Consider the following 123,646-nt stretch of genomic DNA (forward strand, 5'->3'; position numbering starts at 1 on the left):
TCTGGCCCACCGAAATATATCGAATAGGACATCCCTAACAAGGTCATGTCGATATTTGAAGCTTGGAAGCTCCCTACAATGGATTGTGTGTCCCCTAAACGTATCCAAACATGCCTTGCGGAAAACAGGGCAAACCTCATCCATGGGAAACAAGGGAATCATAAGGAGGTATCTCCGGATGGTATGGTACTCCACCAGTGACGTATGTTGCCCTAGCCAACAATTGGAATAACAAGGAGATAGTCCTGAGCATGCGCAGTTTCCAAACAACCAAAAACTTCTTTTTATTTTATGGTCATGTCAAACTTTACATCCATGTCCTGAACACTTTTACTAAAAGGGGCACTCGCAAAACATGTTGTGCTTTAGGAGGGACGGTGCCCTTTTTAGTAAAACTGTTAAGGTCAAAACCTGGAATCATTACACTAAGACCATCCAAAGCATGGTCGAAATCATAATTCATACTATATATCCCATTGTCTCTCAATATGTGATCCTGTAATACCCAAGATTGTGCCCTAGTAGCCACAAACGTGTACGAGGAAGCCTCTACCTCCAAGTACAAACCCAATCCCCCATCTCTAATGGGTAAAGAAGCCACCCTCCATTTAAGGTCCCCGAAGAAAGGACCCACACCAACCACGAAGTCTTCAACTGCCTTTCGGAGTTCTTTATCAAACCAAGTAGCTACTTCCTCCATATGATTAGGTTGGCAAGTTCTTAGGCCAAAAATCAATTTAGCAATACCCATGCATGATCCAAGTAGAAGAAGCTCACTCTGAGGATCCCTTAGTTGTAGTAGAAGATACATTAACTCAACAGCCCTAGCCGCCTTCTTCACGGACAACCCCTTAATAAAGCCTCCATCGCGACTAACATCCCCTTCCAGCAGCTTCATCCCCAATATCGGCCTCCCAATGTCCGACGAGAACAAATCCTCACGAAGCTTAGAAGTTTTTCCTGATGATGTCACTTCTCTACCTCCAAAGAGAGAATTTGAATTTTCAATTGATTTAGTTCTTGGGATTGTGCCAGTTTCCATTGCTCCCTATCGCATGTCCCCTGTGGAGCTGAGAGAGTTGAAGACTCAACTAGAAGACTTAATTAAGAAGAATTTCATTCGCCCAAGCGTTTCGCCTTGGGGCGCACCTGTTCTTTTGGTAAATAAAAAGGAAGGTGGCATGCGTTTATGCATTGACTATCGTTAGGTGAATAAGGTCACCATTAAGAACAAATATCCCCTTACCCGAATCGACGACCTCCTAGATCAATTGAAAGGAGCCTATGTGTTTTCAAAGATTGACCTACAGTCAGGTTACCATCAGATTAGGGTGAAAGATTATGACACATCCAAAACCGCATTCAGAACATGTTATGGGCATTATGAGTTCTTAGTTATGCCATTTGGAGTGAGGCGGCGCTAAAAGCCCAAATGAAGGAGCAACAACGGCAAATAGAGGCAATTGCGAAGAGGCAAGCAGAAATAGAGGAGCAAATGCAATTATTTATGCAATTCCAACAAAGAAGTGATAGTCAAACGTTTGGTGGAAACGCAGGAGTTGATGGTGCACAGGTGGATGGAGAGAATGATGATCCTTAGGATTTTCCCGAACAAGAAGACCCTTAGGATTAATTTTATTTTTATTTTAATTTGAAATTTGAAATTGTGTAGGATATTAAATTTAATTTTAATTCATATTTTGTTTATTATTATATTATAATTTTAATATATTTTACTATTTTGTTTATTATTACATTTTTATTTTAATTTTTGTAGGATATTTTATTTATTATTATATTATAATTATAATTTTATATTTATTTAATAGATTGTGTCTAAAATCTTGACTGCAAGACTGGGAAAGGTGCTGACTGAGGTTATTGATGACAGCCAGTGTGCCTTTGTGCCTGGAAAACTCATTCAGGACAATATCTTGATGGCTCAGGAGCTGGTAAGAGGTTCTGGTAGAAAACATATTTCACTTAGATGTATGGTGAAAATTGACATCCAAAAAGCCTACGACACTGTTGAGTGGCAGGCTTTGTTCAAAATCTTGCATGAGTTAGGTTTCCCTAACTTATTTGTTGACTGGATTTCTGCTTGTGTCACTACTGTGTCCTACAGGTACTCTATTAATGGGAACCCTTCTAAATTACTCAAAGCCAAGAGAGGCTTGAGACAGGGGGATCCCATATCCCCTCTCCTTTTTGTTCTGCTCATGGAATACCTACATAGACTTCTCTTGACTTTAGCAAAGACACCTAGCTTCAACTTTCATCCAAGATGTGACAAGCTGCATATAACAAACTTGTGTTTTGCAGATGATCTGCTTATCTTTACCAGGGGAGATCTTGGATCAATTCAGCTCATGATGGGGAAGGTTAGGGAATTCTCAGCCAGCACAGGGCTTATTGCTAGCCATCCCAAAAGCAAGATTTACTTTGGAGGGGTGAGGGAAGATACTCAAGAGCTTATTCAGCAATAAACATGTTTTGCTATTGGTGCTTTATCCTTCAAGTACTTAGGTGTACCCTTGGCTAGCAGGAAATTGACTATCCATATGTGTCAGCCTCTGATTGAGAGAATGACTGGCAGACTAAATCATAGGTGCACGGGGCTGCTATCTTATGCAGGTAGAATACAATTGGTGAGGAGTGTTCTTTTTTCTATAACCAGTTATTGGATGTAGGTGTTCCCACTTCCAAAGAGGGTGATTCATCATGTTGAAGCTATATGTAAGAGTTTCATTTGCACAGGAAAACAGTTTATTTCCAGAAAGGCTCTTGTTTATTGGGAGAGCATGTGTGATCCTGTATCTGCTGGAGGAAGAAACTTGACTGATTTGACTATGTGGAATAAAGCTACCATAGGCAAGATGTTGTGGAATCTGTGTGCCAAAGCTGACAAGTTGTGGATTAGGTGGATTCACATGTACTATATCAAAGAGAGGGACTGCACCAACTTTGTTCCTCCCCAACAGAGTTCTTGGATGTTGAAGTGTATGTTTAAATATGGCACTGAGTTAAGAATGACACTGGCCTGGGGTGAAGCTAATAGGCAGGAGAAATACATAACCAGAAGGATGTATAAGAGCTTGCAGGGTATTAAGCCAACTGTGCCTTGGAGAAGAGTGTTCTTTGGTAATGGTGCTAGACCAAGGGCTATTTTCATCCTATGGCTTGCTTGCAGGAAAAGGTTGATGACCAAAGATAGAATATGAAAAATTGGAATTCAAACTGATGGTAAGTGTATATACTGTGGTGAAGAGGAAAGCTGCCAGCACCTCTTCTTCGAGTGCAGGATCACAAGGAATGTTTGGTTGCAAGTGTTGAGCTGGCTCAAGATGAATCATACCCCTCAGAGAAGGGATTTAGAATTGGAATGGCTGAGCATAAATGTTAACAGGAAGAATGGTCAAAGTAAGGCCCTTCAAATTGCAATTGCTGAAATGGCATATGCTGTGTGGACTGTGAGAAATCAGAAGATTTTCCAAGAGGACAACCATATGGAGCTGAACAGCCACAATATAACTCAGAACATCAAGTGGAGATTGAGTGGGAACCCAAAGATGGAAGCTTACTGCAACATGCTCGATAATCTGTAATTTGTTTCTGTTTTGTTTTGTTTTAGTCTGTTGTGTTGCCTGGATCGTTTGAGATCGACGTGTATCAAACGTTTATTTTTGGAATAAAATTATTCTTATTTGCTCCAAAAAATTTTTTTATTAATATTTATTAATATTTATTAATTTTGAATAAGAAATAATAATCAAATCTTTTTTAATAATAATAGTTATTTTTTTTATAAGAAAAAATTAAATCTTAGTGACGTGATATACATGTCACTAATTTGTGACATGGCTATCACGTCGCAACCTTCTGAATTGAAACCAGAAATTTGAAAAAAAATACGTTGTTGAGTGACGTGGGTTTCACGTCGCAAATATGTGGCATGGTTTTTACGTCACTAAAGTTCTCCGTTTTCTGTGCCTTGTCTGCTTTTCTGTGCCTTGTCCGCTGTAACAGAAAAGGTGGTTGGTGTCTGTTCAGGATTTAGCGACATAATTTCCATGTCACTAATCAGTGACGTGAATATCATATCACAACTAAGTTGTCACGCACTCCACTGATGTGATTTTTCACTTTGTGGCATGAAAATCACGTCACTAGTCAGTTTCTTTTTTGTAGTGTGTTATATATAACCTTAGTAATGATTTTCATAATCTCATTACAGAAAGCTATATGTCTAAACTCAGAAGACCGCCTTATTGGAGTGGATAAAAATGGTAAAATATTCTTCAATTTTTTGGAAAAAATTGTCTAATTTTGCATATTTTGATATATTGGATTATTTGTAAATGTTATTTTTCTCTTTTTTGTTTGACTCAAATTGACTCTTTTCATTGTAGAGGTTGAGGTTGAATTATCTAACTTGTTTAATATTTTTTTAAATATTATAAAAATAATCATTAAAAAATAATAATTGTTTTATTCAACTATATTTTAAAATTAATAGTAATAACTTTTAAAAAAACACGTGCTTAATTAAAAAATTAATTAGATTGTGAAATATAATAATTTAAAGATTTAAATATAGAAAAATAAATATTTTTCAAATCTTAAATAATCAATTTTTTTTATAATAGTTGAAAAATACCTCAAAATAGAAAATTATAAATGAATAAGAAGACTATTTTTGTGACAAAATTGGATAATTAATATGTTGGAATTTGAAATAAAAGTAAACTTAATACCAAAGGGCACCAGATTAATTTTATCTCATTTCTACAATTTCCTTCCATCAAATAGATACTATAACCGTTTCAAGGTTTTATGAAAATTCTATCAATGATATTTATAAATTTAAAATCGATTTTCTTTCTATAGATCTAGAAAATAAAACTAGTAATTCAAATTATAAAATATGGAAAAAAAATTAATTATTTTCAGTTCTTAGCAAAATCTCAACTTCTTATATTTTTTAAATAATACCTTAAAAAGGAGATTGTATTATGAATAACTATAATTGTTTTTGACCTAATTGAATACTTAAAATGTTATGGAAATTTCAAATTTGTTCAATTTTCTTCCAAAGATATAGGTGTATACTATAAAAAGCTATATATGTCGACATGCTAGCATTGGAAGTCCTAACTGTGAAGTTTATAAATTCAATCACTCTTTTGCTTCTATACTTGCAACCAAATGGTTGATGAAACAAGCTTTTCACACAAAGGATTTCTTTGGCTTCTTACATCTGCTTTGCTTCTTCATCGGAGTTGTGACTTCAACTGAAGAAAAAGGTTAGCTATCACATATGTGTAATGATGTTTTCTTGATGAGTTTTACAAAAGTTTTCTCTCAAATCATTGATCTGAATTTTGCGTAGGTAAATCACAGTTAAATGAATAAAGATAATTTTTTAAACCAATAACAATATTGGAGTCATATATGGAGAAAATAACAGTGGGTGCTACCAACAAACATATACATGAAGATTTTGCATTTGTTATTCTCTCAAAATTGCCCCTCAAATCTTTGACTCGATTTTGTTGCGTAAGTAAATCATGGTCTCTTTTGTTAAATAATACTTATTTTATGAACATGTTTCCAAAGATTTTTTTATTGAAGAACTACTCCTATTACAATGACACGTCGCTTCTTCTATATTATGATGCATCATGGAATATTGATAATCCAAGTAAATCTGGAATGCATTCTCTATCCAGTGAGGGATCTGAGAATATGGTCTTAGATTGGTCTAATTTATTTCAGGAAGATGAGTGGTTGTTTAACATTTTGGATTCAACTAGTATCAATGGTTTTCTTTGTATTGATTGTAAACAAGCAGGGAAAGTTATATTGTGGAATCCAACAACCGAGAAATATAAAGTTATTCATTCTTATATTTCTTATGTTGCCATTAAAATATTTGACCATGCTTGTTATTTTCATAATACTATATTTTTGTAACTTTTTATTAATAAATCTGAATGTTTTGTATTACATTGGCTTTGAAAGTATTTTTATTAAATATTATTTAACTTTTGAATAATTAAGATGAGCCACCGTGATTTCGATAAAGCTATTAAAAAACCAAACATGTACTGCGGTGAACAGAATTGATTCTAGTCGAATTGAGTTTCGTAGAATTGATTTTAACAGAATTGAGTTTAACAAAATTGATTTATGTTTGGATACATTTATGTAAAAGTGAATTGAACAATAAATTTCAATATAAAAATCACATAGAATCAATTCTATAGGTAGAAGCTACAAATTGTAGCTTCAAATATAATCAATTATAGAGGCATAATCAATTCTACTTTTGATGAAACAAACACCTCAAAATCACCTACAATCAATTCTACATCTCTAGAATTGATTCTGCATTTTTTAAAAGCCAAACTAAACATGCTATATATCAACAATTTAAAGTTTAATGTTCATTAAGTATTATATATGCACTTTTTGATGGTTTCTGTGCAATGTCATAGAGGTTATTTAGAAACTTCCAATTCCAATTATATGTTACAAAGAAAGAAGGGAGAAGAGCATTTAGGAAAAAATATAACTTACATGAAAGAAGGAAAAAAACCTATAAAAAATAGTGATTTACTTTGTTAAATTTATTCATTTTTGATAAAATCTACTTTGATTATTTTATTTAATGAGAAATATCATAAAAAGTAATTAGTTTTATCAAATAAATTTTTATTTCATGTTAACTAATGTCCTATAAAAACAATTTCAGTTTTTTTAATGAGAAATATCATAAAAAAGTAATTAGTTTTATCAAATAAATTTTTATTACATGTTAAATAATGTCCTATGTTTCTGTTTCTGTCCATTTTTAAAGCGTGTGAGAATGAAGACTATGATGCTTGCTACCCAGATTGGCATTATTTTGAGCATGGATTTTAATTATTCAATTTGTTTTATGATGCTAAGCTTCTTGTGTTTCTTGTGCCTAGATACAACCAACACACTTGAGCAATGCTAGATAATATGCTTCCTTCAGGCTAAACATAAGCATAAACTCTATTACCAGCAAAGAAAACTATAACTGAAATTAACATAAAGATTGTGAAAATTGCGTAACCGAGTGCAGTACAAACTATAGAAACTGCTAAACCAGTAACCAGTTAAACCAGTAACCAATTTGTAGTAATTTAACTAACTAAGGTTTTTGGGGAAACACACTGTAGCTCTTCAAGCCACCCATTAGAAGGAAATTACATATACAAATAACAAAGCAAATAAAGATGGATTAGGGCCATTGGTTGATTGGAACGCCATTTCATTGTCCGCCACCACCTGCATATACAAATTGCAAAATCATCAACAAATTCAAAATTCAAACTGCAGTGAGAGAAAAAAAATACAAGAGCGTACCTGGTGAGATTTCTTCAGAGAGTTTGCTCGGAATTTCTTCATCATCATGCGCATTAGGATTCTTCTATGATGCTGTCATTTCTTCGGAAACATTGTTTACTGCATCAGCCTCTCGTTTGGAAAGAGCAATCCTCTGGAGCCTCTCGTTTGGCCTCATTTGCTTTCAATTGGAACATATCAGCCTCTGCATTTTTAAGCTTCACAATTCTCTCTAGTTCTTCAATCTGTGAAAGTTCACATTGAATTCAAGTAATATTCAAACACGCACACTAAGCGCACTAAAGAACTTAGCATTTTGTGTGGATCAACAATATAAGAGCATCTTCAATTTTAAATAGATGCAACACAATCCATAAAATTCCAGAGAAAAACTATATAAGAGCATATATATATATATATATATATATATATATATATATATATATATATATATATATATATATATATATATATATATATATATATATATATATATATATATATATATATATATATATATATATATATACGTTTTTAGTCCTTATAAATATGCGACCCTGTAATTTTAGTCCCTCTAAAAATTTTCTTCAATGAATAGTCCTCATAAATTTTCCCGTCCCTAACATTGATCCCTCCAGTTAGTTTTCACTAACGGAGGCTGACGTGGCACGCCAAGAAAAAACTTTGCGGGGGTTTTAAACCTCTACTAAACTAACCCAAAAAAAACAAAAATATTGATTATGAACTTTTCTGAAACACCTTACAAACAAATTTGGCAACCCATAAATTTCATCTCTCTCCATCCCTTTCAAACCTTCGCAGCAAACAACAATCCCGTTGGTGTTAACCTCTTCATTCTCCACCTTTCTAGTTATGTGCATCATACTTGAATTACAAATATAAAAATAGTTATATCAACCATTTCACATGATAAGGCAACAAACCAATTGCAAAGCTTGGTGTAACACATACCCCATCTTAGAATTAAACTTAATGTATTTGAACTAAAATCAAGTTAAGAGAGAGTCTGAGCATGTCTATGTTATTATAGCAAATACCCTGTTAAACATTAAAACTCCAATTCACAAAGTTAACAATAACAGTGTTAAAGCTGAGATGATAACCGCACCTACAACAACAGAGGGAAACAAATTCTTGATTTACAAACTCAGGTCCTACAACAACATCAAACCACACAAAATTGGAATAACGAGTCAATATTCCCCTCCACCTGTATTTATTCATCCATCTTTTATGATTATTAAATACATTAATTCAACTTTCATAATAACTCAATTGAATAACAGGTTATGTTTATTATCTATTCTTTTGAATCTAAGTGGTTCATGAGTATCATTAGCGAAGAAATGATTGAGAGAATTTGGGTTCAAATCTGGACTAAAACAACTTAATTATTTTATTTTATTTCTTTCATTGATCCAACTCTATTTTCACGACTTCTTTCCCTTGAAAGCTCTAAAACAGAACTAACTTCATATTAATGAATTTGCAGCCATGAAACAGAAGTACATAACACTATGAGAGTGAGCATTCAAGTACAGTAAATCAATTTTAAATTCCATTTTTGCAAACACAGTCCTAACTACTTTGTAGACAAAATTGTATAAAATCATATTTTGTTTTAAGAACACTTTGAAATAAAACTCTGATCAATTATTGCAAAGCATTAAAATCACTTATCTTTTGATGTTGGTGTTGACGATGCGATCCTCTCGTTCCTATTCTACATAAGGCGGGGAGGCTCGTCAAGACGGCAACACACAGAGGCACACAGGAAAAAAACCAAGGAAATTGAAAAAGCAGAGGGTTTCAATGAATGTTTGAGCCATGCTGAGTAAAACCCCTATATTTGTCCCCTCTGATTCGTCTTCCCCATCATTTAATTTTGTTTTTTTAAATTTAGGGTTCATAAAGGTTTCAATGATTTGAGAGGTTAGGAGTAAAATCAGAGGAGTTAACTTCCAGGGATGGACTCGTGCTGAGAAGAGGTGGGGTTGATGTTCTTGGGTCATGTTCTTTGTGAAATTATTGTCAGAGTTTGTTGCAACATTGAATTAGAGAACATTGAACATTTGCAAGGTGTTTAACAAAAGTTCAGAATTAAAATTTTTGTTTTTTGGATTATTTTAAAGGAGGTTTAAAACCCCCACAATTTTAAATGTTTTCAGATTTTTGCCAAGCTATCTTCCACGTGGCGTGCCACGTCAGCCTCCGTTAGTGGAAACTAACGGGAGGGACCAATGTTAGAGACGAAAAAGTTTGTGAGGACTATTCATATATATATATATATATATATATATATATATATATATATATATATATATATATATATATATATATATATATATATATATATATATATATATATATATATATATATATATATACTCGCTCCGTCCCAAATTATAAGAGAAATTCACTTTTTAGATTCATTGAATAATTAATGTATCTGGAATGCATATAGACCAGATACATTAATTATTCAATGAATCAAAAAAGAGAATTTCTCTTATAATTTGGGACAGAGGGAGTATATATATATATATATATATATATATATATATATATATATATATATATATATATATATATATATATATATATATATATATATATATATATATATATATATATATATATATATATATATATATATATATATATATATATATATATATATATATATATATATATATATATCGTGGATCTTCTGTTTCAATTGAATATAAAACCATATCAAAATTTTTAAAAAAAAAACCTCATAAGACGTTCAAACCTCTTCAGAAGAATGTAAAAAAACCATTAGAATTAGAATAGAAGACAAAACTCTAATAATTAAAAAAAAACCATTAGAATTAGAATAGAAGACAAAACCTTAATAATAAAAAATCCCATTAGAATAGAAGACAAAACCCTAATAATCAAATTATAAATCAAAGATGATTCAAGTGGAAATTAATGGAGAGAACATATAACCCTAACAATCATACGAAGAGCTCAATATGAGGATTCAGAGCTACAGTCCAATACGAATCAACCGGGGTTCACTCACGCTACTGATGGAGTCCTGCTATTCAATTAGAAGATTTGCGTGCCCAACAACTCAGAACTAAGGAGAAGGATATTAGAAAAGGCTCACAAGAGTGAGTTTACTATTCACCCTGGTTTTTCAAAGCTGTGTCAAGATTTGAAGAGGGGCTTTTGGTGGCTTGGCATGAAGGGAGATATCGTGGATTTTGTGAACCAATATTTGGTGTGCCAGCAAGTGAAGATTGAGCATCAGAAACCAGGCGGTATGCTACAATCTCTTGATATTCCGGTGTAGAAATGGGAGAGCATATCAATGGACTTCGTTACATGTTTAGCTCGTACACAGGGCCGGCCCAATCAATTTGGAGGCCCCGTTTTAATTTTGAAAATGGACCTAAATTAAAAAAATATATAATTATAATAATTAAGAGTAAAGTCTTCAAAATAAAATTATATTTAATAAAAATTAAATAAAACTATAATATAAATATTCAGTACAATTGATTTGAAAATAGAGAAAAAAATTAGTTATTTACATTTTGGTATGGGTTATTAGACTGCAATTAAAAGACAATAATTACTTGCATTTTTTTCATATAGTACAATTCATCTTGTTTTTAGTATGAGTACACTATGAAATCTTGGTATTGTATAACAATGACTCATATTGGCACTGATGTTGTGTATAAGAGACACAGTTAGTTTCAGTGACTATCATTAATTGATTCTAAATTAAGGTTGCTATATCATGGAGAAGAAGAATTATCAGAGTAAAGTTGACTGCAATATAGGATAAGGCTTTAAAAAAAAGTTATATTATGTTCCATATCGAGGGCTTATATCTAGTGAAAAACAAAAGGTGGCTATAAATAAGAGTTTCAACTTCGTTATAAAGCAGCTGCAATTGTGGGGCCAGTGACGGAAGTTTTCAAGATGTAATATATTATAAATTCATCGTTACTTTTCTACAATTAATAATTATTGCTGTTACAAAATTAAAGTAATTAATTTTTTGAGGCCCTTTAGAATGTGAGGCCCTGTGCTGTGGCTCTCTTTGCACAGGCACAGGGTCGGGCCTGCTCGTACACCTAACGACCATGATTTAATATGGGTGATTGTAGACCGACTCACCAAGTCAGATCACTTTGTACCTGTTAGGACAACGTATAAGGTGATCAAATGCGAGTGTCCATTTAAAATATGTGGTTACATGTTGGCAAGCAAGAAGTTGAGGTTCTCTATTATTTGTGGTTTGCATAACCATGATTTGTGCGCAAAATTACAAGGACATCCTAGTGTATGTCGGCTCAATCCGGAAGAGAAGACATGTATTAATGACATGTCCTTGAATCTTGTTCAACCGAAAAATATACTTGCCACATTGAAAAGGAAGGAACCCGACAACGTATCGAATATAAGGCAAGTGTATAATCAACGGTACCACACTAATAAGGCGGGTATGGGAGATAGGAGTGAGATGCAATAACTGTTGAAAATGTTGGATGACAACAAATACTTGTCGCGGTACAGAACTTGCGAAGACGAGTTACAGTCTGAGATATTTTTGGGACTCATCCGGATTCGATAAAATTGTTCAACACTTTCTCGACAGTGCTCCTTCTCGATTCTACCTACAAGACCAATAAGTATCGACTTCCATTATTTGAGATTGTCGGTGTAACATCCACCGAAAAGACGTACGCCGTTGGTTTTGCTTTTTTGGAGTGTGAAAAAGAGGATAATTTTAGTTGGGCATTGGAGGTGTGTCGGTCACTTTTGAAGCAACATGTTGAGATGCCTAAGGTCATTGTTACGGACCGCGATACCACTTTGACGAATGTGGTTGCGAGGGCATTTCCTTCTTCTAATGCATTACTTTGTCATATCACATATCATGTAATATGAGAAGTAAGGTTAAACCCGCTGTGGAACGAAAGAAGTAAAGACCGAAGGTGGGAAACCGGTGAAGCCCGGAGTGGTTGTTGGCTAAATAATGGATGCATGGGCTCGTATTGCAAATTCTCCGACAAAAGAATTATATGCCGATGCCATATTGCAATTTTGGAAAGTATGTGAAAAGTATCCAGATTTACTGAAATATGTTGAAAGCCCCAATGTCTGGCACCTTGGGAATACAACCATCAATAGAGTTGAGTCGACACATGCTACTTTAAAAAATTGGTTGGGTAATAGCAACGGTGACTTTTGCCGAGATTGAGACACCGTAAACCTCATGATTAAAAACCAACACAATGAGATACAAACCTCGTTCGTTCAGAGCATTACAGTGTTGGAGCTTCGATTTAAGGACAACATCCTTTACTTTCAATTGATCGGCAATATGTCTCGGGCCGGATTGAACTATATCTTTCACTAGACCAAACGAGGTGAAACTTTTGGTGTCGATAGCGCAAAGTGTGATTGCACTATTATTAGCACGTACGGTCTCCCGTGTGCTTGTGTTATTGCTAAAAAGGTGAGACTAGGTGAGTCAATAAGAATGGATGAAGTCATTCCTCATTGGAAGATACTTAGTTTTGATGATGATGGTTGCATCGAAGGAGAAAAATTGAATATCTCTATTACTTCCGAATTGGAAGCGATACAAGAGAGATTTTCGAAGGCCGATGACAATATGAAACTCCACATCAAAGAACAATTGCGGAAGATCGGATTTTCAGAAACAACCGACATGAAACCGCCGTCTCAACCGGTTAAGACAAAGGGTGCTCCGAAGAAAGTGAAGCTTGCGCCGAATGACAACTCGACTACACAGTCTCCTTTATATTGTGAGCACATCGACAAACTCTTTCCCGACTCACCTACTCTGAAATCGCAAAAATCTCAAAAAAGTTAAAACAAAGGAGCTCGCATTAGCAAATCGCCACAGACACCTATTTCACACAAAATTCCAATTATATAAGAGTTGCCTATTCCACCGAACATTCCATTCATCGAAGAGATGCTAGTTTTTATGCACCCTTACATCAAACGGATCGTAGATGTTGCGGGGGATGGTAATTGCGGTTACCGAGCCGTCTCGGCGTTGCTTGGTAATGGAGAGGGTAGCCATACGGTTGTCCGTCATCAACTCATCCAAGAGTTGAAGACGCATAAAGAATCGTACACCCGGTTATATGGAGAGGAAGCTAAATTTGAAGCGGTTAACGAAGCTCTTGTGCCTTGGTTGGGCCCTCGCGCACCGGTGTCAAAATGGATGAAATTCCAGGAAATGGGACATCTTATTGCATGCGCCTATGATATGGTGTGCATTGACTTGACGTGTTACAAATTCAAATGCTCACATTATGTGTATTGGATGGCTTTCAAAAGCAAATCACTTTGTGCAAGTTTACTTGAAATCGGGATGCCTCATACCACCTACGTCACCGGAATGAGATCTTCATCACACCGAAGATGCCGAGACGTGGCCGGATCTTTTTGTTGATAGGATGCACGAATTTGAAAGATTGAAAAACATCGAGAAGGAAGCGAATAAGAAAAAGTCAAAATTGGAACCACCAATAGATTTAGCCGGCGACAGTTCTTTTGATGTATTTTCTAGTTTCAAAGTGTAATATATGTTCTCTTTAATATTTCAATATAATCATTTTTTGTCAAGTATTAGTTTATGTGTTTATGTGTTTTTCCTTATACTTCTATTACTGCTGCATTCTGTTATGTTAAAAAAATAACAAGAAAACTTCCGTAGATGTATCTACGGAAGGCTCTAATTTTGAAAATTATGAGTTTTTTTCGTAGGTACATCTACAGAAGCAAAATATCTGTCATTCTTCCGTGGATATACATACGGAACATTCTGTAACAGAGATTGTGTGGTCCACAGTCATCAAGGGCTTCTATAAAGTTTGGGTTTCTAGAGTTGTATTACACACAAACACAAAAATGGCATCCCCTAGGCCATGCTCATGGCAGCGAACATCATCCAAGCGTCCCGTTCCTGAATCGACTATTTTCAAAAGGGATGGGCATGCTATTTTCTCTCCTCTCAAACCCCCAATGCCGACGAAATTTTGGCACATCCATTCCTTGAACCAACTTAAAAGGGGTGTGATGTCTTGGTTAGAGGGAGAGTTCAAAACTGGCGAAGTCATCAGAAGGATTCAGAGGCTTAGAACAAAGACCTCGCTTAAGAGCGGAGAAACGGAACGTTGGTGGGATGAGGTGGAAAACGACACTTATGTCATTCAAATAATGCATGGATTAGATGATATCGTTTTCACTGTTGTAATTTCTTAGATTTCTTATATTTCTCTATTTTCTGTTGGAAATTTCGATGTAATGCCGATTTTAATCAATGAATATTTCTTTTATCGTTACAAATATTGTTCTGGTTTTTTGGGTCTTGGTTGATTCCGTGGATGCATCTACGGAAGTTTTCCGTCTGTGCAACTATGAAACGTTTTCACACAAATGTAAAAAAAATTGCTTCCAGAGATGCATATACGGAAGCTGGGGGATATTTTTGTCAATTCGATGATGCGTGAGAGATGTATGGGTGAGGTTAGAAATTCTCTTAATTTTATCTCATTTCTACAATTTCTTTCCATTAAATAGATACTATAAATGTTTCAAGATTTTATGAAAATTCTATAAAATGATATTTATAAATTTAAAATCGATTTTCTTTCTATAAATCTAGAAAATAAAACTAGTAATTCAAATTATAAAATATGGAAAAAAATTAATTATTTTCGGTTCTTAGCAAAATCTTACCTTCTTATATTTTTTAAATAATACCTTAAAAAGGAGATTGTATCATGAATAACTATAATTGTTTTTGACCTAATTAAATACTTAAAATGTTATGGAAATTTTAAATTTGTTCAATTTTCTTCCAAAGATACAGGTGTATACTATAAAAGCTATATATGTCGACATGCTAGCATTGGAAGTGATCCTAACTGTGAAGTTTATAAATTCAATCACTCTTTTGCTTTTATACTTGCAACCAAATGGTTGATGAAACAAGCTTTTCACACAAAGGATTTCTTTGGCTTCTCACATCTGCTTTGCTTCTTCATCGGAGTTGTGACTTCAACTGAAGAAAAAGGTTAGCTATCATATATGTGTAAATGATGTTGTCTTGATTAGTTTTACTAAAGCTTTCTCTCAAATCATTGATCTGAATTTTGTGTAGGTAAATCACAGTTAAATGAATTGTATTTGGAGAAAAGGGACCAATAACAATAGTGAATAAAGATCATTTTTGAAACCAATAACAATATTGGAGTCATATATGGAGAAAATAACAATGGTTACTACCAACAAACATATACATGAAGATTTTGCATTTGTTATTCTCTCAAAATTGCCCCTCAAATCTTTGACTCGATTTTGTTGCGTAAGTAAATCATGGTCTCTTTTGTTAGATAATACTTATTTTATGAACATGTTTCGAAAGAATTTTTTATTGAAGAATCACTCCTATTACAATGACACGTCGCTTCTTCTACATTATGATGCATCATGGAATGTTGATAATCCAAGTAACTCTGGAATGCATTCTCTATCCGGTGAGGGATTTGAGAATATGGTACACTTAGATTGGTCAAATTTATTTCAGGAAGATGAGTGGTTGTTTAACATTTTGGGTTCAACTAGTATCAATGGTTTTCTTTGTATTGATTGTAAACAAACAGGGAGAGTTGTATTGTGGAATCCAACAACCGAGGAATATAAAGTTATTCCTATATGTCATTTTTCCAATGAATCAATTGTGCTTCATCTTTGTCTTCATGGGTTTGGTTTTGACTCTATTAGTGATGATTACAAGGTCATTCAACATCGAGTATTTTCTCATCATGACAGGGATAGTGAAGATGCAACATGGAAAGATATATGTCCTTACTCTTTGTGGGAGATATATAGTTTAAAAAACAACTCTTGGAAAACACTTGATATAGATATGCCCACATGTTATCAAGATGAGGTGGGTGTTCATGCGTACATGGATAATGTGTGTCATTGGTTAGGTAAAAGTAGAACACATGGTTCTACTTGTGAAATGCACAATGAAGTTTATTTGGTCTCATTTAACTTGAGCACTGAGATGTTTGTTACAACATCTTTACCTTCAAACATGGACGGTATTGATTATAATTACTTGGGAGTGCTAAACGGTTCAATAACATTGATTTCAAATAATGCAGAGACAACTACTTTTCAAATATCAATTTTAGGTGAAGTTGGGAGAAATGAGTCATGGATCAAGCTCTTCATTTTTCAGTCATTATCGTGTATTGATCGACCTATTGGAGTGAGTAAAAATGGTGATATATTCTTTATACAAAATGATGAAGAACTAGCTTGGATTAATTTAAGTTCCGAAAAGTTTGAAAAGCTAGGTGTTAAAGGAACTTTTAACTGTCAAGTGATAAGTTATAAGAGAAGTCTTGTCCCAATTGACAGAAAAAAGTAATTAATTTATTTCTTATGTTGCCATTAAAATATTTGACAGTGCTTGTTATTTTCATAATACCATATCTTTGTAACTTCTTATTAAAATATTTTTGTATCACATTGGCTTTGAAAATATTTTTATTAAACATTATTTAACTTTTGAATAATTAAGATGAGCCACCGTGATTTTGATAAAGCCACTAAAAAATCAAACATGTACTGCGATGAACAGAATTGATTCTAGTCGAATTGAATTTCGTAGAATTGATTTTAACAGAATTGAGTTTAATAAAATTGATTTATGTTTGGATACATTTATTAAAAGTGAGTTGAACAATAAACTGCAGTGTAAAAATCACATAAAATCAATTTTAGAGGTAGAAACTACAAATTGTAGCTTCAAGTATAATTAATTATAGAGGCAGAATCAATTCTATTTTTAATAAAACAAACACCTTAAAATCACTTAGAATCGATTCTACATCTCCAGAATTAATTCTGCATCTTTTAAAAGCCAAACTAAACATGCTATATGTCGACAATTTAAAGTTTAATGTTCATTAACCATTATAGATGCACTTTTTAAATTTTAATGTTCATTAACCATTATAGATGCACTTTTTTGATGGTTTCTGTGCAATGTCATATAGGTTATTTAGAAATTTCCAATTATATGTTCCAAAGAAAAAAGGAGGAAGAGCATTTAGGAAAAAATATAACTTACATGAAAGAAGGAAAAGATATAACTTACATGAAAGAAGGAAAAAAACTATAAAAAAATAGTGATTTACTTTGTTAAATTTATTCATTTTTTATAAAATCTACTTTAATTATTATTTATTTTTTTGAAATTGTACCGCTATAGTACTTTATATATATAGAAAAGAATTTTATACAAAGATATATAGAAGGCAAACAGGCAATAAGCTGCACCGCTATCCCTTTTTAGATGGCAAAATTAATCCTCTTAAAAATAACATCCATAGACCTAGGAGATTTAATATTACTGTGCATAATCCTTTGGACTCTTTGTAAAAGTTCAACTGCTTCAAGTTCTAGGAAACCAAAACTATCAAAGGCAAAAGGTATGAAAACATGTTGATTGTTGGAACACGCTTTCTCATGTCTAGACACTTTACTTGAAACGGCTTTGAGGGCTGCCTCTCCTACCGTAAAACCTCCAGCTATCAGTCCAACTAGTGGAGAAACTCCAGTCAAGTCCACACAAGCATGTATCCCTCCTACCCACCCATACATAAGAACATATGCTGGCCTAAGGGTCGATCTCCCATCCTGTGGATCTGTCAAGAAATTCACAAGCACTTCTTTCTTCACAAATACTCCGGCCTTTCAAAATACATCGAATAGGACATCCCTAAAAAGGTCATGTCGACATTTGAAGCCTGAAAGCTCCCTACAATGGATTGTATGTTCCCTGAATGTATCCAAACACGCCTTGCGGCAAACAGGGCAAACCTCTTCCATGAGAAACAAGGGAATCATAAGGCAGTATCTTAGGATAGTATGGTACTCCACTGGTGACATATGTTGCTCTAGCCCATCAGTTGGAATAGCAAGGAGATAGTCCTGAGCATGTGCAGTTTACAAACAACTAAAAACTTCTTTGTATCTTATGGTTATGTCGTTTGGAGTGACCAATTCCCATGCAGTTTTCATGGACTACATGAACCAATCATTCAATCTTGCTTAGACTATTTTGTGGTGATATTTATGGATGATATCCTAATCTACTCTTGTACCCCTCAGGAGCATGCATAGCACTTAAGGATTGTATTGTCTACCTTACAGGAAAAACAATTGTTTGCGAAGTTCAGCAAGTAGGAATTCTGGATGCAAGAAGTTAAGTTTCTCAGCCATGCTATATCTCAAGGAGGTGTATCAGTAGACCCTTCCAAAGTGGAAGCAATGATCAGTTGAGAAAGACCAATGAATGTGTCAGAAGTCTGGAGCTTATTAGGCCTAGTAGGATATAAGAGGTTCATAAAGGGATTCTCTCAGTTGGCATTACATTCGACAAGACTTACCCGGAAGGAAACTTCTTTTTATTGGACCCTAGAATGTGAACGCACTTTCCTGAGGTTGAAGGAAAAATTGACGACCGCCCCAGTTTTGGTGATTCTCGATCCAAATCAAAGCTATGCAGTTTATTTTGATGCCTCGAAAAAGGGATTGTGATGTCTACTGATGCATAATGGCCAAGTAGTGGTGTATGCATCTCGACAACTGAAAATAATGAAGAGAATTACCCGACTCATGATCTTGAGTTGGTGGCCATTGTCTTTGGACTTAAAGTACATCGACACTACTTATATGGGGTGCACTTTGAGATGTTCAATGACCACAATATCCTGAAGTACATCTTTGACCAGAAAGAGTTGAACATGTGTCAGAGAAGGTGGAAGGAGTACTTGAAGGACTATGACTTCAAATTGAAGTATCATCCCAGAAAGGAAAATAAGGTAGCAGATGCCTTGAGCAGGAAGGAAATGCATATTGCAGACTTAATGCTGTTGGAACACACATTATTGGAGAAGTTTAGAAACATCAACCTCTGGTATGCTTGGATTCTATCAGGAATATTGATTAGCTATATGAGTATTTCATGTGATTTGAGAGAAATCACACGAAGGGCTCAATATGAGGATTTAGAGCTACAATCCAAGGCAGATCAACCGGGGTTCACTCATGCTACTGATAGAGTCCTGCTATTTAATTAGAGGATTTGTGTGCCCGACAACTCAGAACTAAGGAGAAGGGTATTAGAAAAGGCTCACAAGAGTGACTTTACTATCCACCCTGGTTTTTCAAAGATGTATCAAGATTTGAAGAGGGAATTTTGGTGGCTCGGCATGAAGGGAGATATCGGGGATTTTGTGAACCAATGTTTGGTGTGCCAGCAAGTGAAGATTGAGCATCAGAAACCAGGCGGTGTGCTACTGCCTCTTGATATCCCGGTGTGGAAATGGGAAAGCATATCAATGGACCTCGTTACATGTTTACCCCATACACCTAAAAGCCATGATTCAATATGGGTGATTGTAGACCGACTCACCAAGTCAGCTCACTTTGTACCTGTTAGTTTAACGTATAAGGTGATTAAATTGGCAAGGTTGTTTATCTCCGAAATTGTCCGGTTTGATGGCATTCCTACTAGCATTGTATCCGACTGAGAGCTGAAGTATACCTCAAGGTTTTAGAGAGCCTTCCATTATGCTATGAGAACAGAATTACACTTGAGTACTTCAAACCACCCGCAGTCCGGTGGACAAACAGAGAGAACCATCCAAACTTTAGAACACATATTGTGGGCGTGTACTATGGAGTACAGAGGAACCTGGGAAAACCACTTCTCCCTTATAGAATTCTCTTACAAAAATAATTATCACTCGAGTATAGGGATGGCACCTTAAGTAGCTTTATATGGTAGAAAGTGCAGAACACATGTGTGTTGGGAAGAGGTTGGCGAGAGAGTGATTCTTGGAGTCTAAGTAGTCCAGGAGACCACGAATAAGATCAAGGAAATTCGTGAAAAAATGAAGAAGGCACAAGATCGACAGAAGAGCTATACAGATCGTCGTCGTAGGCCTTTGGAGTTTATGGAAGGAGATCTTGTTTTCTTAAAGGTCACCTCAAGACTTGGACTTAAGGGATCCTTCAAGACAAGGAAGTTAAGCCCGAGGTATTTCGGACCATATCAAATCTTAAGGAGGATAAGTGAGGTGGATTACCAATTGGCATTACCTCACTCACTATCGGGAATCCATGACGTCTGTCATGTATCTCAGCTAAGAAAGTTTGTACCGAACCCTTTTAATCCCATCCTTCCAGATACAGTTAAAATTGAAGATGATCTCTCTTACCAGCCGCAACCTACTTGCATATTAGACCATGTTGTCAATTTCTTGAGGAATAAATAGATAGCGATGGTGAAGGTTATGTGGGAGCTGGAATCAAAAATGCGGGAAGCGTATCCTCACCTTTTCAGGTAATTTTGAATTCAATGACGAATTCTTTTCTTATGAGGGGGAGGATGTAATAACTTGGTTTTCCCAAATCTATATCTTTCCATTGTTACATGTGTATTTTAGTCGGTATATATTCTTACTAATGCTTTATGTGTAATTTTAAAGTCAAGACTCTAGTTAGAAAGAGGAGGGAGAAAGAGGAGGGATAGTTTACTAAACTTGATTTTATTAAGCAAGGGAAATCTAGTCTTTTTCCCTAGACTATATATAGGCCATGAACTAGGAAATCCTCACAATTCACTTTCACTTCTCTCACTTAGAACTAGGGATAGCAATGGGGCGGGTCGGGGACGGTTATTATCTCCTCCAAACCAAACCTGAATCCTCAAGCAATCTCCGTTCCCCGCCCTAAACCCAAACGGGAATGGAGAATTAAAATCCAAACTGGACCCAAACGAGTTTGGGTTGGGTTCGGGTATCTCCGACCCGCCACCATCCATTTATTGAAATCAATTTTTTAAATAGAAATACTTATTTTTTCCAAAATTAAATTACCTTATAAATAATAAAACAAAACAATTTCAAAAAAATTCATAAATACATTTCTGTTATGAATATTTATGTTAGTGGATGTCCATCCATCTCCATGTTCTTCATCTTCCTATTCCATACTTAATATGTGTTTAATATGTGTGATTTTCTATCTCCCTTGAGTCCTATAAATAGAGACCCATATTACAATGTAAAGCACACTTGAAATAAGATAAGATAATATTGCTCTCTTTCTTCTCTACCTCTCTTTGATCTCTCTATTGTTTTAGTTAATTTCATAACACGTTATCAGCACGAAACTCTACCGTGTGAGCGATTTTATGATCAATTTGCATAATCATGTTTCTTCTCTTTCGAGTAAGTTTTTAAGATTTTTCTTCATCTTATAGATTAAATTTTAGCATGCTATTCTATTATTTTTTTTATAAGATTTCACTGGAAATTTTGTTTAATTAACACAATTATATATTTTAAAGTTGTCTATCATCGATAAGTTCTTGAAGCATTCCTGAAGGATTACTTAAAGAATGATTGTTCAATTTTTAAGAAAACAACAATTGTAATTTTCATGCATTCCTGAAGAATTGCATGAATAACGTGCATCCCAGAAGGATTATAAATATTATTATTTTTATTAGTAAACGATTTGTGATTGAGTTCCTGAAGAACTACAAAATGTGATTGAGTTTCTGAAGAACTATAAAAAAATTGTGATTGTGATTGAGTTCCTGAAGAACTATACAAAAAAAAAAAACCTCTCTTAAACTAATGTTAAGATATCTCAAGAGAATTACTTAAAGAATTATTTTTCTTAATCGATATGAATGTATTTGATTAAAGTGTTTAATAATGAAATACTATTATATGGGTTTTGACTTATATTGGAGGTATCGAATATCTTTGTATTACACAACACAATTTGGACAAAAAATGGGTAATAGAAAAGCTACCGTTTTTTTTTCCCGGGCTTGTACTACACTTATATTAGTACAATTGAAGCACATGTCATTGTAAACCTGTAGTTTACAAATTACACTTAAATGTGTCGTTGGTAAAACCGGTTGGGTCATCTCGGATTTAATATGACGCGGATAATTTGTGTTGAAGAACCAGAAGTTTCTTCAATCCAGTCAATTTTTGTGTGTTTCTAAAGGAAAATAAAAATTTGAGAAATTACGATTTTATGACACTAATTGTTGCATCGACTAAAATATCATGCATATGTCTCTACTCACAACCAGAAGTTTGTGAAATTATTTTCTCAACTAATTAGACTAAGATCTTGTTTTCTGGATTTTTTAGAAATTCCTGTATAAGTATCACATATATTATTAAAATTGATATTGAATATCATGTAATATATGTTCATAAAAAGAAAATGGACCCGAAGATCCATTCTTTATACGTCTAAAGTTAATTATATGGTTGATACTTATGAGATCATCAATTCTAAATTATATATTTGAAACACCCAAAGTATGATATTAAGATATTTATTCGCATTAAGCCAACAAGATACTATATCTTACTCCTCCCTAATTTATTATAATACTTCTCATCTAAGTGAATATTTGGATGTGTTGTGTATATTCCAATTGCTCCAATATAATACATTAAGATGAGTCTTGAAAGAATATTGGAAAAATATAATTAATATGAATCTCAATTTTGAGGATATAATTTGAGAAAATAATCAAATACTTGATTTCAGCCCAGTAGGCTAATTATCACTTGATAAATTAATTTTCCCAATATTAGGGGGAGAGAATAAGCAGCTGAAATCATGAACAAGAAGTTCAAATGAACAATTTAAACTAAATTGTTGTCTTGATCCTCGTACAATTCAATATGAACCAAATGTTCACAATATTATTCATTTGCAAAGTTTATGAAATAAATTATCAGCTGATAATACTCCACTCAAAGTGGATTCTCTTATTGGATAATATAATAATGCAAATGAGTTGTTGTTGCGCCTGAAGCGTGGTATGAAAGTTGGTTCCAATGTTAAAAATCCTCGACTAAGAAAAGAAACTAAAGATGACCCAAGTGAGGATATGAAAATGCTTAGAGCACTTTGACATAATTTAATTTTCAGTTCCAGAAGAATAAATCAAGTACTTGAAATATGAAATAAAGAGATCTCGATAAATTATGTCATGGATGAAATGGAACCGAAATTGAGATAACTGAATAAAGTCAATATTGACAATGTCTTTGTATACAATATAGCGCTAAAAGTGATCAATGATAACGAGGATCATGAGTCAAAGTCTATTAAAGATTGTAGACTAAGTGAGAAATGGCCAAAATAAATATATTCAATTGAAGAAGAACTAAACTCACTTTACAAGTAACTCACTTTTGGGCCTGTAGTCCGAACACCTCAAGATGTGAAACTAATGTGATATAAATGAGTTTTTGTGAAAAAGAAAAATAAGAATGATATAAAGTTTGATTTATTGCTCAATGATTTTCACAAAGACCTAAGATTGATTTTGATATATTCACTTGTAGTGGATTCAATCGATTTTTGATAATTAATTAGTCTTGTAACACATGAAGGGCATAATTTGAACATGATGGGTGTAATGACATCTTATTTATATGGTTCACTTAATAGTGACATTTACCTGAAACTCCCTGAAGGGTTCAATATACCAGAGGCACGTAATTATGGATCTCGAAAAAATTACTACATCAAATTGAACAAGTCTCGGTATGAGTTGAAAGAATCTGGATGCATGTGGTATAATCGCCTCAGTGAATATTTACTAGATGATGAATATACAAATAATTCAATTTGTACTTGTATTTTCATAAAATGATGTGGAAAAGAATTTGCAATACTAATTATCTATGTGAATGTGATACATATTATTGGAACTCCTGAAGAGCTTCCAAAAGCTATAAATTCCTTAAAGAAAGAGTTTGAGATGAATGACCTAGGAAAAACAAAAATTATGTCTAGCCTTACAAATTGAGAATTTGGACAATGAAATATTTGTACACCAAGAAGATTATATAGAAAAGTGTTGAAACACTTCTATATGGACAAATCTCATTCGTTGTCTACTCCAATGATTGTTATATCATTAGATGTAGAGAAAGATCTTTTCAGGCCTCAAGAAAATGATTACAAAAATTGTTTGGTCCTGAAGTACCATATCTTAGTGCAATTGGAGCACTAATGTACCTTGCTAATTATACACGTCTTGATATATCGTTTGTGGTCAATCTATTACCAAGATACAATTATTCACCTACATGAAGACATTTGAACGGAGTCAAACATATACTTCGTTATCTTAGAGATGCTGGTTACTTGTCAGATTCTCACAATAGTAGATCAGAAACAGGCTATTTGTTTACATGTGATGGTACAACCATTTCATGGAGATCTATGAAACAACTCATGGAAACAACTTCATCAAATCCCGCATTACTATTACCACTACATGAAGTCACTTCGAAGAAGACATTTTAAGAAACAACTACAAAGAATATCGTCTCACATGTAAATGTCTGCATGAGGGGGAGAAATACATATGTTTTGCACTCTTTTTTCCTTCACCATGGTTTTGTCCCATTGGGTTTTCTTGGTAAGGTTTTTAACGAGGCAATTCACATTCAAAGGATATTGTACTCTTTTTCCTTCACTAGAATTTTTCCCACTGGGTTTTTTCTAGTAAGGTTTTAACGAGGCATATCCTCAATGGACATCCAAGGGGGAGTGTTATGAATATTTATGTTAGTGGATGTCCATCCATCTCCATGTTCTTCATCTTCCTATTCCATACTTAATATGTGTTTAATATGTGTGATTTTCTATCTCCCTTGAGTCCTATAAATAGAGACCCATATTACAATGTAAAGCACACTTGAAATAAGATAAGATAATATTGCTCTCTTTCTTCTCTACCTCTCTTTGATCTCTCTATTGTTTTAGTTAATTTCATAACAATTTCAAATATTTTAAATAATAAATACAAATCAAAATATCAAAACATTGGTCACGTATTTAATATTTTAAATTATCAAAAATATATTATATCATCCACAATGAAATAAACGAGGCGGATTCGGGGATGAGTTCGGGGTGGGTACTAGTGTCCCCATTACCCGATCCGTCCCCATATTTTGTAATTGGGGAAAAATCCAAATGCAAACCCAGTTAAAACGGGTTTTCCCCGTCAACTTTGGGGTGGATTCGGGTGGATAACCGCGGGTACGGGTTTTATTGCCATGCCTACTTAGAACTTGTAGAAAAACCAGAATTTTAGAGAGAGGAGAGAAGAGGGCGATTTCTTGGAAGGAAAAGAGAGGTTTTGCTTCAAGACTTGCTTGTCCATGGGAGAATCAACTTAGGATCATCAAGAAACACCAAGCAACTTCAACATTCCATCCTTCTTCATCTAAACCAGGTTCTTGCACAGGTGGGGCTCTAGATAGTATATAGAGAACTTAGGGTTTATGCTTGGTTATCCATACTACATTCTTGTTGTGTTCTCTTTGTGGGATCCATTAGTTAGGAACTTGGGATCAATTGCATGTTTTTGGATTTTTGGGTTTGAGAGATAAATGGATTTCATGCTTGATTAATCGATGAAATTCTACTCTTGTGATGCTGTTACATTTTTGGGTTTGATTTGTGGTAGTTTGGAAGTGAGAAATTGGTGTTAGAAGGTTGTTTTTTACAAAACTGTGTTGTCACGTTCACCCTGGGTTCACCGGGCGAGCTCTACTAGAAAGCAAAACTTTAGTAATCTTAAAATTAGCATATCTTGAGTTTGTAAGTCGAAACGATGCACGGTTGGCGGCGTTAGAAAGCTGAATGGAAGAGCTTTAATGTGATGAGTCCATATTTTATTTATCACCTGAAATGAATTGCATGATCATGAAAATGTTTTATGTGTAATGCTTGCTAAGGTGTGATTAATTGCTTAATTACTATGGTATGTTGGTAAGGCCATGTTTATGTGATTACTTGGATGATTTGTGTTATGTATTGATGTTGTATACTCATGTTATGTTTACGTTGTTGTTTTTTTGATAATATGCCATGTTTAAGCTCTTTCAAGAATGTGCCATAAATTATGAAAATAAGCTTACTTAATCATTTTAAAGGTGTCAAATAACTTGAGGCCAATTCTTAGCAAGATATGAATGTCCAATTATTGACTAAAAGGATGAAGTAGCCTTAACAACGAGAGGTTGTTGTGTAATGTGTAAGGTTCTTGATATATGTGTGTATAAGATGATGTTGGAGCTTATACTACGTAAAATTCACAATGTTCGTTAAATTTGAAATTTTGGTCTTTTGGAAGATTGTCTCGTGTTATATTACATAAAAGTCACAATGTTCTTTAAAATTGCAAAATTTGATTTTTTGTAAGATTATCGTGTGCTGTAGTACTATATTACATAAAAGTCACGAAGTTCATTAAACTTGCAAATTTTGTTTTTTTAGATTATCGTGTGTTATATAGTACATAAAATTCACGATGTCCGTTAAATTTGAAGATTGTCTTGTGTTATACTATATAAAAGTAACGAAGTTTATTAAACTTGCAAAATTTAGTTTTATTTTTATGATTATCTCGTGTGCTATAGTACATAAAATTCACGATGTTCGTTAAATTTGAAACTTTGGTCTTTATGAAGATTGTCTTGTGTTATACTACATAAAAGTCCTGAAGTTCATTAAACTTTCAAAATTTAGTTCTTTTAAAAGATTATTGTGTGTTATATATCATAAATTTTACGAAGTTTGTTTAATTTGAAATTTTGATCTTTTTAAAGATTGTCTTGTGTTATACTACATAAAAGTCATGAAGATCATTAAACTTTTTGAATTTAAGCTGACAAACTAATGGAATAAATCCATGAACTTAATACATAAATCAAGCTCGGGTTTTCAAAGTTTTCTAGTTTTTTGTTTGAATCTCTCTTTTTACATTGAGTTAATTTCCATGGTGACTATGGTTGAGATGGCGATGAAGAGACAAATTCAATGGTATAAGTTTCAACCTCTCAGGTTTTCATTTTCTGAATCATGATTTCACATTTTCTCTCTATTTTTTTTTTTGGCTTGAGGTTGAAGACGGTGAGGTGTCATCCTTCAACCAATGAGAGCATGAGATTTGTTTTAATTTCATTGGCTTGACTTTTCTAAACATTGTGTTACGCTTTGACTCATCCTCACCGTGTTCTCTCGCCTCTGGGCCATTAGATTGTGCGACGTCAATTAATGAAACAGATACAACACGTGTGGTTTTTTTTTTTATGATTTTCTTGTTTTATTTTCTTTTTAATTTCCATTTAACTTAGAAAATTCATATAAATTCCAATTTTAATCAGAAAAATCCCAAAAAAAACAGAAAATTATTTGACACCATCTTACACCTTGTGTGATTTTTTCAAAATTTTATTCTGAGTTTTGGTATTTTATTTGAATTTTCCCAAGTTTCTTGCATTTTAATTAGTTTAAAATTGTTTTTATGCATTTTAAAATTCTGAAAAAATTCATACATGACCCTATAATGGGCTCTCGCATTTTTGATCATCTTTGTACGGCGTATGGTGACAGAAGTCATAGCAAGGAGGCAAGATTCTTGGGCAAGTAGCGCGAGAGAAGGTAATTTTCGCAATAGAAGAGGTTTGATGGAAAGCCTAAGGGAATACAGTTGGCCATGGTGGTAATGGAGATGCAGTGTGGTGATGAATGCATGTCTAAAGAACATGTACGGTGAGCATTACAACTATCACAATGTGACATGATTGTTCTCGAGTTGTTTAAAGACTTGTTGATATTGAATTGATAGTACTACACTAACAAGAGGAACAAATATATAGTATTCAAAATGTGAAAGAAAGAGGATTATATAATGGTTAGTTGGGTTAAGGTGAAATCTATCTAGAGGATTGTAATGGATCTTAAGACTTAAAGGCTTGTGTGACTTTCCAAGAACTTGGTGGTTGTAGTAAGTGTCTTGCCATCTTTTAAGATTAACACATTTGTTGCCACTTCCAATCGTTTCTAATTCCTACTTTAATGCTTCTTTTTTTACGTCAAGACTAAAATTGGAATAAAACAGTTTTACACATTAGAGAGTGCTTTGGGCTAGCTCTATTTTATCCGGCCCAATATATTTACTAGTGTAAGTTGCTAGTCTCGCAAGGTTGTGAGCTTGCGTATTGTTTAACCGAATTCGAACCCGAGACCTTGAGAGGAGCACGGTCTCCAGACCTGAGCTTTCACCATTAAGCCACACACACAACTTGCGTATTGTTAACCCTAGGTATGTGATAGTACCCGAAGTCCTCCAACTCTTGCATATGCCTCTGACCAATTTTTTAGGAAAAGATGAAAGGCATCGTAAAAATTTGTTTAAAATACATTGTTCTATCAAAAAACAAAGTGTGTAATCTGATCGTGGATAACGGCATCTCAGAGAATTTGATGTCGCAGAAATTAACAGATTAATTTGATGTTGTCCACAGAACCTCGAGAGAAGCCATATACTCTAGGTTGGGTAAGCAAGGGCTCTCGAGTTCGAGTAACACTAGCTTGCAGAGTTCATATCTCCATCGGAAAATATTATAGAGAAAGAGGTACTTTGTGATGTTTCTGATATGGATGTTTGTCATATTTTACTTGGTAGACTTTGACAGTTTGATAATGATGTCACTTATCAAGGACGAGATAACATGATGGTGTTTACATGGGGCATAAATAAAATTGCTATGGCTCTTGATTTGTACTTTGATAACAATCAAAGTGGAAATAAGCCTAGTTTCTTGGTGATGACCCGAAATGAAAAGAAATTTGATGAGGATGTTAAAGAAACTGAATATTTCTATTCAGCGGTGATTAAAGGGCTAACGAGTGCTGCAAAGGAATAAACAATAATTCTAGAAGAAGTGTTAAAGATCCTCGAGGGTTTCAAATCAAAGATAAACTACCAATGATTTGCCTCTTATGTGAGACAAGTCGAAGGAGTTAAATTTTGTTTTACCTCAAACCCCTGTTGGCACATACAACAAGCTACAACCATGTGGTAACTCTCTCAAAAGTTCATATCTCCAACACTTTTAATATTGGTGACATTCATGAATATCACGTCAGTGAAGTTCTTTTATCATAAGTGTCATGTTTCATCATCCTTAACATTAGTATTACTGTTGACTTGTTGTCAACCAGAAAATATGTTGCTATATCGCCACTTGTTGACAAGGAATGTTAATCTACTACAACACAAAAAACAATGTGATAAAATTATATTTAAATATAAAACAATTGAAATATCAATGGAAGAGGTTTGAAGAGAAGGATATCCAAAATTTGTAGAATTTAGCAAGATGGTGTTTGCCTTCTATGTTCATCACCAGGACAGGACTGCTCTTATCATCATGTTACTTTTTGCAAACAAGTAAATTAATCAATCAAGGACTTTTGAATCACAGCTCAAATTAACTTCATAACTCATGAACTTGCACCATTGATCGGGAAAAAGATATGAGTTGCAATAGGAATAAGATCAACCACATAAATAATATAGTGTTGAGAAGGATTGGAGTGATAACTCAATTTCATAAAAAATTTCAACAAACTTGTCCTTTCTTGTTTGTCTTCAATTTGATAACTGCAAGTATCTGTTTATTTACTTATGTGACAATCATCCAAAGTTAATTTCATTTCATCTAAAACTTGTGTCAAGGCTTATATTATCACTTCTATTCTAGCTATCGAATCATAACTTACTTGTCCATGACTTTTTACTTTCTAACATTTAATTCCACATAATATTGTATAGTAAATCTTATAGTTGTGATAAAAATATCCATGATAAAAATATACTTTATTGTCACATATAAAGTCTGAAGCATTTTTCCATTTCACTCGCACTTGATGGATTAAAAGTAAAAAGGAAACTAAGTAATCTATAAATATCTAAAAATGCAAATTTAAGTTAACAAACAAGTAGTACAAAATTGACCGACATAACAACAACCTTATTTGAGAAATTTGAAAAGTTAAAGAATTGACTGTCATAACAACAACCTTATTTAAGAAATTCAATAAGTTAAAGATCACAAGAATACTAAAAAAAAATGAGCATCATTTGCATAACCATTAAGGTAGATAAGAATCTAATAGTTACCATGGTTGATCAATTTTGCTATCATGTCTATTGTCATGGCAAATACTTCCACAATGATCCATAATAATTGCACTATAATTAATTACTAAATCAGGTTTACCTGATATATGCACTCAAAAATATGTAAGAATAACGTATATTTAAATGAAACATTAACACAACATTAAGAGAGTTATCAATATCCACCCCTACCAGCAACTCCAACAAAATTTTCCCCTTTTTATCAATTCCCATTACAGTAATCCATACTTATCAACCAACAAATTTTTCCACTTTAATCTATTCAATCTGTTTTTGACAGCTTTGATGAGATGTATTTTTCGACAAGCCAATTCACATCAATTCGACTAGTCGCCATTATTTCTATTTTTTTGCTATCCGTCATTATCTGTAACTCTTCATTAAATTTAGTATGATTCTTTAAAACAGGTTTCTCAAACACTCTAGACAACATTGTCTAGGTCAATTTTTGCATACACGTGGTACAAATGTCACTGAATTTTTCCTTATCACTAACCCTTATTACTTAGTGATAAAGAAAAATTCCGTGACATCGGTACAACAGACAATGTTGCTCAGAATGTTGGAGAAACTTGTTTTAAAGTATCATACTAAGTTTAATTAAAAGTTACAGGTGATGAAGTAAAGCAACAAAAAAATTAAAATAATGGCGACAAGTTGAATTGACGTGAATTGGCTTGCAAAAGAATACATCCCATCAAAGGTAACACAACCAGATTGGATAGATTAAAGTGAAAAAATTTGTTGGTTGATCATTGTAATGGGAATTGATAAAAAGGGGAAAATTTTATTGGTTGGTAGGAGTGGATATTGATAACATTCTTAATTTTGTGTTAATGTTTCATTTAAATATACTAAAATGAAAAATGTCATCTTCTTTGAGGACAATTTCGAGATAGCTTGTTTTGTGCTTTCTGGCATAAAAAAATGCTTAGCAGCACATCCAAATGCGGCAGCCAAGAATCTCCAAACAAGCTACAATAGCACAAAGCATTTCTATGAAGGAAAGGAGCATCCTTAATGCCTAAAACAGATTGCTTCCATGCAAGCCTAAGTACAACATTTAACACCTAAAATTCCATCATAGTAACCGAGATTCAAATCGTCGCGCATATAAAAAAGAGAAGAATGAAGAGCACGCATATTGGTATCCAAATACATAATTAATGTTGAAATTAAAATAAAAATATTTAAACCTTTAAATTTTTAAATATGAAAGAAATAATGATGAATAGTTTACTTTGAGTTTATAAGTATTGAACTATATGTATATAGTCTTATCTTAGTTTATTATTTTGTATATAGATAGGATATATATACTTGTATTATAACTAGATGAGGTGGAAGTATTAGTTTGGTTAGTGAACCTTGTATATATAGTTGATGTATAGCCATACATTCATCAATGAAGATAACAAAATTTTTGCTTTCTTCTTCCTCTCCAATGTGTTCATCTGCGATTCTTCTCTGCATCTTTTATGCATATCGTATGAGATCCACCATTATCAACATGGTATCAGAGCTTACAAAGCTCTGGTAGCCATTATCTTTCTCTGTTTCTCTTCTTTTTCTTCACGATTCGGTTTCCTCCTTTCATCGTGAACCTTTCGTTTTCCTCTTTCTTGAATCTTTTTCAATGGCGAACTAAAGCTATGTCGATTTTGCAACCAACTCTGCAAATCCTTATTACTTCCATCCAAATTAAAATCCAGCTCTTGTTCTTGTTACACCACCTTTGAATGATAAGAATTATCATATTTGAGCGCGTTCGATGCAGATTGCTCTAATTTCCAAGATCAAGGATAAGTTCATTGATGGAACCCTAACCAAACCTCCTGTTTCGAATCTTCTATATGCGCCATGGATCAGATGCAACACCATGGTGCTTGCATGGATTCAACGTTCTATTTCCGAGTCGATTGCAAAATCCGTTTTATGGATCGACAATGCAGCAGGAGTTTGGAAGAATTTGCAGGTTCGGTTCTCTCACGGAAACATCTTCCGCATTTCTGACATTCAAGAGGATCTCTACAAGTTCCGTCAAGGTACTCTCGACGTATATAACTATTTCACTCAGTTGAAGGTTATGTGGGATGAGTTAGAGAACTATAGACCTATTCTGTTTTGTTCTTGCGCAATTCAGTGTTCTTGTGGTGCCATTGCATCAATCAAGAAATATAGAGAGCAAGATTACGTTATCCGTTTTCTGAAGGGGTTATCTGAAAAATTTGCTCACTCAAAGTCACAGATTATGATGATGAATTCTTTTCTTGATATCAATTATGCTTTTTCACTTGTTATTCAACAAGAAAGAGAGATGCATAGTTCCATTTTTGTTGACATTCCTGCTCCTAACATCAATGAGGAAGTCATTGCCTTACAGGTTCAATCTCAAGAAGGAACTTCTGCTACCAAACATGCTAACACCAATTTCAGAGGCAAGAATCAAGGGCATCCCAGTTCAAAAGGTCACAACAGGGTTTGTACACACTGTGGAAGGACAAATCATACAATAGAAACATGCTTTCAAAAGCATGGCTATCCACCAGGTTTTAATTCAGGCAAGGGCAAGAGCAAGGCACAAACAGCTGCAACAGCTAATAATGCCTCAGAAACCTCTCCTTAGGGTACAACTTCTCCTGCGTTTGGCTTCACTCAAGAGCAGTATAACAATCTCATGGCTTTGCTTCAACAGTCAAAAACCACTCCCACAGTTCATTCAGTTTCCACCTCTCCTTTTTTTATGCAGTCTCAAGCATCCAATGTGAATGGTAAGAATCCTAATCTCTAGATTTTAGACACTGGTGCTACTGATCATTTTTCCTTTAATCTTTCATCCTTTATTGATTATAAGAACATAGTTCCTATCCCTGTTAGTCTTCCTAATGGATCACAAATTGTTTCTTCCATTTCTGGTACTGTTGCCATCTCTCCCTCATTAACTTTACATAATGTTCTCTACATCCCTAGCTTTCATGTCAACCTTATCTCTATTTCAAAATTGGTAGATAGCAATGATTATTATGTCCAATTCAATGCTAATACTTGTCATGTTGTGCAGAATCATTCCAAGGAAATGATTGGTATAGCTAACTTGCACAAAGGACTTTATGTTATTGACTCCACAACTCACCAATCCACAAATCCTTCTGTTGCTTTTAATTCATGTATTCTCTGGAATTTAAGATTAGGTCATCTATCCAATATAGGTTTATAAGTTGTTTCCAAAGTTTTTCCATTCATTCATTGTAATAAAGATAATGTACCATGTGACTCTTGTCACTTTGCTAAACAAAGAAAGCTTCCCTTTCCTAATAGCATTTCCAATTCTTCTGCTCCTTTTAATATTTTGCATGCTGACTTATGGGGGCCTTTCTCCACTATTTCTACTTTGGGACATAGATATTTTCTCACCCTTGTTGATGACTATAATAGACATACTTGGGTTATGTTTCTTAAAACTAAAGATCAAACTAAAAACAGCCTTATCCACTTTATAGCATACATAGAAAACCAATTCCATACCACACTAAAGTGCCTTAGATCTGACAATGGCACTGAGTTCCTAAATCTCTCTAATTACTTCCTCTCTAAAGGGATCATTCATCAAAGACTTGTGTAGAAACACCTCAACAAAATGGGGTAGTGGAGAGAAAACACCAGCACATTCTTAATGTGGCTAGGTCCTTATTTTTTAATTCCAACCTTCCTTTAAACATGTGGAATTTTTGCATTCAACATGCTGTCCACATTATTAATAGGCTCCCAACTCCTTCACTTAGGTCTAAGTGTCCCTATGAACTTCTGTTTAACCAACCTCCTTCTCTTATTCATCTTAAGGTCTTTGGTTGTTTATGTTATGCTACCTCTCTTCAAGCTCATAGAGCAAAGTTTGACTCTAGAGCAAGAAAAGCCATATTCATTGGTTATAGGGAGGGCACCAAGGGTTATATTTTATATGACCTTCACAACCACGCCATTTTCATCTCAAGGAATGTTGTTTTCTATGATAATACATTTCCTTTCAAACCTAAATCTGTACCTTCCACCAATATCTCCACAGATACCTCACCAAGCCAAAATCTTGATGATCCCCCAATTGTTCTGCCAAATGCTCAGTCTAGCATTGATGTGTCTTTTTCCCTTGATGTCTCCACATCTAATGACAGTCCTTTTTATCCCTTTGACATGAACCATCTCAGTCCTGGTCCCACTTTTTCCCCTTATGATGGTTTCAGTCCTAGCAACAACACTTCTCCCAACACATCTATACATGAATCTCCCTCCAGCTCTGCACCTAGTCACACTTTTGACTCTATTCCTATACATAGTACTGATTCTGCACATAGTCAAGAACAACCCACATCTTTACCCAATGAATCCTGCCCTATTGGTTTAATCCCTCAGTCCTCTACTGAAAATAATAGTGTGCCCTTAAGACAGTCCTCTAGGTCCTCTCATCCTCCTCATTACCTAAGAGACTATCATTGTTACTCTTCTACTTCCAATAATAATTCTCAGACCCTCTATCCTCTTTCTTCTGTCCTCACTTATGATCATTGTTCTCCATCCTATAAGCATTTTTGTTTTTCCATTTCTTCTAACATTGAACCAAAATCTTATACTCAAGCCATTAAACATGACTGTTGGAAATAAACCATGAATGTTGAGTTACTTACTCTTGCAGAGAACCATACATGGGAGATTGTTGATCTTCCCCCAAGAAAGGTTCCTATAGGTTGTAGGTGGGTGTACAAAATCAAGTACAAGGCAGATGGATCCATTGAGAGGTATAAGGCTAGGTTGGTGGCTAAGGGTTACACTCAAATGGAGGGCATTGACTACTTTAACACTTTCTCTCCTGTAGCTAAGATAACAACTATGAGAGTTTTATTGTCTATTGCTACAGTTAAGGGCTGGCATCTAGAACAGTTGGATGTTAACAATGCTTTTCTTCATGGTGACTTAAATGAAGAAGTATACATGTCACTTCCTCCTGGTCTTTCTGCATCTGCTCCTTCCAAGGTATGCAAGCTTCAGAAATCACTCTATGGCCTTAAACAGGCAAGCAGGCAGTGGTATTCAAAGCTTTCCACTTTTTTAATTTCCTTGAGTTACACTCAGTCACGGGCTGATCACTCTCTCTATGTAAAATCTGTCCAAAACACTTTTACTGCACTACTTGTATATGTAGATGACATTGTTATGGTCGGTAACTCTCTGGAGGAGATTCATCAAGTTAAACATCTTCTTGATCAAAAGTTCAAAATTAAGGATCTTGGCAATCTGAGGTTCTTTTTAGGCTTTGAAATTGCAAGATCTACTAAAGGTATCTTCATGAACCAGAGGAAATATACCCTTGAACTACTGGAAGATACAGGATTCTTGGCAGCTAAGCCTTCTGCCATCCCCTTTGATCCCACCCTTAAGCTTTCTCCAACTGATGGTGATCCATTACCAGATCCTACTTCTTACAGAAGATTACTTGGGAGGTTAATCTATCTGACCAATACAATGCCTGGCATCTCATTTGCTGTGTAACATTTGAGTCAATTTGTTTCTAAGCCCCTTGTCCCACATTTTCAAGCTGCTACAAAGGTTCTGAGATTTTTGAAATCTTCCCCATCCAAAGGTATTCTTTTCTCAGCTTCTAGCCCTTTAAATTTATATGCCTTTGCTGATTCTGACTGGGCCAGATGCCCTACTACAAGGAAATCCATCACTGGATTTTGTGTTGTTCTTGGTGAATCATTGATATGCTAGAAATCCAAGAAACAAAATACTGTGTCCAGATCTTCTACAGAAGCTGAATACAGAGCCTTAGCCTCTCTTACTTGTGAACTACAATGGCTGAAATTTCTTTTCAGTGATCTCATGATCAAGTTCACTCAACCTGCTTCTGTATATTGTGATAGTAAGTCTGCAATTTATCTTGCCCACAATCCTGCGTTTCATGAAAGAAGCAAACACATCGAATTAGACTGTCATGTGGTTCGAGAGAAAATTATTTCCAAGCTCATTCATCTCCTTCCTGTCTCCACTACTGCTCAATTAGCCGATGTCTTCACAAAACCCTTACATTCACCGGCTTTTTCCTCTATTCTTTCCAAGTTGGGCGTGTGTAGTCTCCACAGTCCAACTTGAGGGGGAATATTGAACTATATGTATATATTCTTATCTTAGTTTATTATTTTGTATATAGATAGGATATATATACTTGTATTATAATTAGCAGAGGTGACAGTATTAGGTTGGTTAGTGAACCTTGTATATATAGTTGATGTATAGCCATACATTCATCAATGAAGATAACATAATTTTTGCTTTCTTCTTCCTCTCCAATGTGTTCATCTGTGATTCTTCTCTGCATCTTTTGTGCATATTGTATGAGATCCACCATTATCAACAATAAGTGTGAATAAATTAAATAATTTGTAGCATAAAAATAAAGTAAATAATTTGTTGTAACTTGTGAGTAAAGAAGTGTGAGATATTAAACATCATTAATATTATGGAAGTTGAAAACATATTTAACAGTAGCATCAAGATGAATTTCTATTCTCTTATGGGGGCTTAGTACCCCAAACTCTTATATGTGTATCCGCCCCTGTGGATAGCCATCAGGGTCTGGGACTTCCATGGAGCCATGCCATAAAATACTTTTTTAATCTCTTCTTTTGTCAAATCACCTTGCAAGGCTTCAAGAAGACTTTCTGGCAGAGGGAGAAAGTTAACTCTAGTATGCGTCCAATTTCCTACTTCAATTTCAGTAGTATACTAGTGATATTTGGATTAGATGAAGTTCACTTCTTAGAGAAAATAGATTTGCATTAAATGATGAAAGTTTAGTAATGTTAAAATTTTTAAAAGAGAATTATCCTGCCTTTTTTATTTATAAGTACCATGGGTGTACAATCAACTATAAAGGAAGGTTACTACTCAACATCAACTTAACAACACCTTAAGATACATTGACTAGAGGATTGAAACTTTGATTTTACCTACTTAAGACATTGACCGTTGGGTAAAAACCCTAATCACAAGATTAATGGTGAATAATAATGAGATGGAGGGAATGACAAATTTAGAGAGAATTGGGTTTAAAATAATGCATATTCATTAATAATCCAACACGAGGTATATATACAATAATACAAAAAATGTCAGCTAACCGAATAAACAAAAAAAAAACAAAATTTTCAACCCTATAACTAATTACACCAAACCTGTAACCGGTTATAGAAAGTTGTCTCAAAAATATCAAAAACTAGAAGGGCTCAAAAGGGCTGGGAGGGACCTTTTTAAGTCTAAATTGTCTGAAATGATACAAAAGGGCTCAAAAGCTATTTTTTGTGTAAGCAAGATACTATATATGAGAGAACTAAGGATTCTCAAAATCTGATTACACATAAAACGGGGTAAACCCGCCAACAAAAAAGGAAATTACAAACCAATTAGTCTTACGAAATAAATAACAAAGGAGCTTTGTTAAACTCGTAAAAATTACAAATGGGTTGAGTAATTTCACCGATAAAGGACCATTTCTAAACCAACGCTGTAATACTCCACACCCCATTATTCACATTTCAAACCTCATTACAAAAACAAATGCTAGTTTTAAGGGTAAATTATATTTTTTTAGGGTTAAAATAAATGCTAGTTTTAACCCTCTATGTACCAGAAAGAGCTCTTCTCCCACAACTTGTGAACATCTCAATAGTGTCTACAAATGTAAGCATCGACATGATAAGATTTCAAATAGCAGCTGACCTTTATGTTGTGTCGTCCTCTAGAGATAACGCCGATATTATGGAACTGGTTCAATCAAAAGTAATCAATGCCAAATTTAGTCATACCTATCATGGTTTGTTTTTGATGAAGACAACTTGTGAAGATTCTACCTTGATGAGACTTTGATGACAACTTAAGGTTCATCTCATTATAACTAGTGTGGTAGGTGCCTCTTAAATTTCCCTGCAGACACCGTGTTCTCCAATTTCTATGAGAAAAATAAAGTGGGAATATTTTATGAGGTAGAATTAGGTCTATAATAAAGAGGAGTTGTAAATGAAGTTGGTTCTGAGTTATCATATCTGAATAATTCTATATTATCATTATGATGAATATAAAAGTGTTAATCTCTTTAAATAGAGTATTTTGACCTAATGGGACTTACTAAAGATCCAAACTTAAGTTACAAATAAAATAACAAACTAACAAAAATAATGCATTAATTAATTATTTATAACACCCCCCTTAAGCTGGTAAATGTATATCTATCATTCTCAGCTTGCAAACAATTTCTTCAAAGTTATTATTCTTTAGCCCTTTTGTTAAAAGATCTGCAAGGTTGCATTGTGAAGACACATATGGAGTGAAAATAAGGCTATTGTATAATTTTATTTTAATGAAGTGTATATCAACTTCAATATGTTTGGTTTTGTCACGTTGCATTGGGTTATGAACTATGCTGATAGCAGACATATTATCACAATAAAGTCTTATCGGTCCATCACACTTTATCCTCATATCTTCTAAGATTGATTTCATCCACATTAGTTCACATATCCCTTTTTCTATTGCCCTGGATTTGCTTCAACACTAGATCTTGATACTACATTTTGTTTCTTACTTTTCTAAGTCACAATATTTCCACTTAGGTGTTCCTTTTAACCATGAATAGTCAGCATCGATATATGCTTCAAGACCTACACATCGGTTTCTTTCAAACAAAATTCCTCTACTAGGTGTTCCTTTTAAAATATTATACAATTCAAAGTGCAGCTTGTAAGTGATTCTCCTTTGGTCAGTGCATGAATTGGCTAAGTAAGCTAACAACAAAAGCAACATCAAGTCTAGTATGTGAGAGATATATAAGTTTTTTTTACTAATCTCCAATACATTTCCTTATAAAATGCAGTATCTTCTTCTTCATTTCCCAACATTACACTTGGATCAACTAGTGTATTTGCAGTCTTGCATATTGTCTTGTCAATTTCCTGTTGAAGACCAGTAATGTATTTCAGTTGAGATATGAAAATTCCTTTCTTAGAGTGGGAAACTTCAATTCCCATAATGTATTTCAATTTTCCCAAGGATTTAATCTTAAATTCCTTGGCCAAGTGTCTATCCAACAATTGTTGTCCTTCCTCATCATTACATATGATTATAATATCATCTGCATATACTAATAACACAATTACTCCCCATGTTTTAGAATGTTTGATGAATAAAGTATGATCTCCTTGACTTTGTTTGAAGCCAAAACCTATCATAACTTTAGTGAATCTTCCAAACCATGCTTGTGGCGGTTGCTTTAACCCCTATAAATATTTTTTTAACTTGTGCTTTGTGTCGGTGGTAGTGGTACATCCATGTAGATTTCTTCTTCAAGTTCACAATGAAGGAATGCATTCTTCACATCGAGTTGTTTTAAGTTCCAATTAGAATTAGGTGCTAAAGATAATAACACCCTAACTGTATTCATTTGGCTACTGGAGAAAATGTCTCAAAATAATATACTCCATAGGTTTAAGTGAATCCTTTGGCTACCAATCTTTCCTTGTACCTCTAAATCAATCCATTTTGCTTGTGTTTAACAGTGTATACCCACTTGTACTCTACAGGTTTCTTTCCAGTACGTAAAGAAACCAATCACCAAGTATTCTTATTTTCCAGTGCCCCCATCTTCAAATTATGGCTTGTTCCCATTTTCTGTTAAACAATGCCTCAGCTAAAGAGGTAGGTAGTTTTATAGTGTTCAGATTTGTAAGGAAGGCTTTACGGGTAGGTGAAATATGCTAAAAGGTAGTTGGATAAAGGGTAAAGTGGTTGGTTGGTACAGTTTTTGGTATCTTTCCTAAGAGAAATTGGAATATGTAAATATTTATAGTGTGATGGTAATGATGGTGTAGTTGAATTGGATTCTGGTTCATGTTCATGAGAAAATTCATAAGTTGAATCACTAGAGTTAGAATTTACCTCATGTAATTTCGAGTCAAACTATTAGATATGAGTAGATTTATGAATGGTCTTGCTTCTTGTATATATTAAATTCTTCCCATATCTTACATTAGTTCCATCTTTTCGGAATCACATTCAGGTCCAAGAGTAAGATCAGGAAGTATAAGGGACTTATATTCCTTATTTATGTTCTCCCCCTGAAGGTGAGTTTGAACGAAGTAGCTTTCTTAATCATGGAAAGTGATATCTCGAGAGACAAAGAACTTATGAGGTGATGGATTATAACATTTGTAACATTTTTGGATGGAATAATATTCTATAAATACACACTTTAAGGATCTAGGGTCAAGCTTCCCTCTACTATCACTATGAATATGGACAATTGATGTACATCCAAATATCCTATGGGTGAGGTTACTAGAGGTAGACACATTAGGATAGAATGAGGACAAGACTTCTATAGGAGTTTTGGAAGAAATGACATTAGAAGGAAAACGATTTATGAGATGCGGTGCACTTAAAACAGCCTTCTTGAGAACTTTAGTTTGAAATATCATAGTGCGTGTTTGGTCTAACAAATGCCTATTTTTTTCTTTCAGCAACGCCATTTTGTTGGGGTGTTTTAACACATGAAGACTCATGAATGATACATTCATTTTGACACACAAAATTAATATTATGATTACAATAATCCTTGCCATTATCAGACTGAATCCTCTTAATACTCATACCGAATTGATTTTTAACCATAGAGAGAAATTGGGGAACCACATGACTAAATTCAAATTTTTATTTAAGTAAACCTAAGTAACCCGAGTACAATCATTAATAATGTGATAAACCAACGGGAACCTAAAATATTTTGAATATTAGAAGGACCCCACACATATGCATGAACTAGATAAAACGGAAAAGTACTCATTCTATTACTAACAAAGAAAGGTTCACGCTTGTGTTTAGTAAGCTCACACACCTCATAGTGAAGACTCCTAACATCTAATGTTTTAAATATAACAGGAAATAACAGCTTAATGACTCTAAACAAAGGATGACCCATACGACAATGCTATAAGAGAACCTTCTCCTTATTGGTCTTTGTTGATTCTGAAGAGAAAACAAGTAATTGATGCTGAGAAAATTTATGCTTGAATCTTTGTATTCCAAGTAATAAAGACAATTTCATTCTCTTGGTGCTGAAAAACACAAGAGTTATTATAGAAAATAACAATACATGATAGGTCTTCTATGAGTTTATGTATGGAAATTAAGCAAGTAGTCAATTTTTGGATATGAAGGATGTTATTCATAGTCATAGATGAGCTAAGTTAAATTGTTCTTTCACCTGCTACAATTATGAGTGTGCCATTTGCAGTGGATATTTTCTTATTATTAGGGCAAGGTGAATAAGTAGAGAAGTGTGTGGTAAGGGTGTCATATGGTTAATGGCTCCAAAATCTAGTATCCAATCTTGTTTAAAGGGTATATCTGAAGCATTAAGGTCCAAAAGAAAATGGAGAGTTGTCAAATGAAAAAGATAATAGAAACGTACCTGAATGTGTTAAAGAATAGGTACCAGTTGGTTTCTCCAAATTGCCGAGGAGAGATATCACCTTTTCTACTTTACATAGGTTAAGATGCACCCCTCATTCTAGACTGTCTCCACTAGTACTTTCAGCCACGTGTGCATGTCCTCCCTTTCTGGATAAGTCTCTTTTTGTCCTCATTCTCTATTATGAGGTCTGACATTCAATTTCCAACATTTTTCTCAAGTATGGCGAGGCTTGTTGTAACAAGTACACCATATAAGAACCGCATTTTCTTATTTATTAATTTAATTTTAAATTAATTATTAAGGATTTAGCATTTTAAGGGATTTATCAGTAAAATTATGGATTATAGGCGGTTGGGTCAAGTGTTGAAATTAGTAAAGAAGGGGTGTTAAATGGTTAAGCCCATTACTAATTTATTTTATGTTTTCATAAAATAAAGGAAAATAAGGAAAAAGGAGTTAGAACGTGAAAAGAGAAGTTGAGAGAGGGAGAACTGAAGAACGTGAAAGAGGAACAAAAGAGAAAGAGGACCAAATCAAGAACTTGGTTAAGGTAAGGGGGGACTCTTCCAATTACCATCTCTTATCGTGTTATGAATAGTAGGGCATGATTAGGGATATTGTTTGGGTCAATTTGATCATATGTCAGAGTTAGGTTTTGGGATAATTTTAATAGAAGTTGAATAATTGATGAATACCTCTGTGGTTTCTATATAGAATTGTATGTTAATTGATGTTTATGTTATGGGTATTGTATCAATTGTTGTGTTGTGATTCTTCTTCCTAGAAAACCAAATCCAAACATATGAGTTCTAACTGATTGATGAGAAATTGGATCTTGGATGTATAAAACTAATATAGGGTAATAGATTAATAAAGTTGAATGAATCCTATGAGTTAAAACATGTAAAAGTGTTGTGTTGGGACCCAAATCGCGGCCTGTTATGAATGGAAACGAATGGGAAAACGGACTGGTGCAAATTGCAGATTTTTGGAGAATACTGGTGTTTTGCGTATGGAATGGAGTCATACGCGTATGGGATGAGGCCATACGCGTACGAGTGTGTTGATATGCGTATGGGAAATCTTAGTGGGAAATCAGTTATGTTGATACGCGTATGGGGTGACTGATACGCGTATGAGTGTTGGTGATACGCGTATGGGAGGTGTCATAAGCGTATGGCTGCTGTGTGTTAAATTTTCTGTTTTTGTGATTTTTCTGAAAAGTTCAATGATGCGTAACTTTCAAATCGTATGTCCGTTTTTAGTGTCGTTTCGAGTATGATGAACCTTATGAGATAACCTATATGTTAAATGATGAAATGAGGTGTAACTTTCAATTAATTTTGAATCATGATTTCATTGCTTGATGAATGATGTATTGTACATATATGTGATGAGATGTGACAATACATGCTATGTTTTAAACATGATTCGTATGATGATTCGTTTGATTGTGTGATGGAGCTTATGAGATATTTCATGTGATGATATGAGTATGATGTGAATACTTTGTTTGTTTGATAGATGGTATATTGTTGACATATATGATGAGATGTGACAATATGAAATGTGTTGAATGATGTGAATACATGTATATTCTTATTATTGATGATGATTAGTGTAATACATGTATGTTCTGTAATGATGGTGATGATGATTGATTTGTGATGAATGATGCTGATACATATACATTTGATGATGATGACGATAATGATGATGATGATATAAGTATGTTGTGTATGTTGCATTCATTCATAGCCATTTGTTGAGGGTTGAATCCTAATGAGGAGAGGATTCAGTGAAAGGCATAATTCCCATTGTGTGGAATTTGTGCTGGCAGGGCCGTATCTTGACGATGTTGGATCGGTCGGTGGGTGATCCCCATTGATGATGTTTGGTACCACATGCATAGAGTCAGTTGCATCCATATGCATGAGTTTTATAACATGAATATATGTATTTTATGTTATGGTTTTGATGATGTGTGAATGTGTGATGATGAATAGTCTGAAATATAATGAGATTGGGTGAATAATATAGCTATGATTGTATTATTTTTTATGATGCAATAATATTTGTTAATTGAGAATGAGACTCACCCTTACATTACATTTTTCAGATTGAGGATAGCGGCTTTTCGGCTTGGTGAGGATTAGCTCATAAGTCATCGTTTAGTTTAGCATCAGGTGTCATGCTCTGATATTGTAACACTGGGGGACAAGATGTTTCGAGTTTAATTGAATAACTCTATTCTGTTTTAATTAATTTTGAGGATTGTGGCATCGATGATGTGATGTTAATTTTGATGATTTATTCCGCTGTGTCAACATGATATATTATGAATTTTGAGTTATGATGAAACGTTCCTTAGTGAATGCATGACAGCGACGGATGATAATTGATTTATTTTAATTGTGATGCCCTTGTTTGCATGTTACTCTGATTTAATTATTAATTGCCGCAGGGTTTAGAAGGGTGTTACACACCACGCCCCTTCGCCCTTCTTCTCGACATAGGTTTCTCCCAATTTCTTCTGATCAACTAACATGGTTGAATTCTTCTTAACAAGCATTATTGAGCTTTCCACAGGTGGTGGTGTCAACAATAATTCCCTTCTAATTTCTCCACTCCTCACTATAGACACTAACTATATCATTAATGTTCGGTACTTTTTCTTTGCCAAGACTTTGTACTCTAACATGGTCAAATTCAGAGTTGAGTCCTACCATAAAATCGTAGACTCTATCTTGCTCAATGTACTCCCGAAGTGTTATTGCATCTGCTGTACACTCGATTTTGATAACTCTATAGTAGTCTAACTCCATCCACATGACTTTGAGATGATTAGCATATTTTGTAATTGTTTTGTTGCCCTGTTTAGTTCCAAGTGTTTTATCCTTCACATCATATATTTGGACAACATCTTTGGCTTTAGAATAAATTTCTTCTAATGCTTTCTAAATCTCTTTTGTCGTACATAGGAACATGCAAGTGTCACTAATTTCTTAAGTCATTAAGTCCATAACCATGGAATGATTGCCGAATCTTCAGTATCCCACTTTTCAAATTTAGAATTTGTCTCTTTAAGAGGTGCGTTTGTAAGGTGTTTGGCTCCTTTACCTTTCAAGGTCGTTTTCATGAGTTTAGACCATTTCAAATAATTCTTTCAATTCAACTTGTAAACCCGAAGAATAATAGGTAATATTGATTTAAACTTGTACCCATCTATTTTCTTTACTGACAGCCATTGAACAAATTTAAAAACAAATGCAAGTAAAACACCACAAGCGAGTGCGAGATTGAGAAGTTGATGGAGAAATGTGTGATTGTTTAAGTAGTTGTGATGAATTGTAGCGATTAACAGGGCGCATTGAACAGTAGCGTTGAACATTGTGATGAACAATAACATAACAGTACCACGATGAATAGTAATGGAATAGTTGCACAATGAACATCACCAACAACACAAGCCATGAACAGTAACCACAATAAAAATGGCTAGATTTTTGACAAAAAGAACCACAATTAAGGCGGCTATGATTTATTTAGGCGAAAGTGAGGCCCTCTCAAACGAGAGCTCGTGATACCATATAAAGAATAAATAATTTAATATTATTATGATGAATATACAAGTGTTAATCTATTTAAATATAGTATAATTATCTAACAAGCCTTACTAAAGATCCAAACTTAAATTACTAATAAAATAACAAACTAATAAAAATAATAAACTAATTAGTTATTTATAACATGAGTTTTCAAGGGATCCTTTTGCCTAGTACGTACCACCACTAAGATAGTCAACCATGCCACTACCAGAGTAGACTGGCCTCTTTGATTCTGGTGGTGGGGGAATAAGTGGGCTCACCCTCATTGGCTCGGGCTTGTCATAGGCTGGTTTCCGATTCTGTGCACGAGTACCTCATGTGCATGTTGACAAAAATACATGCTGAGGGCTGTGATTCAGTGCTAATCCCAGACCTAAAAGCTCTTCATCCCTAAAGTTAAAGCAGGCCAAATAATGATAAATGTTGTTCTTAATTATACAATGAATATAGTTTAGTCATTAAGAACTTACACAGAAGCATGAACCGTTTCTGGTAAGAACGACATTGGTCAACAAGATCAACAATCACCTCCTCCTTCAGGCCCTAGCATATTTTGTCCAGAATGTTATTAAGAAACAACAACTTAAAGCAACAGATTTGTACTAAACAAAAACATTGAATATCAAAGTAAGGAAAAGCATTAAGTGTACTATCTATCCATATCTGAGTCCTGCATTTTGTGACCAACATTTTCGTAGATCCAATATGTTCCAGATCCTACTGCCCCAACTGGCATTAAGGGAAAAGTTTGAAGGAAAAAAGTATTGGGCTATTGGCAGAGAAATGTGCTATATAATCGAGTTTAACAAACACACGAATTAGAACAAGTGTATGATGGAGTTCAAAAAGCCCTTTAAGGTCAAATGCATCTGATTGAAGAGAAGTTTGAATAGCAGCATCATCAAATTTTGCAGCTGAGTTTGAGGAGGCGTGAAGAATGGAATGGAACACTACTTTCTTCTCTTGGTGGAAATTCAACTCCAGCAGCCTTTTAATCCAAAAAGAAACAACTCAATTAGATGTCAGTTTTGAGTTGTAAATTTTTATATATTGCATGTTTGAGGTGAAGGTTTGATTGTAATTTACCTAAAAATCAATAATGCAAGTACACAGTTGTATGCAGTTTGTACAACAATGTAACCAACCAATAACCAGCTGACTAAAAGTACCAGAAAAATACACTGATGACCACAAAGCTAAGTTCGTCATGTATCGACAAATACAAAAATCTGCTCCAGACGGGCAGAAAGTATTTACATCAATAGAATGGTTGTGCAAATCATTTAACAATCTGATTAGTGTTTATAAGTTGTAAAGTATAAAGTAGACTTAGAAAAAAGCTAATGTCTAGATACACAAGACATCACCTATAGTTCATTATATGCTGCATAATATTGGGGAAAAACTCCACTTGGGCCTCCAAAAGCTTCTTGCCATGCATCAATTAAAATCAGTATCTTTTCTCTCACACTTAAATCCGCCGCAACTGCGATTGGGAGGGAGTTGAAAACACTTGATGCCAGAACTGATTCTCGAACCGGACTAAATCGGTGGTGATAAAACAAAAAAAAGAATATGATTGTACAATCAGGTTAAAATATTGTAGCCATGATTAAGAAAGTCTTCCCCTTTCTCTTTAGACTTACAAACATTTTTCCAACTAACTCAAGATATACACCTCTCCTATTTCAAATCCATGCCATTGAAAATTTCTCTGGATGGTTATAATGTCTTGAACCACCTTAGCTGGAACTTTGTAAAAGGACATGCGGTAAACCGGTAAGTTTGATAGGACTGAATTAAGTAGAGTGACTCTGCCACCAATATAGAAGTCTGCCTTTCTAAACAAAAAGTTTACTCGTTAGGATTGATAATATAGTATTCCAAGATTCAATCCTTCTAGGATTGATCCCTACAGTTGTTCCCAGAAATTTGAAAGGGATATATATCTTTTGAAAGCAAGAAAGTATGAAGTTGCTTGCAAGAATAGATGTCTTTAACATATACCATACATTTTACTTTTGCACAATTTGATCCTTGAACATGAAACCATTTCAAAACCTCCAAGTACTTCTTTTGGTCCTTAATTTTTTTTAAAGTAACATTTATTAACTACGAGAACAAACTAAAACTTTAAATTAAATTAAGGATTAAAAGATACGGGTGTGGATCCTCTCCATTTCCTTAAAAAAATAGAAAATTTCATTAATATAGTTTTGGATATATAAAATTAAATAATCATTAAATATATATCACATGTCTTCGATATGCGTGTTGTTTACGCATAAAAGTATAGTAATGGAGTAAATGGAGAGAGAGAGAAAAATGGAGAGGATCTTAACCCAAAAGATACATTAAATTTAAAAGTTATTTGTGGCTAAAAAACAATTTATATGTTTGACTTTTAAAATAAAGGGATAATAGGTATTTACCCCCTACCATATAGGCGAGATTCGATTTACCCCCTATTAATATTTTTTTTTGGATTACCCCCTTGAAATATGAAAAGTTCTATGATTTACCCCCTAGGACCCCCCATGTAAACTTGTTTTTTTGATTTACCCCCTGTTTTTTCACTGTTTTTTACACGTTTAGGGGGTACCCTAAAAATATAGGGGGTAATCCAAGAAAAAATATTAATAGGGGGTACATCGAATCTCGCTATATGACAAGGGTAAATACCTATTATCCCTAAAATAAAACTAGTAAAAGAATCGTGCATCAACACAAGTCGAGTAATATGAAGAATAGTATTAATACATATAAATATATTGGAGAAAAAAATATGAAATTAAAAAAAAAAAAGAAGATAAAGGTGATTATAAAGAATATTTTAAATTAATTTTGCAATAACTACAAATAAATATTTAATAAAATTGGATTAAAAAAAATGAAAATTACAAATTGGTTCAAAACATTTTTGCATTTATATAATGAGATGAATTTGTGACTTTGAATGCAATTATATTACTTTTTTTATATTTATAAGTAGGAGACCAAAATGAAATCTTAAAATTAAATTAAGGACCAAAAGATAGACTAAACTTAAAAGTTATTTGTTGCTAAAAAAAATTATATGTTTGGCTTTTAAAATAAGAATAAGAAATAATCAAACAATGAAAATTTTATATATCTCAATTTTTACAATTGTCATGTATTCGATTTCACTAAACAAGAATCTCTAATCCAAATAACACTCCAGCATAATCTTTAAGCTCTGGAACTTTGTTAATGATAAAACAAGTTTCTATCATTTTTCTAAATGCCTGATTTGTCAATAAGCTATCAGATCCAGCTTGATGAGATTTTCCAACCGTCCGACCTACTTTTAGAGTAGTAGCTACTCGCTCGAGACCACCGTGTAAAAAGTCGCAGAACTTCATCATGTGTTTCATGTCAAATACTTTTTTTCCAAACAACACTTCAACAATATTTAAAAAATCCTCTAAATGGTTTGGTAAATTCTTTCGAGTTAAGATCTTCACCAAATACCCGAAATCGTAAGCGCTGCTAAATGTGACCCACATAAGTGATTTATTGAAAACAAGTCCAGACGATAACATTAGGTCAGCAAAACGCGATGAATTCACACCGTAGCAAAAATTCCGATTGAAGTCAATCCCTTGACGGCGAAGCATATCAATGGAATCTTGATTACAAGGATCGTGATTGACGTCAAAATCACAGAAATTAAATTCCCAGATGTAGCTGTAAATGCTTCCAAAATCAGGAAGATTTCCCTTGAAGTCGCTAAGGGTGAGACCAACTTGTATGAGCTTTAGAGCATCAACATTTGCCTTCAAGTAATAGTAATTGTCAGAGGGTTGAAGATAATGTCGGTTGATTTTGGGTGAATGAATTACACCAGGAAATTCAGTATCCATTGAGACCATAGGATGTTGATGGATTGCTTGACGTATGAGACTAAATTCATACTCCAAATTATATGCCCAGACTTGACGGATAATAACTTCCTTCGCCTTATTCATGTTGAGTTTTGTGAATTATTGATCTCAAAGAAATGATTTTGAAACTGAATTCAAACTAAACTTAAGAGATGAATAGTAGATATTTTTGTGTTATGAGATGATAAGAGATTTGGCTGTTTTATATTAAAAGTAAACACTAAATATGGTAAAGATATTGCTTGCAAAGTGGAACAATATTTATTACTGATTAATAAGATATTGATATTTAGGAATGTTATTAATTAATGCGTTTGATATTTGGTGGCTTTGTGCTTTTAACAAACTAATCACTATTCAATTTGCCAAAAAAAATAAATAAATTCACTATTCAGTGTATCCGGCGGATTTATCTCATAACAATATATCAAATCTAGTTTAAATACGTATCATATCAAATTATGTAGTGATATTATTTACTTAGATTAATTTTAAAAATACATCAATAAATATTTAGTTAGTAAAATGAAAATTTTCATAGATAAATAATATTTTACCTATAAATATTAATTTTTATAAATTTACTTTTTTTTTAAAAAAACTTTGATAGGCATACTCTTAAGAAAAAAGTTTATTTCAAAAAATTATCATTTTTTATTTTAGTTTTATTATTATTTTAATTGTACTCTTTCATTAATACTAATATAATTTATTTTGTATTATTTATTATACTTAATGAAAATACACTAATAGTTAATAACATTAAATCAGTCAAATCTAAAAATATTGTTTGTTATGTTTTTTTAATTCCAAAAAATAGTGGGATGTAACAATTAGAATATGATAAATATATATTATATCCGTTCTTTTATATAAGGGACTATTTATTTTTTAAAATTCATTAAATAATTAATATACTTGATCAGTTTATAGACTAGATGTATTGATTATTTAATAAACTTAAAAAGTAATTTATCATTGATGTAGTATTAGATTATAACAAACATATATTTCAAACTTTTAAGATTAGATTTTGACCAAATCTTTTCATTACTTTGAAGCTAGTTATGCTAATACTTTTAATTAATTAATGAATTATTATGTCAAGGCTACAAGTTTTTCCTCTTAGGCTCTGTTTGCTAAGACATATTTTCGAGCTTATAGTTTATGTCTTATGTCTTATAAGCTCGTATGATAATTTAGACCCGTTGGATAACGATCTTTTCATCACGAGTTTATAGCTTATTTTCCAGACACTATTTCAAATAGCATTTTAGCTTATGTCTTATAGTTTATTGTCTTTTCTTCCTTTTTTTATCTTATTATTTTAATTAAAATCCATTTTTAACCTTATAATTTATTTTAATTTAAAATAAAATAATTATATATTAAATATCTTTTATGTCATTTTACATTTATAAGTTAATTGAATTGCTAATTTTACCAAACACTTCAATTAGCTTATAAGCTATCAGTCACAACCATCCGCTATAAACTATAAGCCATCAGTCATCTGCCATCAGTCATAAGCTATAAACTATCAGCTAACTTATCAGTCAACCGCTATTTTTACCAAACGGAGCCTTAATATTCATTTCTTTAATTCCTAAAATATATCCAATTCTATATGTACAAACTTGTTTCTGTCAAATATATTTACATATGACTTTACTTATCACTCCTAATTTATCAAAGGTATGACATAGAGGTCAAGGGGAAAGTGCATAATCTTTAACTTCTACCATGAAAAAAACACATAACTCTATTTTAATTTATTTAGAAATTTAATAAGAAAAGCCAATCTCACTGTCTATTAATGGGTCCATTTGAACAAATATAACTTAAATATTTGAAGTTTTGATTTGCTTGATAACGGAAAATTTTGAATTCGAGTTTGTGTTTTTTTATGGAGTATGTGGGGATGATAAAGGAGAATGCATGAGAATAGATTAATATACAAAGTTTTAATATAAAAAAACTCCGGACACCCTTCATATTTTTATTAGTTGTCGTTGAATGTAGGGGTGGCAAACAGACCCAAACCCGCGGGACCCATCCGCACCCGAACCCGAGTTAACGGGTGAAAATCCGAGTTGACTGGGTTTGGGTTTGGGTTTCACCCGATATTTCGGATTTGGGTTTGGGTAGTGTAAAACCCGCGCCCGAAACCCGAAATCACACCCGAATATATATATATATATATATATATATATATATATATATATATATATATATATATATATATATATATATAAATATATATATATATATATATATATATATATATATATATATATATATATATATATATATATATATATATATATATATATTATATGTAATTTATATATATATAATATATATATATATATATATATATATATATATATATATATATATATTATATGTAATTTATAATATATATAATATATATATATATATATATATATATATATATATATATATATAATATATATAATATATATATATATATATATATATATATATTTATATATATATATATATATAATATATATATATATATATATATATATAATATATATATATATATATATATATATATATATATATATATATATATATATATATATATATATATATATATATATAGGGGACGACTCAAGTGAGAACACTTGGTTATTATGAGAAATGAGAACAATGAATCACGGCCATTAAATTTGATTTTAATGGACTGGATTGGTTTCTCTTTCTAGGATCCAGTCCATTAAATATTAAGGATCTTAGAAAGAGAAACCAATCAAGTCCATTAAAATCAAATTTAATGGTCGTGATTCATTGTTCTCATTTCTCATAATAACCAAGTGTTCTCACTTGAGTCGTCCCCTATATATATATATATATATATATATATATATATATATATATATATATATATATATATATATATATATATATATATATATATATATATATATATATATATATATATATTATATATATATATATATATATTATGGAAAGTTGTAAGAAAATTGTAGGAAAAATATTTTTTATGTATTTTGTTGCGCGTTCGGGCTTGGGTGAAAAAACCCGAACCCAACGGGTGTGGGCGTGGGTGTTATTTTGTCATCCGAATAGCTTTTGGATTTGGATTTGGGTTCGGATGGTAATTTCGGGTGCGGATTTGGGTAGTATGAAACCTACACCCGCGGGCACCCGTTGCCATCCCTAGTTGAATGGTTCAAGAGAATAATCCATCGGATGAAGATTTATTAGAGTATGTTTGAATTAGTTTTATTTTTTAGTTTTTTAAGTTAATTTTATACTATATTAATTTTACGAATTAGTCATCCTACAAAATTACATTTATGGTGTAGTTTCTTTTTGGTGTGCTGCTATTGTGCTTACAGGAAAAGCTGTCATGTTTTCTTTAAATAGAGTTATTTTAAATTTTTGAGAAATCATGCATAAGAAGTTAAAGTTACCTTTAATTGAATTGTAAAAGTTTATTAATGATTCCTATTTAAGTGTAAATTAGCATATAATTGAAAGTCTTTTTGTCATAGCTCAAACATGAAAAATGTGAGAGTACTCTATACTATAGGTTGTCTTGCATACCTCCAAGAAGGCCTCAGTCTTCAAATATAAACCACAATCCCTAATAATAATAATTTCTCATGTTTCCTTTAAATATAAACCAACCTCCCTATACTATACTATATTTATTTATACAAAAATTACATATATAGAACAATATATCTTTTTAAAGACATTTTATCAAACATTAAAAAAAAGGATAAAATTTTGTGACAATTTACATCAAATCTCATTCCTCCTCAAAAACACCATAATTCACTCTGTCACTTATGCATTCGTAGAAAAATCTACCATTTTTTTTATGTTAATCAACTTCCTAGAAAAATCTACCATGTGATGCTAATCCACTCACGGGTAGATAATTGAGGCTACGGGCATTAATCCGGTCTTTATTGACCGTTAGTCAATCCATAACAATACTCTATTTTTAGGTTATTACCAAATATATTTTTAAAAACTTTAAAGAATTGGATTCAAAAGTGGGCATTAAAGTAAACAACAAGATAATGAATTTCCTAAAGATAGATGGTAGTATTTAAACTAAATTATAATTTTGATCTCTCAATTTTATTTGATTCACAAAATTAGTCTCTCTATTTTAAAGTCAAAGAGTTTTGATCCCCTCTCTCGCTTTTTCATAGAAAATCGATGAAATAATAGTTCTTAACTTATATTTTTATTTATAAAATTTCACAATAGATTTATATATCATGATTTATCATATTTCACAAGAAACTTGTCATTTAAAAAATAGAAACATGTTAATTATAAGTGTAAAAGTAAAAAAGAGGACTAAAACTATTTTTATTTTAAATAAAGAGACAAAATTGCATAAATCAAATAAAATAGAAAAACCTTAAATTTAATATTTATTATAATAAATTTAAATGAAAATTTTATGACATGTTTAAATATATGTGTTTAATATTGTCAAGTGAAGTATATGTGAGGCGAATACTCCAATACTCATACACACATTTAATTCTCTCTATATTATAATATCATTATTTTCATATTTAAATTATGAATGTTTACTAGACACATCATAAATATTTTTACAACGATCAAATAAGTATAGATTTGTATTTTGGCGGTGGAATGGAGAATAAATAGTGAACTGGTGAAGTTCTTGGTCATAGGTTTTCAACACGACAATGGATAATTTTTATGATCAGAGAGATGCATCTGTGAGGTTAGAACTTCAACGCTCATATTAGATTATATTAGGCCTTTATTTAATATTCTGTATTTTAGTTTATTGGGCCTTATGTCATACTGGGCTTACTATACGATGTATATATACTGGCCCAGCTGGATATTGTAAACATAACATTTTTACACACAGAAATTCAGATTCTTCTTTTGCCGCCTATGGCTTATTCATCATCTTCATCAACACATAACCTGTAATATGGTATCAGTGAACAAACCTTCTTTTCCGCATCCTTTCTTTCTTCTCACATAACACCTTCATGACATCTTCTGACGAAGACCCTACAACACCAAAATCAACGCATATATCCATGGATCCAAGCTTGAATCCAAGAAATCCCTTTTACCTTCATCCGGGTGAAAATCCAGGTGCTACCATTGTTGCTCCTCCTCTTGATGACAACAATTACCACAACTGGAGTAAATCTATGCGCCGTGCCTTAACCTCCAAGAACAAGATTTCGTTCATCAATGGCAGCCTCCCAAAACCACCATCTACCGATCCTGATTTCGAGCTCTGGGATCGCGCCAACAGCATGGTTCTCTCATGGATCAATCGTACCTTATCTCCCCACATTGCACAGAGCACCATTTGCTTTGATTCGACTTATGAACTATGGGAAGATCTTCGTGAAAGATTCACGAAAGGTAACTACTTTCGCTTTTCCGATCTCCTTCGCGATTTACATTCGATTCAGCAAGGCGATAGATCGTTATCCACATATTTCACCGATCTGAAAATTCTATGGGATGAACTTGAAGATTTACGCCCTACACCTTCATGTTCATGCCCTACACCTTGCACCTGTGATTTAGCCAAAGCTGTGCGTAATTACAAACACATGGAATACGTTTCGTGCTTCCTCAAGGGTCTCAACGACAACTATCAGAATATTCGCACCCAGATTCTACTTCTTGATCCTTTGCCCAATATCAGCAAGGTTTATTCCTTGATTGCTCAACAACAGACTCAAACTTCAACGGCTTCCACCACAACACCTGCTATTCTATATGCAAATTCCAACACAAAGCATAAAGGGAAAGCTCCTTCGAAAACTCCTATGCTCTGCACCAATTGCAGCAAAACAAACCATACTATCGACAATTGCTACTTCAAACATGGTTTCCCTCCTGGATACCGTTCAAAGAACACCAAGAATGCTCCTGAATCCAAGCCTGCTGCCACGGAAAAAGAACTTCCTATATCAAAGGAAGATTACCAGCTTCTGCTTCAACTACTACAACAATCAAAGAAAGACAATTCGCAGGCCAAGTCCAACACACCAGATGCAGGCATCATATCAGGTATAGTCCCTACAGGTAAACCCTTTCATAATAGCTCTTCATGGATCTTAGACTCTGGTGCTTCCCACCATGTATGTCCCTTTATCCAACATTTCTCCACCCTTACTAAAATTCAACCTGTAAATATTCACCTACCAAATGGTATTAAACTCTATGCTAAATTTTCTGGCTCTATTATTTTAGCAGATAATTTTCATTTACATGATGTTTTTTATATGCCTGAATTTCACTTTAGCCTCATATCTATATCCAAACTATGCAGCACATCACCTTACACCATTACTTTCTTACACAATTCCTGCTTCATTCAGGATGTGTCTACCAAGCAAATGATTGGTCAAGTGACTCAGCAACATAGCTTGTACATCTTGGACACACTACCCATCCACACAGCTAATTGCAATACTATTAACATCACTCAAGTCACCTACCCCCTGTGGCACCATCGTCTAGGTCATCCTTCTTTAGAAGTCTTACAATCCATGTCTAAGCAATTTCCTGTAATCAAAACTCATAAACATTCTACATGTAATACTTGTCACTTGGCTAAGCAAACAAAATTGCCCTTTCCTACAAGTCATTCTATTTCTACTCATTGTTTTCAACTTGTGCATATGGACATTTGGGGGCCTATCTCCCACCCTTCCTTAGATGGTTACCAATATTTTTTAACTGTTGTTGATGACTATTCTAGATATACATGGACATTTCTTATGCATAACAAATCTGAAACAAGGCTGCATATTAAGAACTTTATTGCTTACTGCCAAAATCAATTTTCTTGTAGCATTAAAACTCTTAGAACTGACAATGGTACAGAATTTCTAATGCCTTCTTACTATGCCTCTCTTGGCATATTGCATCAAAGGAGTTGTGTGGAAACACCACAACAAAACTCAACTGTAGAAAGAAAGCATAGGCATCTCCTTAATGTTACTAGATCCCTGTTATTTCATGCCAAACTTTCCAAATGTTTTTGGTCTTATGCATTGTGTCACTCTACTTTCTTAATAAACAGAATTTGCAGCCCTCTCCTCAACCAACAAAATCCTTACCAACTGCTTTTTAAAACTGACCCTACATACAATGACCTCAAAACATTTGGCTGCCTTGCCTATGCCTCCACCATCTCTAGAAACCGAGACAAACTGGACCCTAGAGCCATTAAAAGTCTATTCTTAGGATATCCTAGTGGTATTAAAGGCTATCTGCTGTTTGACCTACATAACAGATCCATCTTCACATCTAGGAACTGTAAATTCCATGAGGAAATCTTTCCTTATGCTCCACAGACTATAGATACCATCCCTCCTCCCCTTGACAATAATAGTTCCACCATTCCCTTCTTATTTGATCCCCACACAACTCAACCTACATATAACCATGTTAATCCCATTCATGAAACACCTCATACATCACCAACAAATTCTGCTACTCAAGTAGACATCACAGGTCCACAGATTCCTGTTAATACACAGGAAATTCAATCCACTAATGCACCTACAACCACCATCAATCCCCCACCAAACAGAACTTATACTAGGCTTAGATCTGCACCAGCCCATCTAAAAGATTTCGACTGTAATGCCATTTATACTCCTCATTTGTATGACATTTCTAAATATATATCTTATTCTCACATTTCTCCTACTTATTTTGCTTATATTTCTGCCATTACTACTGATGAAACACCTAGTAACTATAAACAAGCAAGTCTTCATCCTAAATGGATAGAAGCCATGAATAATGAAATCACTGCTCTAACTAAAAATCAGACTTGGACACTATGCACTCTTCCTAAAGGCAAGAAAGCAATAGGTTGCAAGTGGGTGTACAAAACAAAATTCAACTCCAATGGTACTATAGAGAGACATAAAGCAAGGTTAGTTGCACGAGGATTCAACCAAATTCAAGGTATTGACTACTTTGAAACTTTTTCACCAGTTGCAAAATTGACCACTGTAAGGCTTATCTTATCTCTTGCTGCTTCCTTAAATTTGCACCTTTTTCAACTTGATGTACATAATGCTTTCTTACATGGCACATTGGATGAAGAGGTATACATGTCTCTACCTAAAGGCATGTCCCCTACTGCACCTAACCAAGTCTGCAGACTACTCAAATCCATTTATGGATTAAAACAGTCAAGCAGAAAATGGTTTGAGAAGCTCTCTAATGTCCTTATAAACAATAACTTCATCCAATGTACCTCTGATCAATCATTATTTATTCACAATTCCAAACATCATCATACTTTCATTCTAATATATGTTGATGACATTCTCCTTGTAGGAAATAATCTAGATATCATTAACAACATCAAACAAACTCTGCAGCATCATTTTCACATTAAGGATCTCGGGCACATGAAATACTTCTTGGGATTGGAACTGGCACGCAACAATAATGGAATCAACATTTGTCAACGCAAATACACTCTGGACCTGCTGGCTACAACTGGAATGCTTGGCTGCAAACCATCTTCAACACCTATGGCTCGCGACACAAGACTCCAATCTACTGATGGCACACCATTAGAAGATCCAACACAATATCGAAAATTAGTCGGGCAGCTCATATATCTCCTCAACACAAGACCTGACATATCATACGCCGTCCAGCAACTCAGTCAACAAATGAATAAACCAACTGATGTCCATTACTCTGCAGCCATGCGCGTACTGCGTTACCTCAAAACCTCTCCGGCCCAAGGAATCATGTTCCCTACACAGAACACTCTCCATCTCAAAGCCTTTTCTGACTCAGACTGGGCAACATGCCCAGAAACTCGTAAATCCGTAACAGGCTATTGCATCTACCTAGGCGAATCACTCATCTCCTGGAAGTCCAAGAAACAAGCTACCATCTCACGCAGTTCAACGGAAGCTGAGTACCGCTCTATGGCTTCCACTGTATGTGAGATACAATGGCTAACAAACCTTCTTACAGAGCTTCGCATACCTTTCACCACCCTTGCCGTTCTATACTGCGATAACGCATCAGCAATACACATAGCAAACAACTCCTCCTTTCACGAACGCACCAAGCATATTTACCTGGACTGCCACTTCGTACGCGAAAAACTACATCAGAATTTGTTCCGTCTACTGCCTGTTTCATCAGCTCAGCAACTCGCGGATATGTTTACAAAACCTTTAGATTTCAAACCATTTTCAGAGAATATTTCTAAGCTAGGATTATATTCCATATACCCCAAGCTTAAGGAGGGGTATTAGATTATATTAGGCCTTTATTTAATATTCTGTATTTTAGTTTATTGGGCCTTATGTCATACTGGGCTTACTATACGGCGTATATATACTGGCCCAGCTGGATATTGTAAACATAACATTTTTACACACAGAAATTCAGATTCTTCTTTTGCCGCCTATGGCTTATTCATCATCTTCATCAACACATAACCTGTAATAGCTCACGTCAAAAAAGTAAGAGAAATGAAGCTTATGAGTGTAATGAATCGTACTTTGGTGTGACAGAAATTACACTTATATTGGAATGACAGTTAAAACCATCTCGGGTGAATATATTATCTCATGCAGGGGTTTTGAATATACCCAATTGTTGAGATGTAGTGGTGTCTTGTTATAATGTGGGGTTGCTTCGTGAGAGTGCCCCTACTCATTAGGTCGAGTGAAAGTGGAATTAGACTTGCCTCCAACTTAAGCCGATTTTATTAGGCTATTTGTCTGGCCTAGAATAGTTACCCATAAGTTCTTGCTATCAAACTTGAAGATACAATTTAATATAGAAAAGTTATGACCAACCGCAAGGGACTTACTTCTGTAAGATGTCTTCTTTGTTGAAAAGGCTTACTCGGGAGGGGAAGACCCTGAATTGAGTGTGAGTTGGTGGTCTTGAGAACATGCACATTAAGTTTCGGGTTCCATCACCAAGACGTTTGTCGCATCTCAAATTTTCATCCGAAGGCGCAAACGGGTAGGTAAAAAGAAGAGTCGCCATCAATGTTATTTATCCCAAGAGACGGAAAGGAAAACACTGAGTAAACCTAAGAAAGGGAAATAACATGGTCATCGTAACCAAGAGAGAGGGTAAAGAAGTCGATTACGCAAGGAGAATGTATTAACATCCCTCACGTCTGTGGTACTCCACATGATCCACGTATGTTTGTTCTAATCTAAGGGTGTGTATTTATAAGGCTTCTTATTTTTAATTCATTTATAAAGGGGAATGATATTTACATGGTTAATGGACTCGCTAAGGCATCGTACCTTGTGCCTACGTATTCATCAAAAGATGAAATCAGAGTCTTCGTAGCTCGGGTAAAAAAAATTGTTTGTTTGTTTTTTTAATGAACGATGTTAATTTCGCATTCTACTACTGCTCGACCTTTGAAGACTCACGTAGTTGGCGTAGAAAGAAATTAACATGTTCTTACCTGAAAAGGTTTGGTTGGCATTTTGATTAGGAGAGTACATCAGATGATTCCTCATAAGGTGGAAGTATCTGAATACTTATGTTAGAAAAGTACATCAAATGATCTCTCATAAGGTAGGAGTATCTGAATACTTTTCTCTTTAATTGAATAGAAATAGAATATGAATGTTTTTGTCTTTTTGATTGATTTTTGTAGTAGTAATTTATGTATAGATCTATTTACAAACGATACGAAAATATTAAAGTAACCTGGAACCTGGATCATGTACAAGCTTACTAAAAACTAATGACATATTTTTTGAAGTTTTATATTTTTATTTTTCATAGTAATTAGTTAAACTAATAAAATTAGTAAAACCAATTAAATAAATTAAACCAAATTAAATCAAGGGATACATTAAGGCACGAAAGGTAGGGGTGGGAATAGGCCAGGCCGGCCTACAGGGGCCTACGGCCCAGCCTACATAGGCCTAGGCCAGGCCAGGCCTATTTAATAAAGAGTCCAGGCTTAGGCTTTTTTAAAAGCCTATTTTATTAAATAGGCCAGGCTTAGGCTATTAAAAAGGCCTATGAAGCCTTATAGGCCGGCCTATATTTTCATATATATTAGAGATATGTTAAATAAGTTGGTTCATGTATGCATATATATTAGAAAAAAAAGCTAAATAGGCTAGCCTATATAAATATATATATATATATATATATATATAATATATATATATATATATATATATATATATATATATATATATATATATATATATATATATATATAACAAATGCTAAATAGGTTCACTTATATATGTATATATAGGCCGACCTACAAGACTTCTTAAGTTATATAGATTAATTAAAAACTTTAATGGAATACAGGCTTTTTAAATAGGCTTTCAGGCCAGGCCAGGCTTTTAAAAAGGCCAGGCCAGGCCAAAAAACTGAGCCTATGATAGGCCTTAGGCCAGGCTTAGGCCTTTTAAGTTTATCGTAGGCCAAACTCAGGCCTTCTAAAGCCTAGCCTAGCCTAGCCTATTTCCACCCCTAACGAAAGGTATGAAGTTAGCAAAGGATAGAGACTAGGAGTGACAAAATAAGCCCAATTCATTGAAAAAGCCTGTTTTATAATAGGCACACACACTCATGATTAAAAAATAGTATTTCCAAATATAAATAAAATCAAAAACCAATGAAGTAATCACACGTAGAAGGAAGTTATTAAAAAAAAATTGAAAGTTAACACATTATTTCAGTGACTCAAATTCTTTCTCAATGTGTATTTCACGAAACCATAAGCAAATACTTCCCTCAAAATCAAACATTCAGTTAAAAAAAAAATCAAATCAAACCTATCACCTCATGGACTAAAATCAAAAGAGCAGCTATATTTACCATGACGGTTACACTGCGGATGAGGGCGGCGGATCTGCAATCCGATGGTGATCTTCACGAAACTAACAGATTTCTCGGTGCAGTGATGCTGACATGGAAGGCGGCACTGTCGGGTCTCTGCTCGGAGATGATGGTCGGAGAGGTCTTGGTGCGGTTTGTGGTCTCGATTCGCGTCGGAACTGCAACGTGGAAAAACGGCGCTTTCAACTCTGTATTTGTTTCCACCTGAAGCTTCTTATTTGATTTGCTGGGAGATTGAACTAAATTGGATTTACAGCTTGTGATGTTAGGAAGATGATTATATTGAGGAAGGTTGTTAGTGATGTCTATGTTGTGTTGTTGTTTGGCAAGAGTTGTTTGGTTTGAATGGATTTGTGAGGTCTTATGGCAATGGTTGATTTTGAATGTAAAGCAAGGTTGTATATTTTTGAATCACGGTTTCGTGGGCATGTATGATGTCCGGCTGATTTGTTGAAAATGTTGCAGGGTATGCAGTTCCGGTTCCATCTTTCTAGAGGGAAAAAAAATTTTATTTCTTTAATTATTAGTAGTTAGTATTTTTTGTAAATTTATAAATTGTGAAAACAAATAATTTTCATTAAATTTTTTTAGCCTTAAATACATTTTTCATCCTCTTATTTTAATATTTTAGGTCTATTTTAAAAAAAATATTGCCTTTAGTTTTGATCCTTCTATTTCATTTTAGTCCCCCTCCACTTTTGTAGATGTGGCATTTGAAAAGTCTGACATGAACGAGAATGACACAAGAACAAGCAATTATAGGGTGATAATTCTCCAACTCATCCCACATTACATTAAGCTGAGTGAAATAGTTAGAGACATCGAGGGTACCTTGGCGAAATTTGTATAAATCTTTCTAAATATCTGATAAGTGGAAAATATCGTTGTGAGATAAACAAATCTGCAAGTACTTCCACCCCCAGCTGCACTATCGATCCACAACACTGATTTGGCAATTGACTCCGATATGGAACGATGAATCCAAGCTAGTACTATGGTGTTACATCGAATCCAATAAGCGTATAAAGGATCTGCAACAGGTGGCTTGGTGAGGGCTTCATCGATGAACTTCTCTTTTGATAAGTGTCAAAATGTAGTTATTTTGTGTATGTAAATAGTGGCACTTATCGAGACTTTTTGTTAATACTGTTTGAATATTTCCCCGTTTTTGTGTATATTTGTATCGTTTGTGTTTTGTTACGTTTTTCGTGTAAATATGTACCGTTTGATAGTTTTGTTGTCTTTTTGTAGGTATGTTTGCGTATTCGGAGTTTTGAGGAATAAATTGTCGAAGCCACGGCTGCGAACGCGTTTTTGAAGAAATAAAATTTTGCTGTTCTGTTGAGCGTGCTAAGCGCGCTACACCGTGCTTAGCGCGGTTTGGGAGCTTTTCATACAAAGTCTTGCAGTAGGTAGCGTGCTTAGCGCGGACCGTGCTTAGCACGCTTTTTGGTGCTTAGCGCGCTCATCAGCAAAGGCAGTTTGATCAATAAATGAGAGCATGCTTGGCGTGGTTTTGGCGCTTAGCGCGGTCTGTGATTTTTCAATTTTCGTATTTATATTTCAAAACATATTTTTTTAGGGTTTTTATCATCCATTTCCCCCTTGGAGTGGCTCTGATCCATTTTTGATAGTTTAGAGGCTTAGGAAGCAACATTGGGTGCTACATCTTGTCGATTGGCTATGAATTTGTCTCGATTGCTTTGACACAGTGAAAATTTCTGGTTCATCTCTTTCTTCTCTATGTTCCATTCTAATGTTGGGTTTTGTATGTATATTTTTCCTCTCTTGTATGTACATTTGTTGATCTTTGGATCATTTATATATTCACTTTACAAATCATCATTGTTGTTGTTCTTGATCTTTTTGCTTAAATGCTCTGGATTTGTGTTGTTGTAGAAATAGACATCATAGATCTTGATTAGGAATGATAACTATTAATTTCTAAATTGTAGAAATAGATTTGGGGTTAATAATCGTAATGGGTATCGAGTTTAATGTCTCTGTGTTGTTTGTGTCAGTTGGGAAATCGCTGATGTGAATAGTACGGTTGAGCTTTCGTCGGTGTTGCAGAAAATGGACATTGATGTGGTGTCTCGAATGATGCCTGGTGATTTTGATGCGTATTGTAAGTGTTGAGCGATAGATCTTCAGATTTAAGTATTCGACGGGTAGAATGAAATGCAATTCCATAACTATTTCTCTTAGACTATTAAGATTGTTTATTTTCTTTTATTTACTTTTCCCGCATTTTACTTTCCGTAACCCAATCATGAAACTTAGAACACGAGAACATTAAACGGAAATTTTTCTCTACCAATCTCTATGGACTACGATACGATATAACCTATATCACCCGGTAATAATGAACCAATTACTTTTTGCTTTCCGCTTTACTGCCACAACATCTTTGTTCTTGGAAATGAGAGCAATTTGCATCGATCGAGCCCAAGTGTGCTAGTTCTTGTCGTCGAGTATGGGTGAAACGAGAATGAGAGCTGAGTTTTCACTAGGATGCAGATAAAAGAGAATTATGGGATTGGTAGAAAAGTCAGGAAGCTATGGTACGCTATTGATTTACAAAGAAAGAAAGAATGAGCACGATTGTTGAATCAAAGAAACAAGAAAGTAATGATAATGATGGCGCAGAACCAAAAAACGAATCTGGTATGAATAATCGGTGTGAAGTGGTATGACTAGAAAGTCATGTTTCATACCCATATTCAACAAACTTTTACGCCTTCAATTATTAGTCTATCTCGTAAGATTATGTTCTTATTTGTTTTAGTTTTTTCTTAAAAATAATTTTTAAAATATTACATATATTTGTTTAAAAAGATAGAATTTTTTTAAAAAGTTTGAAATTTAAAAATTAATTTATATAACTATTCTTAAAAAATTATTTTAAATATTTTATAATAACTTTTTTAGATGTTAAAATTTCAAAACATCACTTTAATTTAAAGCTAATCAAAATTTTTTTATAAAAATTATTTTAAAAATATATCTTTTAAAAAAAATTGACTTAGACTGTGCTCTAATTTTTACTTATATATTTATGTTATTGAATGTCAAAATTAATCTTTTAATTTATGAAACTTTTAATATTTAAAAAAAGATATAAAAGTATTATTAAAAATACAAAGCAATTTTTTTAAAGTTAAAACAAATGGGTCCTATTGATTAAAAACTAACATGATATTTTTAAAATATTATATTTGTTTTTCTAAACATTTAGATTTGATTTTATGGTTTTAAAAAAAGCTTGACGTTATCAAAACTTTTTTTTTCCTTTTCTATTGATTTTAACTTTTCACAAAATTTTTATCTCTAAATATTTTTTGGCTATTGCTTTTATTTATTAATTTAAACTCAATTTTTACAACTACTTAAATTTACTTTTCATCTCTATTACAAAGGCATGATTCTAGTCTTCTTATTTCTAATTTGATAAATAAAAATAGTTTCAATTTTAAAATCCGAATCTACTACCAACTATGAAAAAAAAAGACAACTTTCTCCGATCCATATAAAATATTATATTTTTAATTTTATAAATAAAGAGAGTTTAAATTTTAAAATCTAGATCTTATTACTAACAACTATATAAAACACAACTATCTCTAATCCAAATAAAATATTACTCCCTCCGTTTTTTATTATAAGTCGTTTTGGAAAAATATTTTGTATTTAAATATAAGTCGTTTTACAATTCCAATGAATAATTAATGCTGTTTTTCCTATTATATCCTTAAATATTTATTATTCTCTCTCCTTTCCTATATAAATTTATCTTCCACATGTCACAACTATCTCTAATCCAAATAAAATATTATATGTTTGACTTTTAAACTAAGAATAAAAATAATCAAAGAACGAAATTTTCATATATTTCAAATTTTACAATTGCTATGTATTTGGTTTCCCTAAACAACCCTTTCTAATCCAAATAACACTCCAGCGAGATTTTCAAACTTTAGAATTTCGTTATCAATAAAATGAGTTTCTATCATTTTCCTAAATGTCTGACATGTCAACAAGCTATCAGATCCAGCTTGATGAGACTTTCCAACTGCTCGACCTACTTTTAGAATAGCAGCTACTCGCTCCAAACCACCATGCAAAGAGTCGCAAAATTTTATCATGTGCTTCATATCAAATACTTTTTTTCCAAACAACACTTCTACAATATTTAAAAATTCCTCTAAATAATTTGGTAAATTCTTTCGAGTCAAGATCTTCACCAAATATCCAAAATCGTAAGCACTACTAAATGTGATCCAAACAATTGATTTATTGAAAACAAGTCCAGACAATAACATTAGATCAGCAAAATGCATTGAATTCACACCATAGCGAAAATTTCGATTGAAGTCAATCCCTTGACGGCGGAGCATATCAATAGAATCTTGATTACAAGGATCATGATTTATGTCAAAATCACAAAAATTAAATTCCCAGATATAGCTATAAATGCTTCCAAAATCAGGAAGATTTCCCTCGAAGTCGGTAAGGGTGAGTCCAACTTGTATGAGTTTCAAAGCATCAACATTAGCCTTCAAGTAATAGTAGTTGTCAGAGGATTGAAGATAATGACGATCAATTTTTGATGAATAAATTACACCAGGAAATTCAGTGTCCATTGAAACCACAGGATGTTGATAGATTGCTTGACGTATGAGATTGAATTCATACTCCAAATTATATGCCCAGACTTCACGGATAATAACTTCCTTCGCCTTCCTCATGTTAAGATTTGTGAATTCTTTGACCTCAAAAAATGATTTTGAAACTAAATTCAAACTAAGATTAAGAGACTGTAAACTCTGTCCAAATGAATACTAGATTTTTTTTGGTGTTATGAGATCAGAAGAGAAGAGATTTGACTGTTTTATATTAAAAGTAAAGACTTAATATGGTAAAGATATTGCTTGCAAAGTGGAACAATATTTACTACTAATTAATGCGTTTGTTCTTTGGTGGCTTTGTGCTTTCAACTAACTAATCACTATTCAATGTATCCGGCGGATTTACCTCAACAATATATCAAATCTAGTTTAAGTGCGGATCATATCAAATTATCTACTGATATTATTTATTTAGATTAATTTTAAAAATATATAAATATTAAAATTTATTTGATTATATATAAATAATATTTTACCTATAGATATTAATTTTTATAAATTTATTTTAGAAAAAAAATACTTATATATATATATATATATATATATATATATATATATATATATATATATATATATATATATATATGTATATGTATATAAAATAACTGTCACCCGTACTCTTAAGAAAAGATTTATTTCAAAAAAATATCACTTTATTTTTGTTTTTATTATACATTGAATTAGTATTATTATTTTAATTACACTCGTTCATTAATAATATTATAATTTATTTTGTATTATTTATTATAATTAATGAAAATACAGTAATAGTTAATAATATTAAATCAGTAAAATTCTAAAAAAAAAAAGAGGGAATATAACAATTAGAATGAGATAATATTTATTATATTTTTTTTAATAAACAGTTTATACCTAACAGGATTCGAACATGGAACATTGAGAGGAATACACTCTAGTGACCATAATATATATTAGATTATAATAAAGATATATTTCAAACTTTTTAGTTTAGATTGACAAAATCTTTTCATTACTTTGAAGCTAGTTGTTATGCTAATCATACAATATAATAAAGCAAGATGAGTTCTTTGGCAAGTTTGCCAAGTGTCATCTTCTTAGAAGCCTTATCATTTTAAAACTTACTATTAATAGCAATCATACTATAATTAATTTAATTATTTTATTATTATTTAATTAAAAAAATAAATCATATAAACCTTTAGTTTTTTTTGGGACATGATTGCATCAATTCTATCTATTTGGCCATGGGAAATTTAAACTATCGCTCACCTTTATCCATTATACAATATAATAAAGCAAGATGAGTTCTTTGGCAAGTTTGCCAAGTGTCATCTTCTTAGAAGCCTTATCATTTTAAAACTTACTATTAATAGCAATCATACTATAATTAATTTAATTATTTTATTATTATTTAATTAAAAAAATAAATAAACCTTTAGTTTTTTTTGGGACATGATTGCATCAATTCTATCTATTTGGCCATGGGAAATTTAAACTATCGCTCACCTTTATCCATCCGCCGAATTTCCTTTACCTTTCACATTCCAACCTCGGTTTCTCACAATTCCATTTTCCAAACTCAAACCCTTTTCCATTCCTTTAACTTTTCATCTCTATCCCTCTTATTTCACAAATCTGCTTCTCTCTCCAATAATCTCTCCCGTCTTTTTCTCTCCAAACCCAAAAACCGCCGCCGCCGAAAACATTGGAACTGATGCCCCTTTCTCCACCCTTCTTTCTTCTTCTTTCTTTCATTACATAGCACCGGTTTCTGCAACTTCATCAGATTTCATCTTTAACAGATCGGTGAGTGAAAACTTCATTCATACCTCTCACTTACTTTTTCTCATTGCTATTTTATCATAACTTTGATTTCATGCGTAGATTTCATTTTTTAATTTTGAAATGTGTTAATTCCATTTGTATCTTATGTGGGTCTTAGAATTTTTGTTTGTTTTAAATCTCTCTTCTCTTTGTGTCTCTGATGAAGTGTTTTGTTCACTTTTTATCATTCAACTTTTTCATGTTTTTTGTTTCGTTTCGATTCTTCACGTGTTTTGGTCGACACTGCAAAGTAGTTGAAGTTTTGAACTTTCACGTGTTTCTGATTTGAACTTTTGAACATCGAATGATGAACTTTGAAGTGTTTCACTTCTATTGACTTTTCATGTTCTGATGAAGCATTTTATTCACAATTTTTCATTTAAATTTTTCATATTTTTGTTTCGTTCTGGTTTTTCATGCTTACTGTTTCTTAATAGACATTCTGATCTTCACTTTTCATACATAGGAACGCAAAAGTTACATCGGTGATGACTTTCAATGGACAAACATGATGACACGTTTTGGAAGATTTTATTGCGTATTCGTACCCGTTTTGATGGAAAGGCATAAAATTTTGATATTTTCCCATTGTGATTCGCTAACTTCATCTTCTCTCTTCTCCCTTATTTTCATTTGACTACTCTCCCCTTTGATTTTGAAATTATTAATAATACTTTCGTTATTTTCAGGAAAATCTCTTATACAAAAAAGACTTTGGTTTCTTTCAACCATCTTTATTACAAAATGATCTTCAAAGCAGCAAGTATGTTGACATTCCTTTTGTATTGAGTAGAATTATATTGGTCAATAGAACTACATTGGTTTGAACATTTAAAATGTGAATTATATATAAATTGATTTCTACTTTAAGTTTCAAAATGTGTAGTGATAGTGGAAGTGATTCTCGCAAATGCTTGCAGAATCAAGTCAAAGAAAAATAACTTTGTTTTTCTAACAAAGTATATGTATATTCATTGGTGAAACAACTATGTGTGAACTATTTTGGCATTTCTAGCTTTGCACATGGTGGATACACTTAAAAAGAAAGAAATAAATGAAATGATACAATTAGATCCACATTATTCTTGGTGTTTCTCATGAATTTTATCCATATTGTGTTTTATCTAAGTCATATATTCTCGACTGCAGGTTTTTCCTAGAGGCTGTGTTGCTGAAACAAACTAAGAATAATACAAAGTGCATGTTTTCAATGTGTATTTCTCTTGAGTTCCTTAGCATTTGTTCTGTTTATTTTTTCTGTTGATTTTAGGATGAATTTTGTTCTATGGATTTCTCACAAATGTGATTGAATATTTCATGACGTGGCACGGGACAGATCAAGTTAGTTCCAGACAAGAAAGGATGCATAATATTGCTTTGATGGGAAATTGAGAATTTTGGTGCTAAACAAGGTAATATATTCTATGCAATAAATCTAATATTTTATTTTTATATTCTTTTTGTTTCATTGTTAACCGTTTCAATTGTAGATTTTGGTTTATTTGTGGGATAGAGTGATTTTGTTCGAAGATTTTAAAGTTCATTACAGTCTCAGCAAAGGAAACACTATTGACATTGGACAAGATTGTATGGCATTTGCTCCTGAGGTTGAAGATATTATCTCAATGAGTCGCATTACTTTCAATTCTGAATTTTTTTCATTTTTTATTTTCAATGATTTGATTGTAGCTGCAACAATTATCTCTTTATTTTTTTCATCATTGCAGAAGATGTTGACACTTAACCATTTGATTCTGTTGTGTTTGGTTTTTCTATCATTTCTGGTGCGTTGTTAGTTATGGTGTGTGGTTTGGCTTTGTTCCACCGTATCAGGTGCTCATGGCATGGCTTATCCCATTTTTAGTAGTATATTTTTGCTCTTGACTGATAAAAAAACAACAAAAAAAAACAATTTTATTTACCAGTATAAATTATTTATACTATTTGTAAAATTTTCGTAAAAAATACTTCCTACTAAATAGCAATGCCCTTTTGTAAATTGCCCTCATAGGTGTAATAATTATTCTGAAGCATCACATGTTTTCTTGATATAAAAGATGTCTTTTAGATACTCCCTCTGTCCCAAAATAAGTGTCACATTTACTTTTTAGATTCATTGAATATTTAATGTATCTGGTCTCTATACAGACTAGATACATTAAATATTCAATGAACCTAAAAAGTAAATGTGACACTTTAGTTGGAAATAACTTTTAGAAACTGATTTTCTATATGTTAATGTACCATCACGCCAAGTTGAATACACACAAGGTATCATGTCCTATAATATAAAATATAGCGTGAGACATTAATTTTATAACATTTGATGGTTGTATTGTTTCTATTAGAATGTGGCAAACGTTAATAAATAAATATCATTGCTTAGAACATAAATATAAATACTATAATAAAAATACTTTATCTTATGTGTCATGATTAATAAAATATCTTTTAATCTATAATTATTTTTATTTTTAAATGTTAATTTTTTTCTCCATCTTACATTCTCTTTTATTTATTTATTTTTTACGATTATTTAATACAATTAAATTCACTTTATTTTCATTTAAAATTTGAATAATTTATTTCAACAGAAGAATAGGGACAAAATTTCAGTCATTGAGAGCTCTCTTTTCTTTTTTGTAAATTTATCTTTTTTTTGTTTGTATTTTGGTTTTATTTTAGTTTGATTTTTATTTAGTTGTGGATATTTATTAATTAAATAATAATGAGTTAAAATAATTCTTTTTTAACATGAATGGTTCTTTGTTTTTTTTGTTAAGTTTGTTTTTCATTATTTTTAAATAAAATAAAAATTAAATCTTCTTTAGATTATTTGTTGTTTTTATTAAATCAGATTTAAAAAAATTTACTTAATTTTTTTTTTAAGGAATGAGGCGCTCTTTCCCCCTTTTAGCATAGTTTTTATTTTATTTATTTGTTATTTATTTAATTTTGTTAATAAATTTTAATTATTAATTAATAAATAAACCATAATAGCTTTGAATTTGATGTTTTTTCTTTTAAAAAAATAATTAAATAATAATTAAATTTTTTAGAACCCAACGTCTCTTTTTTCCCTTTTGTCCCGTGCCTCGCACGGGTATACTCACTAGTACTTTTAATTAATAATTATTATTTAGTCACATGCTACTACGAAGTTTCTCCTCTTAATATACATTTCTTTAATTCCTAAATTATATCCACTTCTATATGTACAAACTTGTTTGTGTCAAATATATTTACATATGACTTTACTTATCACTCCTAATTTATCAAAGGTTCTGTATGACATAGAGGTTTATGGGAAAGTGCATAACTCTATTTTATGACTTTAACTTCTACCATGAAAAAATACATAACTCTATTTTAACTTTTTAGAAAATTAATTTGCTACTCAATCACTGATTAATTAGAAATTCAATTTGTGACTCACTGATTAATAAGAGATGCCCAATTCACTATCTATTAATGGGTCCATTTGAAGACATGAAGATTTTGAATTAGAGTTTGTGTTTTTTTTATGGAGTATGTGGTGATGATAAATGAGAATGCATGAGAAGAGATTAATATACAAAAAAAAGTTTTAATAAAAAACATCTCACAACACTCATTATCAGAAATAATCTATTTTCTTTGTGGATTTCAGCTTAAAAAATTTCCTGCGGTTTTTCTTCTGTTTCGATTTTCCAATCTGCAGATAAACTTGCAGAAATCAAATATCCGCAGAAAAATCTGCAGCAAATTCATTTCAAAATTTAAAAAAAGAAATTAATTAAATTTAATTGACAAATTGAGACTTTAATTTTCCTATATACAATAGTTTAATATAAATACTATTGAATTTACAAAAATATGGCTCCCTTCTATTAGGTATATTTATTCTCCATATTAAAAGGTAAGGATATAAGAATAAATATAAAAGATCATTAAATCGTGCCTAGGAATTATTAAAGGTCCTAACTACACAAGCTGTAAGGATATGATACATAGAAGTTAAGGTCATAAGCTTCTAGGTACCTGTAAATGACAATCTTAATTCCAACTTTTATCAGTATTCCAACAACAGAAAGTGTTGGCATTTCCAAAGTTAAGCACATCATAGTCCAAAACACTGTTATCTCGTTCATAAACTGCAACACGTTGCAAGGCAAATAGCCTCCAAAATCTTTCTATTGACCATATTCTTTGCCTTCTCAACTACAAACGGTAATTTGGTGAATTCTTCCAAAGTAAGAAATCCAAGCACACCAATCCACTCAAACACCTTCAACCATAAACGTTTCAACACCCGACACTCGCCCAATAAATGATTTAAGTTTTCATCTTCCGTCAAACAAAAAACGCATCTTAAATCATTTAAATTTAAAACACCCCTCTTGCCCAAATGATCCTTTGTTGCTATTATATCATGAATAATCCTCCATCCAAAGAAAAGGAACTTAGAAGGGGCATAAATATTCCAGATGCATGAAGAAGCTTTGATAATATTATCTTGAATACCATTGCCAGACAGTTTTTTAAAGAACCAAGAATAGCAAGATCGTACCGTAAAAGTTTCCTCCTTATTCGGTCTCCATTTGAAAGCATCTGAAACGTTTGCTGCAGGTTCCAAACCATCTAGAAAATCCACCAGCTGCTGCCAGGAAATGGATATTGCGCTGCTGCTGTTTGTTGGCCTAAGAAAGCATTCCGTCCGCCATTGCCAGCCGGCTGCAGTTGGCCGGCCAGAATCAGCCACAGAAATTGCATCGTCTCTTGCTATCGCGAAAGGATCCGGGAAGAGAATCATCAACGGCAGTGGATCCGCCCAGCAAGCATACCAAAATGGTATGTCTCTACCATCTCCAAGATTACACATTATAGCACCTGAAAACTTTTGATAAAAAAGCAACTCATAATTGTCAGAAATTATAAGATCCCTCCACCAAATTGAGTCTTTTTTCCTAAGCACCGAAACATCTCCTATCAACACCTTCTTTTTGATATCACCATATCTTGTTTCAAGCACACTTCTCCAAACAACCTCTTCTTTTTTCAAAATCCTCAATTTCCATTTACTTAATAAAGCTAAATTCATAACCTCCACATTCTTAACGCCTAATCCTCCTTCGTCGCGGGATTTGCACACAACTTCCCATCGGACCCAATTAATAGTTTTCTTGTGATCACTACCGCACCAAAGAAAGTTCCTTTGAATAGACTTAATCTCTTTAAGGACCCGAGAAGGTGCCTTGTAAAAAGAAAGCGTATAAATAGGAATATAACTTAAAACGGAATTAATAAAGCACACCCGACCGATAATATTTAAATGAATGCCCTTCCACTTAGCCAACCTCTTTCTCAACATCAAGATTAAATTCCTCCACATAGAAATCTTCCTCGGACTCTTACCAACCAACACCCCAAGAAAATTGAAAGGAAGCTTATCAATCTTACAAGATAGGAAAGTAGAAGCCACCTCAAGATACCACTCACCCACATTAATACCGTACAATTTGCTCTTACGGAAGTTGATCCGCAACCCCGACATTAACTCAAAACCACGAAGAATTGCTTTCATGCTCCACAAATTAGATAAACCACCCTCTCCTATTAATGTCGTCCGCAAATTGAAGCATACTAATTTCCTCTTCCCCATTAATTTTAAAAGCTTGAAATTCTCCTATTGCAATTGCTTTTCTCATTAAGTCGTTAACACCTCCGTCACAAAAACAAATAAAAAGGGAGAAAGGGGATCCCCTTGGCGAAGACCCTTCTCGACTTTAAATTCGTTGGTAGTGCTACCATTAACCAAAATGGACATGTCACTAGAAAATATAGTAGCCTCCATCCACTTTATCCACTTTTTTCCGAAACCCATTATTTGCATAACATGAACCAAGAAGTTCCAACTTACTCGATCATAAGCTTTCTCAAAATCGACCTTTAGCACCACACAACTCCTTTTATCTCTATTAGCTAAGTCCAAAACCTCATTCAAAACTAAAACCCCATCACCTATGTTTCTTCCCGGAACAAAATCCGTTTGATTATTCGAGATCAACTTCCCTAACACATTTCTCAACCTCCTAGCCAAAAGCTTAGATAAAATCTTATACAAGCTACCCAACAAAAAAATGGGTCTATACTCCGCTAAAGATTGAGGATTCTTTGTCTTTGGAATTAAAGCTAAAAAAGAGGAAGTGCATCCCTTTGTGAGTTTAGCTTTAAGGAAAAAATCCTCAACAAAATTAACAATATCATCTTTAAGAATATCCCAACAACCTTGAAAAAATTCGAGAGTGTAACCATCCGGCCCCGAGCTCTTATTACCATCACAATCCCACAACGCCTCCTTTATCTCCTTTAAAGTGGATCTCCTTTCCAACCACTTGCTATCGTCAACATTCAAACTTCGAAGACTCAATCCCCCCGACACCGGTCTCGAGCAATCTCCCTCTTTAAAGAAATTTTCAAAATAACTTTCGATCTCCCCTTTCACCTCTGTGACTCCTTCAACTCTTCCATGCCACTCCTACACTCAAACCGACCTACACCAAGTCTTTCCACACTATTTTTGACTTCATTAAAATCCCCTCCAAAACCCCACTCCTCATCATTTCTTCTAACCTTTCTTTGTATCATCTCCATCCAAAGAACTCTTCTATCCGCAACGTTGCAAGGGGCATAAATATTCACAAGATTAATCCTTTTCCCTTTCCACGAAACATTAATGCCAACATAACCCCTTCCAGCAAAACTACTAAACACCTCCATAATACCTTTCTTCCAAATGATAACCATCCCTCCCGACGCTCCTATCGAATGATTCGCCGTCCAATCTAACTCAAAGCCACGCCAGAAAGAAGAGACAATGTTATCATCCAACCTTTGAAGTTTTTTTTCCTGTAAAAAACACACATCCACCTTGTTTGAATTTAGGAGAAAACTTATCCTCCTTCTTTTTGAAACAGAACCGCCTCCTCTTATATTAAGCGACAATAAATTCATGTTGACCTATTGTGTCATACCCCAAAATTTTCCCGATCAAATTCGCGTCTTTTAATTTATCGAGGGCTGAAATTAAGAGTCATGGGGTTTGACGTTCCTATCGTCAAACCCACCCTCTTATAAAGTACCCTGAGTTAAGACGGAGATTAAGGTTAGAAGGTGCTTGAGCCCAAACTGATGGCCCAACTATCCCATTCCAAGTATTTTCTTTTCATCATTTTTGATATTTTACTACAACTTAGTTTTTATAATCTACTCATCTTTTATCATTTACATTTTTATCTTTATTAACTAATATTATTATTACTAACTATTATTTGGATTATCATTAATTTGGTGTATAAAATAGGTAGAAGTCAAAGTATATGAGATGTATATAATATTTATTTTCTAATTAAGGCTGTTAAAATAAAATTATATAATCTGATATTATTAATGAAAGAGGTGTTTTTTTTTTTGGGTTGACCAAGTCAACAGGTCCATTTAGGGTTAGAAGGAACCATTCATCTTCCTTCATCCTCCTACAACCAGCGGCGCCGCCCCAAGCAACAACAGCAAACCCTAATTTATCTGCACTCAACCCAGGCCCAAGTCCAGAATCACGAATCAAGAAAGAAATCAATCAAGTTTTGCGGAAAGATTCGAAATCAAATTACAAACCAAATCTAATTCAATCTCTAACTTAAATCTAATGTTTCCTAAATTAAATCTAACCTAATCATATAAGCTAAGAGAAAACAGAAGAACAGGGGGGGATTCGGGGGAGCCGAAAAAAGAAATCAGAAAGAAAAAGATAAAAAAAAATAGGAACTTTGGTTGTGAAATTGCCGGAAAAAAACTTTCTCGACGATTCGGCCGTCCTTCCTTCTCCTTCCCGGACGTCATCAACAATCGACGATGCCACCGCCGTCCTTGGCCTCAACATTGCAACTTCCGACGAGAGCCAATCCCTGTCGCAGCCACCAGTTGCATCACGGTTCCGCCACTGCCATAACAACAGTCGCACTTCAGCACGTTACGCCGTGACATCTTCGTTATCTTCACTAAGTAAAAAAATCCAGGCACGGAGAAGTTGATAACAAGGGTGTTTGTCGATGAAGAAGATCGTGAGAAAGGAGAAGGAGGGCGGCCGCTTTTTTGGCTTTGTTTTAGCTTTTAGGTTTTTCTGCCACTCACCTTGTTCTTGGGCTTATATGTTTTGAGCAGCCCATCAAAAGGATAAGGGAAATTAGTGTGTGTATATGTTGTTGTATGTTTGCTCTATGAACAGGAGAGGGGCGATGGTAGAGTTGGTGAAGAGTATAGGCGTGTGAGAGACATAACCTGGGTTCGAGTCTCACAGGCCTTTATTTTTTAACAGTTGCAAGTTCTGGTATGAACATGGATCTTGTGCGCAATCCTCATGCAAGACCACCATGCACCCTCATCTATGCACCACCTGATCTCATCAAGATCAAATCTAACGTCCCGGAACGCGAATGCTCACCATGGGGTTTCGCAGGCGCGCCACATAGGATTACTGTCCAGGTTTTATTATTCTTTTATTCTCTTTTATATATTATTTGTATAATTACATGCTTTTTACATAGGATTCAATTTTTAAACTAAATTGGTGATAGAATGTAAATTAGGATTAGGTGAAGGATTAGGGTTAGGATTTTTCGATTAGTCGATTATTTCGATTATTCGACTTAATTAATTTTAATCAATTTTAATTGTTACAAAAATCAAAAAAACCCTAGAAATTAGTAATGCATTAGGATTTTCCCAATCCTATTGGCCATTTGGCAGAACATTAATCCTTAAATCAATTCTCTCCTCGATCCGACTAAATCTATTAGTCGCATTGGCGAGGGATAAAATAACAAAACATAAATAATGAAATTCATTGTCATGTAATAACTGAATCCATTGGTTATGAGAGGCAACGATAAAACTTGACATTTAATAATTATTTAAAATATACTTTATTTGTTGCTCGTGACGACTGAATCTATCGGTCAGAGTAACCAGCAATACACTACTTAATCCGTTAACTATAATGATTAAATCTATTGATCATCGCACCTAACAGTAACATATCAAATCAGGGTTGTACGCCAAACTTCAAAACACTTTCATCTTTAAATCACAAATTCAAAACTACGATAGGCCACTCAAAAAGCCTTTAAAACAACTTCAAACCATATCAAATCAAATTCTAATTCTAAGGCGTACAACCCTGTGCCCGAACTACGTTGACTCTGATTCTCCCTAAGGAGATACGTAGGCACTTGGCAACAAGGCGAGTCCCCTTCCTCCAAATTCTACATATTGTTTATCCCCTTCTTAGAAATCACCTCTTTCTTCTCTCTGTTCTCCAACAATTCTAACTTCTGCAAACCTATAACATCATCTCCTCCACAATTCACTCCTAAATTAGCAATAGAATTCCACATATTTCTACCCGCCCCAGAATTAGAAGAATTCACCAACATAACATTGCATCTCATAACTTCAGAGTCAGTATGTGATAGGCAAGGATTAAACGTACCATTTGAGATGTCATCCCCATCCTCTTCGACAGTGTCTTCTGATTTTGAGTTTCGTTTCAAACTTCTTGGATTTCTGGGTGTTAGGCACGCAAAATATGAGGCTTCCAGGTCCACCTTCATTCCCAATCCTTGCACCTGTTTAAATTTCTTACGCTTCTGAATCTTTCTTTTTGCATAATTCATTTTATTTTTGTGGACCATGATGCTACAGGCCTTGTCAAATGTGAATGGGCTTTCCTGCTCTTCAGAACTTCTATTCGGTCCACATGTGGAATTAGGCCTCCTTTCCTTTGATGTGGTCCCCACCACAAAATTTTGAATCATGATTTTATTGCTTGATGAATGATGTATTGTATATATATGTGATGAGATGTGACAATACATGCTATATTTTAAACATGATTCGTATGATGATTCGTTTGATTGTGTGATGGAGCTTATGAGATATTTCATGTGATGATATGAGTATGATGTGAATACTTTGTTCGTTTGATGGATGGTATATTGTTGACATATATGATGAGATGTGACAATATGAAATGTGTTGAATGATGTGAATACATGTATATTCTTATTATTGATGATGATGATTAGTGTAATACATGTATGTTCTGTAATGATCGTGATGATGATTAATTTGTGATGAATGATGCTGATACATATACATTTGATGATGATGATGATGATGATGAGGACGATGATGATGATGATATAAGTATGTTGTGTATGTTGCATTCATTCATAGCCATTTGTTGAGGGTTGAATCCTAATGAGGAGAGAATTCAGTGAAGGGCATAATTTTCATTGTGTGGAATTTATGTTGGCAGGGCCGTATCTTGACGATGTTGGATCGGTCGGTGGGTGATCCCCATTGATGATGTTTGGTACCACATGCATAGAGTCAATTGCATCCATATGCATGAGTTTTATAACATGAATATATGTATTTTATGTTATGGTTTTGATGATGTGTGAATGTGTGATGATTAATAGTATGAAATATAATGAGATTGGGTGAATAATATAGCTATGATTGTATTATTGTTTATGATGCAATAATATTTGTTAATTGAGAATGAGACTCACCCATACATTACATTTTTTAGATTGAGGATAACGGCTTTTCGGCTTGGTGAGGATTAGCTCATAAGTCATTGTTTAATTTAGCGTCAGGTGTCATGCTTTGATATTGTAACACTGGGCGACGAGATGTTTCGAGTTAATTGAATAACTCTATTTTGTTTTAATTAATTTTGAGGATTGTAGCATCGATGATGTGATGTTAATTTTGATGATTTATTCCGCTGTGTCAACATGATATATTATGAATTATGAGTTATGATGAAATGTTCCTTAGTGAATGCATGACAGCGACGGATGATAATTGATTTATTTTAATTGTGATGCCCTTGTTTGCATGTTACTCTGATTTAATTATTAATTGTCGCATGGTTTAGAAGGGTGTTACACACCATGCCCCTTCGCCCTTCTTCTCGACATAGGTTTCTCCCAATTTCTTCTAATCAACTAACATGGTTGAATTCTTCTTAACAAGCATTATTGAGCTTTAACAGGTGGTGGTGTCAACAATAATCCCCTTCTAATTTCTCCACTCCTTACTATAGACACTAACTACATCATTAATGTTCGGTACTTTTTCTTTGCCAAGACTTTATACTCTAACATGGTCAAATTCAGAGTTGAGTCCTACCATAAAATTGTAGACTCTATCTTGTTCAATGTACTCCCGAAGTGTTATTGCATCTGCTGTACACTCGATTTTGATAACTCTATAGTAGTCTAACTCCATCCACTAGACTTTGAGATGATTAGCATATTTTGTAATTGTTTTGTTGCCTTGTTTAGTTCCTAGTGTTTTATCCTTCACATCATATATTTGGATAACATATTTGGCTTTAGAATAAATTTCTTCTAATGCTTTCCAAATCTCTTTTGTCGTACTTAGGAACATGCAAGTGTCACTAATTTCTTGAGTCATTAAGTCCATAACCATGCAATGATCGCCGAATCTTCAGTATCCCACTTTTCAAATTTACAATTTGTCTCTTTAGGAGGTGCGTTTGTAAGGTGTTTGGCTTTTCCTTTACCTTTCAAGGTCGTTTTCATGAGTTTAGACCATTTCTAATAATTCTTTCAATTCAACTTGTAAACCTGAAGAATAATAGGTAATTTTGATTTAAACTTGTACCCATCTATTTTCTTTACCGACAGCCATTGAACAAATTTAAAAACAAATGCAAGTAAAACACCACAAGCGAGTGCGAGGTTGAGAAGTTGATGGAGAAATGTGTGATTGTTTAAGTAGTTGTGATGAATTGTAGCGATTAACAGGGCGCATTGAACAGTAGCGTTGAACATTGTGATGAACAATAATATAACAGTACCACGATGAATAGTAATGGAATAGTTGCACAATGAACAGCACCAACAACACAAGCCATGAACAGTAACCACAATGAAAATGGCTAGATTTTTGACAAAAATAACCACAATTAAGGCGGCTATGATTTATTTAGGCGAAAGTGAGGCCCTCTCAAACGAGAGCTTGTGATAGCATATAAAAAATGAATAATTTAATATTATCATGATGAATATACAAGTGTTAATCTATTTAAATAGAGTATAATTATCTAACAAGCCTTACTAAAGATCCAAACTTAAATTACTAATAAAATAACAAACTAATAAAAATAATAAACTAATTAGTTATTTATAACATGAGTTTTCAAGGGATCCTTTTGCCTAGTACGTACCACCACTAAGATAGTCAACCATGCCACTACCAGAGTAGACTGGCCTCTTTGATTCTGGTGGTGGGGGAATAAGTGGGCTCACCCTCATTGGCTCGGGCTTGTCATAGGCTGGTTTCCGATTCTGTGCACGAGTACCTCATGTGCATGTTGACAAAAATACATGCTGAGGGCTGTGATTCAGTGCTAATCCCAGACCTAAAAGCTCTTCATCCCTAAAGTTAAAGCAGGCCAAATAATGATAAATGTTGTTCTTAATTATACAATGAATATAGTTTAGTCATTAAGAACTTACACAGAAGCATGAACCGTTTCTGGTAAGAACGACATTGGTCAACAAGATCAACAATCACCTCCTCCTTCAGGCCCTAGCATATTTTGTCCAGAATGTTATTAAGAAACAACAACCTAAAGCAACAGATTTGTACTAAACAAAAACATTGAATATCAAAGTAAGGAAAAGCATTTTGTGACCAACATCAAATTTATGATGGAGTTCAAAAAGCACCTAAGTCAGATGCATCTGATTGAAGAGAAGTCTGAATAGCAGCATCATCAAATTTTGCAGCCGAGTTTCAGAAGGCGTGAAGAATGGAACGTTATTTTCTTCTCTTGGTGGAAATCCAACTCCAACAGCCTTTTAATCCAAAAAGAAACAGCTCAATTAGATTTCAGTTTTGAGTTGTAAATTTTTATATATTGCATGTTTGAGGTGAAGGTTTGATTGTTGTTCACCTAAAAATCAATAATGCAAGTACACATTTATATGCAGTTTGTACAACAATGCAAGTACACATTTCTTGCCATCCATCAAGTAATTTGAAAGGGATATATCTTTTGAAAGCGAGAAAGTATGAAGTTGCTTGCAAGAATTGATGTCTTTAACATATACCATACATTTTACTTTTGCACAAATTGATCCTTAAACATGAAACCATTTCAAAACCTCCAAGTATTTATTTTGGTCCTTAACTTTTTTTTTTTTTAAAAAGTAACATTTATTAAGTACGAGACAAACTTAAACCTTAAATTAAATTAAGGACTAAAAGATACATTAAGTTATTTGTGGCTAAAAAACAATTTATATGTTTGACTTTTAAAATAAAACTAGTAAAAGAATCGTGCACCCACACAAATCGAGTAATATGAAGAATAATATTAATACATATAAATATTTTGGAGAAAAAAAGAATAGAAAATTAAAAAGAAAAAAGATAAAGGTGATCATAAAGAATATTTTAAATAAATTTTGCAATAACTACAAATAAATATTTAATAAAATTGGATTAAAAAACGAAAATTACAAATTGGTTCAAAACATTTTTGCATTTATATAATGAGATGAATTTGTGACTTTGAATGCAATTATATATATTTTTTTATATTTATAAGTACGAGACTAAAATGAAACCTTAAAATTAAATTAAGGACTGAAAGATAGACTAAACTTAAAAGTTATTTGTGACTAAAAAAAATTATATGTTTGGCTTTTAAAATAAGAATAGAAAATAATCAAACAATGAAAATTTTATATATTTCAATTTTTACAATTGTCATATATTCGATTTCACTAAACAATAATCTCTAATCCAAATAACACTCCAGCATAATCTTTAAGCTCTGGAACTTTGTTAATGATAAAACAAGTTTCTATCATTTTCCTAAATGCCTGATTTGTCAATAAGCTATCAGATCCAGCTTGATGAGATTTTCCAACCGCCCGACCTACTTTTAGAGTAGTAGCTACTCGCTCAAGACCACCGTGTAAAAAATCGCAGAACTTCATCATGTGTTTCATATCAAATACTTTTTTCCCAAACAACACTTCCACAATATTTAAAAATTCCTCTAAATGGTTTGGTAAATTCTTTCGGGTTAAGATCTTCACCAAATACCCGAAATCGTAAGCGCTACTAAATGTGACCCACATAAGTGATTTATTGAAAATAAGTCCTGACGATAACATTAGGTCAGCAAAACGCATTGAATTCACACCGTAGTAGAAATTACGATTGAAGTCAATCCCTTGACGGCGGAGCATATCAATAGAATCTTGATTACAAGGATCGTGATTGACGTCAAAATCACAGAAATTAAATTCCCAGATGTAGCCATAAATGCTTCCAAAATCAGGAAGATTTCCCTTGAAGTCGCTAAGGGTGAGACCAACTTGTATGACCTTAAGAGCATCAACGTTTGCCTTTAAGTAGCGATAATTGTCAAATGGTTGAAGATAGTGTCGATTGATTTCGGGTGAATGAATTACACCAGGAAATTCAGTGTCCATTGAAACCATAGGATGTTGATGGATTGCTTGACGTATGAGACTGAATTCATACTCCAAATTATATGCCCAAACTTGACGGACAATGACTTCCTTCGCTTTGCTCATGTTGAGTTTTGTGAATGATTGATCTCAAAGAAATGATTTTGAAACTGAATTCAAACTAAAATTTAGAGATGAATACTAGATATTTTTTGTGTTACGAGAGGAGAAGAGATTTGGCTGTTTTATATTAAAAGTAAACACTAAATATGATAAAGATATTGCTTGCAAAGTGGAACACTATTTATTACTGTCTAATAAGATATTGATATTTAGGAATGTTACTAATTAATGCGTTTGTTCTTTGGTGGCTTTGTGCTTTCAACAAACTAATCACTTATTCAATTTACCAACAAAAAAAAACTAACCACTATTTAGTGTATCCGGCGGATTTATCTATAACAATATATCAAATCTAGTTTAAATACGTATCATATCAAATTATGTAGTGATATTATTTATTTAGATTAATTTTAAAAATACATCAATAAATATTTAGTTAATAAAATGATATTTATCATAGATAAATAATATTTTACCTATAAATATTAATTTTTATAAATTTATTTTAGAAAAAAAAATACTTCGATAGGTATTGTCTTAAGAAAAAATTTATTTCAAAAAATTATCACTTATTATTTCTGTTTTATTATAATTTGCATTAGTATTATTATTTTAATGGCACTCTTTCACTAATATTATTATAATTTATTTTGTGTTATTTATTATGCTTAATGAAAAGACACTAGTAGTTAATACCATTAAATCAGTCAAATCTAAAAAAGTTGTTTATTATGTTTTTTTATTCTAAAAAATGTTGGATTGTAACCATTAGAATGAGATAAATATATATACTACATTCATTCTTTTATATAAGAAATTATTTATTTATTTTTATTAAATAACTAATGTATTTGGTCAGTTTAATATAATATTAGATTATGAAACATATATTTGAAAGTTTTAAAATTAGATTTTAACCAAATCTTTTCACTTTGAAGGTAGTTATGCAAATACTTTTAATTAATTAATGAATTATTAAGTCACATGATGATGAAGGCTACAAGTTTTTCCTCTTAATATACACTTCTTTAAACCCCCAAGGGTTGGCCTAGCGGTGGAGGCTTGGGTCTTGAGAGTGTGCTCCTCTCAAGGTCCTGAGTTCGAATCCACACTTCTTTAATTCCTAAAATATATCCACTTCTATATGTACAAACTTGTTTGTGTCAAATATGTTTACATATGACTTTACATATCACTCCTAATTTATCAAAGGTATGGCATAGAGGTCAAGAGGAAAGTGCATAATCTTTAACTTCTACCATGAAAAACACATAACTATTTTAATTTTTTTAGAAATGTAATAAGAAAAGCCAATCTCACTGTCAATTAATGGGGTCCATTTGAACAAATATGACTTAAATATTTGAAGTTTTGGTTTTCTTGACAACTGAAAATTTTGAATTAGAGTTTGTGTTTTTTTATGGAGTATGTGGGGATGATAAATGAGAATGCATGAGAAGAGATTAATAATACAAAGTTTTAATTAAAAAAACTCCGGACACCCTTCATATTTTTATTAGTTGTCGTTGAATGGTTCAAGAGACTAATCCATCGGAATCGGATGAAGATTTATTAGAGTATGTTTGAATTAGTTTTATTTTTTACATTCATGGTGTAGTTTTTTTGGGTATGCTGCTCTTGAGTGATTAAGAAGCTAAAGTTGTCATGTTTCCTTTAAATAGAGTCGTTTCAAATTTTTGAATGATCATATGTAAGAAGCTAAAGTTATTTTTAATTGAATTCTAAGAATTTGTTAAGAGATCCTATTTAAACATAAATTAGCAGTGAAATATATAATTAAAGGTCTTTTTGTAATAGCTTAAATATGAAAAAAATGTGAGACTCTATGTTATAGGTTGTTTTGCACATCCTTAAAGACGATTCCAACCTATAAATATAAACCACAATCCTTAATAATAATAATAATTTCCTTATTTCCTTTAAATATGAACCAACCTCCCTATATTATACTCTATTTATACAAAAAAAAATTACATTGAACAATATATTTTTTTAAAGACATTTTATCAAACATTAAAAGAGAATAAAATTTGTGACAATTTACATCAAATCACATCCCTACTCAAAAACACCATAATTCACTTATGCCTTCCTATAAAAATCTACCATGTGATGCTAATCCACTCATGGGAGATAATTGAGGCTACGGGCATTGATCCGGTCTTTATTGACCGTTACGTCAATCCATAATAATACTTTCTTTTTAGTTTGAGAAATGACAAGTGTACACTGCTTTCTAAACTTAGACAGTAATTAAATACATCCAATACACAAGTTTTATTTTTTAAATAATTTTTATTGTCTTGAATTTGTGTAACCAAATTATTCTTTGTTATAACTTTAAGTGTAGGATACGGTGTATAAAAGTGGGTGTACAAATAGCATGTCTCTTTTAGTTTATTACCAAATATATTTTTAAAAACTTTAGAGAATTGGATTCAAAACTTAGCATTAAAGTAAACAACAAGATAATGAATTTCCTAAAGATAGATAGTAGTATTTCAATAAAAGTGGTATCAAGAGAATATAAAAGACTAGGGACAATTTTTCAGTGATTTCCTTAAATAACAATAAAAATAATAAGGGATAATATATTTATGTTGTACCACGTCATAAATTGAAAAGAAAGGCTTTTATTTTTAAAGGACTAAAATAACAAAATTAAAATAAAAGGGTCAAAAGTTTATTTAAGCTTTAATAATAATAATTTTCATTTTAATTTAAATGTATTTCAAAATATTTATAAATATTTAAACTGAATTACAATTTTGATCTCTCAATTTTATTTGATTCACAAAATTAGTGTCTCAATTTTATAGTCAAAGAGTTTTGATCCCCTCTCTCGCTTTTCTATAGAAAATCAATGAAATAATAGTTCTTAACTTATATTTTTATTTATAAAATTTTACAATAGGTTTACATCTCATGATTTATCATATTTCACAAGAAACTTGTTATTTAAAAAATAGAAACATGTTAATTGTAAGTGCAAAAGTAAGAAAGAGGACTAAAATTATTTTTATTTTAAATAAAGGGACAAAATTGCATAAATCAAATAAAATAGAGAAACCTTAAATTTAATATTTATTATAATAAATTTAAATGAATATTTTATGACATATTTAAATATATGTGTTTAATATTGTCAAGTGAAGTATATGTGAGGCGAATACTCCAATACTCATACACACATTTAATTCTCTCTATATTATATTAATATCTTTATATTCAATTTAAATTATGAATGTTTACCAAACACATCATAAATATTTTTACAACGGTCAAATAAGTATGGATTTGTATTTTGGTGGTGGAATGGAGAATAAGTAGGGAACTGATGAAGTCCTCGGTCATAGGTTTTCAGCACCACAATGGAAGTTTTTTATGATCAGAGAAAGATGAATCTGCGAGGTTAGGACTTTAACGCTCACGTCAAAAAAGTAAGAGAAATGAAGCTTACGTGTGTAATGAACCGTACTTTGGTGTGACGGAAATTACACTTATATAGGAATGACAGTTAAAACCATCTCGGGTGAATATATTATTTCATGCAAGGTTTTGAATATACCCAACTGTTGAGATGTAGTGGTGCTTGTTATAATGTGGGGTTGCTTCGTGAGAGTGCCCCTACTCATCAGGTCGAGTGGAAGTGGAATTAGATTGTGCCTCTAACTTAAGTTGGTTTTATTAGGCTATTTGTCTGGCCTAGAACAGTTACCCATTAAGTTCTTGCTATCAAACTTGAAGATACAATTTGATACAAAAAAGCTATGACCAACTGCAAGGGAGTTACTTCTGTAAGATGTCTTCATTGTTGTAAAGGCTCACTCAGGAGAAGAAGACTCCGAATTGAGTGTGAGTTGGTGGTCTTGAGAACATGCACATTAAATTTCAAGTTCCATCACCGAGACGTTTGTCGCGTCTCAAATTTTCATCCGAAGGCGCGAAAGGGTAAGCAAAAAGAAGAGTTGTCGTCAATGTTATTTATCCCAAGAGAGGGAAAAGAAAACATTGAGTAAACCTAAGAGAGGGAAATAACATGGTCATCGTAACCAAGAGAGAGGGTAAGGAAGTCGATTACGCAAGAGAAATTTATTAACACCCTTCACGTCTGTGGTACTCCACAGGATCCACTTATGTCTGTTCTAATCTAAGGGTGTATTTATAAGGTTTCTTATTTTTAATTCATTTACAAAGGGGAATGATATTTACATTGTTAATGGACTCTCTAAGGCATCGCACCTTGTGCCTACGTATTCTTCAAAGGATGAAATCAGAGTCTTCGTAGCTCGGGTAAAAAAAATTATGTTTGTTTGTTTTTTTAATGAACGATGTTAATTTTGCATTCTACTGCTGCTCGACTTTTGGAGACTCACGTAGTTGGCGTAGAAAGAAATTAACATGTTCTTACCTAAAAAGGTTTGGTTGGTGTTTTGATTAGGAGAGTATAACAGACAATCCCTCACAAGGTGGGGGTATCAAAATACTTATGTTAGGAGAGTACATCAAATAATTCTTCTTAAGGTGGGAGTATCTGAATACTTTTCTCTTTAATTGAATAGAATTATAATATGAATGTTTTTGTCTTTTTGATTGATTTTTGTAGTAGTGACTGAATTCTAGACCGCATGAACCGCTGCTGCATATCTTGAAACAGGGAGAGGATTATAATAACACAGATCGACTTTATCATAATGTGAGAGATGTAGAAAATGCTGCTACTTGTCTAGGATGGAAGCCTCCTGTGCCGAGTATGTTTAAACTTAACACGAATGGCGCGAGCAAAGCAAATAATACGGTAGGGTGTGGAGGAATTATTAGAGACTCTCATGGGAGATGGAAAGGTGGTTTCGTAAAATACTTAGGTACGTGCAGTGCGTTGTTAGCTGAATTCTGGGGCGTTCTAGAGGGTTTGAAATTAACGGATAATATGGGCATTACAAGGGTGGAGCTTAATGTTGATTCTTTGCTGGTGGTGAAAGCATTAGAAGAAGGTAAAATTAGGAATGTGGAGTGTACATCCATTCTAAGAAAGGTGAAGGAAATTATGGACAAGCATGAGGTTGTCATTGTGTCTCATGTTTATAGAGACTCGAATTGGAGTGCAGATAAGTTAGCTAAACATGGGTGCACGATAAGGGATTTCATTATCTATGAGGAGGCGCCAGAGTTTATGCAACCGTTATTGGATGCTGATGCTAATGGGATTATTATCCCTATGATTGATATTTTGTAATTGTTTTTCTGTTTTCGGGCTTATGCCCTCCCTATAAGCAAAAAAAAAAAACTTTCTCCATGTGTATTTCACGAAACCCATAATCAAATGCTTCCCTCAAAATCAAACATTCAGTTAAAAAAATCAAATCAAACATATCACCTCATGGATTAGAATTAAAAGAGCAGCTATATTTACCGTGACGGTTACATTACGGATGAGTCCGACAGATCTGTAATCCGACGGTGATCTTCACGAAACTGACAAATTTCTCGGTCACAGTGATACTGACATGGAAGGCGACACCATATGCAAGGTCGGTCCCGATCTCTAACAAAAAAAATAATTCTTTACTCGCCTCCAAAATAAAAAATTCGCATAGACAATATAAAAAATATGAAATCTGAGTTGTTTTAAGAATAGAAGAATTTCAATGCAAATAAGATTTCATATACAAATCATTAAAGAATTCAAAATTCAGGTATGATTAAGAATGTGGCCTGAGGGTATGTTGTTAGTGAGAAAGTTCAGGTGAATTTTTGTACGTGAAAGTGAGAGTGGAGGTTGTTAGTTGTCCTATGTAAATATGTGGCCTCTCTATTTATACATAAACATTTGGGTTAACAAAAAAAATAATTAAAATCAAATCAAAATCAATAATAATAAAATTAACATCAAAATATTTGTTTTGATTTTATCTAAAAATAGAGAAAATTAAATTAAAAATCTCAATGATAATTAATCTCAAATTTGAAATTTTTAAATATTTTTATTTTTTGTCTATAAAATGCATAAATTTAAGATTTAAATGAAAAAATATTATTTTTAAAAATGGCATAAAATCAAAAATGAAAATTCAATTTAAATAATAAAAAATAATTTTGTGATTTTGAATATAAATGGAAATAAAGTTAGTAACAAAAATAAAAAGTGAAAAAATGTCATAATATGAGAAAGGTGAGATTCGAACTCAAGTCTTTTTACATATATAGCTCCTTACACTCACTTCACTACTCGCTAGACCATCGCAGTCGTTCGAAATAAAATGACATTTGAAGATGTATGAAGGATATGACAATGTGCTTCAACTTGAGTGTAGTAGCCAAATAAATCACCTTTAAATAAGAAAAACCGAAATCACAAGAAATTTCTTCATAACCTTACCTTAAAATCCTTTTTGAACCAAGGTTCTTAATTGCATGAATACATACTATGCAAATGACTTAAGGGAGTGTATGCATATGAAATGAGAAATATAAGTCAGACAAAAGTTGAATTAGGAGAGCAAATTTTAGGGTGCAACAACGTTACATCGATGAGTTCCTCCATTTGGACCTTTGCATAAATGGTAGCGAGATAAAGATCTTGGGAGAGCGCAACCAATTACTATTTTTTGTTTCCTTATTCAAAAGCTTCGTATCTAATTTCACATTTCCCTGCGATTTAACTATTCGGGCAACCTTCTCGCTCTATTTGATTCTCAATTATAACATTTTTCTTGGGTCTTTGGTGATTTTTTGTTTCTCAGTCCTTCAATGCATGCAATCATCCAAGTTTGCGGGTCTAGAAATAGAACATGCTTAAATGATGGATCCTTTCGGAGTTTAAATACACCCCGGAGATCGATTTTGTCGAGACTTAGTAACATGACATCTCCAATAACTATTTACTGCATATCCGTATAACAAAATTCACTGTTAGATTAAAAGATAATATTATATAGATCATGTTTATAAAGTTTAACATCAATCAAAATTATTTGATATGTTATAGATAAAGATCAAAATTGAGGATTTTGTTGAAGTTTTGTAAGACGTCAGTTTTTATGCATCTCGTTGACATTAATCACTTTTTTTCATACAAATTAAATTGGTTTCGGCAAAGAGATAGACGGTGGAAGTTGTTGCAGTTGACAAATACAAGACCTCCATGACAGGTCCAATAGAGGTGAAGAGGTAGCAAGCATAAGTTTTACGAAATTGTTCCTCTGTTTTCACTCTTTTCACTATTTAATGGAAAATCAAAATTGCCATAAAGAAGTAGCACATAAAAAACAACTTGTATCTTCAGACAAATGGTAAATTTAACAACTTTTTCACTTTTAATTTTCAACGTGAAATACATTTTTGGAAACAGTGAAAACAAGATATTTTGGGTTTTGGCCAATTTATTTTTAGATGTTTTGGAGTGGGAGGTTATCAGGTCTGTTTATTTATTTTCTGGGTTGAACATGATGATGGATGAGTTTATGAGTTTTTTAGGTGGAAGATGATGATGAATGAGTTTACTCATTTGTTGTGTTTGGATGATGATTTTGTATGTGGTGAAGATGAATGTAATATTTATTTCTTTAATTATTAGTAGTTAGTATTTTTTTTTTAAATTTATAAATTGTGAAAACAAATAATTTTCATTAAATTTTTTTAGCCTTAAATACATTTTTTATCCTCTTATTTTAATATTTAGGTCTATTTTAAAAAAATATTGCCTTTAGTTTTGATCCTTCTATTTCATTTTAGTCCCTCTCCACTTTTGTAGATGTGGCATTTGAAAAGTCTGACATGAACGAGAATGGCACAAGAACAAGCAATTATAGGGCGATAATTCTCTAACTCATCCCACATTACATTAAGCTGAGTGAAATAGTTAGAGACATCGAAGGTACCTTGGCGAAATTTGTATAAGTCTTTCTGAATATCTGATAAGCGGAAACTATCGTTGTGAGATAAACGAATCTGCAAGTTCTTCCATACCCCAGTTGCACTATCGATCCACAACATTGATTTGGTAATTGACTCCGATATGGAACGATGAATCCAAGCTAGTACCATGGTGTTACATTGAATCCAATAAGCGTATAAAGGATCTGCAACAGGTGGCTTGGTGAGGGCTTCATCGATGAACTTCTCTTTTGATAAGTGTCAAAATGTAGTTATTTTGTGTATGTAAATAGTGGCACTTATCGAGACTTTTTGTTAATACTGTTTGAATATTTCCCCGTTTTTGTGTATATTTGTATCGTTTGTGTTTTGTTACGTTTTTCGTGTAAATATGTACCGTTTGATAGTTTTGTTGTCTTTTTGTAGGTATGTTTGCGTATTCGGAGTTTTGAAGAATAAATTGTCGAAGCCACGGCTGCGAACGCGTTTTAGAAGAAATAAAATTTTGCAGTTCTGTTGAGCGTGCTAAGCGCGCTATACCGTGCTTAGCGCGGTCTGGGAGCTTTTCATACCAAGTCTTGCAGTAGGTAGCGTGCTTAGCGCGGACCGTGCTTAGCACGCTTTTTGGTGCTTAGCGCGCTCATCAGCAAAGGCAGTTTGATCAATAAATGAGAGCATGCTTAGCGTGGTTTTGGCGCTTAGCGCGGTCTGTGATTTTTCAGTTTTCGTATTTATATTTCAAAACATATTTTTTAGGGTTTTTATCATCCATTTCCTCCTTGGAGTGGCTCTGATCCATTTTGGATAGTTTAGAGGCTTAGGAAACAACATTGGGTGCTACATCTTGTCGATTGGCTATGAATTTGTCTCGATTGCTTTGACACAGTGAAAATTTCTGGTTCATCTCTTTCTTCTCTATGTTCCATTCTAATGTTGGGTTTTGTATGTATATTTTTCCTCTCTTGTATGTACATTTGTTGATCTTGGGATCATTTATATATTCACTTTACAAATCATCATTGTTGTTGTTCTTGATCTTTTTGCTTAAATGCTCTGGATTTGTGTTGTTGTAGAAATAGACATCATAGATCTTGATTAGGAATGATAACTATTAATTTCTAAATTGTAGAATTAGATTTGGGGCTAATAATCGTAATGGGTATCGAGTTTAATGTCTCTGTGTTGTTTGTGTCGGTTGGGAAATCGCTGATGTGAATAGTACGGTTGAGCTTTCGTCAGTGTTGCAGAAAATGGACATTGATGTGGTGTCTCGAATGATGCCTGGTGATTTTGATGCGTATTGTGAGTGTTGAGCGATAGATCTTCAGATTTAAGTATTCGACGGGTAGAATGAAATGCAATTCCATAACTATTTCTCTTAGACTATTAAGATTGTTTATTTTCTTTTATTTACTTTTCCCGCATTTTACTTTCCGTAACCCAATCATGAAACTCAGAACACGAGAACATTGAACGGAAATTTTTCTCTACCAATCTCTGTGGACTACGATACGATATAACCTATATCACCCGGTAATAATGAACCTATTACTTTTTGCTTTCCGCTTTACTGCCACAACATCTTTGTTCTTGGAAATGAGAGCAATTTGCATCGATCGAGCCCAAGTGTGCTAGTTCTTGTCGTCGAGTATGGTTGAAACGAGAATGAGAGCTGAGTTTTCACTAGGATGTAGATAAAAGAGAATTATGGGATTGGTAGAAAAGTCAGGAAGCTATGGTACGCTATTGATTTACAAAGAAAGAAAGAATGAGCACGATTGTTGAATCAAAGAAAGAAGAAAGTAATGATAACGATGGGGCAGAACCAAAAAACGAATCTGGTATGAATAATCGGTGTGAAGTGGTATGAGTAGAAAGTCATGTTTCATACCCATATTCAACAAACTTTGACGCCTTCAATTATTAGTCTATCTCGTAAGATTATGTTCTTATTTGTTTCAGTTTTTTCTTAAAAATAATTTTTAAAATATTACATATATTTATTTAAAAAGATAGAATTTTTTTAAAAAGTTTGAAATTTAAAAATTAATTTATATATTTATTCTTAAAAAATTATTTTAAATATTTTATAATAACTTTTTTAGATGTTAAAATTTCAAAACATCACTTTAATTTAAAGCTAATCAATTTTTTTTTATAAAAATTATTTTAAAAATATATCTTTTAAAAAAAATTGACTTAGACTGTGCTCTAATTTTTACTTATATATTTATGTTATCGAATGTCAAAATTAATCTTTTAATTTATGAAACTTTTAATATTTAAAAAAAGATATAAAAGTATTATTAAAAATACAAAGCAATTTTTTTAAAGTTAAAACAAATGGGTCCTATTGATTAAAAACTAACATGATATTTTTAAAATATTATATTTGTTTTTCTAAACATTTAGATTTGATTTTATGGTTTTAAAAAAAGCTTGACGGTATCAAAACTTTTTTTTTCATTTTCTATTGATTTTAACTTTTCACAAAAATTTTATCTCTAAATATTTTTTGGCTATTGCTTTTATTTATTAATTTAAACTCAATTTTTACAACTACTTAAATTTACTTTTCATCTCTATTACAAAGGCATGATTCTAGTCTTCTTATTTCTAATTTGATAAATAAAAATAGTTTCAATTTTAAAATCCGAATCTACTACCAACTATGAAAAAAAAAGACAACTTTCTCCGATCCATATAAAATATTATATTTTTAATTTTATATGTTTGACTTTTAAACTAAGAATAAAAATAATCAAAGAACGAAATTTTCATATATTTCAAATTTTACAATTGCTGTATTTGGTTTCCCTAAACAACCCTTTCTAATCCAAATAACACTCCAGCGAGATTTTCAAACTTTATAATTTCGTTATCAATAAAATGAGTTTCTATCATTTTCCTAAATGTCTGACATGTCAACAAGCTATCAGATCCAGCTTGATGAGACTTTCCAACTACTCGACCTACTTTTAGAATAGCAGCTACTCGCTCCAAACCACCATGCAAAGAGTCGCAAAATTTTATCATGTGCTTCATATCAAATACTTTTTTTCCAAACAACACTTCTACGATATTTAAAAATTCCTCTAAATAATTTGGTAAATTCTTTCGAGTCAAGATCTTCACCAAATATCCAAAATCGTAAGCACTACTAAATGTGATCCAAACAATTGATTTATTGAAAACAAGTCCTGACGATAACATTAGATCAGCAAAATGCATTGAATTCACACCATAGCGAAAATTCCGATTGAAGTCAATCCCTTGACGGCGGAGCATATCAATGGAATCTTGATTACAAGGATCGTGATTTATGTCAAAATCACAAAAATTAAATTCCCAGATATAGCTATAAATGCTTCCAAAATCAGGAAGATTTCCCTCAAAGTCGGTAAGGGTGAGACCAACTTGTATGAGTTTCAAAGCATCAACATTAGCCTTCAAGTAATGGTAGTTGTCAGAGGATTGAAGATAATGACGATCGATTTTTGATGAATGAATTACACCCGGAAATTCAGTGTCCATTGAAACCACGGGATGTTGATAGATTGCTTGACGTATGAGATTGAATTCATACTCCAAATTATATGCCCAGACTTGACGGATAATAACTTCCTTCGCCTTCCTCATGTTAAGATTTGTGAATTCTTTGACCTCAAAAAATGATTTTGAAACTAAATTCAAACTAAGATTAAGAGACTGTAAACTCTGTCCAAATGAATACTAGATTTTTTTTGGTGTTATGAGATCAGAAGAGATTTGACTGTTTTATATTAAAAGTAAAGACTTAATATGGTAAAGATATTGCTTGCAAAGTGTAACAATATTTACTACTAATTAATGCGTTTGCTCTTTGGTGGCTTTGTGCTTTCAACTAACTAATCACTATTCAATGTATCCGGCGGATTTACCTCAACAATATATCAAATCTAGTTTAAGTGCGGATCATATCAAATTATCTACTGATATTATTTATTTAGATTAATTTTAAAAATATATAAATAATATTTTACCTATAGATATTAATTTTTATAAATTTACTTTAGAAAAAAAAATACTTATATATATATATATATATATATATATATATATATATATATATATATATATATATATATATATATATATATATATATATATATCTACTCTTAAGAAAAGATTTATTTCAAAAAAACATCACTTTTTATTTTTGTTTTTATTATAAATTGAATTAGTATTATTATTTTAATTACACTCCTTCATTAATAATATTATAATTTAGTTTGTATTATTTATTATAATTAATGAAAATACAGTAATAGTTAATAATATTAAATCAGTAAAATTCTAAAAAAAAGGGGAATATAACAATTAGAATGAGATAATATTTATTATATTTTTTTAATAAACAATTTATACCTAACAGGATTCGAACCTGAGACGTTGAGAGGAATACACTCTCGTGACCATAATATATATTAGATTATAATAAGGATATATTTCAAACTTTTTAGTTTAGATTGACAAAATCTTTTCATTACTTTGAAGCTAGTTGTTATGCTAATACTTTTAATTAATAATTATTATTTAGTCACATGCTACTACGAAGTTTCTCCTCTTAATATACATTTCTTTAATTCCTAAATTATATCCACTTCTATATGTACAAACTTGTTTGTGTCAAATATATTTACATATGACTTTACTTATCACTCCTAATTTATCAAAGTAATGACATAGAGGTTTATGGGAAAGTGCATAACTCTATTTTATGACTTTAACTTCTACCATGAAAAAATACATAACTCTATTTTAACTTTTTAGAAAATTAATTTGCTACTCAATCACTGATTAATTAGAAATTCAATTTGTGACTCACTGATTAATAAGAGATGCCCAATTCACTATCTATTAATGGGTCCATTTGAAGACATGAAGATTTTGAATTAGAGTTTGTGTTTTTTTAATGGAGTATGTGGTGATGATAAATGAGAATGCATGAGAAGAGATTAATATACAAAAAAAAGTTTTAATAAAAAACATCTCACGACACTCATTATCAGAAATACTCTGTTTTCTTTGTGGATTTCAGCTTAAAAATTTTTCTGCGGCTTTTCTTCTGTTTCGATTTCCCAATCTGCAGATAAACTCGCAGAAATCAAATATCCGCAGGAAAATCTGCAGCAAATTCATTTCAAAATTAAAAAAAAAGAAATTAATTAAATTTAATTGACAAATTGAGACTTTAATTTTCCTATATACAATAATTTAATATGAATACTATTGAATTTACAAAAATATGGCTCCCTTCTATTTGGTATATTTATTCTCCATATTAAAAGGTAAAGATATAAGAATAAATATAAAAGATCATTAAATCATGCTCACGAATTATTAAAGGTCCTAACTACACAAGCTGTAAGGATATGATACATAGAAGTTAAGGTCATAAGCTTCTAGGTACCTGTAAATGACAATCTTAATTCCAACTTTTATCAGTATTCCAACAACAGAAAGTGTTGGCATTTCCAAAGTTAAGCACATCATAGTCCAAAATACTGTTATCAGTACACAATAAAGATCACTCATTACATTTATTTAAAACCATAATATATAATCCATCTGTTATAGAGCTGTAAAGAAATGAAATGCAGTCATTGATAAATGATACCTCAGTACCCGCATAAATAATTAAGAAGATGATAAAACATGTCTGATAGTTTGCGGATTTTAAATAAAGATGGAATAAGATCATCAAGAAACAAATTCGGATCACCGGTGGCCAAGGACTCAAATAACGATGATAGGCTTTCCAGCATTAAATGGATTAGTCTTTGTAGCTGGAAATAAGAGTGAAATGTATTAGACTAAATGCTAAAGAAAAATGGTATTACAAGCATTAATTATTTTAATCATTAAGACAATTCAAAAGATCAACCACTTCAAATTGTAAGCATACAAAAGAAATGCAATAATGAGTCAAAGCAACAAAAAAATATCCCAGGATAACATAAATGGAAACTATATAGACTTTTTAACAATATCAAACTTGCTTATTAGAGTCAATTCCATTGATTACAACTTTCACATGGTTATAGATTTCCAATTCCAACCTTAAATCAGACTAAGTGTCAATAAGACATAAATCAACCCATAGCAACTAAAGTCGTCTCAACCCCTCTATGAATCTCCTTAATACTTTACAAGTTTGCAAGAGAAGGATCTGCCAAAAGGAGAGTATTATCAACATAATGAAGATGAGATACCTTCAAATCGAACAATCCAAATCTGAACCTTGAGTAAAGACCAATCAGCTCCTCAGCCTATAGCAATTAAACCGCTTCGAGACTCATCCACAATTAGTAAAAAGAAGGGAGATAGTGGAACCTCTTGTTTCAAGACCCTTTAGATGCTAATATCTTGAGTTGAGCAAAGTTACCATCGAACACATAAGATTTTATTCAAGACTTCAACTTCTCATTAAAGCCAAATTCGATAAGCATATAACCCAAAAAAGCTCCAACTAACAGAATCATATGCTTTCTCAAAATTCACCTTAATAATAAGACAAGATTTCTTAGATCTCCTGGCCAAGTCTACCACCTCATTGATAGCCACCACTCCATCAACCAATATTCTCCCTTTAAGAAAAGCTGATTGATTTGAGGAAATAATTTTCTCCATCACCGACCCAAGCCTAATGGCCAAATCTTTAGCCATCATCTTATACAAAGATCCCACCAAAGAAATCGGTTCAAAATCACCCAATTTAGTTGGAGATTTAACTTTGGAGGATCAAAGTCACAAATTAAGATGAAAAAGTACATCGTAGAGATGCAAAACAATAGAATTGATCAAACATGATCCTCAAATCATCTTTAACAATATTCCAGAACCTTTTCAAGAAGAAAAAAATTTAACTCATCCAGACCATGACTTTTGCTACCTTCACACTTTGAAACAACAATATCTAACTCCTAGAGGCTAAAAGGAGCTGTCAAAAAAAGGTTGTCATCATCCAAAAGAGATCAGAAGGCAACATCATCAATGTGAGGCCTATCAATATTCGGTTAATTAAAAACATCTGTCAAAAAAAGGTTGTCATCATCCAAAAGAGATCAGAAGGCAACATCATCAATGTGAGGCCTATCAATATTCGGTTAATTAAAAACATCTGATAAATTACTAAAAATCTCTTGGCTAATATCATACACTCCTTCAATCCAACCATATTCAACCTTAATGCCATGATATCATTCTATTATTTTCACAAAAGCATGAAAGTAGTCGGAGTTTATGTCACCTTCCCAAAACTGACCTTTGGAACAATTGAGAATCTTTAATTCTTAACAAGGACTACATATTCGTAAGTGCTCCAGATCTAGACTTTATCTCCTCAACATATAAGGTCCTAAAATCAACCAAAGCATCCACCACCTCTTTAAAATTGTCAATATGAGAGCAAAGATTATCAATCAACTGTTTATTCATGCTTTTAGAACCACTTTAAGAGATTTTAATTTCTTCAACACAACAAAATCTTTCCAGCCTTGGATATCAGTACCATTAGCAGCCCTACAATTTGGATGGAACCAAGTAAACTTCCTTCCTAAGATAGGTAAATTTATTAGCTCCATTTGAGAGATAAAATTTCAGAATTTTAGGTGTTCCACACCCAAAGGAACTAGAATAACTTTCATTCCAATCCTTTCTTTAAAAGAGCAAATAGAATCAAAATCACCCGAGACACGCCAAATGGCACCTCCAAATACCATTTTACGAGAGCACGACTTCACTTACATAACTCTTTTATCAGCAACGGAACACTTGGAATAAGCATTAACTACCAATTAAACACAATGTGCTAGTAGCATCACAACCTTAACAGACGCCTAAGGAACTAGAACTAGAAAAAGGAGAATATATATATATATATATATATATATATATATATATATATATATATATATATATATATATATATATATATATATATATATATATATATATATATATATATATATTTCAAACTACACCAGATTGAAAGAAGACCACCACTGCTCCGAACAGAAGGACAAAAGCTCCAATCACAACAAGAATTACTTTACAAGGAATGAATTGGAGAAGAATAGACCCCACTAAGTTTGGTCTTTTGGATTGCCACAAATATCCAAGATCTCACCTTACTTTTCTTGATACAAAACCCCCAACTTCTATTATTAAAAGAAAGAAAAAATTAACATCGACGTGAACCCCTTGTCGACCTGACATATTTCTAGCTTCTATCTTTTTTTCTAGGGCCTTTAACTTCCTAGTTCTAACTCATTACTCAACACAAAATTACACAAATCTTCTCTCTAAAACACATCAAAAACCCCATCTAAAGATGGCACCATAGTCACAAAATAAGGAGACAATGGAGAAGAAGTCCCTTCAAGACAAATTGATAAAGAAAAACCATGTGAACTCATGCCACTCTTTGATATAGGCATAGAAACACTATCCCGCGAACAAAAACCAATAGAAGATGAGTGGAAGAACACGATGTTACCTCATCTATATATAATAGGAAGTTAGCATGAGTCCGATACCCAAACTCCACAAGATGAACCAAAATCGACAAGGGCTAAAGTCTGATAATCGTCTGAAGGTCGTGAAGTAAAACAAGCTGGTGTATCTGCCGCTAGGTCTGACTCTAATAATAAAGAGCCCTCTGAGGTAAGGGAGCCAAATGGCACCCCAATAGTGAGAACAAACGAACCATATCCTTGGAGGATAACTATGTAATTTTAAAATCCTAAATCTGAACTACTCAATCAAGGGAGCCAAGTGGTTGATCAAAAATAGGAGGAAAACACATTTGATGAAAAGGGGTGCAATTAGCCATCTTAGGGAGCGCAATATCGAAAAAGAAACGAAGCCTTGAGCTATTTCCTGGCCCATTAAGCGAAACTTATAATGGTCCAAAGGGTGATCAGGCCTTCTATTCCCACCCCTCAAGCTAACACAATAACCACCACAAAAGCTAGAAGCCGAATTATAATGAGCATATTTGATTTGTTAAATTGATTAATTAGTTATCAAATCACATGTGACAATGCATAGGTAACTATGTAAGTTAAATTCTACTATATCACTTTATTTTCAGTTAGGAAAACATTCTTAAAAAAACATATGAATTAAGGAGACTGACACAAAGTTTTCCAGCAGTAAACAATTATCATAATTTCCAGATACTGATATCAGTTAACTTAATGAGTAATGGCACAAAGTTTCCAGCAGTAAACAATTATTAAACAATCAAAGAATAAATATTTTATATATTTCAATTTGGGTTACAATTATTATCTTGTATTCTCTTTCATTTAACTACAATCATTTCTAACCCAAATAGCACTCCAGCATGCTTTTGAGCCATGTTATTGATAAAACATGTATCCATCATTTTCTTAAATACATGCCATGTTAACAAACTATCAGATCCAGCTTGATGAGATTTTCCAACTGCCCGACCCACATTAAGAGTAGTAGCTACTCGCTCAAGACCACCATACAAAGCATTACAAAACTTCATCATGTGTTTCATATCATACACATTTTTTCCAAACAACACTTCTACCATAGTTAAAAAATCCTCCAAACTGTTTGGTAAATTCTTCCGGGTTAAGATCTTCACCAAATACCCGAAATCATAAGCACTGCTGAATGTAACCCAAACAATTGATTTGTGAAAAACAAGTATAGACGAGAACATTAGCTTAGCAAAACGCACCGAATCCACACCGTGACACAAATTGCGATCAAAGTCAATCCCTTGACGGCGGAGCATATTAATCGAATCTTGATTATAAAGATCATTATTGACGTCAAAATCGCAGAAATTAAATTCCCATATGTAGCTGTTATTGGTTCCGAAATTTGGAAGGTTTCCCTTAGCGTCGGAAAGGGTGAGACCAACTTGGATGAGTTTAAGCGCATCAACGTTGGCCTTCAAGTAACGGTAGTGTTCAGAGGGAGTAAGATAGCGACGGTCTATTTTGGGTAAATGAATTACGCCAGGAAATTCAGTGTCTAGTGAGATGAAAGAATATTGATGGATAACTTGACGGATGAGACTGAATTCATACTCTAAGTTGGATGCCCAGACTTCACGGATGATGATGGATTCTTCCTTCAACTTGTTCATATTGAATTTCAAACTAAGAACGAGAGACCGAAAGAAAGCTTTGGAAGTCAATACTTTGTGATGTTATGAGATGAGAAGAAATTGAGGTGTTTTATATTAAAAGGAAATACGGAGAAGATATTGCTTGGAAAGTGGGAACGTTATTTGTTTATTTAGAGAGTAATAGTCAGGAACGTTATTAATGTGTTTCTTACAAGTCAGTAGAATTTGCGTGTGTTTTTTTGGTGGCTATTGCATTCAACTAATCAGTATTCAGTGTAAAGTGCGGTGAATGTGAATGAGGAAGTCAAGTTCGGTGTTCTACGAAAGTTCAACGGGTCCACACACTTTGACGGCATCAACTATCGGTAAGGTTTGAATTTTATAATTGGCATAATAAATAAATAAAATAAGATTGTATTGATTCAGATGATAAATATTGGTATAATAATGATGTCACTAAAGACATTAATTGATTGGCATCAATAAAATTATCTGATTGTATATATGTTCAATAAAAGCAATTATTACAAACATGTTTTATTTTTTAATTCATTTTTTGAAATTGATTGATAAAATAAATTTTGAAATTTAAAAAACAATATTCTTTTAAACAGTTCGGTAATAAAAAGATTCTTCTCACATACTTCTTCTTTCTATTAGTTGTGGAGAGTCGATTGATACAAAAGACTTGTCAATTAGATAATTATCTAGGAGAATGTTAAATATGTCAACAATATTTATATGTTGAACAATACTTATATGTTGGAATAATTCACACAAAACTAAAACTTTTTTTAAAACCCGCACATAATATGTTCTATAAAACCAATTATTACAAACATGTTTTATTTTTTAATTCAATTTTTTGAAATTTAATGATAAAATAAAATTTGTAATTTAAAAACAATATTCTTTTAAATGGGTCCGTAATAAAACAAAACTCTTCTCACACCCTTCTTCTTTCTAAGAAGTTGTGGAAGGGTCAATTGATCAAAAGACTTGTCGATTGGATAATTAATTAGCTAGGAGAATATTAAATATGTCAACAATATTTATATATTGAACAATATTTATATGTTGAATAATTCACACAAAACTAAAACTTTTTTTTTTAAAACCACGCATAATGAAAATAAAACAATTTAGATGAGATTGATGGTGTAGTTGATATTATGGCTTGTGGTTTTAAAATTATTTTTATAGTGATATATATTTTTGTTTAAAAATAATTTAAAATTTATTTTAAAAAAATTAAACAAAAAAATTGATTTAAATTGTTATTTTTAAAATGTCACTGCCTACATTTTAAAATCACCATCATTTAAAGTTTTTGCACACAAATTTAATAGTGTTCATTGGTTCGGGCAAATCTAAATCAAATCGGAATCCAAACCAAACTATGGTGTTTGGGTCGAAGATTTTTTAGTTAAGGAAAAAATCGAATCAAATCATGAAACTCAATGTTAATGGGTTCGGGCAACAGATTTCCAAAATTCTACTCGTAAACCAGTGTACCCGAACCAACCATAATAATTCATAAAATTTATATCATCATTATCATGAAAAGTAGTATAAGATATTTAAATTCAAGAAGAAAAAAATGAAAAGTCATTGGTGACATTCACAAATGAAGAAAAAAAATTAAGAATTTTATATTATTATGAAAAATTAGTTGATGTAAATTAGATATTTTTTAAAAATATTTTTATACATTTGTTTCTAATGTATCCGATCAATACAACACAAACCAATCTGCTATTTTTTAGTTTTGTACAGTTTAGATTTTATCAGAAAAAAATATGAAAATCCATTACAAACCAATCCATACATTTTTTATTGGTTTGAGTATCAAATTCTCTCAAAATCAAAATCAAAATCAAACTGGTCCACGAACACCCCTACACAGATTAAGGAATGCAATAATATTGTTATATGATATTGCACTTTTACTAAATTAACTTATTAATGTGCTGAAAGTTATGTATAGAGTAATAATTCAAGGACATAATTGGAAAAATAACAATAATTTCTACATTAAAAAGTGAGAATGACATTCATTTTAAAACAATTTTTTCTCTAAAACGATAGTCATTGTGAAATAGAGGGAGTATTTTAGATTGGTGTTCCACCAAACATAAAGATGTATTAAGTTGTAGACTTTCTATTACTACATTCCCCTTCTGTGATCATGACCTAGAGTGTGTTATCATTATCCAATTCATGTCCTACAACCTTGGCTTTATTAGTTTCAAGTTACTTCTTGTTTGTATTGCATTCTCTTATATAATGATCGAACTTTTGACAATTGAAGCATTGCACCTTGCTCTTATCAAACTTTTTCTTCTCACCTCTAAAGTTGTCTTGACCATCATTTTTGCTGCAGTTGCTCTCACCCTTTTGAAAAGTCGAATTCTTTAAATTTTGAGACTTTCTTCCACCAAAATTCTAAAAAGTCCTTTTACTCTTCATGGACCATTTTCCTTTTGACTTCTTGTTCTTCTCATTAAATTGAGCTTGCGAAGCGATCTCCACCTTGCCTTGTCAGTATTTCTCTTCTCCATTATTTGCTCATGAGCCTCAAGAGAGCTTTGAAGCTCCTCTTTGATCAACGTTGCAAGATCCTTCAATTACTCAATCATCACTACAATGTTGTCAAATTTTGCCGTCAAAGAACGCTTGATTTTTGACACAACATTTTGCTCAGTAACATTTTCTCCATGTGACTTTATTGTGTTCATCATTCGAGTAATTTTCGTCACCTTCGCCTTGTCAGCCCCTGCATATGCCTTTTCCATGAATTCCCACGCTTGCTTAGACGATTCACAATCACCAAATTTCTCAAATTTGTCACCATGCACACATTGGTGGATTAAAAACATCGCTTTGTAATCTTTCTTCTTCTCTTCCCTATACGTTACTCGTTGTGCATCCATCACACCTTCCACAAGGAGATTTACCTCGTTCTTGATCACTTCAAGAACATATTTGTAGCCAGACAACACTTTCATTTGCTTACACCATTTTTTGTAATTTTCCGCGTCAAGGATTTGAAGGTTTGTATATAATTCATATTGCACACTAGGTGTTTGGTGGATCAAACTAGGCTCTTGATGCCAAATGTTAAAATATGGAATAACTAATTTTGTGAAAAATAAGGGTTTGAATGTGGTGAGAGAGAGAGAGAGGGGGTGAGAATGTATATTTTCATTAACATTGATGAGGATCCCTCCAAGAAATTTATACAAACATTACAAGTTGATTGGGACACAAATATCATCATCCAAATAACATAAAAACTGAATTCTCGGACCTGTAACTGGTTACAGTTGTTACAGAAATAAAATCAACTCAGTGATAACCGATTACGGTAACCAGTTATGGTAACTATTTACGGTATTCGGTTACACCGATGATCTCTTTATTGTTTTGCAGCCCATAAATAATTTTCACTCAATTGCAACCGAGCACACCTCGTCTTAACCAATTATAGCACTTGAGTTATCAATTTTCCCTCATCAAAATTTAGTCTTTTAAACTATAAAAAATAAATTTAAAAAATGTTGAATATTTTGAAAAACATTTTTATAAAAATATTTTTTAAAAATATAAAAAAATTATTTTTTAAAGTTAAAATAAACATACTCTTATTCTTTAACTTAGCCAATTGTAAGCCTAAATATCATATTAATAATTATTTTAAATATAAGTAAAATTAAACATTTTCATCAATTCATTATAAAATTCATAACATTCACATGTTATTTAAGAGTCAACAACTTTACTCATTGGAGCTTGATTTAATAATAGTGTAGACATTTTTTTCTTTGGTAGTTTTACTCATCTTTATATATTTTGTGTGATCTTTAATGTGTTTTTTTATCACGTGAGATGGTGTGGTATGGTGTGGTGTGGTGTGGGTGGATAGATGTGCCTCTGTTTTGTTAAATGAATTTAAATTGAATTTATGTTGTCATAATTTTTTTAAAATTTAAAAATATATTAATTAAAAATATTTATTTATCAATTTATATAAATTTATTCTTTTAAAAATTCTAATTCTAATATTTATTTATATTTTTCTTCTTCTCTTCCTCCAAAACTCTTCATTCTCTTCCACTAAAAAAAATTCTTAAAAGACTTAAGAAGTTAAAATATTTAAATTGATCCAACATATTGATGATAATAGTTGCCTACCTTAGTCCAAAATTTGACTAAGAACGTCCATTGTTATTTATGTGTAGGAGGTGGGTGTGCGTCTGTTTTGTTGGCTATCCCATTCAACTCATATTCAGCGTAAAGTGGGATGAATGGAAAATCAAGTGGCGTGTCCAAGGTCAATGGATCTACAAACTTTGACGCCTTCTATTATTTGGGACTGAAATTTGTTGAGGTCACGTAGTAAAGCTTCCCAGACGGTTCTTATTTATAAGTGACTTTTCTTAATTATAAAAAAAAATGTTGCTGGACCCACATTATATAAGAAGTGACCCCTAAATTTACAACCGTCAAAATGGGCTAGTTCATATGGGCCGGTCCGTCTGACCCCAAAAATTATAGATTTTGGGCCTTTAAATTAGAGCTCATATTTTTACGGATTTTTTAATCCAGCTCTAAAAAGTCCGCTCCTCATTAGGATTAGCCCATGTGGACAGTGGGTAGCCCATTAAGCCCGCATTGCTATAAATTTTAAAAAATTATACTAATTCTTATATTATGTTACTCCAAAATAACACATTAATTTTTCTCAATTCACTAAATTTTATCTCTATTATATTCAATCTTTCTCTTTTAAATATTATACATCAATATAATCAATACTATTTCCTTGTATTCTATTAGTTTCTCTTATGTTAAATATTTTTAGTATTATTTTATACAATTTAAACATGTATTATATATAAAAATACATTATAATATTTATAAAACGTAGTATATTATTTAAAAATGTATTATATTTAGAATAATATAATTTTTATTTTATTTATAGTCAATATTATGGATTTTTTATTTTAATTTTTTTATTAAAAAAGTCTATTTAGGGGCGGATAATTTGAAGCCCATTTAGGATCGGACTCGAATAGTAATTTTGAGGGCCATATTACAATAGATTTTTTTGGCCCAATCTTAAAAAGCCCAGCCTTTGAGGGTCGGCCATAAATGGGCCGAATAGCCCATTTTAACAACTCTACCTAAACTGGATTACACTGGTGGTGAAAAACCTAAAAAGATGATTTTAACTTTTTCTCTTTTAGGATCGTGTGATCAAGATCATACATTTTGTGATAAAGTGACTATGTAAATTCGTCAAAAAAAAATTGATTGCACGACATCTATTTTCCATTATTTGTCTGTTTTATAACAATATAGATTAGGTTTTAAAAAACTTGTTTCTATGCTTAGATTTTTGTTTAATATTTTTGTTCTTCTAAAAATATATACTGGATTTTATGCAATCAAATTTCTTTAGCAAAACATTTTCTTCTTTATTCATTTTAATTTTTATAATTTTTTATTGTTTATTATCTCTTTTATTTATTAAAAAAGACAAATTCGTTTTCCTAACTAAGGACCAAGAACATTTATTAAAAAAGACAAATTTATTTTCCTAACTACGGGACAATAACAAATTAATTGTCTGTCTCACTTTTTCAACCTAACTAAAAAAAATCAGCAATTTCTCATTATATTTTTATTTTTATACAGTGGAGTATACCTCTGAAAATCCCAAAATACACTAAGTTTATTTAGAGATAGATCTTTGAATGTATTAAATATTATTTTTTTATTTAAATTTAGTTCAGAGATGTATCTCCGAATAAACCCAAGATTAATTTATAGATACATCTTCAAAATCACATTTCGTCTTAGTAAATCAAAGAGTCACCACATTTCTTAAGAAAATAGTTCGGAGATGCATCTGCGAACTATTTAGGGAGTAAATTCGGAGATTCATCTTTGAATTCTTGTCTGCATGTTTCTTTTGCAAAAATAGTGTACTGAGATTGTATATTTTTCAATCAAAAATAATGTTAATTCGATTAACATTGACATTATTTGTTTCAAAGATTAATGAACACGAATATTAAAGAACATAGTAATGCGTTAATTAATCAAAAAGTCAATCATAGTACAAAAATTATTTTCAAAGTATAAAAAATATATAAGATACAATCAAATGCTTAATTTACTCAGTATCCCTAATCCTAACACTCTAGTTTCTCCTCTTCCTACAATAACCCAAATCATTTTGTTCCTTGGTAAGAATGAAACGTGCTAGGGCAACCACATCATCGCCATCTCTCGCAAACAATCCAGACTCCGTGCCCTCAAGTGTAATCCGCATATTATTCTGACAGACCGCCAACAAATCAATGGCATTGTCATTCATGGCCTGCTTATTCTCCAGGATCTCCTCATGAGCAGACCTAGGTGGACGTTAAGGAACGTATATGTCATGTAAGGGTATGACACATAATATAACCAAGTCATATAACCCTCAGCATAATGCTACTCAGATATGGCTTCCTGAATTTGATACTCCTTCGATACCAGACGACTCTCAAAATCCTCCAGAATGTCTTCCGAGTTCTACAAATAATACTCTTAGGAGCATCCTGGAAGGGAGACCTCTAAATGATTTGCACATACCCAAACAACCGTATGCACCGCTCTTCCAGATTCCTGCACATGATATTAGTCTCATATGCCAGCCATTCGGGATATAATGAAATATGGTCAAATAGAATTTTACCCCGGTGAGTACTGTATGGCATCCATACAACGTCACGCTGAGTCCAGTCAATATACACACGGAACGACACCACAACATTATTCTTTCTACGCATGAGATACAAGCAAGCATAGAGGTAATCCGCAGTATATGATGGGTCATACCCAAACACGTGTATGCAATGATAGTGGGCAAGGATCCATCCCTGAAAATGAATAAGAAAAAAATATTAGTAATAAGTGTGAAAAAAGTTGTTTTTAACTTAATAGTTGAATTGGAAATTAACGTAAGCAGGGTGCATGAGCCTGTCATTTGCTTTGTCGTCTAACGAGAACTCTTACTCAGCTTGGAATTCTAGTATACGAAGCATGAGGCCCCACAGTTCCACTCGTGGATGGCGTTTAAGTCGATGAAATACTTCAAGTATGGCACATCCACGTAGGTTGCACTTTTATCCACAAACATGGCATGCCAACTAAGAATAGGAAAAAAACACCTCAATGCACACTCCCTGTGGAAGCCAACATGTAGATCATCGGCCTCTGGGTTTTCGGCTATCTCCAAGTTGTCGTTATACAACTTCTCTAACCAATAATACTTGGCATGTGCACCTTTGGTGCTATTACACTAGCTCATGGCTGGCTCAGGGTGAGCTCCCAAATAAACCACATTCATTTCCCTACATCATCCCTGGTGATATTAGAATCATCAAGCATCTTTCCTCAGATGGGAAGGTGTAGGTGGAAAGCGACATCATCTAATGTAATAGTCATATCGCTAATAAGGAGGTGGAAAGATGATGTTTCACTATGCCATCTTTCAACAAATATCACCTGCATGCCATGCCTGATGGCGGAGTGCCCAAAAGCACAAAGACCTGCAAGATCAGAGGCCCGTAGTACATTAAGGAACCACTCTTCCTGAGGCTGAGAAAGCCTGTGAATCTTTCTGAAATGGCTAGCTGATTTTAAACACAACTGTTCCTATTTAAAATAAAATATAACAGTCTCAGTCGAATTGAATTTGGTTGAAATATAAAAATTTGAACCGTTGAGAAATATACCTCTTTGTCCCAGATATGCAGAGCCACATGATCTTAAAGTATATCAGTAACGGAGTGTGTGTGGACCCTCCTGAATAAGGGTCTGCAGGTGGGGCCTCTTGTGCAGGTGAGGCACAAGGATGTCTATAGCTTGCTCATGCTGACGAGCGCTCTCGCAGCGAGCAGACGCGGTTAGGGTGGGATGACTAAGTAGTTTCTATTGCTTTTTAGAATTGCTTGCTGATAGGTTTATCTGTTAGTAGTGATTTGTTGCATAAATGGTAGGTTTTTTTATAATCAGTATTTCAATTGGATATATTGTGAACTCATTAAAGATATTTGTGAATCTCTCAATATAAGCATAATTTCTTTTACGCTAAATATATTTCCACCACACAATTTTTGTCCTTTTGAAACTTTGATAAAACCTTTTTCAAATGACCAATCGTTAGTTGATCTAGTGGTGATTGATGCTAAACCGCAACTGCGATAAGGAGGGGACTGAAACCACTTGATGCCAGAACTGACCCCCGAATCAGACTAAACCGGTTGTAATAAAAAAAAATCTTTTACAAATGAATTTAATTCAAACTTTAAATTTGGGAGGTCTATTCATCCCCTCTCTAACCGTTCATAGTCCACTGTTCTCACTCAACAAGCTTCATCTCAAAACTTATTTTTACAAAAAGTTGATATTAATAAATCTTTTTTACATGAAAATTTAGATGAAAAGGTGTAATATGAAATGTCTACCTCGACTAAATGTTTGAAAAAACCTTGTGTGTGAATTAAACAGACAGCAGTCTAATAGAGAATGAAACCTAAGTTAACATCATCTTTATTTGCCTTAGGTTATACTCGGTCTAAATATGATTATTCTTTGATCATCAAGAAACATAATTCCTCTTTTACTATTATACTTGTATATGTTGATGATTTACTCCTTACAGAAAATAACCTGTTTGAAATTACTCACATCAAACATGTATTAGACAAACAATTTAGAATCAAAGATTTAAGAACACTTTAAAAAATTTCTTGAATTTGAGATAGCTAGATCAGCTCAAGAAATCTCATTATGCCAGAAAAAATATAGCTTGGATCTACTTCAAGATTATGGTCTATTGGTCGTCAAACCTGCTTCCACCCTTATGAATCCCAATCACAGTTTGCAATATAATCCTACAAAGATTCTCCCTAATCCATCCAATTGTTGATGTTTTCACTCCGCGCCTTCATCTTGATCCTTTTTCCTCTCCTGTTTCCAAACTTGGAGTGGTTGATATTCACTCTAATTTGAGGTGTATTATTTTCTGTTCATTAGTTAGAAAATTATAAGGGATATATGTTAAAGGATTCTTAAGAGTTTAATTCCAACTCTAATCAATAGTTCAGTTGGTTTCTGAGAATGGATCCACACCTGATATTCAATTGGATTATCAATGATTATAATTCTTTTCCATTTCAGTAATTTACTATTTTAATCATGAAAGAAATAGCATTTCACACTATCTCTTTACAAGAGATTTCATTATGTTGGACACTAAGAGTTAGGTAGTTCTTTTTTAATTCAATTGCGAATAATACACCTCCAATGTACCGCGGCAATTTACATAATGATCATATAAGTTTCCAAGTACAACCACTTTTCTATTCTGACTTCTACTTATTCACTCACAAAATCTACTTAGGCTACAAATGATCCAGTCTTGCGAAAAACATGAAAGCATTGAATTCACATCTTAGAATGCCTCCCCATCTTGTTGCGAGTCTCAGTCCCGGCTTCAGCATCCCTTGAACGCTGTTGTTGGAGTTTCTTTTTAACTCTATAAAGGATATTATGCACTTGTTCAAAGTGAGGATTTGTTGCAGCTCTTGTATCCTCAATCCACTGAACAACTTTCTTGTACGGTGATAATATTCGATTGCGATCTTTCTCATCCAAAACCTATGTTTATTTGCATTTGAATAAAAAAAATTCACAAGTTCCTAAAAAATCAATCATAGTACTAATCATCATTCAGTTTCGTACCTCAAGTTGTATGAGTTCACAAACCAGACTGAGATCTGCTATAGACGGTTGAAAGCCACCAAGAAGGAATCGTCCATCTCCATTTAGCCAAATTTTCTCTAGAATTGATAAAGAAGATAATAAAATTTTCTCTGCTTCAGAAGCTGCTTTTGGATTCAGTGGATGGCCAACTTCTGGAATGAAATAAATTACAAGATAAATAGCATAATTAAGTTACAACCTATGAAGTAACAATACGGCAACACCGATAATAATTTGAAAAAATTAAATAAATTAAACACAATCATAGGTGTCGGTGCTATATAGGTGACAAGTTGTATTGGATTGTATACCTGTATATTCAGGAGATAGTTGGTGGCGTTTGGAGGTGTCAATTTTGATCTCCTCAAAGTCGATGCCGTTCAACCTTTTTAAAATCCATTCTAGATCATAATGTTTGATCCATGGTGATAAAATCATAAATATAACATACTAATGATTGACGAGTTTGTTGAATTAATTACCTGCAGAATATCAGAACTGCTCGAGATGGTTGGGACATACGATCTGCATACACCTTCAGCTTCTTCTCCATCACACTGATCTCAACTTTCAACTCAACCGCTTCACCTCCAATTTCTTTTTTTGGTTGGGAGCTTTCATTTTATTTCAACTATTTTCTGTGCCTTAGCCCGTGACGTGACATCATATCACATTATATGATCTTATCATATGAAATGATATCTTCATCATCTTATGATATCATATTATATATATGAAAATTTCTTTAGCCACCTCCCTATGGGGGTCACCCCAGCGAAAATCCCAAAATACCCCTGCTTCGGAAATGAACTTCTGAAGCGCTTTTTTTTTTAAAAAAAAATTTCCATAATTCGGAAGTTCATCTCCGAAAACACCTCATGGGGGGTGTCTTCGGAGATGAACTTCCGAAAACACCTCATGGGGGGTGAATTCGGAAGTTCATTTCCGAATTATGCAGAAACTGTGTTTTTTTTATGTTTTATCTAAAACAGTCTCGCATTTTGAATTAAACGTAAACGGCAAATAAAATAAGCAATAGATAAACTGAAAATACTAATATGATAAATAAACAAAAAAAAATACTAATCCGATGAAAATAATATATACAATCCGAAAATAATAATAATACTGTGCGGAATATACAATCCGAAATCAAAAAATAAATAAACCCGACCACTACTGGGTATGCCTAACCCTCTCACCCTGGGCCCTCCTCTGCCGCCTGTACTCCGCCGCACGGCCCGCATCAGTGACGATCGCCTCCATCACGGCGACTGCATCTGGACCGCCCTGAAGAACGACACCCCGATCCAAGGCGTCCCGCCCAAGCATCTCTATCCGCTGGCAGATCAGCAGGAGATCAATGGCGTGGTCATCCTCGGCCTGCTGGTTCTCCAGGATCTCCTCATGTGCTGGCCTAGGAGCGTCGGGAACGTCGGGTCTCAGTAGAGGATGGGACACCCGGTAGAACCATGTGACGTACCCCTCCTCACTGTGCCAGTCCTGTGTGACCCGAGTGAGACGGTACTCCTGCGATACCACATGATGCTGCCAGTCCTCCCATATGGCAGTGAGCTGCACTCGGGTCACTGTGTCGGGAGCTGCCTCAAAGGGTGACCTGGGTATCCGCTGCACGAATCCGAACTGACGCATGCACCGCTCAGGGAGATACCGGACCATGATGCCGGTCCCGCATGCCAACCAGCCTGAATATAGAGCAATGCCGTCAAAGGGGACAATCTGAGCGTAGTCGACGAACGGCCTCCAGGTGACGTCGTCGTGCATCGTGCGGTCCAAGTACAGACCGTATGGTCCCACCGCATCGTTCCCCCTCTGGAGAGCGTATCTGGCGGCCCTGGGCATGGCGTCCACGTACGCAGGATCGATGTGAAAGCCGTGGATGCGGGAGAAGTAGGAGATGATCCAGCTCTGAAACAGAAACACGATAATGTATTAAAAATAAATACGAAACATAAATAAATAAATAAATACGATAATGTATTAAAATAAAACGTACCGTAAGCAGTGTGCAGGATCCGACCAACTGCCTCGTCCTCCAGTTGGAGGCCTCATTCATCTTCTGGTAGAGATATGCCAGAGTAGCTGCCCCCCAGTTCCACTGGTGAACGGTATCCAGGTCCATGAAGTAGCGGAGGTAGGTCACGTCGACGTACCTGGCACTCTTATCCACAAAGCATGCAGCGCCTACCACATGCATGTACCAACACCGGAGAGCGCAGCCGCGGTGATACTCTGTGAACAGCTCGTTACCCACACCCTCGGCCTCGGCAGCCGCGTCCAGGTGGTGCTCAAAATAAATGCTCAGTGTGGTGAACCGGACATGAGGCCCAGATGTCGTGACGCACTCAAAGTGAGCAACCTCGTGCTCCATGCCCAAGTAGAGCGTCATCCACTCAATGGCCTCCACCCTCTGGATCTTGGAGTGGGTCAACAGCGGCCCCCTAATCGGAAGGTGGAGAAGACACTGCACGTCATGCAAGGTGATCGTCATCTCCCCAACCGGCAAGTGGAAAGAGGACGTCTCCTTGTGCCAGCGCTCCACAAATGCCCCCTGCATGCCGGTGCTGATGGTGGTGTACCCCGTCATGCAGAGCCCGCTGAACCCTGAACCTCGCACATGGTCGTTAAACCACTCAGCTGCTGGTTTAAACAGACTGAAAATCTTGCGGGTGTGGTTCACCATTTTCAGCGGCTCTCTCTCCTGTTACAAAAAAAAACAAATAAGCGACATATATTAAATAAGCGACATATATTAAATAAGCGACAAATAAACGGTTAAATTATAAAAAATGGTGACAAATAAACAGTTAAATTAAAAAAAATACCTCTCCCTCCCAGATCCGCCGAGCGACGTGGTCGTGGTAGTGAATCAGCACGGAAGTGTCAAAGGGCCCTCCCGGATAGCCGTCCTCCTGCTCATCTTCCTCCCCGGCTGGAGGGTCAACATCTGGTACCCCCTCCGGCTCGTGGTAAGTCACTGCCGCCACCTCCTCCTCCTCCTCCTCCTCTCGCTGGCGGGAAGAAGATGCCCGAGCCAGCCGACTCCTAGATCCTGAACCAGATGTACCCTCTCCCACGTCCTCGGATACTCGCACACGGCTGTTAGAACAAGATTTGTTCTGATCAATTATCTTAGTTTTGATGATAACAATAATATGAATTTTGCTTAAGATAATATGGTACTCTAATCCAATGCAATTTCCTTTTCATGAAATATATAAAGAGTATGCATAATTCAGCGCTCAGAAGCTTTGTCTCAAGGGTTCAGCATGCAACATCAGAACATGGTCTGGCAAGACATCAGAAGATGGTCGAAGCAGAATCAGAACATGGGTCTATGGAAGCATCAGAAGAACATGAGATCAGAAGCACTGAAGTTCTGATGGTATCACGCTCAGAAGCACTTCAAGGTCAGAAGATCAGAAGATGCTTTGCACCAAGCTGTTTGACTCTGATGATATTCAAACGTTGTATTCACAAACATCAGATCAGAAGGAAGTACAAGTGGCAAGCTACGCTGACTGACAAAAGGAACGTTAAAAGCTATTATAGGCAACGTCAGTAGACACAGCGTGAACAAGGCTCGAGGTAGTTGACAAAAGCGTATAACATTAAATGCGATGCTGTACGGAACACGCAAAGCATTAAATGCACTCAACGGTCATCTTCTCCAACGCCTATAAATATGAAGTTCTGATGAGAAGCAAGGTTAACGATTCTGAACAAAAACAACTCCTATTAACTTGCTGAAACTCTGTTCTACTCAAAACTCAGAATCTTCATCTTCATCAAAGCTCACTACATTGCTGTTGTAATATATTAGTGAGATTAAGCTTAAACGTTAAGAGAAATATCACAGTTTGTGATTATAGCTTTTAAGAAGCAATTGTAATACTCTTAGAATTGATTACATTAAGTTGTAAGGAACTAGAGTGATCGTGTGGATCAGAATACTCTAGGAAGTCTTAGAGGTTATCTAAGCAGGTTGTAACTAGAGTGATCGTGTGGATCAGAATACTCTAGAAAGTCTTAGAGGGTATCTAAGCAGTTGTTCCTGGAGTGATCAGTGTGTGATCAGAAGACTCTGGAAGACTTAGTTGCTGACTAAGTGGAGAACCATTGTAATCCGTGCGATTAGTGGATTAAATCCTCAGTTGAGGTAAATCATCTCTGCGGGGGTGGACTGGAGTAGTTTAGTTAACAACGAACCAGGATAAAAATAACTGTGCAATTTATTTTTATCTGTCAAGTTTTTAAAGCTACACTTATTCAACCCCCCCCCCCTTTCTAAGTGTTTTTCTATCCTTCAATTGGCATCAGAGCACCGGTTCTAAGGTGCAAGCACTTAACCGTGTTTAGAAAAGATTCAGGAAGAGAAAAACGCTTCAGTAAAAGATGGCTGATGAAACTGCAAAGTCTACACCTGCATCTACATCTGGCTCTGCTGAGCAACACAACGGTAACAATGGTTATACTAGACCGCCGGTATTTGATGGTGAAAACTTTGAATACTAGAAAGATAAACTGGAAAGTTACTTTCTTGGTCTAGATGGTGATCTATGGGATCTTCTGATGGATGGTTACAAACATCCAGTAAATGCCAGTGGCGTAAAGCTAACAAGGCAAGAAATGAGTGATGATCAGAAGAAGCTTTTCAGGAATCATCATAAATGCAGAACTGTTTTGCTGAATGCTATCTCTCATGCTGAGTATGAGAAGATATCTAACAGGGAAACGGCCTATGACATATATGAGTCCTTGAAAATGACTCATGAAGGAAATGCTCAAGTCAAGGAGACTAAAGCTCTCGCTTTAATCCAGAAGTATGAAGCCTTCAAGATGGAGGATGATGAAGACATTGAAAAGATGTTTTCAAGATTTCAAACTCTTACTGCTGGATTGAGAGTTCTTGACAAGGGATACACCAAGGCTGATCACGTAAAGAAGATCATCAGAAGCTTACCCAGAAGATGGGGTCCTATGGTGACTGCATTCAAGATTGCAAAGAATCTGAATGAAGTTTCTCTGGAAGAGCTTATCAGTGCCTTGAGAAGCCATGAAATAGAGCTGGACGCAAATGAGCCTCAAAAGAAAGGTAAGTCTATTGCATTAAAATCCAATATCAAGAAATGCACTAACGCTTTTCAGGCTAGAGAAGAAGATCCTGAAGAATCAGAATCTGAAGAAGAAGATGAACTGTCCTTGATCTCCAGAAGGCTAAATCAACTCTGGAAGAACAAGCAAAGGAAGTTCAGAGGCGTCAGAAGTTCAAAGAAATTTGAACGTGGAGAATCTTCTGATGACAGAAGATTTGACAAGAAGAAGGTCATGTGCTATGAATGCAATGAGCCTGGACACTTCAAGAATGAATGTCCAAAACTTCAGAAGGAAAATCCCAAGAAGAAGTTTCATAAGAAGAAAGGTCTTATGGCAACCTGGGATGAGTCAGAAGATGATTCAGACTCTGAAGATGAGCAGGCTAACTGTGCGCTGATGGCGACAGAAGATGACGGATCAGAATCTACATCAGAATCAGATTCTGAAGAGGTATTTTCTGAACTTACTAGAGATGAGTTAGTTTCCGGTCTAACTGAACTTCTGGAATTCAAGTCTCAGATTAGTCTCAAATACAAAGAGCTGAAAAAGCTATTTGAATCTGAAACAAAGAAGCTTGAGTTGGAGAATTCTGAATTAAAAGAAAAACTTTTAAAATTATCCAATAATGTTGGATCTCCTTCTGATTCAGAAAAATCCACTCCTAGTCTAAACCATATTCTGAAAGAATATGATTTAAGTTTCAGGAAGTTCTTATCTAGAAGTATTGGCAGAAGTCAGCTAGCTTCTATGATATATGCTGTGTCTGGAAACAAAAGAGTTGGCATTGGTTTTGAGGGTGAAACCCCATACAAACTTGAACCTGTTGATGAAATGAAATTCACATACAAGCCATTGTATGATCAGTTCAAGTATGGCCACTCCCATGATATTAGGCACACTTCACATGCTCAAAGTTTTCACATAACACACACCAAAAAGCATGTGACACAACCTAGGAAATATCATGAAACTCACATTAAGAATTATCATGCTGTTCCTCCTATTGCTTACAATGTTAAACCCAAGTTCAATCAGAACTTGAGAAAATCTAACAAGAAAGGACCCAAGAAAATGTGGGTACCTAAGGATAAGATTATTCCTATTGCAGATATCCTTGGCTGCAAAAAGGACAAAGCACAACATGTCGTGGTACCTGGACTCTGGATGCTCACGACACATGACAGGAAGAAGGTCTATGTTCCAAGACCTGGTGCTTAAGTCTGGAGGAGAAGTCAAGTTTGGAGGAGATCAGAAGGGCAAGATAATTGGCTCTGGAACTATAAAGTCTGGTAACTCTCCTTCCATTTCTAATGTACTTCTTGTAGAAGGATTAACACATAACCTCTTATCTATCAGTCAATTGAGTGACAATGGTTATGATATAATCTTTAATCAAAAGTCTTGCAAGGCTGTAAATCAGAAGGATGGCTCAATCCTATTTACAGGCAAGAGGAAGAACAACATTTATAAGACAGATCTGCAAGATCTTATGAGTCAGAAGGTGACTTGTCTTATGTCTGTTTCTGAAGAGCAGTGGGTCTGGCACAGAAGATTAGGTCATGCTAGTTTGAGAAAGATTTCTCAGATTAACAAACTGGATCTTGTCAGAGGACTCCCTAATCTGAAATTCAAATCAGATGCTCTTTGTGAAGCATGTCAGAAGGGCAAGTTCTCCAAACCTGCATTCAAGTCCAAGAATGTTGTTTCTACCTCAAGGCCATTAGAACTCTTGCACATTGATCTGTTTGGCCCAGTCAAAACAGCATCTGTCAGAGGGAAGAAATATGGATTAGTCATCGTAGATGATTATAGCCGCTGGACGTGGGTTAAATTCTTGAAACACAAGGATGAGTCTCATTCAGTGTTCTTTGATTTCTGCATTCAGATTCAATCTGAAAAAGAGTGTAAAATCATAAAGGTTAGAAGTGATCATGGTGGTGAATTTGAGAACAGATTCTTTGAAGAATTCTTCAAAGAAAATGGTATTGCCCATGATTTCTCTTGTCCTAGAACTCCACAGCAAAATGGAGTTGTAGAACGAAAGAATAGGACTCTGCAAGAAATGGCCAGAACCATGATCAATGAAACCAATATGGCTAAGCATTTCTGGGCAGAAGCAATAAACACTGCATGCTATATTCAGAATAGAATCTCTATCAGACCTATTCTAAATAAGACTCCTTATGAATTGTGGAAGAATAAAAAGCCCAACATTTCATATTTTCATCCTTTTGGATGTGTATGCTTTATTCTGAACACTAAAGATCATCTTGGTAAGTTTGATTTCAAAGCACAAAAATGTTTCCTTCTTGGATATTCTGAACGCTCAAAAGGCTACAGAGTATACAATACTGAAACATTGATTGTAGAAGAATCAATCAATATCAGGTTTGATGATAAGCTTGGTTCTGAAAAACCAAAGCAGTTTGATAATTTTGCAGATTGTGATATTGATATATCAGAAGTTGTTGAGCCAAGAAGCAACGCATCAGAAGCAGAGCTTCTCAGAAGCAAAGAATCTGAAGATCAAGTATCAGCTTCTCTGGAGAATCTAAGCATTTCTGAAGAACCATCTGTCAGAAGATCATCCAGACTCATCTCTGGTCATTCAGAAGATGTCATTCTTGGAAAGAAGGATGATCCAATCAGAACAAGAGCATTCCTTAAGAACAATGCAGACTGTCAATTAGGTCTTGTATCCTTGATCGAGCCAACTTCTGTTGATCATGCTCTAGAAGATCCAGACTGGATAATTGCTATGCAAGAAGAACTGAATCAGTTTACAAGGAATGATGTTTGGGATCTTGTTCCTAGACCAGATGGATTCAATATAATCGGTACAAAATGGGTCTTCAGAAACAAGCTCAGTGAGAAAGGTGAAGTGGTAAGGAACAAAGCCAGACTGGTGGCTCAGGGTTATAGTCAGCAAGAAGGGATTGACTATACAGAAACCTTTGCACCAGTGGCCAGGTTAGAATCTATTCGTCTATTAATTTCATTTGCCACTCAACATAACATCACTCTCTATCAGATGGATGTTAAGAGTGCCTTCTTAAATGGTTATATAGATGAAGAAGTTTATGTCCATCAACCTCCTGGTTTTGAAGACTCTATGTCTCCTAATCATGTTTTTAAACTAAAGAAATCGTTGTATGGATTGAAACAAGCTCCCAGAGCTTGGTATGAACGCTTAAGTTCTTTCCTTCTGGATAATGGTTTCACTAGAGGAAAAGTGGACACTACTCTCTTTTGTAAAACCTTTAAAAGGGATATTTTAATTTGTCAAATATATGTAGATGATATTATTTTTGGAACATCTAATGCTACACTTGGAAAGGAGTTTGCTGAGTCTATGCAGGCTGAGTTTGAAATGAGCATGATGGGAGAACTCAAGTATTTCCTTGGAATACAAATAAATCAAACATCAGAAGGAACGTATGTTCACCAAACCAAGTATGTGAAGGAACTTCTGAAGAAGTTTAATCTTCTAGACTGCAAAGAAGCCAAAACTCCTATGCATCCAACATGCATCCTAGGTAAGGATGAGGTAAGTAAGAAGGTAGATCAGAAGTTATACAGAGGTATGATTGGATCTCTTCTATATTTGACTGCTTCTAGACCTGACATTCTGTTCAGTGTTTGTTTGTGTGCTAGATTCCAATCAGATCCTAGAGAATCTCATTTAACTGCTGTTAAGAGAATTCTAAGGTATCTGAAAGGTACTACTAATGTTGGCTTAGTTTACAGAAAATCTAAAGAATACAACTTAGTAGGATTCTGCGATGCTGACTATGCTGGAGAAAGAATTGAAAGAAAGAGTACTTCAGGAAGTTGTCAATTTCTTGGAAGTCATTTGATCTCCTGGTATAGCAAGAAGCAAGCAACTATTGCTCTATCAACAACAGAAGCAGAATATGTCGCTGCTGCTGGTTGCAGTACACAGATGCTCTGGATGAAGAGTCAGTTAGAAGATTATCAGATATATGAGAGTAACATTCCTATATTCTGTGATAATACTTCTGCTATATGTTTATCTAAGAATCCTATTCTTCATTCAAAGGCTAAACATATTGAGATTAAACATCATTTCATAAGGGACTATGTTCAGAAGGGTGTTATATCTTTAAACTTTGTGGATACAGACCATCAATGGGCTGATATCTTTACAAAACCCCTGGCTGAAGATAGGTTTAAGTTCATTCAAAGCAAACACAAGAAGCAAAACCATAAGAAGTGTTATTCTGTAAAAAGAATAAGCTCATGGAAACTGAAGCAAGCTGAGTGCTGTCAAGCTTCAGAAATCAGAAGCAAGAAAGAAGAATGAATCAGAAGCACTGATAATAGAATTTGATCCATATTTGTCTATTTGCTCTGACAAAATTCTATTTGCTCTGATACATTATTTTAGCCTATATGGCTCTAATACATATCATGTGTTCGAATATACATTTTATGTTCTGACTTGTTCATGCTGACTTTTATCGTTTAGTTTTTGTTCTGTAACATTTCAGGATGTAGAGATGCTCTGATGATGCTCGGGTACATTCAACAATGTTCTGATACAAATCTAGCATGAAGTGATGTTGGTAGAAATTCAAAGCTCTGAAGCTATCCGAGGGAAGCAGAAATCAGAAGCTGTGAACATTCTAAAGATCCAGAAAACTCAAGTTCTGAAGCTGTCCTAAATGGAAGCAGAAATCAGAAGCTGTGAATGTTCTGAAGATCAAAGAAATTCAAGTTCTGAAGCTGTCCTAAATGGAAGCAGAAATCAGAAGCTGTGAATGTTCTGAAGATCAAAGAAATTCAAGTTCTGAAGCTGTCCTAGATGGAAGCAGGAATCAGAAGCTGTGAGTGTTCTAGGGATCTAAAGAAATTCTAGTTCTGAAGCTGTCCAATGGAAGCAGAAGTCAGAAGCTATGAATTCTCTGAAGACAGAAGCTTATGTGATCGTCTCTACCGAAATAATCAGGGAAGTCTTTTATTAAAGTTCTTCGAGTATTTATTTCAGGGGGAGATTATTTATCTCAGGGGGAGATTGTTAATCTCAGGGGGAGACATATTCATATGCTTATGCTATAGCTGTGTAATTTGTCTTTTGCCGTCTGCTCTTTCTGATCGCAAATTCATATCATTTATATATGTTTTTGTCATCATCAAAAAGGGGGAGATTGTTAGAACAAGATTTGTTCTGATCAATTATCTTAGTTTTGATGATAACAATAATATGAATTTTGCTTAAGATAATATGGTACTCTAATCCAATGCAATTTCCTTTTCATGAAATATATAAAGAGTATGCATAATTCAGCGCTCAGAAGCTTTGTCTCAAGGGTTCAGCATGCAACATCAGAACATGGTCTGGCAAGACATCAGAAGATGGTCGAAGCAGAATCAGAACATGGGTCTATGGAAGCATCAGAAGAACATGAGATCAGAAGCACTGAAGTTCTGATGGTATCACGCTCAGAAGCACTTCAAGGTCAGAAGATCAGAAGATGCTTTGCACCAAGCTGTTTGACTCTGATGATATTCAAACGTTGTATTCACAAACATCAGATCAGAAGGAAGTACAAGTGGCAAGCTACGCTGACTGACAAAAGGAACGTTAAAAGCTATTATAGGCAACGTCAGTAGACACAGCGTGAACAAGGCTCGAGGTAGTTGACAAAAGCGTATAACATTAAATGCGATGCTGTACGGAACACGCAAAGCATTAAATGCACTCAACGGTCATCTTCTCCAACGCCTATAAATATGAAGTTCTGATGAGAAGCAAGGTTAACGATTCTGAACAAAAACAACTCCTATTAACTTGCTGAAACTCTGTTCTACTCAAAACTCAGAATCTTCATCTTCATCAAAGCTCACTACATTGCTGTTGTAATATATTAGTGAGATTAAGCTTAAACGTTAAGAGAAATATCACAGTTTGTGATTATAGCTTTTAAGAAGCAATTGTAATACTCTTAGAATTGATTACATTAAGTTGTAAGGAACTAGAGTGATCGTGTGGATCAGAATACTCTAGGAAGTCTTAGAGGTTATCTAAGCAGGTTGTAACTAGAGTGATCGTGTGGATCAGAATACTCTAGAAAGTCTTAGAGGGTATCTAAGCAGTTGTTCCTGGAGTGATCAGTGTGTGATCAGAAGACTCTGGAAGACTTAGTTGCTGACTAAGTGGAGAACCATTGTAATCTGTGCGATTAGTGGATTAAATCCTCAGTTGAGGTAAATCATCTCTGCGGGGGTGGACTGGAGTAGTTTAGTTAACAACGAACCAGGATAAAAATAACTGTGCAATTTATTTTTATCTGTCAAGTTTTAAAAGCTACACTTATTCAAACCCCCCCTTTCTAAGTGTTTTTCTATCCTTCAACGGCGTCCCCGACCATGCCCCTGTCCCTGTGTCGACGCCAGCTGCGCCGCCGCCCGCTCGCGTCCAGCCGACGCAGTCTGGGTCTCCCTACCCTGTCTGATGCGTGCTGGTTGGTTGCCTGACATGTTCCTGTAAACAATCGAAATCGATTAATATGCGAGACAAAATAAAAAACACTTCTGATACAGTTCGGAAGTTCATTTCCGAAAACTGGGATGAAGGTGTTTTCGGAAATGAACTTCCGAAACACCCCTGCGCAGAGCTTCAATCCAACCTCCAATGGCAGACCCCAAAAACCTAAACCAAAACCATTTTTATGCCTACTAAACATCCTAATATCAGTACTAACCTATCTTAATGTGATTTTTTCAGTTTCTAAACACCCTAATATAGTTTAATCAAATAGATCTAAAACTTGAAAAAACAATGATAAACTTACCAATTAGTGTTTGATGATGAGTTTGGTTGAGTTTGGAAGAAGAGTTTGGCTACTTCACATTTGCTTTTGCAGATTTTTTGCAGAGATTTCTCCTTTGGAAGTGTTTGATGATGATTAGGGTAAATGATTAGGGGGAGGGGGGCTGTTTTGCTTATTCTGCAAAACGCGCATTATTTCGGAAGTTCATTTCCGAAATGCTGTTTTCGGAAATGAACTTCTGAAACAAGACAATTTTTTCAAAAAAAAAAGCGTTTTCGGAGATGCATCTCCGAAAACACGTTTTTCTTGCATTTCGGAAATGAACTTCCGAAGTCAGGGGTAGTTTGGGTTTGTCACCAGGAGTGGGCTAGAGAGTTGGGAGGTTGGCAAAGAAATTGTCTATATATATTATCATGAAAGCTTTGTTAAAACAATTTCAACACTCACACGTTATCATGCATCTTTCAATTTTTTTAGTAATATTCTCTTACCTTGATTTGCGCACATGTACATCACTTTATTTTAGTTCTATTATATGGTGTCCCATTATCTTATGTGAGTTTAAAAAAAAAAAAAACTAATATATGGTTGAGTATGGCTCATTTGAAGATTAATATAAATATTGTTGAGTATAATTTATAGTGTAAAATATGTTTAAAGTTCATAGCTATTTTATTTTTTTGGTCTCTTTAAAAAAATTTGTAAAAGAATTTTTTTTTAAAGATTTGTCGTCAACACTTTTGATCTCTGTTGTTAAATCTGAGTAATGGAAGTTGACGTAACATTACATGTAGATATTTTTTTCTTCTATTTTTCCAGTTATTGGAGATGCCAAGTGGATTTAAGGTTTATTATTTAATTTTTTTAAAAGGTCTATAAAAATAGAACCAGGATTAGTGTTGTGTTCTAATTGTATTCCCATTCTTCTCTTCTTCTTCTCCATTATTTCAAGTTGAAAACGCCGCCGCTAAAACAATGATATCTTCAAAGACAAACTCAAGCAATGTACCACCCATGTTATCCTCATCAGTAAAAATCTGTAGGGGGCATTTGTGTGGTTGTCAAGGTCAAATGATATCGTATGAGTGCAGGGATCCAACAAAGATAAGTTTTTTTGGAGATGTCCATTTTGAAAGGGTGGCGAAACTTGTGATTTAT

General features: G+C 33.5%; 7 protein-coding genes, 2 long non-coding RNA genes and 1 pseudogene across 12 annotated transcripts; 2 read left to right on the plus strand and 8 right to left on the minus strand.

The window, feature by feature from the left end:
- Window positions 1–15,700: 15,700 nt before the first annotated feature.
- LOC131605908 (putative F-box protein At3g16210) lies at window positions 15,701–16,867 on the plus strand. Its single transcript, XM_058878198.1, has one exon. The coding sequence runs from the start codon at window positions 15,701–15,703 to the stop codon at window positions 16,865–16,867; it is 1,167 nt and encodes a 388-aa protein (XP_058734181.1).
- A 28,984-nt stretch (window positions 16,868–45,851) lies between these two features.
- LOC131605910 (TOM1-like protein 3) lies at window positions 45,852–47,462 on the minus strand (annotated as a pseudogene).
- A 1,399-nt stretch (window positions 47,463–48,861) lies between these two features.
- LOC131605911 (probable CCR4-associated factor 1 homolog 11) lies at window positions 48,862–49,692 on the minus strand (the record flags this gene model as incomplete). Its single annotated transcript, XM_058878200.1, has 1 exon — window positions 48,862–49,692. A coding segment is annotated over one exon (831 nt), but the record flags the coding sequence as incomplete, so codon positions are not given.
- A 15,751-nt stretch (window positions 49,693–65,443) lies between these two features.
- Window positions 65,444–66,387, minus strand: LOC131608054 (probable CCR4-associated factor 1 homolog 11). The gene has a single exon (XM_058879993.1). The coding sequence runs from the start codon at window positions 66,264–66,266 to the stop codon at window positions 65,445–65,447; it is 822 nt and encodes a 273-aa protein (XP_058735976.1). The 5' UTR covers window positions 66,267–66,387; the 3' UTR covers window position 65,444.
- A 1,280-nt stretch (window positions 66,388–67,667) lies between these two features.
- LOC131608055 (uncharacterized) lies at window positions 67,668–69,790 on the plus strand. 2 transcript variants are annotated; one of them, XR_009285477.1, is made up of 5 exons: window positions 67,668–67,994; window positions 68,479–68,602; window positions 68,702–68,775; window positions 69,162–69,226; window positions 69,349–69,790. It is a non-coding gene; the product is annotated as an uncharacterized LOC131608055 (long non-coding RNA). The 2 variants fall into 2 exon arrangements; XR_009285478.1 differs by having other exon boundaries at window positions 69,162–69,790.
- Window positions 69,791–80,081: 10,291 nt separating this feature from the next.
- Window positions 80,082–81,027, minus strand: LOC131603623 (uncharacterized). Its single transcript, XR_009284470.1, has 3 exons — window positions 80,819–81,027; window positions 80,606–80,678; window positions 80,082–80,525 (listed from the first exon to the last, which is right to left on the minus strand). It is a non-coding gene; the product is annotated as an uncharacterized LOC131603623 (long non-coding RNA).
- Window positions 81,028–81,880: 853 nt separating this feature from the next.
- On the minus strand, window positions 81,881–86,532 carry LOC131605912 (probable CCR4-associated factor 1 homolog 11). Its single transcript, XM_058878201.1, has 2 exons — window positions 86,439–86,532; window positions 81,881–82,725 (listed from the first exon to the last, which is right to left on the minus strand). The coding sequence occupies exons 1-2, from the start codon at window positions 86,530–86,532 to the stop codon at window positions 81,881–81,883; spliced, it is 939 nt and encodes a 312-aa protein (XP_058734184.1).
- Window positions 86,533–93,353: 6,821 nt separating this feature from the next.
- Window positions 93,354–96,292, minus strand: LOC131603622 (probable CCR4-associated factor 1 homolog 11). 2 transcript variants are annotated; one of them, XM_058876013.1, is made up of 3 exons: window positions 96,255–96,292; window positions 96,048–96,141; window positions 93,354–94,258 (listed from the first exon to the last, which is right to left on the minus strand). In XM_058876013.1, exon 3 carries the CDS (start codon window positions 94,232–94,234, stop codon window positions 93,413–93,415), a length of 822 nt encoding a protein of 273 aa, XP_058731996.1. In that variant the 5' UTR covers window positions 94,235–94,258; window positions 96,048–96,141; window positions 96,255–96,292; the 3' UTR covers window positions 93,354–93,412. The 2 variants fall into 2 exon arrangements, with proteins under 2 accessions (XP_058731996.1, XP_058731995.1); XM_058876012.1 differs by lacking the exon at window positions 96,255–96,292 and having other exon boundaries at window positions 93,354–94,251; window positions 96,048–96,139.
- Window positions 96,063–100,911, minus strand: LOC131603621 (probable CCR4-associated factor 1 homolog 9). The gene is made up of 3 exons (XM_058876011.1): window positions 96,850–100,911; window positions 96,255–96,423; window positions 96,063–96,141 (listed from the first exon to the last, which is right to left on the minus strand). Exon 1 carries the CDS (start codon window positions 100,767–100,769, stop codon window positions 99,945–99,947), a length of 825 nt encoding a protein of 274 aa, XP_058731994.1. The 5' UTR covers window positions 100,770–100,911; the 3' UTR covers window positions 96,063–96,141; window positions 96,255–96,423; window positions 96,850–99,944.
- A 9,055-nt stretch (window positions 100,912–109,966) lies between these two features.
- LOC131603624 (glutathione S-transferase T1-like) lies at window positions 109,967–111,253 on the minus strand. 2 transcript variants are annotated; one of them, XM_058876016.1, is made up of 4 exons: window positions 111,059–111,253; window positions 110,888–110,961; window positions 110,556–110,725; window positions 109,967–110,471 (listed from the first exon to the last, which is right to left on the minus strand). In XM_058876016.1, the coding sequence occupies exons 1-4, from the start codon at window positions 111,127–111,129 to the stop codon at window positions 110,259–110,261; spliced, it is 528 nt and encodes a 175-aa protein (XP_058731999.1). In that variant the 5' UTR covers window positions 111,130–111,253; the 3' UTR covers window positions 109,967–110,258. The 2 variants fall into 2 exon arrangements, with proteins under 2 accessions (XP_058731999.1, XP_058731998.1); XM_058876015.1 differs by having other exon boundaries at window positions 110,556–110,728; window positions 111,059–111,251.
- Between the last annotated feature and the right edge of the window lie 12,393 nt (window positions 111,254–123,646).

Source organism: Vicia villosa, linkage group LG5 (assembly GCF_029867415.1).
Source record: "Vicia villosa cultivar HV-30 ecotype Madison, WI linkage group LG5, Vvil1.0, whole genome shotgun sequence".
Taxonomy (NCBI): Eukaryota; Viridiplantae; Streptophyta; class Magnoliopsida; order Fabales; family Fabaceae; genus Vicia; species Vicia villosa.

Bases quoted from the DNA above. Each gene is read 5' to 3' on its own strand.
- LOC131603621 (XM_058876011.1), bottom strand. From the start codon at position 100,769: ATGAACAAGTTGAAGGAAGAATCCATCATCATCCGTGAAGTCTGGGCA.
- LOC131603622 (XM_058876013.1), bottom strand. From the start codon at position 94,234: ATGAGGAAGGCGAAGGAAGTTATTATCCGTCAAGTCTGGGCATATAAT.
- LOC131605908 (XM_058878198.1), top strand. From the start codon at position 15,701: ATGGTTACTACCAACAAACATATACATGAAGATTTTGCATTTGTTATT.
- LOC131603624 (XM_058876015.1), bottom strand. From the start codon at position 111,129: ATGGAGAAGAAGCTGAAGGTGTATGCAGATCGTATGTCCCAACCATCT. The intron at 110,962-111,058 runs GTAATTAATTCA...GATTTTAAAAAG, and splicing joins GCAGTTCTGATATTCTGCAG to GTTGAACGGCATCGACTTTG. The intron at 110,472-110,555 runs GTACGAAACTGA...AAATAAACATAG, and splicing joins GTGAACTCATACAACTTGAG to GTTTTGGATGAGAAAGATCG.
- LOC131605912 (XM_058878201.1), bottom strand. From the start codon at position 86,532: ATGAAGACATCTTACAGAAGTAACTCCCTTGCAGTTGGTCATAGCTTT. The intron at 82,726-86,438 runs GTAACTGTTCTA...CATTTCTTTGAG, and splicing joins TGATAGCAAGAACTTAATGG to ATCAATCATTCACAAAACTC.
- LOC131608054 (XM_058879993.1), bottom strand. From the start codon at position 66,266: ATGAGGAAGGCGAAGGAAGTTATTATCCGTGAAGTCTGGGCATATAAT.